The sequence below is a fragment of the Furipterus horrens genome, unplaced genomic scaffold (genome assembly GCF_987537825.1).
Source record: "Furipterus horrens unplaced genomic scaffold, mFurHor1.1.pri manual_scaffold_13, whole genome shotgun sequence".
NCBI lineage: Eukaryota > Metazoa > Chordata > Mammalia > Chiroptera > Furipteridae > Furipterus > Furipterus horrens.
The window spans coordinates 52,617,638-52,761,816 of record NW_028327183.1 but is presented as its reverse complement, the minus strand read 5'-3'; the positions used below and the strand labels follow the sequence as shown (position 1 = coordinate 52,761,816).

The 144,179-nt window shown below is 41.3% G+C and overlaps 5 protein-coding genes and 2 non-coding genes across 7 annotated transcripts in view; all 7 read right to left on the bottom strand.

Annotated features, from left to right (window-relative positions):
• Positions 1 to 13,849, bottom strand: part of LOC149995302 (uncharacterized) — a 28,720-nt gene extending 14,871 nt beyond the window's left edge. The window contains exons 1-2 of the mRNA XM_090259176.1: positions 13,795 to 13,849; positions 10,635 to 12,308 (exon numbers count right to left, since the gene is read on the bottom strand). Of these exons, the coding sequence (XP_090115302.1) occupies positions 10,635 to 12,308; positions 13,795 to 13,849 (1,729 nt within the window). The remainder of the gene's footprint in view (positions 1 to 10,634; positions 12,309 to 13,794) is intronic.
• A 20,709-nt stretch (positions 13,850 to 34,558) lies between these two features.
• LOC149995301 (zinc finger protein 551-like) lies at positions 34,559 to 35,373 on the bottom strand. Its single transcript, XM_090259175.1, has 2 exons — positions 35,188 to 35,373; positions 34,559 to 34,783 (listed from the first exon to the last, which is right to left on the bottom strand). The coding sequence occupies exons 1-2, from the start codon at positions 35,371 to 35,373 to the stop codon at positions 34,559 to 34,561; spliced, it is 411 nt and encodes a 136-aa protein (XP_090115301.1).
• Positions 35,374 to 35,501: 128 nt separating this feature from the next.
• LOC149995300 (endogenous retrovirus group K member 6 Env polyprotein-like) lies at positions 35,502 to 49,261 on the bottom strand. Its single transcript, XM_090259174.1, has 3 exons — positions 49,154 to 49,261; positions 38,635 to 40,488; positions 35,502 to 35,630 (listed from the first exon to the last, which is right to left on the bottom strand). Exons 2-3 carry the CDS (start codon positions 40,441 to 40,443, stop codon positions 35,502 to 35,504), a joined length of 1,938 nt encoding a protein of 645 aa, XP_090115300.1. The 5' UTR covers positions 40,444 to 40,488; positions 49,154 to 49,261.
• Positions 49,262 to 51,216: 1,955 nt separating this feature from the next.
• Positions 51,217 to 51,365, bottom strand: LOC149995299 (small nucleolar RNA SNORA57). Its single transcript, XR_016507918.1, has one exon. It is a non-coding gene; the product is annotated as a small nucleolar RNA SNORA57 (small nucleolar RNA).
• Positions 51,366 to 60,943: 9,578 nt separating this feature from the next.
• Positions 60,944 to 116,351, bottom strand: LOC149995298 (uncharacterized). Its single transcript, XM_090259173.1, is given in 6 exon segments — positions 60,944 to 62,606; positions 88,396 to 90,202; positions 111,876 to 112,096; positions 112,501 to 112,732; positions 115,829 to 115,947; positions 116,292 to 116,351. Coding segments are annotated over 6 exon segments (3,678 nt in total). The 3' UTR covers positions 60,944 to 61,367.
• Positions 116,292 to 116,440, bottom strand: LOC149995297 (small nucleolar RNA SNORA57). The gene has a single exon (XR_016507920.1). It is a non-coding gene; the product is annotated as a small nucleolar RNA SNORA57 (small nucleolar RNA).
• A 7,048-nt stretch (positions 116,441 to 123,488) lies between these two features.
• LOC149995296 (uncharacterized) lies at positions 123,489 to 135,377 on the bottom strand. The gene is given in 6 exon segments (XM_090259172.1): positions 123,489 to 124,693; positions 124,826 to 125,305; positions 134,302 to 134,425; positions 134,552 to 134,625; positions 134,931 to 135,067; positions 135,169 to 135,377. Coding segments are annotated over 6 exon segments (2,229 nt in total).
• Positions 135,378 to 144,179: the final 8,802 nt, after the last annotated feature.

Sequence of the window (144,179 nt, the reverse complement as noted above, 5' to 3'; positions counted from 1 at the left end):
ACGGCTTTACATGACTATGGCTAGAAGCTTAGTGTCTCAGTTATGCAAATGGTTTTGGTTCTTCCAAGGCCCCAAGAAGATGGGAGGGGTTTTGACCATGGAATGATATGGACAGGTAATACAGAGCCTGTGCAAGGTTTTGTGAATGGTCAGAACTGGTTACCACACCCACTGCGTTAGAGGACGTGGTCAGGGGTTTAAAAATAGACAGCACACATTTTGGCTGGGTTCTCCATGCGGTTTTGATAAGGGAGAATACAATTCGGCTTTGAGAAGGGAGAACATCATGCAACTTTGAAAGGGCAGAGAGAACCATGCGTGATCCAGTGCACCATGGCACATATTTTCCTAGACTGTTATACGGAGGCTGATGACATTGTACCTCTGTAGGGGCACCAAATATTCCCTGTAAAAAGTTTCAATATGTAAGTATGTAAGGGATTTAAATGTTTTTTGTAAGAAGTAGCAAGGACTTGCTAAAAGGCCTTGGAAAAAGGAATGTAAGAAGGAGTGTTATAGCAATTAGTGATTTACGAGCTAAAGGACCTCAGCCTCTATTACCTTCCATTTAATTGTTCTGGTTTATAACATTTGTGAAGGTTGTGCTTTGCAGAATGTCTAGCCCTTTGAAAATAGATTGCTTCACAGGGAGTTCATCCCTGGCTAAAGAGCTATGCAGCCGCCGGAGATAACCTTATATATAGCATTGAGAATTTTTGTTCCTGTTACTGCCAAGACATTCCTGCAGTCCTGCCCAGCCCCCTTTCCCTAAGGCTGTTTCCCTCCAGAGAAGAAACAAAGAGACTGCACCAGTATAAAAACCCAGCGTTTAGACTCCATTGTAGATTGGAGCATGTTAAAGACCAGCTCAAGGTCTGCCCAACTCCTGGCCATTATGAAAATCCTTTGCTTAACTTTATACACCGCTTCAGAGTGTTCAATCTCGCCTATGTAGCCATAACACGCCAGATCCTGAAAAAAGCAGCTGACAGATAAGGAATGGGGAACATTGGGGCATGTTTTTGGCTTCTAGCCTTTTGGGGAGCAAGGGAAGTGCTGGGTCCTGTGGGAAAACAGGACTCTGAGCTGAAGTGCTCACTGCCCTCCCCAGGTTGGAATATTGTAAATAAAGACCTGTTTTCCTCAACACTAGTTGTTGGGTATTACACCAAGGCACCAGGTGAAAGAACCCCCTTTTACTCTGTAACATACTCTTTAAATAAACAATTCTTTTTCTTTTCACCACACTCTGGTATTCAGAATTATGCTATAGAGGTGCGCAATCAGGCCCCTTATAACTGAGAAGCCCACAGGTTCTGATACATTATCATAGTAAAAAAAATTTGCCTATCACAAACATATGCAAGACATCAGGTAAGATTGTGTTTCAGACATTTTCAATGTGGTAATATTAGAAACATATTTAAAAATTATATTTAGAGTAAATGAAGTACATATTTATAATGAAACTTATGTATAGCTCAGAAACTTAAATATCACATGTGTCAGGGTAGCCGTGCCCTGAGAAATCAACCAGAGACTGATGTGGGAACAGATAACTGGTTTATTGAGGGAACAAAGGAAGGGGGAGTTTGCTTACTGAAATATTCAGTAGGTTATTTACATCTCATTGCTTTCACCCACTCCTACACCAGCTTAGTTAACATTCCGGGCTAAGTCCATTAGTATTTCCTCAGGGAAAGTTTAAGCCATCAACATATCTTTTGGAAATGGCTGAGTCCATTAGCATTTCCTCTGGTAAAGTTTCAGTCTATGGACATATCTTTTGGGAAATTCTAAGTCCCGGGCCAGGTTGATTACCAAAGTTCAGGTGTACATGATCTGACAACATGAAATATAAATAACAAGTAATATCGGTATGCATATGTGCAGTTGTAATGGACAAAGCAACTGGTGACTCAAACAGTAGGGAATAATTAGCAACAAAAGACAACTGTAATTAAATCGTCAATTAGGGAGTCTCAAAGTCAGTGTCAACAGTATTAGCATACCTACAACTCCAAAAGTGACATTCTGCAGCTCAGTGAAAATGCCTCTGAGATCAAAGGGGGAAGATATTCAGCACCAAACACCACGAAACGGAAAAATATAGCTAGACAGCCCAGCAAACAAGTTAGGGAATCTTCAAGAGACAGTTGGAGACAGACCTATAACCAGACTACCTTTAGTTAATCCATACCCTCAGTTAATTTAGTTAATTACATTATATTCTAACTCTGATTATCCAAAAAATGGAGAAACAGGGCAGACGGGGTGGGGGTGGGGGGAGAGGGGTAGATACTAGAGTTAGTGTAAATTCAGTTTGCTTGTCTGCTTCCGGGCACACTCATGTCACTGATATGGCTGTGTCCAGTTCTGCAGACCTGTGAATAAACAATGCCTGGACTACTGCTTAAATCCTGTGTCCCGCTGTTTTATTGTGAGCGTTTCTCACACAATAAATATTAAAAATCAATACAAATTTGTAAGAACTTTTTCTATTTGAAAACTCACTGTAGCCCTGGGAGGCATGACTCAGTGCATTGAGCGCCATCCTGCGGAATAAAGGAACCCCTGTTGGATTCCCAGTCAGGGCATGTGCCTGGGTGGCCGGCTAGGTCCACAGTAGCAGGGCGTGAGACACAACCACTACTTTATCTTTCTCTCCCTCTTTCTCACTCAACAGCGCTCGCTCTGGAAATAAATAAAATCTATTTAAAATTTTCTTTTAATTAAAATAAAAATTCAGAGTATAGCCTAAGCTGATGTAACTCAGGGGACTGAACCCCAGCCTGTGAACCAAAACGCTGCCAATTCCATTCCCAGTCACCGCACATGACTCGGTTGCAGGACAGGTCCCCAGTTGGGCATATGCCATAAGCAACCGATTCATGTTTCTCTAGCACATTATGTTTCTCTCCCTCCCTTCCCCTCTTTACTTATAAATGAATAAAATCTTTTTTTAATTCAAAGTAAAAAAACACTAAAATTTAATCCAAAACTTAAAAAAGATTAAGCTAAGTAACGTAACAGAGTGAAACCAGAAAAGCCGGTGTTTGTGCTGTCTGTCACCTACCAGACCCAATAAGCAGAGACAGGGATTGAATCTTTGTGGGCGCTTTCTTCAGATGGTCGGCGATCAGAGAAGAAAGAGAGTTTGTCCCCTAACAGACTGTCTTAAATTCCACTATGAATGGGACCTTTTTATAAGGAGAAGAGTAAGTAAGGGGTTTGGAATTCAGGGAAAAGGTTAATCGAATAAGAGCTTCAGGATTCCTTCATCTGTGCCTTGGTTGGCGGTCACCTCTCCCTGGAGTACAATGGCTCAGATACTGTCTTGGTTGCTGCAGTCCTGAGAAGCAAAGGTCGAACTGCTTATGGTAACCTGGAATCAAGGTAGGTCTTACCTTCAGTTCCTGAAACAACACCTTTTTACATACATTGATTACTTAAGTTTATTAACTGTTACCTGAAACTAAAATTTTTCAACTTTTGAGTAGCCCACCAAGAGGAGTTGACGAACCTCTTAATACTTACCAGCAATTATAATAATCCCAGGAAAATGGACATAACCTCCAGCACACTGAGGATGGAACAATGGTTATAGAAGTGGTCTGACACTGTTGCCAACCCCTGGCAGGGAAGACTGTACAGTGTTTTCTTGTCCCTGAAACACCTTCCCCATTATTTCAAATCTCCTTTCACCCTCCCTTAACTGTGTGATCTTAAAATCTTCAGGATCCACATGCTTGGCACTCCTGAGTGCTACTCAATTTATGTTGCCATATCATCTATCACCCAACAATTTACTACAAAATTTTTTTTCTCTGTGTTAGCTTTTGGCTACACCTTCAATAAAGCCATTGAACGAGCCTGGTTGCGATGCCGTTTTTAGTCACTGCTGTATATGATAGACGTAGATAAGCCGCTGAAGACATAATATAATTAGTAACGGATTATTAAAGCAATGAAACACAATACCATGTTTATTCCATAATTCTCCATTTTTCTGGTCACACCTTACAATATTTTACCTAACTTTTCCTCCACTCAACTTCCAATGAATAATAAGGAGTCACCCTTTGGAGATACAAAAATTTTATAATGGCCACTTTTCCAGCATGCCCTGGCTGGTTTGGCTCAGTGGATTGAGCGTCGGCCTGCGAGCTAAGTGTCGCTGGTTCGATCTTCCAGTCAGGGCACATCAGAGAAGGAAAACTCTGACTCCAAAAATCCTCCGCTGCCTTGCGGCATACGTCTTCAGGGAAAAGGCTAAGGGAGTAAACCCCGACAGAAAATCCGGAGCCGGAGTCCCTAAGGCGGTTTGACGTTGTAGTCAACACCGGCAACTCCTGCGGCGCACCTGAAGCCAAGCTGTATTGACTCCGTCTTTCCCTTGGACCCTTCAGCTGCGAAGAGAGGGGGGGGTCTGCTGCATGGGCAACAGCAGACCCTCCATATCACCCTGCCCAGGCTCTGTAGCTTCATCGAGGCTCTGTGGCTTCAGCTTCACTGGAGAGTGCAGATAGACTCTTAAGAAGCTACACCATCGTCTCTCGAGACGGATGGCTGCCGACGAGTTCATGTAAATTCTCTCGCCTCTTAGAACTCACTGTCCATTAATTACCACCCACTGTGACTGACCTGTTCTCAGGCTCCATAGACTTTTCTCTTCAAGCTATTTCAAAATACTCACTTTATAACTCCACTAACGATCATTCATACCTTCTGCAGTTTTCTCACACCTTAATTTTATGCCTGAACTAATTGACTGTCCAGTGCAGACACTGTCACTGTATTTATGATCATCATTACCCAGCAAGGGGGTTAAATCCTGAAATGAAAGTTTTCTCACAAGTTCAGATGCCCACTGTCCCAACCCGCACACATGCCAACATTGCAGTCATCCTGGCACCAAATATAAATTTGGTATGTAGTCAGTATTCGCAGGTCCATGTCATACCCCTAAGATTGTTGCAACAGACCAATTCTCAGAAAATTCAGTATGAAATGTCATATGCAAATACAGGTGAAATGATATTGCCTTGTAAACAAATAAGATCTATGAATCTAAAACCTATTTCTCAGGGAAAAATGCCCACTTCAACACCTTCATGGATGTGTCAACACTGTACACATCTGGGGAGCAAATGTAAACCTGTTGTGGTACCACACACCCAGGTATACCTTATATTGTTAGGAAGAGTAAGCAAATTCCCCATATACATAGAGAACTCTCGGAGGAAAGTAAATATTTTCTGAAGTTGCATCAAATACCGAGAAGGAGCCACATGGAATATATTCTGAGGAACTCAATGGCAGTGGTGCTCTGTGTTAGCCTAATCTCTGTCCTCCATGGTCCCTCTACACCTGTCTGGAGTATTCTTCCTCTGATCCCTGTGTGAACACACTGGACCTTCAGATGTTTCTGCCATGAGAATTGTTACCCATGAAGTGAAGAGAATGAAGACTGTGTGTTTTATTCACTATTCTAGTGACCCTTACTTTTTTTATAGCAATGGCTAAATGTACGGTTTTCACCAATTCAGGGCACAAATTACAAATGGAATCTTAGGAACATTTTACTAATAAGTCTTCTAAAGATGAGGGTTGAATTTTTGTGCTGTCTTTAGTGAAATAAAATTCTCTTTTAAAAGCATGCTAATAAAATATTATAAAATACAAACAGCGACATAAACAGCCTTGTAAGGAATATCTAAGCTACAGAATAATGCTGATGTTAGAATTCAATGTGTGGAGTTTCAATGGTGCTACTTGCTGAATATCTAGTCTGTGTTTAGAAACCTCAGCTATGACCATGGTTATTTTCTCTGTAAAATGACCTCCATTTAATTTTTTAAAAAGTTTGTGTCCTAAGAAGTGTGCTTCTATCTCTATGCTAACTGGAATCTGGAGTAAAAGGTCTCTCACGTGTGACCCAGGACGCTGAGCTCTGTAGGGAGAGTTTGTGTTTAGAAGAACTGTTTCAGTCCAAAGGTTTGACATGCAGAAACAGGAGACTATGAAGGAGGACCTGGTTCCAAAATATGGTCCTGCCTGCAAAGTACACTTGTGAGTTTAATTGTCTCATACACCCAGTAGGGATGTAGAGAAAGAATATTCTGTGTCGTGAGCTTATTGCACAAAAAAGAGGTGAGCACTTGATATGGAGAATGGTATCCTTTAGAATTCCAGCATTACTTCCAAATGTGAAGTTCCCCCATTCACATCCAGCTGGCCCATCCACTTCAGGGAGAATATCAGTGCCACACAGGAACAACAGTCGCAAAGTCAAAGTAAGGCATGAAATTCACCAGACTAAGTGGAATCAGCGCCTGACACCCAACATGATGGAGGTGCAGAGACCGAGAAGAAATTACCAAGACCTGGGGTGGGTCAAAGTCTGAACTGAGATCAACAGAATGACAAACTATAGCTCCATCTAAAAGGAGGTTACCTGTGTGATGTTTGTGATCAGTGATTGGTCATCATACAAAGGGAAAGATCTGTGGATACATTCCTGATCAGGGCACATGCCTGTCTTGTGGATTTATTCCGTACTCGGCGTGCCTAAAGTTGCGACCAATCAATGTTTCTCCCTCACATCAATATTTCTGTCTTTCTCCTTCCCTTCCCTTCTTCGGAAAATGAATAAAAATTTTTAAATACAATAAAAGGGGATTATCTGGGAGGACTCAGTGACAGAGAGTGTGAGTGCTTTGACGTTTTAGGGAATTAGGGGGACAATCACAGTAATTGTATCAGTAAAAACAGCAGCTTAAGATGAGCCTCCATAGTCCCCACACCATACACGACCCAGTGAACCTTTCACAGCAGCGCTAGAGGTTGTTTCTGGAACCTTTTAATTCCTCCTAAACTCAAAGGGTCCCCAGACGACTTGCAGCCAGGGGTGCAGTGAGCAGCAGCAGTTCAACCCGAGTTACCCCCTAATCCCGTCTCCAAGGTCCCGTTTTCTGACCTCCGTATGACGAAACTACAGTCCTGGTTGACTCACTCCTTTCCTGTAAATTCTGTAGGGAGCCAAAACAGATCACTGTCTAGGCTAACTCGTTACTTTCTCTACCCAAAATCCTTCCTGTGTTTCACTGTCCTCGGCCCAAATAAACATACTCCAGGCAGGTCTATGTCCTATAACAATTTCACTGTGAGTCCCTATACTTTTTAAGTTCAGACCCAGGGTGCCTGAGCACTGTCCTCCTATTATCTCTGCTCTGAGCTTTCAGAGTTGAAGCCACCCTCCCCATTCTGTTGCCATCTGCTCTCCTTAACAAACCTGTTCAAAGCCACGTACCCCCTTGATAGCAGACCAGAAAAAGGAAAGAAAATACAAAACAGAGCTTGTTGTATTGTGAAAAACAGGGTATTTTAAACTGATGAAGGATGTTAATACCAGACGTTAAAAATGAAATGTATAAAGCTTAAAGAGAGTACAGACTATTAAAACATCACTCCAATAACAAAATACCATTTATTTAATAAAGGGAAAAAAGCTAAAATGTAGTGACATTGTAACATGCATTAAAATTAGTTCTGTCAGTTTGTTATAAAAAACTGCCAAAACTCCTATCAGATGAAATAGAACACAGGATCAGACATTGAGCAAAGATACACACATAGCAAACACACATCTGAGAAAAAGTTCACCATCAATCTGTAAAACAATGCCATGAAACAACAGTGACGTAGCAGTACCTTAAAGAAAAAGTGAAATATAACAGATTTGCATAGCCCTTGTTGGTGTGGCTCAGTGGATTGTCACTGGCCTGAGTACCAAGGGTCACTGGTTCAGTCTTGGTCAGGGCATGTGCCGGGGTTGTGGACCGGGTTCCTGGTTGGGGATACAGAAGAGGCAACCACACATTGATGTTTCTCTCCCTCTCTGAAAATCAATAAACTAAAAACATTTTAAAAATGTGGATAAACTGAACATGTTATAGACTGTCGGAGAATTAAAAATGGTATAGTTTAGATCACAGATTGCTAATATGTGTAACTTATACATTTACCTACTTTACATTCAGACTTCGCACATGAAGAATTATGAACAAATATTTTCACCAGCTTCAAAGTCAAAAACTAGAAATAATCATTTTGAATAAATTCAGTGATATGTTCAAAGGAAATACTATTTCTCAGCAAAAACTGATAAGCCAGTAATACATCATTAATAAAGCGCCAATTATATATGCAACATAAATGTAAGCAGAAAAAAAACCGTTACTCCCAGTTATTTACTACAATGGAGTATCAATCACGTTTACCAACTGATCTGTGCAGGGCTGAGATTCAAATGCCTATGAAGTAAATTCCCTGTAATGGCCAATATTATGACAATGGTGATGGTTTCACTGTCATGTACAGGGGAAGGCTGACCAAATATTATACTAAAAATGTCTACTAATTAAATTTTTAAAAAGAGTAGGTTTTGAAAATTATTATGTCCAACTCATTTTCAAAATAGGTTTAGCAACTGTATATTCATTCCAAATTTCATACACTCAGGATGAGACTTTGCCTCAGAGACAGCAAACACAGCCGACATAAAGCTCAGTGAAACTGCACTGGCTGCTGTGGTTCAGTAGAATGAGCGCCGGTCTATGAACTAATAGGATGGGGGTATGATTACCAGTAAGGGCATATGCCTGGGAATGGCTCTAATGGGTCCATGTGAGTGGCAACGTATCAATGTATGTTACACACAGACTGATGTTTCTCTCGCCCCCCCTCTCTATAAATATAAAGAAAGGAAACGTTTTAAGAAAAAACAGCTCAAAGTAACATAACTGCTGATGGGTCAAAATAGCAACATCCCTCAACTACAGATACACCTTAGTTTTTATTCTACTAGGGCATCAGTAGCTCTGACATGAACATATGAGAGACCATAGAAATTTACACGTTTAAGAAAATTATATCGATTTTAGAGAAAGACAATAAGAGAAAGACAGAGAGACAGAGAGCGACGTTTGGATTTCTTGTTCCAGTTATGTGTGCATTCATCTGTTGCTCCATATATGTGCCCTGACAGGATATTGAAATCAGAGCCTTGGCATATGAGAAGACAATACTGTAACCAAATCAGTTACCTGCGCACACACTTAAACCCTTTTCATTATATTCAAGGAGAATGAGTGAATCAACAGAAGATAAATATTCCTGTGGATCCTGTGATTTGTGTACACACCGATCCTGCACTATTTCTCAGAAACATTTCTGGATTCATGCTCAGAAGGGGCAAATGCCCTCTAGTTGGCTGCAGTCACCTCCAGCAACTAATACGCCAGTGTTTCTGTTACAGTCACACTTTACTCTCACCCTTATGATGATACAACCGGTGACAATCACTCATGCAATTGCAGACATTATGGCACACGGCCTGCTGCATGAACAGAGCCAGAGGTTCCCTCCAATAGTATTAGCCTCCGTTTTTAAATACAGAAGAAAATTCATCCTATTCCCAGGTGCACTTGAGATTGTTATAGCTATTCTCTCCTTGGACTAATTTGAGTGTCTGCTGAAATTCACAGCATTGAGACTTCTCCTGAGAACTAGAGAGCCCACCATCTTTACTAGGTGGATAGGAGCAGGAATGCAAATTTGGGAAAAACAATTGAGTTCATTTATGCACCACATTATCCCCATGAAACAGAGACACTGATACACACATAAAAGTTATTCATGTCTTTACCCTTCTAGGGTCCAAAACTGTTTATGTACTAACCCACACCGTGAATACAGCACCTAACATGAAAGAAAAGTTAGGAAAAACACCTCCATTACTGTACAAACCAAAGGGAGATTAGCCCGACAATTCCTGCATTCGTCATTTGGACACTGAAAATTATCCGATATATAAAAACAGCCTGTCACTGAGAAAGGCGGTTTTTCTGCAGGCTGACAGTTGAACTCAGATGACGTTCTCTGGGCCAACCCGGAGTCAGGTCAATTCTACAACTAATGAGAATGTTTCAAGACCTAAAAATTTAGTCTCTTCCTAATTTTCTCCACCAAATCAGGGGACAGTCACCTTCTGGGAGCACATGTTACTGCTGACTCAAGCAATCTCTGGGAACACTATAGGTGGTGCAGGTGAAATACCTTCAGGGACAGACAAATGCAATGATGTGGATCTGGAAAAGACCTGAATATCTAAAAATCGTGCAACATGGAAACATAAAACTGGTATAAAAATTTATTATGTGAAACCTCATAGTGCAGTTTCTGGCTGGATGAAACTTGATTCAGAAAAACAATCCTTCAAAGAATTATGTATAGTATTGTTAAATAAATGAACAAAATGAGCCCTGTACATTTCCTAAACACTAAAGACCTTCTGTCCATGTGAAGGTAGGTTAGAATTGTGGATAAAACATTTCCAACATTAACTGCACTCATAACGCCTTCTCCTATGTGAAATTTCTCCTCATAACCAAGGCCAGTGATAGTATAAGATTTCCCACATTCCTTGCAACCCTAAGGCCTTTGCCTTCTGTGAACACTCTGATGATACTGAAGGCCACCGCTATGGACGAAAAATTTCCTACATTCGCTGCACTCATAAGGCCTTTACCCAGTATGAACACTCTGATGTTTATGAAGGTTCTGTCTGATACTAAAAGATTTCCCACATATGGTGCACTCATAAGGCCTTTCCCCAGTATGAACTCTGCGATGGCGATCAAGATCCGAATTCCAGATAAATGATTTCCCACATTCGCTGCACTTATACGGTCTTTCACCTGTGTGAACTCTCTGATGGCCTTTTAGAGCTTGCTTTCGCATGAAAGATTTCCCGCATATACTGCACGCATAAGACCTTTCACGAGTATGAACTCGCCAATGGGAATCAAGGCCCTGCTTCCAGGTAAAAGATTTCCCACATTCACTGCATGCATAAGACTTTTCCCCAGTATGAACAAGCCAATGGGCATCAAGACCCCGCTTCCAGGTAAAACATTTCCCACGTTCATTGCATTTAAAAGGCCTTTCACCTGTGTGAACTTGCTGATGTTTATGAAGGGTATCCTTATATGTAAAAGATTTCCCACATTCACTGCACTCGTAAGGCCTTTCTCCAGTATGAATTCGACCATGGGCATCAAGGCCCTGCTTCCAGGTAAAAGATTTCCCACATTCATTGCATTTATAAGGCCTTTCACCAGTGTGAACTCGCTGATGGTTATGAAGGGCATGCTTCCAGGTAAAAGATTTCCCACATTCACTACACTCATAAGACCTTTCCCCCATGTGAATTGTTTGATGTACATGAAGGTAGGCATTGGTGGTAAAAGATTTCCCACATTCACTGCACTTATAAGGCCTTTCCCCAGTGTGAACTCTTTTATGTACCTGAAGGTAGCCGTTGGTCGTAAAAGATTTCCCACATTCACTGTACTCATAACGCCTTTCACCTGGGTGAACTCTCTGATGGCCTTTTAGAGCTTCCTTTCGCATGAAAGATTTCCCACATTCACTGCACGTGTAAGACCTTTCGCCAGTATGAACTCGACAATGGTCATCAAGGCCCTGCTTCCAGGAAAAAGATTTCCCACATTCACTGCATTTATAAGGTCTTTCACCTGTGTGAAATCTCTGATGATAACGAAGGCCGGTACTACTGCGATAAGATTTCCCACATTCACTGCAATGATAGAGACTTGGTCCAGTGTGAATTGTCTTTGGATAAGAATTAGAAATTCTGGTAAAATATTTTCCACAATCACGGCACACAAAATATGGTCTTCTGGTAGAAACTCCCTTGTTCTGAACATATGTATGCTTGCAGCGAACAGCTTTTTTACAGTCACTCAGGGTGAAATACTTTTTTCTTTGAGTAGTCACTCCAGGCATCAAGTTGCTCTTTGGCCTCTCTCTGCTGTGAGTGGGCTCTTGTGGGGGATGTACTGACTCTGAAAGGATGTCCGGTCCAACCTCCCTACAGGTAAGAGGCTTCTGGGACACTTTATAATTGCAATCCTTGGCAAGTGACATGCTGTCCACCGCTCCCATGAAAGTCTTTTCTCTGTCCTGAAGGTCTCGGTGCTCACGACACTTTGTACTGAAATAATATTGTTTTCCACATGCCCCACATGTCAACAGTTTCTGAATGTGTTCCTTTTCCTGCTCTTCTATGAAGTGAAAAATGTCTCTCCAAACTGCCACACAACTCTCGCAGGGGTGGCTCTTATGGGGAGACAAAGCTGCCTTGCGATTTAATGCCTCGGGCACTCTTACAGAAACATCCTGTTCAATCGGTGCTTCCACATCCTCTGCTCCACAGCAACAACCTGAAAGAAAGGAAAAACTTGAGAAGTATATCTTGTTTTTAGAAGAAATATAGTCACCCTGACTGCTTTGGTTGAGCGGATTGAGTGCCGGTTGCAAACCAATGGGCAGTGGTCCAATTCCCAGTCAAGACAAATACCTGGATTGCTGGCCAGGTCCTCAGTTACAAGGCAACCATGAATTAATGTGTCTCTCCCTCCCTTTTTCCTACCATGCCCTTTCTCTAAATATAAATAAGTAACATCATCACAAAAATTATAAAAAAAGAAATATCCTCATCACAAATGGCCAGCATTCACACCTTGCCATGAATCTATGAAACCATTCGTAGTTCAGTAGCACAGTGAAGAAATAGGTGTTATACTTTAATAGCCACAAAAGTAACTCAGTGTTGGTGACCTAACCAAGTAACAGAAAGAAGCATGGAATGAAACACAGAGAGGATAGTCAGGGACTACTCATTGTTCTTCCTCAAAAGGCTTCCTGTAGGACCTTTCCCACTGGTGATGTGAGGCTGTGTAAGAATCCTCTCTATTAACTCAAGTTTGTCAACCTCCATTGTACCAAAGCCTATAATATTCAAGGTCAATACAATGGTGACAGCGCACACCAAGGATCTGCAAGCATAGACAAATTTTATAAGGAAGAAAAAAATAACTGTAAGAGAAATAGTTGCGGCACAAAGCTTATAGACGTGAAGATGATATGTGGGCTCGGAATGGCAGTGAAAATGAAAACTTAAAAGTGAGTAACTGACAAACTCTCAACAAAAAACAAGAATGAGAGGAATGGGGTGACGAACAGGAAATGGCGATAAAATACTTATGAACAAAATAGATTCCTAGCTATGACTTCAACAAAGCCTAATCATGAAAACTACAGCCCTTTATGAGGCAAGAGTAGATCTAGGTCCAGTTTGGCGTGGATGGAGTCATGTTACTCTGCAGAATCACAAATGATTCTTCCCTTAAATTCCAGTGGAGTTGTTACACGGAATATAGGCCATATAACTTCAAAGAGAAAAAATGCAGACATGGATGGCCAGGACTATGATAGGGCAATGAAGAGAAAAGATACCACAGGAAAACATCTTTGTGAGTGACTTCAGCAACATGCTCAAATAAGAAGTATGACAATTTTCTCTTCTTCCAGTACAGGTAGACAGCTACCGACAGACTAAATCCTCCACAGGGAAGGGGAATAAAAATTCAGTTAAAACAAATAGAAAGTCAGACCTGGCATGGTGGCTCAGTTGGTGAGAAGGTCGACTTCATACACCAAGGTTGTGGGTTCGATCCACAGTCAAGACACATAGAAGAAGCAACCCATGAATGCATAAATAACTGGAAGAAGAATTTCATTTTCTCGCCTCCCCGTTTACCTGGTGTCTCTTAAAGTAATTAATAATCAACAACAACAACAAAGCACCAAAAGAGCAAAGAACAAAGAACCTCATAGAAAGTATGACTGGGGTGTGGGTTACCAAACCCTTTTGAAGACGGTTAGGATCAAAAACAAGGGTCTGAGTTACCACAGTGTTCATGGTAGTTGACTTTACTCAACTGTTTTGTGATAAACACTGAAAATTTTCCTTTTTAAGAATCACAGGAGCCTCTGCAACATCTGTGAAGCTCCCACAGTTTACCCATCAGAGGGCCCTATAGTTTCTTGGCATGAAATCCAAAAGAAATCTCTTTGTTGACAGCCTAGACCTGGAAAAACACAAAAAATCAAGTTGTCCCCAGCAACATTTGCCACCAAAGACTCTGAAACATCCAAGTATCAGTAAAAAGAAATTCTGTGGAAGCAGATTGGAATTCTACAGATTTTGTCATTCTCACCTCAACTCATGTAGCATTAAGAAGAGTAGGCTGCTGGGACACGTCTTAAGACTGAAACACAACAGCAACTGAGCAAATCACACACCCAGATGTGATGAATTTTTTCTCTGGTCATAAAATTGAAAGGAGTTTCCGCATCCTCTAATGTTTAGAGATCGTTACATAGTTAATATAAACGCGATATATAAGGCCACTACCAAGAGAGCATAAGAATTTTCCAATAATCGATACCAAAGAAATGAAATTCTATGGAAACTAGATAAGGAACAAAATATTTACTTTCAAAAACACCCATGAGCCACCAGAGAATACAAATGGACCCAACGTAAAGGAGAAACTGACACAGGAACAATAGGAGAATATCAAATATACACAACAATATACATATAATAAAAGAGATATAGTGCAATTGTCAAATTAAATGGAAAGAATAAAAACTGTAATAACAATTGTTATAGTAAATCATGGAAAATCATGTTATTTAAAAGCATCAAGGTGGAGAGAAAAACAATAAAAATAAAAATTTTATAATATGTGACCCTGGCTTTTATGGCTCAGTGGAGTGAGTGCTGGCCTGCAAACCAAAGGGTCGCTGGTTTGATTCCCAATCAGGGCACATGCATGGGTTGCCGGCCACATCCCCGATTGGGGGCGCGTGAGGCAACCACAGATTAATGTTTCTCTGCCACCCTTTCTCACTCCCTTCCCTCCTCTCTAAAAATAAATAAATAAAATCTTTTTTAAAAATTGAAAATATGGCAAGGTAGAAAAAGTAAGATGACAAGGGTACCTGCTCTTTGCATTATGGGAATCACTGCTGTGTTTGTGTGTGTGTGTGTGTGTGAGGGGCAGACACAAAGAAAAGGCAGGCAAGGAGCCAGATAGGTAGAACTTTTTTTTTTAAAACACTGAGCTGAAGACTGACTGCCCAAATCTGAAAAAAAGCTCTGAATAATCAAGTGCATGCCTACTCACAAGTTCCTGTACAGGTTCAAAGCAAACCGGACTTCACCGATGAAGAAAAACAAAAGTGTCAAAAATCAAAGGCACAGAGAGCTGTGAAAACACAAAGAAGTAGAAACTCCTTGCACACAGGGGCATGCCTCAATAAGGGTATCAGCAAATTCCTCTGAAGAACACTCGCAGACTAGGAGATTATGAAAATATTATATTTAGAACAATAAATGAAAACAATTAATATTTTATCCAGAAATAGTTTTTCAGAAAGAAATACTTTCCCAGGGAAACAAACACTAAAGAACTTCATTGCCACTCAACCTGACTTATTAGGAATGGCAAAAAAACTTCTTCAAGATCAAATGAAACAGTACTAAATAGACACGCAAATAGATGGGGAAGTATAATTCTCACTAGAAAAAGTGAGAATAAAATCTAATTCACTATACAGTGGCATCGGATTGGTGGAATGCATATTACGCAGATATCATGAAGGTTTAAATTTAAATCTAGTAAAAATAATGAAGCGACCATTCTGTATTCTATTAGATACACTATATAAATCTTGTGAATTGTGACATCAAAAAAAAAAAAAAAAAAGGGATAAAGGTAAAGCGTCAAAGGTAGAATACTTGGATGCAGTAAAGGTCTTACCAGTATAAAATAAAGTGTAAAGAGAATGAGAGGTTTTATGAATTCTTTAAAATCAGCAGCAAAAATAATTTTACAAAGGACAAAACAGTCAAATCACTATAAAATATCATCAAAAGTAAATAAATGTCTAAAAAATATCTAGGGGCATAGTATATAGAAACATAATCTACCACAGCTTATGTATAAAGTGCAATTTTAAGAGGAAATTTTATAGTGATGTCTACATTAAAAAAATAAAAGAAAATATCTGAAATAAATAACCAATCATTACAACTCAGAAAACTTTAAAAACAACAAGAAAGTAAACTCAAACCTAGCAAAGGAAAAGAAGAAATTAAAGGAAATAGAGAAGACAAAAAAAGAAAATATCTAAAAGCAATTTTTTGGAAGATACATGTAATTGAAAAACCTCTAGTTAGACTAATATAAAGGACTCAAATAATAGAAAGAACCATTTGAGACATGACACTGCAGCCAACACCACAAACCACAATGCATCATCATGACAGTTACTGGCACATGACATGACCCTACAAGAAAAAACTGTCAAATACCCACAGTAATCTCCTGAAATTAAAAAGAATTCAAAGCCCTGGCCAGGTTCCAATACACCTAGATTGTAGAAAAATACCCCATGAGGAAACACGCATTCGGCTATGAATGCAGATATGGTTGGAACCATGGAAATATGTTTTTCCTTTCCCTGTGCGTCAGGCTCCATTCTTCTCTGAAATCAATAAATAAAATTTTTTACAAATAAACAGAACTTCCCGCCAAGACAGAGGCTTAGGTTCACACGCTTTACCATCCTCCACAACAATAAGATCACAACAACCTCAAAGGTATAAACCACAAAAACTACAAGAAAATGTAGCTGCATGGATGCCCAACAAACAAAGACATAAGGAAGTAATACTCATCCTGACAGACAGGAGGGACAAAGAGGACGCAGTGCGGCAGAAGCATTTACAGCAAGGCAGTGCTGTGGCAGACCAGCGGAAAGAGCAGTAATACATTAAAAGCATCTGGAGAGATACCTGGGGAGAGATCTCAGCACCAGATGGGTCTGTGCAGCTCATGACTCCACTGCCGGGACAATAAGCCTCATTGCTTCTGACTCTCTGAAAATCAGTGGAGTTTGAAGTGGAGGGAGAATCTCTCACTCTCTCAGCATAGTCCATTTGTGTAGAGGCCCTGACATTCCTAGAATGTGTGCAAACCCATCCACTCTCAGAAACACAACCATGGCAACAGCTAGAGGTGCACCAATTTAAATGAGATGCAAGATCAAGTGCCATTGTTCTCTCTGAGATCCATCCCAGACATACAGCACCACAACATGATGAAACAGCTCACCCCACACTGACGAAAAGCTAATGCTCTGCCACTTACAACATAACTGGTGCAACAGCAATACCTAAGACAAACAGGGAAAAAGAGGAAGGCTGTCAAGTAGAGAAGACAGAGAAGTATGGCCCAAAAGAGGGAGCATTCAAGGTTCTAGTGGGAGAACTAAGCAATGAGGAGATAGGCAACCTAACAGCGAGAGTACAAAACACTGGTCGTAACGATGCTCTCAGTCTTGAGAGGCAAGAGTAACTACGATAAATGCATACGAGAAGAAATGAAGGCTACTTAGTGAAACGAAGGAAATACACAAGAAACAAAGAGAGAAGGGAACGAAGCTTGGGTTCAAAACAAAAATTTGAAACCTCATGAAGAAATAAAGCACTCAACCAGTACAGAATCCAAAAACAAAAATTAAATAAACAAGAAGAAGGAGCTTCTGGGACAACTTTAAACATGTCAAATTATGAATCATAGGGGTGGCAAAAGAAGAAGAGAAAGGGCAAGACATTGAAAACTTATGTGAAAAAACAATAAAGGAAAATTTCTTAACTTAGTAAACAAAACAGACATAAAAATTCAATAGGCACAGAGAACCCCAAAGAAGCTAGATCCAAGGAGGAACACACCAAGGCACAGTATAATTACTATCCCAAAGGTTAAAGATAAAGAGAGAATCTTAAAAGTAGCAAGAGAAAAAAAGAGAATTACCTACTCTTCTAAGACCATCAGCCCTGGCTGGTGTGGATGAGTGGATTAAATGCCACCCTGTGAACCAAAGGGTCGCCAATTCAAATCCCCGTCAGGGCATATCACTGGGTTGCACGCTAGGTCCCCAGTTGAGGACTCGCAGGCATCAACCACACATTGATGTATCTCTCCCTCTTTTTCTCCCTTCCTTCTCCTCTCTTTAAAAATAAATAAATAAAATCTTTAAAAAAAGAAAAAACATTAGCTGATTTCTCAAAAGACACTCAGCAGGCAAAAGGGGACTGGCAACAAGTATTGAAAGTGATGAAAACCAAGGATCCCCAACCAACATTACTCCATCCAGAAAACAATCATTTAGAATGGAAAGGCAGATAAAGTATTTCTCAGTCAAGGTAAAGCTAAAGGATTTCATCATCACCAAGCCATTATTATACAAAATGTTTAAGAGACTTATTTAAGAAAAAGAAGAGGCTCAATACTGTTAACAGTAATATGAGATCAAACTCAAAACTATCAACAGAATCTAAAACAAGAACACAAACACAAGACCCTAAGAAAAAAACTAGTAAAGGAACAAAATCGTAGGTATGAGAATCATTGGGAGAGTTATCAGATGCCATAGAAAAGGGTAGAAAAGGGGAAGTGGTGCAGAGTTTAAGAAGTATAATTGGTACATACAAAATAAACAGAGGGATGTTAAGAATATACAGGAAACGCCCTGGCTGCTGTGGCTCAGTGGATTGAGTGTCAGCCTGCAAACCAAGTGTCACTGGTTCGATTCCCAGTCAGGGCACATGACCAGGTTCCACGCCAGGTCCCAAGTTGGGGGCACATGAGGCAACCACACATTGATGTTTCTTTCTCCTTTCCACTCTCTCTCTAAAAAGAAATATATATATATATATATATATATATATATATATGTATGTATATGTATGTGTGTGTGTGTGTGTATGTGTGTGTGTGTATATATACACACACACACATACACATGAAAGGTAGAAGCCAAAGAATATAGGTATGTCCCATGAACATGAACTAAGAAGGTGGGACACTGGAGGAAAGTGACATGTGGGTGGAGGGGACCAAAGGGGGGAAAAAAAGTCAGAAAAGTGTACCAGCATTATCAATAAAATATGATTAAACAAAAACAAAAAATAAAGAAATACATAAATAAATGGAGAAAAGTGACTGGACACAAAATTCAAATTACAAATCTGAGTTCCATTTCTACATACTAATCATTAATTCTTTGATAAACAAATGAAGAGTCATGGCCAGGTGGCTCAGTTTCTATGTTCCAGGTCAGAGAACCCAAATAGGTTGCTTGTTGGGTCCCAGGTTGGTGCACATGTAGGAGGTAACCCATCGATGTTTCTCTGTCACATAACGTGATTTGCTCCCTCTCCCCCTTACTCTGTCTATAAAATCAATGTACATAACCTAAGGTCAGGAGTAAGAAGAAAATAAAGAAATTAAGAAGATAGTAAACATTACAATAGCATCAAAAACAATAAAATACATATCAATAAATTAAACTGAAAAAGATGAAAACCTGAATATTGAACAGGACAATACAGTGCTTAAAAAAAAACGATGTAAAGGCAAATGCCTGAAAGACAGCTAGTGTTCAAATTCAAACTTAAATTTAAATTTTTAAATTTAATAAAGATAAAGTATCTATAGTACCCAAATCAACCTACAGAGAAATGCAATTTTGGAAATTCCAATGGTATTTTAACACAAATCAAAAAAGAATCCTGTGGTGTACAGAGCCTCAAAATACCTTGATAGCAAAAGCAATCTTGAGCAAGAACAAATTTTGTTAGCATCTGACTTCCTGACTTGAATCTGTTGCAAAGCCAAAGAACCAGTGTGTTATTAAAATCAATAAAGAAACACAGAGCAATATAAAAGCACACCACAACAAATAATAAACACAGGCACTGATATTCAACTAATCTTTGACTAAAACTTCTGGGCTTAAGAAAAAAATGATTTTCCTATCTAATGCTGCTAGGAAAAATAGATAATCACATATAAACCACAAAATTGAAAATCACTAATTAAAATTAGTTCAAACCGTATGAAAAATTAAATGTCAGTCTTAAAACTTAAAATACTTCAAAGACAACCTAGAATAGATGCTTTAGAGATTTTTATTTCATTTTCATCTACATCATAATTTTGTAAAAGATTTTATTCATTATTTTCCATGAAGAGGAAGAGAGGGAGACAGAGAGGGAGAGATTCATTGATGTGCAAGAAAAGCATGAATTTGTTGCCTGTCCCACACCTCCAAGTGGGGACCCAGCTAGAAACCCAAGCCTGTTCCGAGACTGGGAATCCAACCAGATGACATTCTGGTTTCCAGGAAAACACAACACCCACTTACTGCTTAGGGCTGAAAATTAGTTTTTGAAATAAGCTTCTAAACATGACAACAACCACAATGCAAAGAGCATATATAAGCAGTTGAACCTACAACAAATGAAGAGGCTTCTCTACAGAAGAACAAGTGAAAGAAAATGAAGCCCTGCCCAGTGTGGCTCAGTTGGTGTAAGTCACCCTGTAATCCTACAGGTGGCCTGTTGGATCAGGGCACTTGACTGGGTTCCTGTTTCAGACTCTGGTTGGGGCTGGAGAGATAAGCAAAGGATCAATGTTTCTTTCGCATATTGGCGGTTCTGTCTATTTTCCTTTCCTTCCTTTCTATCTAAAAATAGAAATTGAAAAATGTATTAAGAAAAGGAAAAAAAGAAGGCAAACTCAGGATGGGAGATAAACACTTGCAGAACGTATACATATATGGCTTGAAGATGCCATAGATTCCATTCCGAAAATGTCACGTAAATTCATTTACCAGTAAATACAAACTTATATCAAGACTATTCTATAGGCGGACTTCCGGCCAAGATGGAGGCTTAGACGGACGCGCTAGGTCTCCCTCTACAACTAGAGAGGAATACAACTACTTCAAAACAAAGGATAACTAGAAATTCCAGAAAATAAAACTACACGGAAGCCCAACATATGAAGTTATAAACCAGCGGCGCCCTTTGGGCAGGTAAAAGCGAAAGGGGGCGGAGCTGTTTGCGGTCGCACCTGGGACAGCGGCGGGGAGAACAACCCTGGCTGCAGTCGAACCCCCGGCAGCTCGCGACCCCAACGCTGGGGAAAGCAGCCACCACATCGCCTTGAACAGTGAGGCCCAGGGGGGTGGGAGGACGGATCCCGGTCTCCTAGCTGAATAACTGTGTGAATCCATCTTGGACCCCCGCCCCCAAAGAAAACGCCACAGGGCTGCAAAATAGGTCGCGGACAGGCTCCGGTCGCTGGATTGTGACGACTACACAGGCACTGCCCCCTACAGTCGGCCCAAGAAAACAAAATGCATCTGTCAAAATGAGGCAGACAACTATAGAGATCCCGGTGACACAGCTCACCAGGCAGCAGATAGAGAACCTGACAGATGAACAGATAAGAAACCTGTCAGATGCTCAGTTCTGGGCCATTGTTATCAGGTGGCTTACAGAATTCACAAAAGATCTGGAAAAAGATGAGAAAGAAGCGAAAAACATTCATAACGAAAGGAACAAAACCACATATGAGACAGATGGTGAGGAAAAAAAATCCAGAGTTCATTTCAACAAACTGAAATATGGAGAGGGAACAAGAAGTCAACCAATGCAGGGAGAGGAAATGGGAAGCAACGATGAGAGAGGATCAGAAACCTCTGGGACAGCTATAAAAAGCCCAACATAAGAATCGTTGGTTTGCCAGAGAGTGAGGAAGATGAACTAGAACTTGAAAAATTGAGTGAAAATATAATAAAGGAGAACTTCCCAGACTTGGGGAAGGAAATAGACTTACAGGTCCAGGAAGCACAGAGAGTTCCAAAAAAACTGGACCCAGGGAGAACCACTCCAAGACATATTATAATCAAAATGTCAAAAATTAAAGATAAAGAGAGAATCTTAAAAGCAGCAAGAGAGAAGAAAAGAATTATGTACAAAGGGGTCCCAATTAGACTATCAGCTGACTTCTCAAGGGAGACCCTGCAGGCAAGAAGGGACTGGCAAGAAATATTCAAAGTAATGAAAATCCAAAACCTACAACCACGAATACTCTATCCAGCGAAATTGTCATTCAGAATAGAAGGACAGAGAAAGTGTTTCCAGGACAAAATAAAACTGAAAGAGTTCATTAGATCCAAACCACTGTTATATGAGATGTTAAAGGGGCTGGTTTAGAAAAAGGAGGATCAAGACAATGAAATCTAAAATGAAAACTGCATCACAAGAAACAACAGAAGCTAGGGAAATGAAACAAAGGCAAACTAAACAGGCAACGAGAGTGGAAAAAGAACTATAGGTACGGGGAACATATTGGGGGGAGGTCAACAGGGAGGGGGAATGGGGAGAGGGAGGGAGATGATATAGGAATTAAGGATCATGGTAGGAGGGAATGGAATAGACAGAGAGAGGTTGAGAAGAACTGTATGCACAACTAATGGACATGATCTAAAAGGGGGGGACAACTGGAGGGAGGGGTCCACCGGGTGGAGGGGAGCAGAGGGAAGGGAAATTGGCACAAATATAATATTATAATCAATAAAACACATTAAAAAAATAAATAAAATAAAGATGATCATTACAAAAAAAAATTGTCAAAATGGAAAAAAATACAATATTAAACTAAAAAAAAAAAATTTGATTTTATCGCCTCTCCCTTAACCTTATGTCTCCAAAAGCAATTAATAATCAACAACAACAACAAAGCAGAAAAGAGAAAAGAACAAAGAACCTCTTAGAAAGCATGACTGGCGTGTGTGTTACCAAACCCGTTTGAAGATGGTTAGGATCAAAACAAGAGTTCAAGTTACCACTGTGAACCACTGTGATCGTGCTAATTGACTTTACTAAACTGTTCTGTGACAGACACGGAAAATTTTCTTTTTTAAGAACCACAGAAGCCCCTGCAAAATCTGTGAAGCTCCCACAGTTTACTCATCAGAGGGCCCTATAGAGTTTCTTGGCATAAAATCCAAAACAAATCTCTTTGTCGACAGTCTAGACCTGAAAAAACACAAAATATCAGGTTGTGCGCAGCAGTATTTGCAACCAAAGACTCCAAAACACCTATCAATGAAAAGAAATTCTGAGAAAGCAGATGGGACTTGCACATATTTTGTCATTCTGACCTCATCTCACGTAGCATCAAGTAGAGTAGGCCGCTGGGACTTGTCTCAAGATTCAAACAGAACCGCAACTGAGCCAACCACACATCAAGACGTGATGAATTATTTCTCTAGCCATAAAATTGAAAGGAGTTTCCACTTCCTCAAATGCTTAGACATCCTTATAGTTAAAATAAGTGCTACAAATAAGGCCACTATCAAGAGAGCATAAAAATTTTCCCGTAATCGATACCAAAGAAATGAAATCCTATGGAAACCTGATAAGGATTCCCAAATATTTACTTTCAAAAACATCCATGACCCACAAGAGAATACAAATGGAACCAAATGTAAGGAGATACCGACACAGGAACAACAGGAGAATATCAGATATACAGAAAAAGAAATACATAATAAAAATAAAAATGGCGCAGTTGTCAAATTACATGGAAGAAATGAAAACTGCAATAAAAATTATTAAAAGAAGTCATGGAAAGAACATGTCATTTGAAAGCATCGAGGTGGAGAAAAACAAAAAAAGGAAATAAAAAATTTAAATATGGCCCTGACTGTTGTGGCTCAGTGGATTGAGTGCCAGCCTCCCAACCAAAGGGTCGCTGGTTTGATTCCCAGTCAGGGCACATGCCTTAGTTGCAGGCCAGTTACGCGGTTCGGGGTGCATGAGAGGCAACCACACATTGATGTTTTCTCCCTCCCTTTCCTTTTCTCTAAAAATAAATATATAAAATCTTTTTTAAAAAGTTAAAATGTGGCAAGTTCAATAAGGCAACATGATAAGGGTTCCTGATCTTTCCATTATGGGAATCACTGGTGTGAGTGTGTGTGTGTGTGTGTGTGGTGTGTCAGGGACAGAGACAGAAAAAACGAGTCTAGGAACCAGATAGGTAGAACATTTATTTTAAAACAGTGAGCTGAGGACTGACTTCTCAAATCGGAAGAGGAGCGGTGAATAATCAAGTGCATGCCTACTCACAGTTTCCTGTACAGGTTCAAAGCAAGCTGGACTTCACCGAGAAAGAAAAACAAAAGTGTCAAAAATCAAAGTCAAAGAGAGCTGTGAAAACACAAAGAAGTAGAAACTCCTTGCACACAGGGGCATGCCTCAATAAGGGTATCAGCAGATTCCTCTGAAGAACACTTGCAGACTAGGAGATTATGAAAATATTATATTTAGAACACTAAATGAAAACCATTAATATTTTATCTGGAAATCCTGTTCTTCAGAAAGAAATACTGTCCCAGACAAACAAACACTAAAGAACTTCATGGTCACTCGACCTGAATTTTTAGAAATGCAAAAAAAACTTCTACAAGATCAAATGAAAGAGTACTAAATAGGAACATGAATAGATGGGGAAGTATAATTCTCACTAGTGAGTGAGAATAAAATCAAATTTACTATACAGTAGCACCAGATTGGTGGAACGCATATTACACAGCTATCATAAAGATTTAAAATTAAATCTAATAAAAATAATGAAGCCATCATTCTGTACCTTATAAGATACATAATATAAAAAATGTAAATTGTGACATCAAGAATAACAAAGGGTTATGTGGTAGAGAGTCAAAAGGTAGAATCTTGGATGCAGTGAAGATGTTAACAGGATAAATTAAATTGTAAAGGATATAAGTGGTTTTATGTAGTCTTTTGAAAATGACCAGTGAAAACCATTTTACAAAAGACAAAACAGTCAAGTCACTATACAAAATCATAAAAAATAAATAAACAAAGGCTTAAAATAGAAAAATCTACAGGCATGGTAAATATAAACACAATCTATCAAAGCTTATGTATAAAATGCAATTCTAAGAGAAAATTTTGTAGTGATGTCTACACTAAAAACAAAAAGATCCGACATAAACAACCCATCATTACAACTCAGAAAATTTTAAAAACAACAAGAAAGTACACCCAAAGCTAGCAAAGAAAAAAAAGCCATTAAAAGAAATAGAGACAAGACCAAAAAAAAAAAAATCTTAAAGAGTAATTTTTTGAAAGATACACAAAGTTGGCAAACCATTAATTAGATTAAAACAAGAGACTCAAATAACTTAAAGAACAATTTAAGATATGACATTACACCCAATACCATGAACCACAATGCAACAGTGTAAGAAATGGTGGCACATGACACAACCCTATGTAGAAAAAACTGTCAAATTCCCACAGTAATCATCTGAAATTATAAGAAATTCAGAGCCCTGGTCAGGGCAAAAAGAACCTAGGTTGTGAAACAATACCCCATAAGGGGACATCCATTGGGCTATGAATGCAGAGATGGTTGGAATGGCAAAAAAATGTTTCCCTTTTCTCTCTGAAAATCAATAAATAAAAAATTTTACAAATACATAAATAGAACCTCCGGCCAAGACAGAGACTTAGATACACACACATCACCACCCTCCACAACAATAACAAGATATACAACTTCTTCTAAGCTAAAAACCACCAGAACTACCAGAAAATGGAACTGCACGTTAGTGTAACAAACAAATACATGAAAAAACAATACTCATCCTGACAGACAGAAGGAGCAAAGAGGCTTCAATGTGGCGGCAGCATTTACAGCAAGGCAGTAGCTCAGGTCGGCCAGTGGAAAGAACACTAATGCATTAAAAGAGTGCAGAGAGACACCTGAGGAGCAATTACAGAACCACGCTGCTCTGTGCAGCTCATGACTACAGTGCTGGGGACAATAAGCCTCATTGCTTCTGACTGTGAAAACTTCTGGGGTTGAGGTGGAGGAAGAACTGCCAGTCTTTCAGCAGAGTCCATTTCTGTAGAGGTCCCGATGGTCCTAGAACGTCTGCAAACCCATCCACTTTGGGAAACACAACCAGGGCAACAGCTAGAGGTGCGCCAGTCTAAACGAGATGCAGCAGCAAGTGCCATTGTTCACTCTAAGAATGGCTGTCCACATACAGCACCACAACGTGGTGAAGCGAGTCACCCTGCACTGACGAATATCTAAGGCTCTGACATTTACAACATAACAAGTGTGCCAGCTCTACCTAAGACAAAGAGGCAAAAAGAGGAAGGCTGTGAAGTTGTGGAGACAGAGAAGTATGGCCCAAAAGAAGGGAGCAGATCAAGTAGAGGCAACCTAACAGTGACAGAGTTCAAAACACTGGTGATAATGATGCTCACAGACTTGACAGGAAAGATTAACTAGAAAAACGCATAAGGTGAGAAATGAAGGCTATGCAAAGTGAAAAAAAAAATCCACACAAAACAAATGGTGAAGGGAAGGAAGCCTGGGTTCAAATCAAGAATTTGGAACCTAAGAAAGAAATAAACAGTCAACCAGTACAGAATCAAGAAAGAAGAAATGAAAAAACAAGAACGTAGGAACTTCTGGGACAACTTTAGACATGTCAACATCTGAATCATATGGGTGCCAGAAGAAGAGGAAGAGCAAGACATGGAAAACTTATGTGAAAAAACAATGAAGGAAAACTTTCCTAAATTGGTAAGTGAAACAGACATACAAATCCAGGAAGCACAGAGAGTCCCAAAGAAGGTAGATCCAAGAAGGAACACACCAAGATACATCATAATTAATGTCTCAAAGGTTAAAGATAAAGAGAGACTCTTAAAAGCAGCAAGAGAAAAGGAGAGAATTACCTACTCCTATAAGACTATCACCCCTGGCTAATGTGGATGAGTGGATCGAGTGCCTCCTTGTGAACCAAAGGGTCGCTGGTTCCATTCCCATTCAGGGCACATTAGTGGGTTGCACACTAGGCCCCCAGTCAGGGGCTCGCAGGAGGCAACCACACATTGATGTATCTCTCCCGCTCTTTCTCCCTTCCTTCCCCTCTTTTAAAATAAATAAAATCTTTAAAAAAAAAAAAAAAAGACAATCAGCTGATTTCTCCAAAAAACTTTGCAGGCAAGAAGGGACTGGCAACAGGTATTGAAAGTGATGAAAAGCAAGGACCTACAACCAGGATTACTGTATCCAGCAAAGCTATCATTTAGAATGGAAAGGCAGATAAAGTGCTTCCCAGACAAGGTAAAGATAAAGGAGTTCATCATCAAGTCATTATTGTATGAAATGTTAAAGGGATTAAAGAAAAATAAGAAGCCCAAAACTATGAACATTAAACTGAAAACAAACTCAGAATTATCAACGGAATCTAAGAAAAAACAACAACCGTAAACCTAAGCAAATTTCCAGAATAGGAAGAAAATCATAAGTATGGGGATCATAGGGAAGATTTTCAGTTGGGCTGGAAAGGGGAGAAATGTGGCAATGGTGTAGGAATTAAGAAACATAACTGGAAGGTACAAAATAGACAGGGTGATGTTAAGAATAGTATAGGGGACTTCCAGCCAAGATGGAGGCCTAGACAGACACGCTGTGTCTCTCTCCACAACTAAGAATGAGTAGAACTACCTCAAAACTAGAGACAACCAGAAGTTCCAGAAAATCGAGCTGCACGGAAGCCCAACAAAGATATAAAGAAGAAATACTCATTCAGACAGATAGGAGGGGTGGAGCCAAGGTGGAGAGGACGCTCTGTGGTGGTTGCAGCAGGGGTGGCAGCAGCAGGCTGGCAGAAAGCGCGGTCACACGTTTTAAAAAGTCAGAAGGGACACCTGGGGAGCACTCCCAGCACCGGATCAGACCACACAGCTAACAGTCTCAGAGCTGGGAAAAATAAAGCCTCATTGCTTCTGGCTGTGCAAACACTGGGTGTTTGGACAGAGGAAGAAACTGCTGGTCTCTCAGCAGAGTCCACTTGATTTAAGGTTCCCCCATGGTCCAGGAACATCTGCAGACTAACCATTCTGGGAACAACGGCCAGGGCAACAGCTAGAGAGGCACCAGTACCATACAGAAGTGGGAGAAGTGCCTGGAACAGGGGTAAGTGCTGAGCAAGTGGCATTGTTCCCTTCAGACCCCTCCCCCACATACAGCGCCACAATGTGGTGAAACGGCTCACAGGTACTGATGAATACCTAAGTCTATGCCCCTTACAACATAACAGGTGTGATAGCTCTACTTAAGATATAGAGACAAAAACAGGAGCCTGTCAAATGAGGAGACAGAGAAGTATGGCCCAAAAGGGCAAGCAGATCAAGTTTCTAGTGGGAGAACTAAGTGACAAGTAGATAGCCAACCTAACAAATGAGGAGATAGCCAACCTAACAGATGTAGAGTTCAAAACACCAGTGATAAAGATGGTCACAGGCGTGACAGATATGTTTAAGTACAGCAAACGCATAAAGGAAGAAGTGAAGTCTATGTTAAATGAAACAAAGGAAAATCTACCTAAAAACAATGGTGACGGGAAGGAAACCAGAATTTAAATCAATGATTTGGAAGATAAGGAAGAAAAAAACAGTCAACCAGTACAGAATGAGGAAAGAAGAATTGAAAAAAATGAGGAGAGGTTTTGGAATGTCTGGGACAATGTTAAACATGCCAACATCCAAACCATAGGGGCGTCAGAAGGAGAAGAGGAAGAGCAGGAAATTGAAAGTCTATGTGAGAAAACAATGAAGGAAAACTCCCCAAACTTGGCAAAGGAAATAGACATACAACTCCAGGAAGCTCAGAAAGTCCCAAACAAGCTAGACCCAAAGAGGATCCCACCAAGACACATCATAATTAAAACACCAAAGTTTAAAGATAAAGAGAGAATCTTAAAAGCAGCAAGAGAAAAGCAGAGAGTTACTTACAAAGGGGTACCTATAAGACCATCAGCTGATTTCTCAAAAGAAACTTTGCAGGTAAGAAGGGGGCTGGCAAGAAATATTCAAGGTGATGAAAAGCAAGGAGATCGTCGTCGTCGGCAGCCATCCGTCTCGAGAGACGATGGCGTAGCTTCTTGAGAGTCTATCTGCACCGCCGAGAATGGCTGTGCAGTCCGACTCGGGAGTGACAATCCCTGCCGCACTTGTTACAGGTGAAGGCAGATGGCTGTTGTTGCTGCAAAAGCAAGGAGATACAACCAAGATTACTCTATCCAGCAAAACTATCATTTAGGAAGGGCAGATAAAGTGCTTCCCAGACAAGGTAAAGCTAACGGAGTTCCTCACCAAGCCATTATTATATGAAATGTCAAAGAGACTTACTTAAGAAAAAGTAAAAATTATAAACATTAAAATGACAACAAACTCACACCTATCAACAACTGAATCTAAAAAATCAAAACAAAATCCAATTAAGCAAACCAGAATAGGAACAGAATTATAGGTATGGGGATCATCTGGACGGTTATCAGCTGGGAACAGGAAGGGGGGGAAATGGGGAAATAGTGCAGGGATTAAGAAGCATAACTGCTTGGTACAAAATAGATGGAGGGAGGTTAAGAATAACAGAGGAAAGGGTGAAACCAAAGAACTTATATGCATGACCCATGGACATGAACTAAGGGGGCTGGGATTACTGGAGGGAAGGGTGGTACTGGGCAGAGGGGAGCAAAGGGAAAAGAAATTGGGATTACTGTAACAACATAACCAATAAAACATATAAGGCTGGTGTAAAAATAATGTCCAATTTAGAAGTCTATTTTAAAAATGAAAAAGCCCATGATTATGAAAATATTTATTTGTTACATAACCTCCTTTGCTTTCTAGAACCTCATTCCATCTGTCAACTAGCTTATAAAAGTCATACTTTTAAAAGTCTTTAGGTTTTGAAGCAAAATATGAATCCAACTCATTTTCAACCTCTTCTCTTGATGTCAACCTAAGACCATGAAAAATGGTTCTGTAGTCCCCCAAACAAGTGATAATCAGATGGAGCAAGGTCAGGAGAATATGGAGGATGAAGCAATATTTCCCAACCAAACTCTTTCAAGAAATTTTTGGCGAATCAAGCTGTGTGAAGACAAGCATTATCATGATGGAAGTTGACACCCTTTCTGTTGACTAAGGAAGGTCGCTTTTGGTTCAAAGTTGCTTTCAAAAGATGAAGTTGTTCACAGTAAAGATTAGCAGTAATTGTTTAATTGTTGTCTAACAGTTCGTAATGGACAATTCCTTCCATATCCCACCATGCACTCAACATGATCTTCTTTGGATGAAGCCTTCCTCTTGGTTGTTGAATTCCTCTTCCTCCTCGACTGACCCATGATTGGAAGCTTTTAACATTATGGTAAAGGATCCACTTCTCAGCACCTGTAACAGCCTCCCTAAAAGTGGTGCCTGAAGGTGTTGCAAAAGCAATGATTCACAACAAGCAACACGCTGTTGCAGATTATCTGGAGACAGTTCATGTGGGACCCATTTTCCAACTACTGAGACCTTTCCGATCCTTTTCAGTTGGTGTAGCACGGCTGTATGGGAGACATTAAATTGTTCTGCAAGCTCCCTAGAGGTAATGGTGGGGTTTTCTGTGACAACAGCTTCCAGCACTTCAGAATCAAGTTTTTCGGACAACCCTCTTTTGGCTATTTCTCAAACTGAAATCCCCACTTCGGAAACAGGAAAACCACCTTCTGCAACTTCTTTCAGTCACTGCATTGTTCCCATAAGTGCTCTGGATATACTTTTCTGCTGTCCTTGCATTGGCACCTTTATGAAACTCATAGAGTAAAACACTTCTAATGTGGTCTGTAGATGGGACGAACATGGGTGCAAATATTGTGGATGATTATGAACAATACATTGATAATCTGAAATAATAAGGTATAAATTAGTCACTGTGACATCAAAAAATTATGAGGCACAAATTTAATACATACTATCTAAAACTTTCTTTTATAAAAATCAGACAGACATTACTTTTGCACCAACCTGATGCTTAAAAAAAAAAAAAAGAATAGTATAGGAAAGGGAGAAGCCAAAGAATATACAGGCATGACCCATGGACATGAAGTAAGAAGGGTCAAACGCTGGAGGGAAGGGGATACTGGGTGGAAGGGAGCGAAGTGAAAAGAAAAAAAACTGGAACAAGTGTAACAGCATTATCAATAAAATGTACTTAAACCTTTGAGTGCATGCATAATTGCTAAAATTCATGAGAGAAATGCCAGGCTATTTTGCTAAGAAATGCAGAGTTTATGAAAAATGTCTATAAAAACATTACCCATAATAATTTGCCAAAAATTTTACACAACATATAGTAAATACACTCTTCTTTTGTAAGCAGTGTTCTTTGGTGCAATTTAGCAAAAAATTCATTGCATTAAAATTATTTTAACAATTATTTTAGAAAAAATAAATTCTTTCCTTCAATATGGCTTTTGAAGTATAATAGATGGCATAATATAAAATCTATAATTATAATTTGGAAAAGCACATAGCAACATGCATAACAAGCAAGAAGTATGCCAAATATTGCATAAATTTTGAAAAAAAAACCCATAACATACAAAAAATAGAACACAAACGGCATTCACACTAGAGACATACATCATTAGATATAAACAGTGAAAAAACAGTTTATAAACAAAATGCTAACTCTATACCCTGAAGCAATAAAAACGTCCATTAGCAAAAGCTTCCTTATCATGCACACTGCATAGTTTCGACAATTATTGCAAAGATAAATGAAATTAAAAGGACTGTTTAAAATGTAAGTAAAAATTATAACAGAATTAATATGTCAGTATTTGAACAAGCGTAAAAATTCAATATTTGGATCAACATGAGAAAAAGTTATATCAATATATAATCTGATGTACAAAAAAAGAGAACAAAACATAAAATACGAATTATTCCATTGTTATTTACATTTATAGCCATTGAAAAAAGAGTCACTGGGAACAACACTGGCACTCAAAGGGTTAAAAAATAAAAACTAAATGAAAAAATAAATAAGTAAATGGAGAAAAGTGACTGGATACAAACTCAACATACAAATCTCAGTTTTATTTCTACACACTAATAAAAAATTCTTTATTAAAGAAATAAAGAGTCATGGCCAGGTGGCTCAGTTCATTTGATTCCAGGTCAGAGAACACAGGTAGGTTGCTCATTGGTTTCAGGTTGGGGCACATGAGGGAGGTAACTGATAGATGTTTCTCTCTCACATACATGATTCTCACTCTCTCCCCCTTTCTCCCTCTCTCTCTAAAATCAATATATATACTAAGGTCAGGATTAAAAAGAAAATAAAAATATGAAGAAGGTAGTCAACATTTCAACAGCATCCGTCGGCAGCCGTCCGTCTCGAGAGACGATGGTGTAGCTTCTTAAGAGTCTATCTACACCGCCGAGAATGGCTGTGCAGTCCGACTCGGGAGTGACACGGTATCTGTCTCCTCCCGTGTTGAATCAACATCTTGTGATGACGCTGGAGTGTCCTCTCCAGTGAAGCTGAAGCTACAGAGCCTGGGCAGGGTGATATGGAGGGTCTGCTGTTGCCCATGCAGCAGACCCGCCCTCTCTTCGCAGCTGAAGGGTTCAAGGGAAAGGCGGAGTCAATACAGCTTGGCTTCAGGTGCGCCACAGGAGTTGCCGGTGTTGACTACAACGTCAAACCGCCTTAGGGACTCCGGCTCCGGATTTTCTGTCAGGGTTTACTCCCTTAGCCTTTCCCCTGAAGAGGTATGCCGCAAGGCAGCGGAGGTTTTTTGGAGTCAGAGTTTTCCTTCTCTGATGTGCCCTGACTGGAAGATCGAACCAGCAACACTTAGCTCGCAGGTCGACGCTCAATCCACTGAGCCAAACCAGCCAGGGTTTCAACAGCATCAAAAACAATAAAATACATATGGATAAATTCAAACAAAAAAGGTGAAATGTCTGAACATTGAACAGGACAAGACAGTCCTTAAAGAAAATGATGAAAAGGCAAATGACTGGAAGACAGCCAGTTTTCATGGATTTAAAATTTAATAACAATAAAATGCCTATATTCCCTAATCAATCTATAGATTAAATGCAAGTTGACAATTCCAATGGTATTTTACACACAAATCAAAAAAGAGTCCTGAAATGTACAGGGCCTCAAAAGACTTCGGATAGCAAAAGGTATCCTGAGCAAGAACAAATTTTGTGGGCATCACACTTCCTAACTTGAATCTATTACAAAGCCAAAGCAACCAAACAATGTCTTACTACAATCAACACAAAAACACAGTCCAAAACAACAACACACGCAACACAGAAATAAACACAGGCACCAACATTCAACTAGTCTTTGACAAAAACTGCAAAAAAAATAAGAAAACTATGGTTTTTTTGAATTAACAGTGCTGGGAAAAATAGATATTCATATGTAAACCACAAAACTGGAAACCACTGATAAAAATTAACTCAAATGTAAAAAAAAGTAAACGGCAGTCCTAAAACTTAAAACACTTTCCAGGCAACTTAGAGAAGATGCTTTAGAGATGTGGTTTTCCTTTTCATCTGTATAACCATTTTTTTAAAAGATTTTATTCTTTTTCTTTTGGAGAAGGAGAAAGAGAGGGAGACAGAGGGGGAGGGAATCAACAATGTGTAAGACAAGCATTGATATGTTGCCTCTCCCACACCCCCAACTGGGGACCCAGCCAGCACACAAGCATGTTCCCAAACTGGGAATCCAACCGATGACCTGTCGGTTTGCAGGAAGATGCTCAAACCAATTACTACTCAGGGATGAAGATTTGATTTGAAATAATCTCCTGAATGTGACAACAATCACAATGCAAAACAGCATATATAAACAATTTAAGCTACAACAAATGAAAAGGCTTCTCCACAGAAGAACAATGGACAACCTGAAAGAAAAGGCAGCCCCGCACAGTGTGGCTCAGTTGGTGGGGAGTCATCCCGTAAACCTACAAGTGGCCTGTTGAATTCCTGATCAAGGCACATAACTGAGTTCTCTTTCACAGCGACAGTTCTCTCCATCTATTTTCCCTTCCTTCCTATTTAAAAATAAAAATCAAAAAAATGTATTAAGGAAAGAGATAAAAAGAAGAATAGGCAAACTCAAGATTGGAGAAAATATTTGCACAACATATTAATATATGGCTCTGAGAAGCTTTAGTTTCCCTTCAGAAAATGTCACATAAATTGTTTGAATTATCAGTAAATAATAAAGTTCTGTCAACACTATACTGTAGAATGTTAACAAAGCAACACCTGAGTCTAAAAAAACTCTATATGACTTATTTAAAATTACTTTATCACTAACACTAGTAACCAGCATCTGAGTCTGCTGAAAAACTGGCAACACTAAATATGCTAAACGCAGGGTTACTAAAAACATTGAAAGACTAAAAAAAGAAGAGCAAAAGCAGTATCTGTGAAGCCATATTAAGCCAATGTAAAAAGCCATGTTCCAGGAGGTGAAAAGGCATCTATAAAATATAAAGACATTCAAAACTCATTAGCCCAACAATGTAAAACAATTTTCCATATAAATATGCACAAATGACCAACAGGAATAGAAAAAAGGCTCTTCCTCACTAACCAAGGTGGTATTCAGTAGGCTCCGTGCAACATTACCAACCACAAATCCTTCCCTATGAGTTCAGTACAGCAGGTATTGGTATTGCAGGAGTGGGCGTGGGGGGTGGGGTAGGGACGTACACACAAATCACACCTACCAAGGAAAGCAACTGCTCAGAAACCTGGAAAATCAAGCAGGGCTTACCGTCCACATGTGAGGAGAGAGCAGCCCCTAGAGAACAGGAGACATGGGAAATGCAAAGCCAGGTCCATGTAACTGGCCAAAGTCAGGGTCTTACCCAGAGAGGAAATAAGGTCAAAGTTCTCCAGCATCACACCCAGGTACAGGCGTCTCTGACTGTCATCCAGGAGGCGCCATTCCTTCCTGGAAAAGTACACGGCAATGTCCGCAAAGGTCACACCAACCTGTCAAAATAGAAACAATTGACCTCAGCTGTCTTTTCTGAGAACTACCACAACTTCTTACAAATCGTCCCCACCCTCAACTTCCTCCAGGGCTCCCCAGTTCACTGAGGACACCAGGCCCATATACCAGTGCTGGCCGCTCTGTCATCACAGCCCCATTAATTAGTTATCACCTTCAGCACAAGCAGCTGTTTCAGGCACTGGAGGGAGTGGAGAGCAGATGAATGCCATATCAGCATTAGGACATGGCTGTAGGGTTCCATTCTTCCCCACAAGCAATGCCACTCAGTCTCCCAGATCATGCCTCCAAGACACCGCCAAACACGACCTTATGCTTTACACTTAAGTCCCCCAAAAAGGAAACAAGGACAGTCAACTCACACTTCCTCTGCTAGTGCACTTACTTCAGTGAAGCGTCTGAGCGAGGCTGCCAACGGATGCTGTTGGGGAGGCCGGAAAGTAACGGCGGGAGACAAGGACACCAAGGGCATGGCGGCCCCTGTCCCACTCACCCTGTCAGGGTCGCCCAGCTCCTTACTCTCGTGTGTGCTCTGTGCACCACGACTCTGGCGCCGTCCCCTCCCCCGCATTTCCACCAGCACCCAGCGACCGAGATGTTCTGTGAGTTCAAACCAACTATGGATGGAGACAAAATGCCCCTCGTTGAGCCAGAAGGCCACCCCTGTGCGGCGAACGCAAAAACAACCCCCGCTTTTTCCTACTCCTCACTGGCTAGGCGGGGTGGTACTCGTCCCACGGTGTTCTGGGTAATGGTGGTTACGGAAAGCAAAGCGGTGAATCGGCGTTTACCGAAATCCCTTCTGCTTAAAAAGACCACGATCCGCCGCTAGGGCCCATGGGAAATGACACTTGGCACAAAAAAATCCTGAAAATGGCTAAAGGAAGTTTTCATCTTTTCTTGGCCAATGGAATTGAGTCCATGTTGATAAAAACACCTTCTTTTCGAACCCCAACTGTGAGTCATACTAAGAGCTATTCTAGCATTAGTTTGGTAAAATTTATGCTACAAAGGACCTGCTTACAATATCGTACATGTATGTGATAAATATAATTCAAGACTGTAAGGCACGTCTTTGAAACAAAAATAGGACTATGATGCATAATATAAACATAAAATAGAGGTCTCCTTTTGGATATAATTCGAATGTCCTTAGAAATAATTTTTTTTAAATGGTGGGCAATCAAATTCTCACGATTATTGGTGTTTTTAATGAATGTGAAAATGGTATTGTAATAATCATAATGAAAGAAAATTTGCCTATCACAAACATCTGGAAGACAGGTGAGATGATGTTTCAGGCATTTTCAATGAGAGAAGATTGCGAACTATTTAGAACTTCTATTTAAAGTAAATGAAGTACATATTTTAAATGAAACTGTTGTATATATAGCTCAGGAACCTTTAAAAATCACATGAAATACATTATTAACAATATCATATGCATATATGCAATGAATATTAAAAATCAATAATAATCTGTAAGAAATTTTGTTATTTGAAAACAGAGAGTACAGCCCTGGCCAATGTTGCTCACTGGATTGAGCCCTAGCCCGCGAATCTATGGGTGGCCCATTCCATACCCAGGACACTTCATTATGTCTGTTGAACAAACTTTTACCCAGGGCACTTTATTGTAGGGAACCGCCCCTTTTGGTTTAGGGAATTGTAGCCCCAGCCTGAGCATGACTGCTGCCGGCATTTCGGCTGTGCTTGTCTTTAAGACTCAACATAAAGCTGTTTGTGAAACATAACCAAAGACCACTCAGAGAGTTTCCATGGGAATTGGATTTCAAGAATGCTTATTATGCTTTAGATTAGAACTTGCTCTGCTTTCTTTATCATTAATGTAACATAAACAATCTCTAGCAGAAATGTATGAAACCTTGCACCTAATGCCAGTGTGGTGTCAAGATGTCTGATAGACCCTGACACAGACTGGTCACTGTACCTTCTGTACTAGTACATGTAATCTGTTACTGTCAACTGTAATCCTAATGTCTCCAAGCTATTGATGATTCATGAATCTTGACCTTGTATCTCTCATGTGTATCCTCCTCAATAAAAGGCATGAGGGACGAAGGTTTAGTTGCTGTTCTCCACTAGAGAGGTAGCCACCTTCCTTCCCCCAGACATAATAAAGTGAGGCGGTGGTGCCTCACACACCCTAGGCTCGGTTGGAAGTTGCTCTGTCCAGGAGAGGCTTCATGACCATGGCGGAACAAACTTTTACCCAGGACACTTCTTTACGTCTAGGGGAAGGAAGGTGACTACCTCTCCAGTGGAGAACAGCAGCTAGACCTCCATCCCTTATGCCTTTTATTGAGAAGGATACACGTAGGAGATACAAGATCAAAATTCATAAATCACCAATAGCTTTTAGGTGCCTAGGTTACAACTGATAATAACTGATTACACATTCCAGTACAATGGATATAATGAACAGTCTATGCCAGGATCTATCAAACATCTTGACACCACACTGGCACTAGGTACAAGGTGGCATACACTCCCTGCTAGAGATTGTTTATAGTTAACTAAGAGACATGAGAAAGCAGAGCAAGTTCTAAAGCATAACAAGTATTGTTCAAATCCAACTCCCACGGAAACCCTCTGAATGGTTTTCGGGTGTGTCTCCCACGCAGCCATTGTTGAGACATAAAGACAAGCACAGCCAGGGTGCTGGCGGCAGGTCACGCTCAGGCCGGGGCTACAATTGCCTAAACCAAAAGGAGTGATTCCCTACAATAAATTGTCCTCGGTAAAAGTTTGTTCAACAGACATAATGAAATGTCCTGGGTAAAGTTTGTTTCGCCATGGTCACAAAGACTCTGCTGGACAGAGCAGCTTCCAACTGAGCCTAGGTTGTGTGAGGCACCTCCGCCTCAGGCATGTTCCTGTGTTGAAGATCTGGTCCCCTTTTGGGGGTATGCAAGAGGCATTCGATCCATGTTTTTCTAGCACATCATTGTAAGGACTCTATAGGCAATGGAAAGCACCTACATGGAACCTGTTCTGAGAAAAACACCTGCTGTTAGTGTTCCTGGAACCTGGTGACCTCAGTGTTTAGAATGCCGAGACAAGGTCTGGGTGTAAAACAGGATGCCTGGCAGCAAACAGGTGGTTCAAGAGATTACCACAGAACAAGCAGCCCCAAAAGTTTTCTTCAGATCAAATTGTTGCGTTGGTTGTGGTTTCGGACGCTGAAATGAATCCGGCAGGCAGGATGATTTGCCAGTAACGAACGGAGGGCTGTGGCTCGCTCAGACCATCAGCGGAGAGCGAGAAGCCTCATCCTTTTTTTATTAGGGTTTCAAAAGTTACTAAAAATAGAACAGGGTGTGACATTCCAGCCAACAACAGGAGAATTTTACAAGTGAAAGAATTCTTACATTAGCATTAATATGTAAAATACGGCCAGGGTAACTCCTGTTTTATCTAGCACCTATCAAGGAAGCAAGGCAGATCCACTAATCCTCAAGGCCAGCTCCATATCAAGACTTCATTAACAAGGAAGCAGATGGAGTACACAACAGAACCTGTTTTACCCAGGATTCCATGACTCAGTGGCCTCGACAGCCTAAAGCCGAAGGCGGAGACGAGAGTTGCTCATCGTCTCCTGAGTCACGGGATGCCACCTGGGTGGTGGGGCATGAGAATGCCCCTACCCAGAGATCTGTCTTCCTGCAACATCTCTCCCTTTTTGTTTTACAGATGTCTTATGGAGCATGACTGAGAAGATAGCAGACTTAACTTTCTGTCTTTTCTTATAGCGCAAAAACACAATAACAATTACTAAAATGAAAATAAGGAATAAAGAAATTGTTCCAACATGAGTTCCAATGAACCCACTAGTATAGGGAACAGGATCCATTTTATCAATTCCACTCATAACATCTTCAAAAATGCTTTGACCAGATAATTGTTCTAAATGTTTCTCAAAAGTAGTATGAATTTTAGTTTGTAAGGTAATAATATGCTGGGTTAGATTATCATGATTTAACAAATGCTTACGAACCCGTTCCCAAGGGAATTCAGTTTCATTATAAGGAACAGGAGCAATACAATAAGAAGATTGGTTCCAATCACATTTTAACAATAACTGTCTTTTAACACTTTGTAGTTGATCACCTACTAAAACAACTGCTTGGTTTAAATCAGCTAACTCAGACTGCATTTCAGCATCAATTTGGCATTGAGCAGTCCATAATTGTTCAGAATTCTGATGCCAAGTCCTTACAAAATCCGCAGTCTGCACAGACTGATGAAGAGCAACACCAGCAGTCGCAGCGGTAGCGGTGACAGCAATTAGTCCCATGATGACTGCAATAAGGAGGCCGATAAAGCGCTTGCTCCGGCAAAGCAGTCGTTCAGCCACCTTATGAAGGAGTCCAGAGGCAGGGCTGTCTTGCCATGCACGGCCAAGCTGAACAGGCATCCAGACTCCAGTTCGGGCTCTCAGGAGGTAGAGACTTTCCTTGGGAGACAAACTCATAGTATGATTAACACAGGTATGCAAAGTACAATTAAAACAAGAGATTTCGCCGGTCTCAGGAACCCAGGTAACTTTCCCTGTGAGTAGTAAATAGGGAAGTTTAACACAAGCCTGAAAATATCTGGTAACATTTTGCACAAAAGTAAGGTTATGAAAACCATTGGCCTGATATAGCCGTCCCGTCCAGACATTAAGAGGTTCAAAAGCTGCACTTAATTTCCACAAATGAGGTTGAGAATAAAAGCCTTTCATATAGGGTAATGGTGGTGAAAAACCACTTTCTTGCCAAACAATGGAATCTCTGGCAATACCAGTCATCCAAGTAATGTTATTGGTCCATTGTATATTTTGCTTAGAATGTACCGTACGAGCGGAGCCATACGGACTCCAAGTAATGACGCTTCCATAGGAAGTATTAACAATAACTCGTACTTGTTCTCCCCTGCACTGAGTCCAATGGACCCAATCAGTTACTGAGAGAAACGTTGGCATTTTACAGAGTGGCTCATTCGATGGAGAACAAAATTCACAATGATTTGGAATATAACCAGTAGGAGTATAAGCAGAGAGCATTATTAACAGCTTATTGTATAACTCGGTGGTATTTCCTTCTACCATGAGCCACTTTTGGAGACCAATATTAAAGCAGTGATAACCGGCACCAAAACAAATAGGTGGACCAGAAACTCCTGTAACATAATATGGAACCATTGTTCCTTCCTCATCAGGCTTTAAAGAACCACGTATATCAAAAGGACCGGGAAGCCAACCCATTTCATTATGATATATAGGAACAGTAGGGTCCCACCATGAGACCCCTCTCATTAAAGGTGGATTAGCAATATAAGCCCAGTAAGTATAATTTTCAGCATTAGCTCCAGGGGCCTGAATAGATAAAATGGCAAGCATTGCCAAAAACAAGGCCTCAGCTGTAAGTGGGCTATGATTAGCTCGGACTAAGGCTTTTCCTTCATTTACTAAATGTTTAATTTGATTCCAAGTTGGTGGGTTTGTTCCTTGATTTCGTCTCTGGGCTGTGCGGAGGCGTCTCCTTCTCCGTTTTAGAGTCATTTTCTGCATCCCGTCTGGCAGGTTCCTCCAGTCCTCCTCGCCGCTGTCCTCTCGTCCCCTCTTCTGGAAGGACATGACGCAGCTTAAGGCGTTTGTCAGGAATCCAAATATTCTGAGTGCCTGTGGAAATATAAGCATAACCTCGGCCCCATCGAATAACAGTTGCTGGGAGCCAATTGGAGGTGAAAACATCATAATAATAAACAGGTTGATTTATTGGTGAAACAGTTTTCATTGCCCAATGCCTTTGAGCTGGAACGAGAGAATCATCACCAATTTGCAAAAAATTTAGAGTAAATACTGCATTCATTAATCTTTTCTTTGGGGAGTCCATATTATATCCCCCTTTTTGTTTTTCAAGAAGCTCTTTTAATGTTCGATTATGACGTTCAATGAGAGCTTGTCCAGTGCTGTTATATGGAATACCAGTAACATGTTTAACATCATGTTGAGAAAAAAATTCCTGACGTTTTTTAGAGAGATAAGCTGGAGCATTATCTGTTTTAATAGTTTCTGGCTTTCCAAGAACAGCGAAAGCTTCGAGGAGGTGTGTAATAACACATCCTGCACGTTCAGAAGACATTGCTGTAGCCCATGAAAATTTAGAGCAAGTATCAATAGAATGATGAACAAATTTAAGCTTTCCAAAACTAGGTACAATAGTAACATCCATTTGCCAGATCTGATTAGGTAGCAAACCTTTAGGATTAACACCTATTGGTAAGGAAGGTTGGTTAATAAGTTGACATGTAGAACAGTCCCTAATAATTTGACGTGCTTGACGCCAGGTAATGTTATGCCGGTGTCTAAGCGACCGAGCATTATCATGATGGAGCTGATGTTCAGCTTGAGCTTTGATAACAGAACCAACTAGAGTGTCTATATAATTGTTGCCTTTAGTTAAGGGTCCTGGCAAACCTGTATGGGATCGAATATGAGTTATGTAAATTAAATGACGGCGAGTTCGAAGGAGGAACTGCAACTGTAAGAAAAGAGTGTTAAGTTCAGAACCATTTTGAGGTATGGTTACAGTTTCCAAGGCTTGAACTGTATGAGCAGCATACTGTGAGTCTGTAATGATGTTTAAAGGAACTGAAAGTACATCAGTTAGAAGCATAACAATAGCAAATAACTCTGCCTTTTGTACAGAAGTATAAGGGCTTTGAATAGTCTTGTTATTTTTCAGGTTACTATAACCAGCAACACCAAATTTATTAGCATCAGTAAAATATGTCTCTGCCTCAGATAAAGGTTGTGAGACAACACATTTGGGAAGTATCCACTGAGTCCGCTTTAAAAACTGAAACCTTTTGGAGGAAGGATATGAATTATGAATTTTACCTAGAAAGTCAGAAAAGGCATTTTGCCATTCTTCACACAATATCCAATGATTAGCAATTTCTTTATTGGTAAAAGGAACAATGATTTCATCAGGATCTTGACCACAAAGTTGTCTAAAACGTAATCTGCCACGAATTATAATTTGAATAATTTTACTGAGATAAGTCTCTAGTCTTTTGATTGATTTGTGCGGTAAGAATAGCCACTCAATAATGTTTTCTTCTTGACATAACACCCCAGTAGGAGAATGAGCACTGTGGATAATGATTAACTTAAGATTACTTAGTTGCTGAATACGATTTAATTGGCAATCTTGGAAATATTGTTCAATTAATTCAAGCTCCTTTTCAGCCTCTTTAGTTAGTGATCGGGGGCTGTTTAAATTGGAATCACCTTCGAGAGTGCGAAAAAGATTTTCAAGAGCATAGGTAGGAATTCCCATAGAAGGTCGGAGCCAATTAATATCTCCTAATAATTTTTGAAAATCATTTAAGGTTTGAAGAGCATCCTTACGAATTTTAACCTTCTGAGGTATTATATGACTTCTAGTTACTTGGTATCCTAAATAATTCCACGGCTCCTTCTTTTGTATTTTTTCTGGAGCAATTTGAAGACCATACTTAGCACACAAATCAGAAGTTAATTTAAACATTTGTAATAATTGTGCCTCAGAGGGATGTGCTAGTAGAATATCATCCATGTAATGTAGGCACATTCCCTCTGGAAATTGACCTCGGAGTTCTTCCAGAGGTTGATTAACAAAATGCTGGCACATTGTAGGACTGTTCAACATTCCTTGAGGAAGTACTTTCCACTGATATCTTTGACTAGGTTTTTGATTATTAAGAGCAGGTACAGTAAAAGCAAATTTTTCACAGTCCTGTGGCTGTAAGGGAATATTAAAGAAACAGTCTTTTAAATCAATTATAATAATATGCCAATGCTTTGGAATTAATGCAGGGTTAGGTAGCCCTGACTGTAAAGGTCCCATAGGCTGAATTACCTCATTAATTTTCCTTAAATCAGTTAACATTCTCCACTTTCCAGATTTTTTCTTTAATATGAAAATAGGAGAATTCCAAGGGGATGTACTTGGTTCAATGTGATCATGATTTATTTGTTCCTGTACTAATTGATGAAGCGCTTCTAATTTAATATTGGTTAGAGGCCACTGTTCCACCCACACCGGTTTATTTGTTAACCATTTCAGAGGAAGGGCGAAGCGCTCAACAGTGGCCTTTAAAATAAATTTGCATCAGAGGAAGGATGCCCCAGGCCTCGACAACCCTGTCCTGTCCTGGTATCAAATTCTGGCAGTTTAGGTTGTGAAAAAGCAGGATTATAACCCATATTAAACATAATATTCTTTGATACGGGGGAAATTGTGGGTATTGATAACGTAGCACCCCATTGCTGTAATAAATCTCCTCCCCATAAAGTAACAGATATTGGGGCCATATAAGGCTGCAAAACTGCAGTTTGTCCCTCAGGCCCATAGCAAGAATAAGGCTTAGTACTTTGATGTATTTTGTCAAGGGTGCCCAAGCCTACAAAGCTAGCTTTAATAATATTAGTGTCCCAATGCTTGGGCCAATGTTCCAAAGATATAATGGATACATCAGCTCCAGTATCTGCTAATCCAGTAATAGAAGTTCCATCCTCAAATTGTACAGTTAATTCGGGCCTCTGATCATTAATCAGAGTGTGCCAAAAAACTTGTTTATCAGTACTTCCAAATCCCCCAGTGCGTGTAGCAGGCACAGATTTTCCGGGGATGTACGGAAGAATTAACAATTGGGCAATGCGCTGCCCTTGCTCAAACCCTTGCTCAAAAGAGCAAGGCTTTTCTGCTGTCATCATAACCTCAATTTCTCCCATAAAATCAGCATCAATTACTCCTAAATGTACTATAATTCCTTTACTAGTCAGGCTGCTTCTTCCTATTAGCAAGCCAACACTGCAAGCCGGCAGTGGGCCATAAACACCTGTAGGAATTCTCTGGATTCCTTTGTCGGGAGACAAAGAAAATGCGGCAGGAGCTGGTATATCTAAGGCCGCGCTCGACCTGGTCGAGTGGTATAATTCTGAGATAAATAATTTAGATTTAGGTTTTAATTCATCAGCTGATGGGTTTGCCCCGAGCTGACAGGAAACTGAGTAGTTAGGCTCGTACTGTTTGATGGGCCCCGAGCTGGGCCCTGCTGCCAGTTTCCCGACCCTGCTGAAGGGAGGGGCGGCAAAGGATTGCCCTGTTTATCTTTTTTGGAATGGCATTCATTGGTCCAGTGCCTCCCTTTGTAACACCTTCGGCACAGTCCCGGAGGCTGGGAGGATTTTTCTACCCCCTTTTCTCCTTTTCCTTTCCTGCAATCTTTTCTAGTATGCCCAATTTTACCACAATTAAAACACCTAATTTTAGAATTCTGAGAGTTTTCTTTCATAACCGTCGGCGGCGGCGGCGGCGGCGGCAGCCGTCCGTCTCGAGAGACGATGGCGTAGCTTCTCGAGAGTCTATCTGCACCGCCGAGAATGGCTGTGCAGTCCGACTCGGGAGTGACAATCCCTGCCACACTTGTTACAGGTGAAGGCAGATGGCCGTTGTTGCTGCTGTTGACGCTGCTTCCGCCTCGATCTTTTCTGGACCGCCTCCTCGTTGCGCGCAGCCTCTGCACGTGACGTACCTTGCCTGACCGCGAGCCTCCAGGCTAGGCGGTCGTCTGCTTGAACTTCCCATGTGTTGAGATTGATGGAGCATTGTGTCATGTCCTTTTTGCAGATGTCTTTGAACCGCAGTTTTGGGCGCCCTCTCATCCTCTTGCCTTCTGCTAGCTCGCCGTAGAGGAGGTCTTTGGGGATACGGCCTGCATCCATTCTTTTGACATGGCCGAGCCACCTGAGGCATCTCTCGCTAAGAACTGCATGCAAACTGCTCATATTGGCTCGCTTCAGCACCTCGGTGTTGGGGACCTTATCCTGCCAGGCGACATGCAGGACGCGTCGCAGGCACCTCATGTGGAAGCTGTTGAGTTTCCTTTCGTGCCTTGCGTAGGTGGTCCACGTCTCGCTGCCATAGAGGAGAGTGCTGAGTACGCAGGCTTGGTAGATGCGCAGTCTGGTTTTCTCAGTGAGGCTGGAATTGTTCCACGCTCGCCGGTTCAGTCTGGCCATAACTGTGGCTGCCCTGGCGATTCTCCGGTTGACCTCCAAGTCGACTGACAGAGAGCTCGAGATGGTGGACCCGAGGTAAGTGAAGTCGTTGACAACCTCCAGGGTGTATCCGTCGATGGTGATGCATGGGGGAGTCCCCGTGCCTTGAGCCATAACATTCATCTTCGTCAGGCTGATGGCTAGTCCGAACTCCTTGCATGCGTGGGAAAGGCAAAACACCCGCACCAGTTAATTCCAAGCAAACAACAAGAAAGAAGCCTCCGGCTCTTCGCCTCGCTAGCTGGAACATCAGGACCATGTGCCCCGGACTTACTGCAGACCTTCCGTGGATCAAGGGTGCCAGGAAAACCGCTGTCATCGATAGGGAACTGGCACGACTAAACATCGACATTGCGGCTCTACAGGAGACCCGGTTGGCCGACAACGGAACTATCAGAGAAACCAACTACACCTTCTACTGGCAAGGGAAGTCTCCGGACCAACCAACACAGCACGGTGTTGGGTTCGCTGTGAAGAACACGCTTGTTAACTCCATAGAGCCACCCACAGGAGGCACAGAGAGATTACTTACCCTCCGATTGTCAACAACTTTCGGCCCAGTCAGCATTCTTAGTGCGTATGCCCCAACCCTCTGCGCCACCACCGAAGAGAAAGAACAGTTCTACCATGCACTGGACGAAGCGTTATCCAAGATCCCCAGAAGTAACGCTCTCTATCTCCTTGGAGACTTCAACGCAAGAGTAGGAGCCGACCGCATGGCCTGGCCCACCTGCCTTGGAAACTTTGGGAGAGGAAAGATCAATGAGAATGGTCAGCGACTGCTTGAGCTTTCGTGTCACCATGGCCTGTGCGTGACAAACACATTCTTCAAGTGCAAAGAGATCCACCAGGTGTCATGGAGGCACCCCCGCTCCCGCCATTGGCACCAGCTTGACCTCGTCATCACCAGAAGAATGGATATTGGCAGCACCCTCCTCACTCGCAGCTACCACAGTGCAGACTGCGACACGGACCATGCCCTCGTGGTAAGCAAGGTGCGCATAATGCCGAAGAGGTTGCACCACTCCAAGATGAAGGGTCGCCCACGCATCAACACCAGTTGTGCCAGCAACCCAGTTAAGACCCAGCAATTCATCAACAAGATGGAAGATGCACTCAGCGAGGGAGTGGCGGCAGATGACATTATCGAATCCAATTGGCCACGTCTCCGCGACGCCATATACAACTCCGCCATTATTGCTTACGGGAAGAAAGAGCGGAAGAACGCTGACTGGTACGAGGCTCACTGGGAAGAAATGGAACCCGTGATCGAGGATAAGAGGAAGGCCCTACTGGCTTACAAGGTCACGCCCACTCCCAGTACACTTCAAGCTCTACAGGCTGCCAGGAACAAAGTCCAGAAGACCGCCCGCCACTGTGCCAACACCTATTGGCTAAACCTGTGCAGAAGCATTCAGGAAGCCGCCGATATAGGCAACGCACGAGGAATGTATGAGGGTATCAAGAAGGCAACAGGCCCAATCCCCTCCAAGATCGCCCCCCTTAAGTCCAAGACAGGTGAGGTCATCACTGACCAGGAACAGCAAATGCGGCGGTGGACCGAGCACTACCTCGAGCTTTACGCAACGAAGAACACCGTAACAGACACTGTTCTTAAAGCCATCCCAGACCTACCAGTCATGGAGGAGCTAGACACCCCACCTACTGCGGCAGAGCTCAGCAAAGCCATCGACCGCCTTGCTTGCGGGAAAGCACCAGGAAGCGACGGAATCCCTCCAGAAATCCTAAAGAGCGGGAAACCAGTCCTGCTACAGCCGCTCCACCATCTACTCTGTTGCTGCTGGAAGGAGGGTTACATCCCCCAGGATATGAGAGACGCCAACATTATCACCATGTACAAGAACAAAGGAGACCGCAGTGACTGCAGCAACTACCGGGGCATCTCTCTCCTCAGCGTCGTCGGCAAAGTATTCGCCCGGGTCGCTCTTGCCCGCCTGCAGACCCTTGCTTCCCGCATCTACCCAGAGTCCCAGTGTGGCTTCAGAGCTGGCCGATCAACAGTGGACATGATCTTCTCCCTACGCCAGCTGCAGGAGAAGTGTCACGAGCAGAATAAACCACTATACCTCGCCTTTATTGACCTCACGAAGGCGTTTGATCTGGTCAGTCGAAGCGGTCTCTTCAGCTTGCTACGGAAGATTGGCTGTCCACCACATCTGCTTGCTGTGGTCATGTCCTTTCACGATAACATGCACAGCACGGTGTCCTACAACGGCGCAACCTCTGAGGCCTTCCCAGTCAGCAGCGGAGTAAAGCAGGGCTGCGTCCTCGCGCCTACGCTGTTCGGAATCTTCTTCTCCATGCTCCTCCAATACGCCTTTAAGGGCTGCAGCGAGGGTGTCTTCATTCACACCAGATCCGATGGCAAGCTCTACAACCTGGCCCGTCTACGAGCCAAGACCAAAGTCAAAGAGGTGCTCATCCGTGAGATGCTCTTCGCCGACGACGCAGCTTTGACATCACACTCCAAAGAGGGACTCCATCAGCTAGTCACTTGCCTTTCCCACTTGCCTTTCATAACCGAGACTAACAAATTAATACCATAAGTCTGAGATCCAATTTCTCTACATGCTCTGATATAATCTTCAACCGTTCCACCCTTTTGTTTCACAGGAGCCAACGCCCTTTTACAATCCGCATTAGCATTTTCATAGGCAAGGATTAAGAATAACATATCCTGTGCTTCAATGCCAGTAGTGGCCTTTTTGATAGCACTTTGGAGTCTGGCAAGAAATTCAGTATAGGGCTCATTGGCCTCTTGGAGAATTTTTACAAAAGATTTTGCCACCTCCCCAGGATTTTGTAATTGTTGCCAAGCAAAGAGGCAAATATCCTTCACTTGCGCAAGAGTCTGATTAGATAATTGAATTTGATTGTTAACCGCAGAAAAGGCCCCGGTACCCGTAAGTTGCTCAAATGTCGCCCCAGGCGGCTGAAGGGCGGCGTTCTCACGGCTGACCCGCCTGGCCTCCTCGCTATACCAAGATTTAAATTGTAAAAATTGCGCGGGCTCCAGGGAGGACCGAGAAAGAACATCCCAATCTGCTGGGATTAAAAGATTATCATTAGCAAATGAGGAAATGAGACCGTACACGTAAGGAGAATTCGGTCCATAACTAGAAACAGAGGATTTAAGAATTTTTAAAAACTGAAACTCAACATTGCGATGGGCAACAACAACCTGGCCCTGCGGATGTTCGTTATTTGGAGGTTGTTGAATTCTTAATACTGGGAATATTGAAGAGGTATTAGTCCACATTTTCGAGGGAGGTGTTTCCTCCTCTACCTGAAGCATAACCCTTGTTAAATTTGGAGGCTTAGCGAAACAAAAGGTTGAATCGGTATAATCAGGATTTTTTGGAACAAAAGATGTTGTAGTGGCAGCCGGAGGCAACGTCGGAACAAAGGGCGGAGCCTCCTGAGCCAGAAATGCAGCAGGAGGAGCAGTAGGCTCCTTAGAATCCAAATGATTAACAAGTTTTTCAAACTTAGTATCTAGATTAACAGCAAACTTCTCAAACAATTTAGACATGTTGTTAAAGGCAGCCAACAGCTGGGCATTCTCACCAGGAAATGTTGGAAGTGGCGACAAAGGAGGATACCGGGGTGGAGCCTCATCTGATTCAAAATCTGAAAGCGGGACTGAAGCCGCCGCCAGCGGGGGGCTGGGCGCAGCGGCTGCAGTCAGCGCAGGAGAAGGGCTATTGTTCCCGGTATCCTCTGCCAGAACAGAGGGGGCCGCGACGGCACCCTGCATATCTCCCGGAGTTTCATTGTTAATTATCTCTGACTGGTCATAAATTGGAGGCGAGGGCTGACTACTACAAGCTTTTACTGAATCTGCCTCAGAGTCCGATTGAAATGGCTGCAAGGCCACAGCCACCTGGTTAGAGGCCGCCCATGTTTCGCCTGCTATAGGAGGACCAGTCTGGTGCGCTCTTCTAAGAGCTTTACCAACTTGTTTCCACACTCTTAAATTTAACTGATTTCTTCTCTCTGGAGTAAACCAATAACAGTGTTTCTTGACCTGCAAGAATAAATCTGTTAAGGCACTCTCTTTTATTTGTACACCTGAACTTCTAAGTAAAGATTTTAAAAGCCTAATATATTCTTCCTTAACTGAAGGATTGTTCCCCATTACTCCAAAGCGTTTTTCCGAAAAGTTTGCTTAGAACCGTGCGATTTCCTTTTCGGTCCTACCCGTCCCGGTTTTTACCTTCTGGTCCGTGCTCGAGCGCCAGATGTTGCGTTGGTTGTGGTTTCGGACGCTGAAATGAATCCGGCAGGCAGGATGATTTGCCAGTAACGAACGGAGGGCTGTGGCTCGCTCAGACCATCAGCGGAGAGCGAGAAGCCTCATCCTCTTTTTATTAGGGTTTCAAAAGTTACTAAAAATAGAACAGGGTGTGACATTCCAGCCAACAACAGGAGAATTTTACAAGTGAAAGAATTCTTACAGTAGCATTAATATGTAAAATACGGCCAGGGTAACTCCTGTTTTATCTAGCACCTATCAAGGAAGCAAGACAGATCCACTAATCCTCAAGGCCAGCTCCATATCAAGACTTCATTAACAAGGAAGCAGATGGAGTACACAACAGAACCTGTTTTACCCAGGATTCCATGACTCAGTGGCCTCGACAGCCTAAAGCCGAAGGCGGAGACGAGAGTTGCTCATCGTCTCCTGAGTCACGGGATGCCACCTGGGTGGTGGGGCATGAGAATGCCCCTACCCAGAGATCTGTCTTCCTGCAACATCAAATATTTAAAAACTGCTCTACCCATTGCCCGGGGTTCTCCATCCACTGATTTTTCATAGACGCCTTTTTCTTCCATTGCTGAACAAGCCTCTGCTTGCAGTCCACAAGATCCGACCAGTGCATTCCATGTGTGAGGAGGCATCACCTAACAACTTGTTTCTAATGGATATCTCCCTCCCTTCCCCTCCCTACAAGTAAGTAAATAAAATATATACTTTTAATTCAGAGTATAAGACCACTGAAATATAATCCAAAATTTAAAAAACATTAAACTAAGTAATGTAAGAGAGGAGTTGAAGAACATCTTAATACTTACCAGAAATTATAGAAATCCCTTGTAAATGAACATAATCTCCAGCGCACTGAAACTGGCATGATGATCATAGTGATATGACACTTTTGGCCAACCCCTGGCAAGGGAAGACTGTACAGTGTTTTCTTGTCCATAAAACACCTTCCTCATTGAATAAGATCTTTTTCCGCCCTCCCTTAATTGTGTGATCTTAAAATCCTCAGGATCCACATGCTTGGCACTCCTGAGTGCTGCTCAGTTTATGTTTCCGTATCATCTTATCACCCAACAATTTACTACAAACATTATTTTTTCTGTTAGTTCTTGGCTACTCCTTCAATAAAGCCATTGAGGAAGCCATGTTGTGATGACGTTTCTTTATTCACTGCTGTATATCACAGACCTAGATACATCTCTGAACAAGAGATAATTAGTACTGGATTTTTTAAGTAATGAAAAACCATACCATGCCTATTCTTCTATAATTCTACATTTTCTCCTCACACTTTACAATAGCTTATTCACCTCGCTTTCGCCCGTCAAATGGTAATGAATAAAAAGGACTCACACTTGGCAGAAATGAGAATTTTATAATAGCCAGCTTTCCAGCATACCTATAGTTCTCATAAATTCTCTCACCTATTATAACTCACTGTCTATTAATTACACTCACTGAGACTAACCTGTTCTCAGGTTTCACAGCCTTCTGTCTGCTAGCTATTTCAAAAATGCTTTGTACTCCACTAATCATCATTCATACCTTTCTACACACTGCTCACCCCTTAATTTTATGCCAGAAATAATGTGCTGTCCCATGTACACACTGTCACTGTATTTACAGGGGTAGTCATCATTATTTCCCAGCGTGAGGGTTAAATCCTGAAATTAAAAACATTTTTCTCAGGCTCAGAGGTCCATTTTCTCAACCTACACAGATGTTAGAATTGCAGCGATCCCGGCACTGAATATAAATTTGTTACATAGTCAGTATTCCCCAGTCCAGGTCATATTCTTTAAGATTTTTGAGGCAGATGTGCCTCACACACCCTAGGCTGGACTGGAAGCTGCTCTGTCCAGCAGAGTCTTCGTGACCACAGCAGAACAAACTTTACCCAGGACATTTCATTATGTCTGGGGGAAGGAAGGTAGCTGTCTCTCTAGTGGAGAACAGCAACTAAACCTTCATCCCTCTTGCCTTTTATTTATTTATTTTTTATTTTTTTTTACTTGTGTCCCGATGCCTGAGGATAGAACGGGTGGACTGGAAACTATTGGCACCGAAAACATGACGTCGAGGGGGCTGGAGCCTTTTCACTCTGTCTCTGTACAGTACGAGGACTGGGACCACACGCCCGACCCCCGTCAAGAAGAGGAGGGTCCTCGTGCCTTTTATTGAGGAGTATATACATGGGCGATACAAGGTCAAAATTCATGAATCATCAATAGCTTTATGGCGTTTGGATTAGAGTTGACAATAACAGATTACATGTACCAGTACAGAGGGTACAGTGACAGGTCTGTGTCAGGGTCTATCAAATATCTTGACACCACACTCGCATTAGGTGCAAGGTTTCATACATTCCTTGCTAGAGATTGTTTATGTTACATTAATGATAAAGAAAGCAGAGCAAGTTCTAAAGCATAGTAAGCATTCTTGAAATCCAATTCCCATGGAAACCCTCTGAGTGGTCTTTGGTTGTTTCACACACAGCCTTATGTTGAGACTTAAAGACAAGCACAGCCAGAATGCCGGCAGCAAGTCATGCTCGGGCGGGGATTACAATTCCCTAACCCACCAGGAGCGGTTCCCTACAGATATTCAGAACAGACCATGTCTCAAAAAATTCAGTAAGAACTATCATATGCAAATACAGGTGAAATAATTATTTCCTTGCAAAGATATGAGATCTCTGAATGCAAAACTTTTTTTTTTTTGTCAGATGCCCACTTTCAACGCCTTCATGGGTGTGTCAACAGTGTACACATCTGGGTAGCAAATGCAAACTTGTTATGGAACCACATTCCCAGATATACCCTGTATTGTTAGGAAAAGGAAGCCACATCCTGAAAATACATTAAGAAATATTTTGGAGGAATATCAATAATTTCTGGAAAACAATACCGAGAAAGAGCCACATGGAATATATCTGAGGAAGTAAATGGTATGGTGCAACCACATACGCTTGCTTTAGGGCAGCCTGATATCACCCTCAATGTTCCCTCTACACCTGTCTGGAGTAGTCTTCCTCTGATCGGTGTGTGAGCACAATGGACCTCCCTACGTTCAGCCAAGAGCTTGGCTACCCGTGAACTGAAGAGAATGAAGACTGTATGTTTTATTCAGCATTTTAGGGAACCTTAATATTTTTATAGCAATTGCTGGATGTGCATTTTTTAACCTTTTATAACCGCTGTCATCGATAGGGAACTGGCACGACTAAACATCGACATTGCGGCTCTACAGGAGACCCGGTTGGCCGACAACGGAACTATCAGAGAAACCAACTACACCTTCTACTGGCAAGGGAAGTCTCCGGACCAACCAACACAGCACGGTGTTGGGTTCGCTGTGAAGAACACGCTTGTTAACTCCATAGAGCCACCCACAGGAGGCACAGAGAGATTACTTACCCTCCGATTGTCAACAACTTTCGGCCCAGTCAGCATTCTTAGCGCGTACGCCCCAACCCTCTGCGCCACCACCGAAGAGAAAGAACAGTTCTACCATGCACTGGACGAAGCGTTATCCAAGATCCCCAGAAGTAACGCTCTCTATCTCCTTGGAGACTTCAACGCAAGAGTAGGAGCCGACCGCATGGCCTGGCCCACCTGCCTTGGAAACTTTGGGAGAGGAAAGATCAATGAGAATGGTCAGCGACTGCTTGAGCTTTTGTGTCACCACGGCCTGTGCGTGACAAACACATTCTTCAAGTGCAAAGAGATCCACCAGGTGTCATGGAGGCACCCCCGCTCCCGCCATTGGCACCAGCTTGACCTCGTCATCACCAGAAGAACGGATATTGGCAGCACCCTCCTCACCCGCAGCTACCACAGTGCAGACTGCGACACGGACCATGCCCTCGTGGTAAGCAAGGTGCGCATAATGCCGAAGAGGTTGCACCACTCCAAGATGAAGGGTCGCCCACGCATCAACACCAGTTGTGCCAGCAACCCAGTTAAGACCCAGCAATTCATCAACAAGATGGAAGATGCACTCGGCGAGGGAGTGGCGGCAGATGACATTATCGAATCCAATTGGCCACGTCTCCGCGACGCCATATACAACTCCGCCATTATTGCTTACGGGAAGAAAGAGCGGAAGAACGCTGACTGGTACGAGGCTCACTGGGAAGAAATGGAACCCGTGATCGAGGCTAAGAGGAAGGCCCTACTGGCTTACAAGGCCACGCCCACTCCCAGTACACTTCAAGCTCTACAGGCTGCCAGGAACAAAGTCCAGAAGACCGCCCGCCACTGTGCCAACACCTATTGGCTAAACCTGTGCAGAAGCATTCAGGAAGCCGCCGATATAGGCAACGCACGAGGAATGTATGAGGGTATCAAGAAGGCAACAGGCCCAATCCCCTCCAAGATCGCCCCCCTTAAGTCCAAGACAGGTGAGGTCATCACTGACCAGGAACAGCAAATGCGGCGGTGGACCGAGCACTACCTCGAGCTGTACGCAACGAAGAACACCGTAACAGACACTGCTCTTAACGCCATCCCAGACCTACCAGTCATGGAGGAGCTAGACACCCCACCTACTGCGGCAGAGCTCGGCAAAGCCATCGACCGCCTCGCTTGCGGGAAAGCACCAGGAAGCGACGGAATCCCTCCAGAAATCCTAAAGAGCGGGAAACCAGTCCTGCTACAGCCGCTCCACCATCTACTCTGTCGCTGCTGGAAGGAGGGTTACATCCCCCAGGATATGAGAGATGCCAACATTATCACCATGTACAAGAACAAAGGAGACCGTAGCGACTGCAACAACTACCGGGGCATCTCTCTTCTCAGCGTCATCGGCAAAGTATTCGCCAGGGTCGCTCTTGCCCGCCTGCAGACCCTTGCTTCCCGCGTCTACCCAGAGTCCCAGTGTGGCTTCAGAGCTGGCCGATCAACAGTGGACATGATCTTCTCCCTACGCCAGCTGCAGGAGAAGTGTCACGAGCAGCATAAACCACTCTACCTCGCCTTTATCGACCTCACGAAGGCGTTTGATCTGGTCAGTCGAAGCGGTCTCTTCAGCTTGCTACGGAAGATTGGCTGTCCACCACATCTGCTTGCTGTGGTCATGTCCTTTCACGACAACATGCACAGCACGGTGTCCTACAACGGCGCAACCTCTGAGGCCTTCCCAGTCAGCAGCGGAGTAAAGCAGGGCTGCGTCCTCGCGCTTACGCTGTTCGGAATCTTCTTCTCCATGCTCATCTAATACGCCTTTAAGGACTGCAGCCAGGGTGTCTTCATTCACACCAGATCAGATGGCAAGCTCTACAACCTGGCCCGTCTACGAGCCAAGAACAAAGTCAAAGAGGTGCTCATCCGTGAGATGCTCTTCGCCGACGACGCAGCTTTGACATCACACTCCAAAGAGGGACTCCAGCAGCTAGTCACTTGCCTTTCCCACGCATGCAAGGAGTTCGGACTAGCCATCAGCCTGACGAAGACGAATGTTATGGCTCAAGGCACGGGGACTCCCCCATGCATCACCATCGACGGATACACCCTGGAGGTTGTCAACGACTTCACTTACCTCGGGTCCACCATCTCGAGCTCTCTGTCAGTCGACTTGGAGGTCAACCGGAGAATCGCCAGGGCAGCCACAGTTATGGCCAGACTGAACCGGCGAGCGTGGAACAATTCCAGCCTCACTGAGAAAACCAGACTGCGCATCTACCAAGCCTGCGTACTCAGCACTCTCCTCTATGGCAGCGAGACGTGGACCACCTACGCAAGGCACGAAAGGAAACTCAACAGCTTCCACATGAGGTGCCTGCGACGCGTCCTGCATGTCACCTGGCAGGATAAGGTCCCCAACACCGAGGTGCTGAAGCGAGCCAATATGAGCAGTTTGCATGCAGTTCTCAGCGAGAGACGCCTCAGGTGGCTCGGCCATGTCAAAAGAATGGATGCAGGCCGTATCCCCAAAGACCTCCTCTACGGCGAGCTAGCAGAAGGCAAGAGGATGACAGGGCGCCCAAAACTGCGGTTCAAAGACATCTGCAAAAAGGACATGACACAATGCTCCATCAATCTCAACACATGGGAAGTTCAAGCAGGCGACCGCCTAGCCTGGAGGCTCGCGGTCAGGCAAGGTACGTCACGCGCGGAGGCTGAGCGCAACAAGGAGGCGGTCCAGAAAAGATTGAGGCGGAAGCAGCGTCAACAGCAGCAACAATGGCCATCTGCCTTCACCTGTAACAAGTGTGGCAGGGATTGTCACTCCCGAGTCGGACTGCACAGCCATTCTCGGCGGTGCAGATAGACTCTCGAGAAGCTACGCCATCGTCTCTCGAGACGGACGGCTGCCGACGATAACATGAATTACGAATGGAATCTGCAGGATCATTTTACTAACATGTCTTTGATAAAGGTGGTGTTTAAGTCTTCCTGCTGGCTTTAATGAAAGCAGCAACTCTTTAAAAACATGCTGATAAAATGCTATAAAATACAAAGAGTAAGATAATCAGGCACATAAAGAATCTGAAAACTACAGAATAATGTTTATGCTATTATTCAATGTGTGGAGTTTCAATGGTGCTACTTGCCTAATATGTGGTCTGTGCTTAGAGAACCTTGGCTGTTACCATGGTTATTATTTCTGTAGTGTCCTCCACTTAATTTTTCTTATAAATGGTGTCCTAAAAAGTGTGTTTCTATCACTACACTAACTGGAATATGGGGTAAAGGACTCTCAGTTGTGGCCCAGTATGCTGAGCACTGCAGTGAGGGTTTGTGTTCAGAAGGACTATGTTTCAACCCAAAGGTTTGATGTGAGGAACAGGGGACTATGGCCTTGTCTGCAGGGAACACTTGTGAGTTTAATTGTCTCATATACACAGTAAGGATACAGAGAAAGAACATTCTGGGCAGTTGGTCCCTTGCATGAAAAAGAGGTGAGCACTTGATATGGACGAGATCTTTTTGGTCTCAATCATCACTTCCGAATGTGAAGTTCCAGCATTCACATCCACTAAAGGGTGAATGTCAGTGTCACATAGGAAAAACTCTCGCAAAGTCAACGTAAGACATGAAATTCACCCAAGTAAGTGGAATCATATCCTGACACTCAAAATGGTGGTGAAGGGACATAGACAGAGCTCAAATTACCAAGGCCTGTGGAGGGTCAGACTCCATGGTGGGTTCATCAAAAAGGCAAACTGTAGCTCCATGTAAAAGGAGGATCCCTGTGTGCTGACAGTGTAATCAGTTGATTGGCCATCATCATAGAAAGCGAATGTTCTGTGGATACATTACTGCTCAGGGCACATGCCTGTCTTGTGGATTTGGTCCCTACTTGATGAGCGTGTAGCAGCAACGAATGGATAGTTCTGCCACACTTTGATATTTCTGTTGCACTTTCTCCCTCCCTTCTATTCCCTTGAAAAATGAATAAAATCTTTTAAATATAATAAAAGGTTATCCTGGTGGACTGTGCTTTGTCGTTTCAGGGAATTAGGGGTAGAATCACAGTAATTGTACCAATGGAAACAGCAACTTCAGCTGAGCCTCCCTGGTTCCCACACTGTACATGACTGAGGGTTTCACAGCAGCACTAGAGGTTGTTTCTGGAACCTTTTAGTTCCTCCTAAACTCAAAGGGTCCCCAGGAGACTTGCAGCCAGGGGTACAGTGAGCAGTAGCAGTTCAACCCGAGTTACCCCCTGATCCTGTCTCCAAGGTCCCCTGTTCTCTGACCTCCGTGTGACCGAACAGCAGTCCTGGGTGACTGACTCCTTTCCTGTAAATTCTGCAGGGAGCCGAAACAGATCACCACCTAGGCTCTCTCCTGTTACTTTCCCTACCCTGTATTTCACTGTCCTCGGCCCAAATAAACATAGTCCAGGTTGGTCTCTGTCCTGTAACAATTTCACTGCGAGTCCCAGTATTTTATAATCTGAAATTCACACCCAGGGTGCCTGAGCACTGCCCTCCTATTACCTCTGCTCTGAGCTTTCAGAGTTGAACCCACCCTCCCCATCCTGTTGCCATCTGCTCTCATTTATAAACTTGTTTCAAGTGTAGGTGAAAGTCACAAGCCTTCTGTCGGAGGGCCTGCAAGCGCCCCCCGCCCCCAGGTGTCCTGTGACCTCAGCTTACAAGAACTTGCAAACAAGTCTTGCTGGCGCCAGCAGCTGCACGCGGCTCCTGGTGGCTGAGTCACGGAATCCAGGGAACAAAGAGGGCTGAAGACCTAAGCCTATTTCCCATAGTGGTAACATTGGTTGTGGTGCAGACCCTTGGACACTTACTTGCACATGATTCTTTGGGGCTGGATTACAAGTCTCTGAGAACAAAGAAGCTTGAAAGTTAGTGTCTCCTCTCTCCTGGCAACTATATCAGATGTGGAACAGACCCGTGGACCTTTGTAATTTACCCCTTTGCTCTGTAGCTCTATAGGTTAATGCTTATCCCTTTTAGTGGAAAGAATGTTTGTTACCATGTAAGCTTTTTTAGTTTCTATTTAGTTTTACTTAAAAAAATTTTTTTTTCTGCAACCCTATAAAAGAAACAGAAAGCTGTGAATAATCGCTGATGGCCTGAGCGAGCCACAGTCCTCCGTGCATAGCTGGCCACTCATCCGGCTTGCTGGACTTAATCTCTGTCTCTTTCCACAAATATTCATGCAACACCAAGCCAAGAACCCCCTTGATAGCAGACCAGAAAAAGGAAAAAAAAAAACACAAAATAGAGCTTATTCTATTATAAAAAACTTGATATTTTAAACTGATAATGTTAATACAGACGTTAAAAATGAGAAGTGTAAAGCTTCAAGAGAGTGTAAAATATTAATGTTATGGAGCATTTGTGAGCAAAGAGGACACGAGGCAATTTAGAAACAAATTGATGGCGTTTATTTACCTGGCCAGGGACGGTTCTTCCCACCTTCAGAGGCGGAAGATGGGAGAGCCGCGCTGCCTTACAGACTAAAAGGTTTTTAAAGGTTTCTAAAGGCAAAAAAAACTAGACTCATGTCCTTGGAGCTGCCCAATAAAAGTAGTAGGTGGGAGAAACTACACATAGACACTTTCTAATTTAGAGGGGTCTTTAGCTGATAAACATTTAGTGCATTTAGTGCACTTAGTGCGCCTGGGATAGAGATAACAGTCAGGGTGAGCTAACACAGGGACTTCAGCTAGTAAATTCTTGGTAGTAAATTCTTGATGCATCTGGGATAGAGATAACAGCCAGGGTGAACTAACAAGGGGGCTTCAGCTAATAAATTATTGGTGCATCTGGGATAAGTGAGCAAAATAACTTGCCACTGGAGTAAGAAAGCAAAAATGGCAAAATAGCAAAAAAGTAAAAAATGACCTATCACATTAAAACATCACTCTAATATAAAAATACAATTTATTTAATAAAGGAAAAAAGGCCAAAAATCAGTGACATTGTAACATGCATTAAAATTAGTTCTGTCAGTTTGTCATAAAAAACTGCCAAAACTCCTATCAGATGAAATAGAACACAGAATCAGACATTGAGCAAAGATACACACATAGCAAATACACATCTGAGAAAAAGTTCACCATCAATCCTTAAAACAATGCCATGAAACAATGATGTAGCAGTACGATTTAAAAAAAGTGAAAATTAACAGATTTGAATAGCCCTGGTTGGTGCGGCTCAGTGGATTGTGCACTGGCCTGAGAACCAAAGGTCACTGGTTCGGTTCCCAGTCAGGGCATGTGCCTGGGTTGTGGGCCGGGTTCCCGGTTAGGGATATGCAAGAGGCAACCACACATTGATGTTTGTCTCCCTCTCTAGAAATAAATAAATTAAAAATTTTTCAAAAATGTGGGTAAACTGAACCTGTCATAGACTGCTGGAGAATTTAAAATAATATAGTTTAGATCACTGATTGCTAATATGTGTAACTTATACATTTACCTACTTTACATTCAGACTTCGCACATGAAGAATTATGAACAAATATTTTCACCAGCTTCAAAGTCAAAAACTAGAAATAATCATTTTGAATAAATTCAGTGATATGTTCAAAGGAAATACTATTTCTCAGCAAAAACTGATAAGCTAGTACTACATCATTAATAAATCGCCAATTATATATGCAACGTAAATGTAAGCAGAAAAAACACCGTTACTCCCAGTTATTTACTACAATGGAGTATCAATCACGTTTACCAACTGATCTGTGCAGGGCTGAGATTCAAATGCCTATGAAGTAAATTCCCTGTAACGGCCAATATTATGACAATGGTGATGGTTTCACCGTCATGTACAGGGGAAGGCTGACCAAATATTATACTAAAAATGTCTACTAACTAAGATTTTAAAAAATGGTAGGTATTGAAAATTAATATGTCCAACTCATTTTGAAAATAGGTTTAGCAACTGAATATTCATTCCAAATATCATACACTTGGGAAGAGACTTTGCCTCACAGACAACCAACACAGCCAACAAGTAAAGCTCAGTGAAACTGCACTGGCTGCTGTGGTTCAATAGAATGAGCACCAGTCTATGGACAAATAGGATGGGGGTTTCATTACCAGTAAGGGCATATGCCTGAGAATGGCTCTAATGCAGCCATGTGAGTGGCAACAGATCAATGTATGTTACACACAGACTGATGTTTCTCTCGCTCCCCCTCTCTATAAATATAAAGAAAAGAAAATGTTTTAAGAAAAAACAGCTCAAAGTAACATAACTGCTGGATGGGTCAAAATAGAAACATCCCTCAACTATAGATACACCTTAGTTTTCATTCTGCTAGGGCATCAGTAGCTCTGACATGAGCATATGAGAGACCACAGAAATCCACACGTTTAAAAAAAATTATATTGATTTTAGAGGGAAAAAGAGAAAGACAGAGAGACAGAGAGGGAAGTCTGAATTTCTTGTTCCAGTAATGTGTGCATTCACTTGTTGCTCCATATATGTGCCCTGACAGGATATTGAAATCAGAGCCTTGGCATATCAGGAGATTATACTGTGACCAATTGAGCTACCTGAGCACACACTTAAACCCTTTTCATTATATTTAAGGACAATGACTGAATCAACAGAAGATAAATATTCCTATGGATCCTGTGATTTGTGTACACACCAATCCTGCACTATTTCTGAGAAACATTTTCTGGATTCATGCTCAGAAGGGGCAAATGCCCTCTAGTTGGCTGCAGTCACCTCCAGCACCTACTACGCCAGTGTTTCTGTTGCAGTCACAGTATACTCTCACCCCTATGGTGATACAACCAGTGACCATCACCACACAATTGCAGACATTATAGCACCTGGCCTACTACATGAACAGAGGCAGAGATTCCCTCCAATAATATTAGCCTCTGTTTTCAATACAGAAGAATATTTATGTTATTCCCAGGTGCACTTGAGTTTGTCATTGCTACCCTCTCCTTGGACTAATCTGAGTGTGTCCTGAAATTCACAGCATTAAGACTTCTCCTGAGAACTAGAGAGCCCACCATCTTTACTAGGTGGATAGGAGCAGGAATGCAAATATTGGGAAAAAAAGTTGAGTTCATTTATGCACCAAATTATCCCCACGAAACAGAGACACTGATACACAAATAAAAGTTGTTCATGTCTTTACCCTTCTAGGGCCCAAAGCTGTTTATATACTAACCCACACCATGAATACAGCACCTAAGATAAAAGAAAAGTTAGGAAAATCACTTCTGTTATTGTTTAAACCGAAGGGAGATTAGTCTGACAATTATTGCATTTGTCATTTGGACACTGAAAAGTTATCCCTGATATATAAAAACAGCCTGTCACTGAGAAAGGCAGTCCTTCTTCAGGCTGACAGCTGAACTCAGATGACATTCTCTGGGCCAACCTGGGGTCAGGTCAGTTCTACAACTAATGACAGTGTTTCAAGAGTTAAAAAGTTAGGCTCTTCCTAATTTTCTCCACCAAATCAGGGGACAGTGACCTTCTGGGAACACATGATACTGCTGATTCATGCAATCTATGGGAACCCTACAGGTGGTGCAGGTGAAATACCTTCAGGGACAGACATATACAGTGATGTGTATCTGGAAAAGAACTGGATATCTAAAATTAGTTCAGCATGGAAACATGAATCCGATATGAAAAATTTTTATGCGGAACCTCCTAGTGCTGTTTTTGGCTGGATGGAACTTGATTCAGGAAAACAATCCTTCGTAGAATTTCCTACAGAATTGTTAAATAAATGAATGAAATAAGCCCTGTACATTTCCCAAACACGAAAGACCTTCTGTCCATGTGAAGGTAGGTTAGAATTGTGGCTAAAACATCTCGCACATTAACTGCATTCATAACGCCTTCTCCTATGTGAAGTCTCTCCTCATAACCAAGGCCAGTGATAGTATAAGATTTTCCACATTCCCTGCAACCCTAAGGCCTTTCTCTTCTGTGAACACTCAGATGATACTGAAGGCCACTGCTATGGATGAAAGATTTCCCACATTCGCTGCACTCATAAGGCCTTTCCCCAGTATGAACTCTGCGATGGCGATAAAGGTCCTGATTCAAGATAAAAGATTTCCCACATTCGCTGCAGTTATAAGGCCTTTCCCCAGTATGAACACTGCGATGGCGATAAAGCTCCGAACTCCAGATAAAAGATTTCCCACATTCGCTGCACTTATAAGGCCTTTCACCTGTGTGAACCCTCTGATGGCCTTTTAGAACTTGCTTTCGCATGAAAGATTTCCCACATACGCTGCATTCATAAGGTCTTTCCCCAGTATGAACTCTGCGATGGCGATAAAGGTCCTGATTCAAGATAAAAGATTTCCCACATTCGCTGCAGTTATAAGGCCTTTCCCCAGTATGAACACTGCGATGGCGATAAAGCTCCGAACTCCAGATAAAAGATTTCCCACATTCGCTGCACTTATAAGGCCTTTCACCTGTGTGAACTTTCTGATGGCTTTTTAGAGATTGCTTTTGCATGAAAGATTTCCCACATTCACTGCACGCATAAGACCTTTCGCCAGTATGAACTCGCCTATGGGAATTAAGGGCCTGCTTCCAGGTAAAAGATTTCCCACATTCATTGCATTTATATGGTTTTTCACCTATGTGAACTTGCTGATGTGTATGAAGGGAATCCTTATAGGCAAAAGATTTCCCACATTCACTGCACTCATAAGGCCTTTCACCAGTATGAATGCGCCTATGGACATAAAGGCCCTGACCACTGGTAAAAGACTTCCCACATTCACTACACTCATAAGGCCTTTCACCTGTGTGTAATCTCTGATGATAACGAAGGCCACTGTCATAGCGGTAAGATTTCCCACATTCGCTGCACTCATAAGGCCTTTCACCTGTATGAAATCTCTGATGATAACGAAGGCCGGTACTACTGCGATAAGATTTCCCACATTCACTGCAATGATAGAGACTTTGTCCAGTGTGAATTGTCTTTGGATAAGAAGAAGGAGAAATTTTGGTAAAATATTTTCCACAATCATGGCACACAAAATATGGTCTTCTGGTAGAAACTCCCTTGTTCTGAACATGTGTATGCTTGCAGCGAACAGCTTTTTTACAGTCACTCAGGGTGAAATAATGTTTTCTTTGAGTAGTCACTCCAGGCATCAAGTTGCTCTTTGGCCCCTCTCTGGTGTGAGTGGGCTCGAGTGGGGATTGTACTGACTCTGAAAGAATGTCCGGTCGAACCTCTCTACAGGGAAGAAACTTCTGGGACACATTATAATTGCAACCCTTGGCAAGTGACATGCTGTGCACCACTCTCATGGAAGTCTTTTCTCTATCATGGAGGTCTCGGTGCTCGTGACACTCTGTACTGAAATAATATCGTTTTCCACATGCCCCACATCTCAACAGCTTCTGAATGTGCTGTGTTTCCTGCTTCTCTATGAAGTGAAAAACGTCTCTCCAAACTGCCCCACAACTCTCACAGGGGTGGCTCTTCTGTGAAGACAAAGATACCTTGCAATTCTTTGCCTCGGACACTCCTACAGAAACATCCTGTTCATTCAGTGCTTCCACATCCTCTGCTCCACAGCAGCAACCTGAAAGAAAGGAAAAACTTGTGAAGGGTATCTTGTCTTTAGAAGAAATATAGTCACCCTGACCGCTTTGGCTGAGTGGATGGAGTACCGGTTGCTAACCAATGTGCAATGGTACAATTCCCAGTCAAGACAAATATCTGGGTTGCAGGCCAGGGCCTCAGTTGCAATGCAACCACAAATTGATGTCTCTCCCTCCCTTTTTCCTACCACCCCCTTTCTCTCAAAATAAATAAGTAAAATCCTCACAAAAATTATAAAAGAAGAAATATCTTCATCACAAACTGACAGCATTCACACCTTGGCATGAATGTATGAAACCATTTTCAATACAATTCAGTAGCACACTGAAGAAATAGCCATTTAATAGTCACAAAAGTAACTCAGTGGTGGTGACCTAACCAAGCAATAGACAGAAGCATGGAATGAAACAGAGAGGATAGTCAGGGAGTTCTCGTTGTGCTTACTCAAAAGGATTCCTGTAGGACCTTTCCCACTGGTGATGTGAGGCTGTGTAGAATCCTCTCTATTAACTCAAGCTTGTCAACCTCCGTTGTACCAAAGCCTATAATTGTCAAGGACAAAACAATGGTAACTGCACACACCAAGGGTCTGCAAGCATAAACCAATGTTACAGGGGAGAAAAAAATAACTACAAGAGAAATAGTTGCGGGACAAAGTTTAGAGAAGTCAGGATGATCTGTGGGCTCGAAATGGCAGTGAAAATGAAAACTTAGAAGTGAGTAACTGACAAACTCTCAACGAAAAACAAGGAAGAGAGGAATGGGCTGATGAACAGGAAATGGCGATAAAATACTTATGAACAAAATAGATTCCTAGCTATGACTTCAACAAAGCCTAAGCGTGAAAACATTTCCAACAGCACTTTACGAGGCAAGACTAGATCTAGGTCCAGTCTGGCGTGGATGGAGTCATGTTACTCTGCGGAATCACAAATGATTCTTCCCTTAAATCCCAGTGGAGTAAAACATGGAATATAGGCCATATAACTTCAACGAGAATAAGTGAAGACATGGATGGCCAGCACTATGATAGGACAACAAAGAAGAAAGTGATCACAGAAAAACATTTTTGTGAGTGAGTTCAGCAACATGCTCAAATAAGAAGTATGACAATTTTCCCTTCTTCCAGTACAGGTAGACAGCTACCAACAGACTAAATCCTCCACAGGGAAGGGGAATTAATATTCAGTTAAGACAAATAGAAAATCAGACCGGACATGGTGGCTCAGTTGGTGAGAAGGTCATCTCCATACACCAAGGTTGTGGGTTCGATTTTCAGACAAGGCACATAGAAGAAGCATCCCATGAATGCATAAATACCTGGAACAAAAAATTTATTTTCTCGTCTACCCCTTTACCTGGTGTTTCTAAAAGTAATTAATGATCATCATCAACAATAATACCAAAACAGCAAAGGAACAAAGAACACAGAACCTCACAGAAAGTATGACTGGGGTGTGGGTTACCAAACCCATTTCAAGATGGTTAGGATCAAAAACAGGGGTCTCAGTTACCTTTGTGAACCACTGTGATCATGCTAGTTGACTTTACTCAACTGTTTTGTGATAAACACTGGAAATTTTCTTTTTTCAGAATCACAGAAGCCCTTGCAACATCTGTGAAGCTCCCACAGTTTACTCATAAGAGGGCCCTATAGAGTTTCTTGGTATGAAATCCAAAACAAATCTCTTTGTCAACAGCCTAGACCTGGAAAAACACAAAAAATCAAGTTGTCCCCAGCAACATTTGCCACCAAAGACTCTGAAACACCCAACTATCAGTGAAAAGAAATTCTGCGAAAGCAGATTGTACTTGTACAAATTTTGTCATTCTGACCTCAACTCACATAGCTTCAAGGAGAGCACGCCGCTGGGACTTGTCTTAAGACTGACACACAACAGCAACTGAGCCAACCACACACCCAGATGTGATGAACTATTTCTCTGGCCATAAAATTGAAAGGAGTTTCCGCTTCCTCTAATGTTTAGACATCATTACATAGTTAAAATAAATGCGACATATAAGGCCACTACCAAGAGAGCATAAGAATTTTTGAATAATCAATACCAAAGGAATGAAATTCTATGGAAACCTGATAAGGAATCCAAAATATTTACTTTCAAAAACATTCATGAGCCACCAGAGAATGCAAATGGACCCAACGTAAAGGAGATACTGACACAGGAACAATACGAGAATATCAAATATACAGAACAATATACATATAATAAAAAAAGATATAGTGCCATGGCCAAATTACATGGAACAAATGAAAACTGTAATAAAAATTGTTAAAATAAGTCATGGAAAGAATATGTCATTTGAAAGCATCAAGGTGGAGAGAAACAAAAATAAAAAATTTAAATGTGGCCCTGGCTTTTATGGCTCAAGGATAGAGTGCTGGCCTAGAAACGAATGGTAACTGGTTTAATTCCCAATCAGGGCACATGCCTGGGTTGTGGGCCACATCCCTGGTTGGGGCATGTGAGAGGCAACCACAGATTAATGATTCTCTGTCACCCATTCTCACTCCCTTCCCCTTTTTCTAAAAATAAATAAATAAAATCTTTTTTAAAAATTGAAAATGTGGCAAGGTCAGTAAAGTAAAACGATAAAACGACAAGGATACCTGCTCTTTGCATTATGGGAATCAGTGTGTGTGTGTGTGTGTGTGTGTGTGTGTGTGTGTGTGTGTGTGTGTGTGTGTGTGTGTGTGTGTGTGTGTGTGTGTGTGTCAGAGACAGAGAAAAGGCACACAAGGAACCAGATAGGTAGAACATTTATTTTAAAACACTGAGAAGAAGACTGACTTCCAAAATCTGAAAAAAAGCTCTGAATAATTAAGTGAATGCCTACTCACAGTTTCCTGTACAGGTTCAAAGCAAGCTGGACTTCACCAAGAAAGAAAAACAAAAGTGTCAAAAATCAAAGGCACAGAGAGCTGTGAAAACACAAAGAAGGTAGAAACTCCTTGCACACAGGGGCATGCCTCAATAAGTGTATCAGCAGATTCCTCTGAAGAACACTCGCAGACTAGGAGATTATGAAAATATTATATTTAGAACAATAAATGAAAACAATTAATATTTTATCCAGAAACAGTTTTTCAGAAAGAAATAGTTTCCCAGGAAAACAAAAACTAAGCAACTTCACTGCCACTGAACCTGACATATTTAGGAATGGCAAAAAAACTTCTTGAAGATCAAATGAAACAGTACTAAATAGAAACTCGAAACTAATAAAAGTGAAAATAAAATTAAATTCACTATACAGTAGCACTGGATTGGTGGAATGTATATTACACAGCTATCATAAAGATTTAAAATTCAATCTAGTAAAAATAATGAAGCCACCATTCTGTGCCCTATTAGAGACACTATATATAAGTTGTGAATTGTGAAATCAAAAACAAAAAAAATAAATATTAAAAAGATCTGTGGTAAAGACTCAAAAGGTAGAATACTGGATGCAGTTAAGGTCTTACCAGTATAAAATAAACTTAAAGAGAATGAGGGGTTTTATGAAATCTTGAAAATTAGCAGCAAAAATCATTTTACAAGAGACAAAACAGTCAAATCACTATAAAATATCATCAAAAATAAGTGAATATAAAAAATACCTCAGGGCATAGTATATAAAAACATAATCTACCACAGCTTAAGTATAAAATGCAATTTTAAGAAGAAACTTTATAGTGATGTTTACATTAAAAAAGAAAGAAAATATCTGAAATAAATAACCCATCAGTACAATTCAGAAAACTTTAAAAACAACAAGAAAGTAAACTCAAACCTAGGAAAAGAAAAAAGGAAATTGAGAAGACAAAAAATGAATATATCTAAGAGCAATATTTTGGAAGATACATATAATTCGCAAACCTCTAGTTAGACTAAAAGAAAGGACTCAAATAAGTTAAAGAACCATTTGAGACATGTCACTGCACCCAATACCACAAACCACAATACATCATCATGACAGTTACTGGCACATGACATAACCCTATGAAGAAAAAACTGTCAAATTCCCACAGTAATCTTCTGAAATTAAAAAATATTCAGAGCTCTGGCCTGGTTCTAATACACCTAGATTGTAGAAAAATACCCCATGAGGAAACACGCATTCGGCTATGAATGCAGATATGATTGGAACCATGGAAAAATGTTTCCCTTTTTCCTGTGTGGCAGGCTCCATTCTTCTCTGAAATCAATAAATAAAAATTTTAACAAATAAGCAGGACTTCCTGCCAAGACAGAGGCTTAGGTCCACACGCTTATCGTCTTCCACAACAAGATCACAACAACCTCAAAGGTAAAAACCACAAAAACTACAAGAAAATGGAATTGCATGGATGCCAAACAAAGACATAAGGAAGCAATACTCATCCTGACAGACAGGAGGGACGAAGAGGATGCAGTGCAGCATCAGCATTTGCAGCAAGGCAGTGCTGTGGAAGACCAGCGGAAAGAGCAGTAATACATTAAAAGCATCTGGAGAGATACCTGGGGAGTGAGCTCAGGACCAGACTGGTCTGTGCAGCTCATGACTCCAGTGCCAAGACAATAAGCCTCATTGCTTCTGACTCTCTGAAAATCAGTGGGGTTTGAGGTGGAGGAAAAATCTCTCTCTCTCTCAGCATAGTCCATTTGTGTAGAGGCCCTGACATTCCTAGAATGTGTGCAAACCCAACCACTCTCAGAAACACAACCAGGGCAACAGCTAGAGGTGTACCACTTTAAATGAGATGCAGGAGTAAGTGCCATTGTTTTCTCTGAGATCCATCCCAGACATACAGCACCACAACATGATGAAATAGCTTGCCCCGCACTGACGAATATCTAAGGCTCTGCCACTTACAATATAACTGGTGCAACAGACATACCTAAGAGGGAAAAAGAGGAAGGCTGTTAAGTTGAGAAGACAGAGAAGAATGGCACAAAAGAGGAAGCATTCAAGGTTCTAGTGGGAGAACTAAGCAATGAGGAGATAGGCAACCTAACAGAGAGAGAGTACAAAACACTGGTCATAATGATGGTCACAGTCTTGAGGCAAGAGTAACTACGATAAATGCATATGAGAAGAAATGAAGGCTACTTAGTGAAATGAAGGAAATACACAAGAAACAAAGAGAGAAGGGAAGGAAGCTTGGGTTCAAAACAAAAATTTAAAACCTCATGAAGAAATAAACACTCAACCAGTACAGAATCAAAAAACAAAAATTGAATAAACAAGAAGAAGGAACTTCTGGGACAACTTTAAATGTGTCAACATATGAATCATAGGGGTGGCAGAAGAAGAGAAAGAGCAAGACATTGAAAACTTATATGGAAAAAACAATGAAGAAAAATTTCCTAACTTAGTAAATGAAACAGACATAGAAATTCAGCAAGCACAGAGAATCCCAAAGAAGCTAGATCCAAGGAGGAACACACCAAGACATAGCATAATTAATATCCCAAAGGTTAAAAAGAGAGAATCTTAAAAGCAGCAAGAGAAAAGAAGAGAATTACCTACTCCTATAAGACATCAGCCCTGGCTGGTGTGGATGAGTGGATTAAATGCCACCTTGTGAACCAAAGGGTCGCCAATACAAATCCCAGTCAGGGCATATGACTAGGTTGCACGCTAGGTCCCCAGTTGAGGGCTCGCAGGAGTCAACCACACATGAATGTATCTCTTCCTCTTTTTCTCCCTTCCTTCTCCTCTCTTTAAAAATAAATAAATAAAATCTTAAAAAAAGAAAGAACATTAGCTGATTTCTCAAAAGACACTCAGCAGGCAAAAAGGGACTGGCAACAAGTATTGAAAGTGATGAAAACCAAGGATCCCCAACCAACATTACTCCATCCAGAAAACAATCATTTAGAATGGAATGGCAGGTAAAGTGCTTCTCAGTCAAGGTAAAGCTAAAGGATTTCATCCTCACCAAGCCATTATTATACAAAATGTTTAAGAGACTTATTTAAGAAAAAGAAGAGGCTCAATACTGTGAACATTAATATGAGATCAAATTCAAAACTATCAACAGAATCTAAAACACAAACACAAACACAAAACCCTAAGCAAACAACAAGAAAAGGAACAAAATCACAGGCATGAGAATCATTGGGAGGGTTATCAGATGCAATGGGAAAGGGTAAAATGGGGAAATGGTGTAGAGATTAAGAAGTATAATTGTTGTATATAAAATGAACAGAGGGATGTTAAGAATATACAGGAAACGCCCTGGCTGTTGTGGCTCAGTGGATTGAGCGTCAGCCTGAAAACCAAGTGTCACTGGCTCGATTCCCAGTCAGGGCACATGACCAGTTCGCATGGCCAGGTCTTAAGTTGGGCGCACATGAGCAGGAACCACACATTGATGTTTCTCTTTCTCCTTTCCCCTCTCTCTTAAAAAAAAAAAATAAAGGAGAAGAACATATAGGAAAGGGTGAAGACAAAGAACATAGGTATGTCCCATGGACATGAACTAAGAAGGGAGGGACACTGGAGGAAACTGACATGTGGGTGGAGGGGACCAAAGGGGAAAAAAACTCATAAAATTGTACCAGCATAATCAATAAAATATACTTAGACAAAAACAAAAAATAAATTAAAGAAATACATAAATAAATGGAGAAAACTGACTGGACACAAAATTCAAATTACAAATCTGAGTTCCATTTCTACATACTAATCATAAATTATTTGATAAACAAATGAAGAGTCATGGCCAGGTGGGTCAGTTTCTATATTCCAGGACAGAGAACCCAAATACGTTGCTTGGGCACATGTAGGAGGTAACCCATCGATGTTTCTCTGTCACATAACATGATTTGCTCCCTCTCCCCCTTACTCTGTCTATAAAATCAATGTACATAACCTAAGGTCAGGATTAAGAAGAAAATAAAGAAATGAAGAAGATAGTAAACATTATAATGGCATCCAAAACAATAAAATACATATGAATAGGTGAAAATCTGAATATTGAACAGGACAATACAGTGTTTAAAGAAAACAACGGAAAGGCAAATGCTTGAAAGACAGCTAGTGTTCATATTCAAAATTAAATTTAAATTTTAAAATTTAATAAAGATAAAGTGTCTCTAGTACCCAAATCAATCTACAAATAAATGCAGTTTTGTAAATTCCAATGGTAGTTTAACACAAATCTAAAAAGAATCCTGTGGGGTATAGAGCCGCAAAAAACTTTGATAGCAAAAGCAATCTTGAGCAGCAACAAATTTTGTTAGCATCTGACTTCCTGACTTGAATCTATTACAAAGCCAAAGAACGAGCGTGTTATTAAAATCAATACAGAAAAACAAACCAATAGAATAGCACACCACAACAAGTAATAAACACAGGCACTGATATTCGACTAATCTTTGACTAAAACTTCACGGCATAAAAAAAAAAAAAAAAAAAAAAAAAGAAAAAGATTTTCCTAGCTAATGCTGCTGGGAAAAACAGATAATTACATGTAAACCACAAAAGTGAAAATCACTGATAAAAATTAGTTGAAACCGTATGGAAAATTAAATGTCAGTCCTAAAACTTAAAATTCCTTCAAGATAACCTAGAATAGATGCTTTAGAGATTTTTATTTCATTTTCACCTACATCATAATTTTTGTAAAGGATTTTGTTCATTACTTTCCACGATGAGGAAGAGAGGAAGATAGAGAGGGAGAGATTCTTTGATGTGCAAGAAAAGCATCAATTTGTTGCCTGTCCCACACCCCCAACTGGGGACCCAGCTAGCAACCCAAGCCTGTTCCCTGACTGGGAATCCAACCGGATGACATTTTGGTAAAAAGGAAGACGATCAACCCACTTACTGCTTAGGGCTGAAGATTAGTTTTTGAAATAATCTTCTAAACATGACAAAAACCACAATGCAAAAGAGCATATATAAGCAGTTGAACCTACAACAAAGGAAAAGGCTTCTCTACAGAAGAGCAACGGAAAGAAAAGGCAGCCCTGCCCAGTGTGGCTCAGTTGGTGTAAGTCACCCTGTAATCCTACAGGTGGCCTGTTGGATCAGGGCACTTGACTGGGTTCCTGTTTCAGACTCTGATTAGGGCTGGAGAGATAAGCAAAGGATCAATGTTTTCTCTCGCATATTGATGGTTCTCTCTATTTTCCCTTCCTTCCTTTCTATCTAGAAATAGAAATTGAAAAATGTATTAAAAAAAGGAAAAATAAAGAAGGCAAACTCAGAATGAGAGAAAACACTTGCAGAATGTATACATGTATGGCTTGAAGATGCTGTAGATTACGTTCAGAAAATGTGACGTAAATTCATTTACCAGTAAATACAAACTTATGTCAACACTATTCTGTAGGTTATTAACAAAGCAACGCGTGAGTCCATAAAAAAAAAAAAAAAAATCTACGTGACTTATTTAAAATTACTTTCTCACTAACACTAGCAACCAGCATCTGAGCTTCCTGCAAAACTGGCAACAACAGACTTGCTAAATGCGGGGTTGGCAAAAGCATTGAAGGAGCACAAAAACAAAAGCAAAATCAACATTTGAGAGGGAAAATTATGTCAATATTAAAAGCATGTATCACTAGGTGAAAAGGCATCTATTAAATACACATGATGTTCAAAATTCATTAGCCAAAAAAGATGCAGAATTTCCCAAATATGTACAAATGACCAACAGGAATAGAAAAATAGGCATTTTTCTCACTAACCAAGGTGGTATTCATTAGTCTCCCTGCAACATTACCAACCACAAATCCTTCCCTACAAGTTCAGTACTTCAGGAATTGCTATTCCAGGGGGATAAAAGGGAAGTGCAAACAAACCACACCTACCAAGGGAAGCAACTGCTCAGAAACCTGGAAAATCAAGCAGTGCTTACCGCCCACATGTGAGGAGAGAGCACCCCCTAGAGAACAGGGGACATGGGAAATGCAAGGCCAAGTCCATGTAACTGGCCAAAGAGAGGGTCTTACCCAGCGAGGATATAAGGTCAAAGTTCTCCAGCATCACACCCAGGTACAGGCGTCTCTGATTGTCATCCAGGAGGCACCATTCCTTCCTGGAGAAGTACAGGGCAATGTCCCCAAAGGTCACACCAACCTGTCAAAAGTTAAACAAATGACCTCAGCAGTCTTATCTGAGAACTGCCCCACTACTTTTTACAAATCGTCCCCACGTTCAATTTCCTCCAGGGCTCCCCAGTTCACTGTGAACACCAGGCCCTGATACCAGCGCTGGCTGCACTCTCATCAGTCCTATTAATTAGTGTTAGCACCTTCATCAACAGCGGCTCGCTTGGGGGACTTTGTGGGCAAAGAGCAGATGAATGCCATATAAGCATTGGGCCATAACTGTAGGGTCCCATTCTTCCACACAAGCAATGCCACTCAGTCTCCCAGATCATGTCTCAAAGTCACAGCCAAACACGACCTTATGCTTTACACTTAAGTCCCCAAAACAGGTACCGGGCACAGTCATCTCTCACTTCCTCTGCTAGTGCTCGCCGTTGTGGAATGTCTGCCTCCTTCACGTCTTCAGAGCACAGGTCCTCTCCCTCAGCTGTCACCTTCCTGCTCCGTAGCACACGTACATCTCCGGACTCACCCAAAACTAGGCATATGGCATCCAGAGGGCTTGTCCTGTTCCAGCAGGATACGGAATAACCCGTTTTCGGACGGATCCCACAGCCCGGCAAAGGCCCGAAATGGGATCTGAACTTCTCCCTTCCTGCCCGCTGCTCTTTGCGTCAATAATCAAGACCCAGATACTAAGGGAATTTTAGATACAAAAACCTCGTGTTCACTCTGCACTGTAATTGCTGTGTGTGCAGAAACCACAACACTCTTCCGATGACCCTCCTCATGATGTCTGACGCGAAGCCTGACGAGACGCGGCACAGGGATGTAGCGTTCGTGCCGTGAGTCTGTGAAGGAGGGAATGCGGGAGGCCGCGCACTCACCTCAGAGAGGCGTCTGAGCGAGGCCGCCAACCGTCGCTGTCGGGGAGGCGGGAAGGTAATGGCGGGAGGCGAGCACACCAGGGACAAAGCGGTCCCTCTCTGGTTCACCCTGTCAGGGTCGCCCAGCTCCTTACTCTCGTGTGTGCTCCGTGGACCAGGACTCAGGCGCCGACTCCGCCCCCCCATTTTCAGCAGCACCCAGAGACCGAGAGGTTCAGAAAACGTGGTCAAACCGAATTTGGGGGAAGATAGGGTGACCCCTTTTGTGCCGGAAGTCCCGCCTTACCCGGTGAGCGCCAATGGCAACGCCTTGTGCGAACCTTCAGTGGCTGGGAGGGGCGTGGTATTCCTCGCATGGTGTTCTGGGTAATATGGGTTACGGAGACCAAAGTGTAGCTGGTCTTTTTCTAAGATCCCTTCAGCAAAAAAAAAATCTTGATCCGCCGCTAGGGTCCATGGGACATGATAGGTCGTCACAAGACATATCACGAAAGTGGCTAAAGAAGTTTTCATCTTTTCCTGGCACTTTGACTTGAGTTCATCTCAATAAAAACACATTATCTGAGGTCCATACAGTGAGTAATAATGTAAAAACAAGAAAATAGTGACTCCCAAACCAGTAGAAATGTTACAGAAACAGGGGTGTTCCAAAAAACCCCAGAGTTTGCAGCTGGGGTATGGGGAGAAGGAAGCAGCTTTCAGAATGTCTCCACATGCCTGAGGCCGGTGGCTAGTGTCTTTTTTTATGCAAAATGGCTTTAATGCATCCAAAGCCTCAGGTAGATGGGAGGAGTCTTGAACCAGGGGATGGTATGGAGAAAGCACACAGAACCTGCGTAGGGTTCTGTGAATGGTCAGAACTGGTTACCGCACCCACTACATCAGAGGATGTAATCAGGGATTTAAAAATAAGCGGCAGACATTTTAGGCGGACGGACTGTGCGGGTTTAACTAAGGTTAAGGCTGACTGTGCGGATTTCACTAAGGTTAGGACTGACTGTGCGAATTGGACTAAGGCTGAGGCTGACTGTGCGGATTTCAAAAGGACTAACTATACAGTTTACAAGGAGGCTGAGAATCCATGAGGTTCTGGATTAAAAGCTGGTGGACCCCATAACACAGACGAGGTCTCCCCAATCAGGATTGAATGATTGGCAGCTACTGGTAAAGCTGAACTGTGTTTGGAAAGTGGGGAAAGGGTTTCTCTTGACTTTTCTAAAACTAGCCTGGTTTGGTAGGGGGGGAGGCAAGGATATGTGTTTATGGGTGTTTTAAAGAACATAAGACTTAACAACAGAAATCCGCAAATAACTAAATCTATATAACTGTTAAATAAACTATTCTTTTTCTTTTCACTAAACTCTGGTATTGAGAGTTATAATTTTGGCGGCGGGCAATCGGGCCCCTAACTAAAGAGCCCGTGGGTTTGTTTTCAACTGGAGTAGCCCAGGGGTTCTGTAACAGAAATATGGTCATCACCAGACAAAGAGAAAATGGGAGAAGGGAGTTGACAGTAGTAGCATATTTACAAATCACAATAGGGCCACTTAGATAATCGTGTTGGGTTGTAACTCCAGAGTAACAAGTAATGGAGAAATAGGGGAGAAGGAGAAGGGAGGGGGGGCTAATCACATTACTATAAAACCAGATTTCTTTGTCTACTTTGGGCGCACATTCTCCTGGCTGAGGGTGCGCCTGACTGCAGACTCGTGAATAAACGCCTCGCTTTGCTGCTCAAGTCCTGTGTCCCGGTTTTCATTGTGAGCATTTCTCACAATAATAAGAGGTGTTCCTGAGAGTCTGGAAAAATGTACCATACAAATTAGCTACTTACACTCTTATATATGTATGTGACAAATATAATACAAGACTTTAGCTACGTCTTTTTTTAAAAACAAAAATAGGACTATGAATCATAATATAAACATTAAATAGAGGACTACTGTTTTGATATAATTTAAATCTTATTAGAAATGAATAAATTTTTTACAATATTGGATGATTGAATTCTCATGAGTTTTAGTGTTTTTATGGATGTGTAAGTAGTATCGTATTATTTATACAGATCCCCCTGGCTGGTTTGGCTCAGTGGATTGAGCGTCGGCCTGCGAGCTAAGTGTCGCTGGTTCGATCTTCCAGTCAGGGCACATCAGAGAAGGAAAACTCTGACTCCAAAAAACCTCCGCTGCCTTGCGGCATACCTCTTCAGGGGAAGGGCTAAGGGAGTAAACCCCGACAGAAAATCCGGAGCCGGAGTCCCTAAGGCGGTTTGACGTTGTAGTCAACACCGGCAACTCCTGCGGCGCACCTGAAGCCAAGTTGTATTGACTCCGTCTTTCCCTTGGACCCTTCAGCTGCGAAGAGAGGGGGGGTCTGCTGCATGGGCAACAGCAGACCCTCCATATCACCCTGCCCAGGCTCTGTAGCTTCAGCGTCATCGCAAGATGTCGATTCAACACGGGAGGAGACAGATACCGTGTCACTCCCGAGTCGGACTGCACAGCCATTCTCGGCGGTGCAGATAGACTCTTAAGAAGCTACACCATCGTCTCTCAAGACGGACGGCTGCCGACGACGATTATTTATACAGAGTGGGGGTACCCCCTCCCAAAAAATCCACAAATACTATGGGTTGAGGGATGGGGGTAAAGGAACAGGTTTTAAGATGCCTTTGCATAACTATGCCTGGTAACTAGTGTCTTAGTTATGCACAGGGTTTTGATTCTCCAAGGACCCAAAGAGATGGGAGGGGTTTTGACCAGAAAGTGGTGAAGGAAGAGCATACAGGGCCTCTGCAAGATTCTGTGAGTGGTCAGAACCGGTTACCACGTCTACTGCTTCACAGGTGAGGGATTTAAAAAGAAGGCGGCTACCATTTTAGAGAGGAGAAAAGGTCCACGTGGTTTGCAAGAAGGGCAGAGAAGGATACCGTGCATCTTTGAAACGGAAAGGAAAACTCCATGCGGTTTACAGGAAGTCTGAGATATTCATGTGGTTCTCCATTATTAAGAGCTGGAGAACACCACGACACCTAAAACCTCCCCAATCACGCTCGAATGATTGGGAGCTACCGGTAAAATTGAACTGGGTCTGGCAGGTAGCGAAAGTGTATCTCTGACTTTTCTAAAAGTAGCCTGGCTTGGTAGGAAGAGGCAGAACTGTGTGTTTGTGGGTGTTTTAAAGAAAATAGGACTTAATGGCAAAAATCCACCATAATCTAAATCTGTATAACTGTTACAGAGTGGGGGTGTCCAAAAATCCCCAGAGCCTGCGAGTTGGGGGATGGGGAAAAGGGAACAGATTTTAAGACGGCTTTACATGACTATGGCTAGAAGCTTAGTGTCTCAGTTATGCAAATTGCTTTGGTTCTTCCAAGGTCCCAAGAAGATGGGAGGGGTTTTGACCATGGAATGATATGGACAGGTAATACAGAGCCTGTGCAAGGTTTTGTGAATGGTCAGAACTGGTTACCACACCCACTGCGTTAGAGGACGTGGTCAGGGGTTTAAAAATAGACAGCACACATTTTGGCTGGGTTCTCCATACGGTTTTGATAAGGGAGAATACAATTCGGCTTTGACAAGGGAGAACATCATGCAACTTTGAAAGGGCAGAGAGAACCATACGTGATCCAGTGCACCATGGCACATATTTTCCTAGACTGTTATATGGAGGCTGATGACATTGTACCTCTGTAGGGGCACCAAATATTCCCTGTAAAAAGTTTCAATATGTAAGTATGTAAGGGATTTAAATGTTTTTTGTAAGAAGTAGCAAGGACTTGCTAAAAGGCCTTGGAAAAAGGAATGTAAGAAGGAGTGTTATAGCAATTAGTGATTTACGAGCTAAAGGACCTCAGCCTCTATCACCTTCCATTTACTTGTTCTGGTTTATAACATTTGTGAAGGTTGTGCTTTGCAGAATGTCTAGCCCTTTGAAAATAGATTGCTTCACAGGGAGTTCGTCCCTGGCTAAAGAGCTATGCAGCCGCCGGAGATAACCTTATATATAGCATTGAGAATTTTTGTTCCTGTTACTGCCAAGACATTCCTGCAGTCCTGCCCAGCCCCCTTTCCCTAAGGCTGTTTCCCGCCAGAGAAGAAACAAAGAGACTGCACCAGTATAAAAACCCAGCGTTTAGACTCCATTGTAGATTGGAGCATGTTAAAGACCAGCTCAGGGTCTGCCCAACTCCTGGCCATTATGAAAATCCTTTGCTTAACTTTATACACCGCTTCAGAGTGTTCAATCTCGCCTATGTAGCCATAACACGCCAGATCCTGAAAAAAGCAGCTGACAGATAAGGAATGGGGAACATTGGGGCATGTTTTTGGCTTCTAGCCTTTTGGGGAGCAAGGGAAGTGCTGGGTCCTGTGGGAAAACAGGACTCTGAGCTGAAGTGCTCACTGCCCTCCCCAGGTTGGAATATTGTAAATAAAGACCTGTTTTCCTCAACACTAGTTGTTGGGTATTACACCAAGGCACCAGGTGAAAGAACCCCCTTTTACTCTGTAACATACTCTTTAAATAAACAATTCTTTTTCTTTTCACCACACTGTGGTATTCAGAATTATGCTATAGAGGTGCGCAATCAGGCCCCTTATAACTGAGAAGCCCACAGGTTCTGATACATTATCATAGTAAAAAAAAATTTGCCTATCACAAACATATGCAAGACATCAGGTAAGATTGTGTTTCAGACATTTTCAATGTGGTAATATTAGAAACATATTTAAAAATTATATTTAGAGTAAATGAAGTACATATTTATAATGAAACTTATGTATAGCTCAGAAACTTAAATATCACATGTGTCAGGGTAGCCGTGCCCTGAGAAATCAACCAGAGACTGATGTGGGAACAGATAACTGGTTTATTGAGGGAACAAAGGAAGGGGGAGTTTGCTTACTGAAATATTCAGTAGGTTATTTACATCTCATTGCTTTCACCCACTCCTACACCAGCTTAGTTAACATTCCGGGCTAAGTCCATTAGTATTTCCTCAGGGAAAGTTTAAGCCATCAACATATCTTTTGGAAATGGCTGAGTCCATTAGCATTTCCTCTGGTAAAGTTTCAGTCTATGGACATATCTTTTGGGAAATTCTAAGTCCCGGGCCAGGTTGATTACCAAAGTCCAGGTGTACATGATCTGACAACATGAAATATAAATAACAAGTAATATCGGTATGCATATGTGCAGTTGTAATGGACAAAGCAAGTGGTGACTCAAACAGTAGGGAATAATTAGCAACAAAAGACAACTGTAATTAAATCGTCAATTAGGGAGTCTCAAAGTCAGTGTCAACAGTATTAGCATACCTACAACTCCAAAAGTGACATTCTGCAGCTCAGTGAAAATGCCTCTGAGATCAAAGGGGGAAGATATTCAGCACCAAACACCACGAAACGGAAAAATATAGCTAGACAGCCCAGCAAACAAGTTAGGGAATCTTCAAGAGAGAGCTGGAGACAGACCTATAACCAGACTACCTTTAGTTAATCCCTACCCTCAGTTAATTTAGTTAATTACATTATATTCTAACTCTGATTATCCAAAAAATGGAGAAACAGGGGAGACGGGGTGGGGGTGGGGGGAGAGGGGTAGATACTAGAGTTAGTGTAAATTCAGTTTGCTTGTCTGCTTCCGGGCACACTCATGTCACTGATATGGCTGTGTCCAGTTCTGCAGACCTGTGAATAAACAATGCCTGGACTACTGCTTAAATCCTGTGTCCCGCTGTTTTATTGTGAGCGTTTCTCACACAATAAATATTAAAAATCAATACAAATTTGTAAGAACTTTTTCTATTTGAAAAGTCACTGTAGCCCTGGGAGGCATGACTCAGTGCATTGAGCGCCATCCTGCGGAATAAAGGAACCCCTGTTGGATTCCCAGTCAGGGCATGTGCCTGGGTGGCCGGCTAGGTCCACAGTAGCAGGGCGTGAGACACAACCACTACTTTATCTTTCTCTCCCTCTTTCTCACTCAACAGCGCTCGCTCTGGAAATAAATAAAATCTATTTAAAATTTGCTTTTAATTAAAATAAAAATTCAGAGTATAGCCTAAGCTGATGTAACTCGGGGGACTGAACCCCAGCCTGTGAACCAAAACGCTGCCAATTCCATTCCCAGTCACCGCACATGCCTCGGTTGCAGGACAGGTCCCCAGTTGGGCATATGCCATAAGCAACCGATTCATGTTTCTCTAGCACATTATGTTTCTCTCCCTCCCTTCCCCTCTTTACTTATAAATGAATAAAATCTTTTTTTAATTCAAAGTAAAAAAACACTAAAATTTAATCCAAAACTTAAAAAAGATTAAGCTAAGTAACGTAACAGAGTGAAACCAGAAAAGCCGGTGTTTGTGCTGTCTGTCACCTACCAGACCCAATAAGCAGAGACAGGGATTGAATCTTTGTGGGCGCTTTCTTCAGATGGTCGGCGATCAGAGAAGAAAGAGAGTTTGTCCCCTAACAGACTGTCTTAAATTCCACTATGAATGGGACCTTTTTATAAGGAGAAGAGTAAGTAAGGGGTTTGGAATTCAGGGAAAAGGTTAATCGAATAAGAGCTTCAGGATTCCTTCATCTGTGTCTTGGTTGGCGATCACCTCTCCCTGGAGTGCAATGGCTCATATACTGTCTTGGTTGCTGCAGTCCTGAGAAGCAAAGGTCGAACTGCTTATGGTAACCTGGAATCAAGGTAGGTCTTACCTTCAGTTCCTGAAACAACACCTTTTTACATACATTGATTACTTAAGTTTATTAACTGTTACCTGAAACTAAAATTTTTCAACTTTTGAGTAGCCCACCAAGAGGAGTTGATGAACCTCTTAATACTTACCAGCAATTATAATAATCCCAGGAAAATGGACATAACCTCCAGCACACTGAGGATGGAACAATGGTTATAGAAGTGGTCTGACACTGTTGCCAACCCCTGGCAGGGAAGACTGTACAGTGTTTTCTTGTCCCTGAAACACCTTCCCCATTATTTCAAATCTCTTTTCCCCCTCCCTTAACTGTGTGATCTTAAAATCTTCAGGATCCACATGCTTGGCACTCCTGAGTACTACTCAATTTATGTTGCCATATCATCTATCACCCAACAATTTACTACAAAATTTTTTTTCTCTGTGTTAGCTTTTGGCTACTCCTTCAATAAAGCCATTGAACGAGCCTGGTTGCGATGCCGTTTTTAGTCACTGCTGTATATGATAGATGTAGATAAGCCGCTGAAGACATAATATAATTAGTAACGGATTATTAAAGCAATGAAACACAATACCATGTTTATTCCATAATTCTCCATTTTTCTGGTCACACCTTACAATATTTTACCTAACTTTTCCTCCACTCAACTTCCAATGAATAATAAGGAGTCACCCTTTGGAGATACAAAAATTTTATAATGGCCACTTTTCCAGCATATAGTTCATGTAAATTCTCTCGCCTCTTAGAACTCACTGTCCATTAATTACCACCCACTGTGACTGACCTGTTCTCAGGCTCCATAGACTTTTCTCTTCAAGCTATTTCAAAATACTCACTTTATAACTCCACTAACGATCATTCATACCTTCTGCAGTTTTCTCACAACTTAATTTTATGCCTGAACTAATTAACTGTCCAGTGCAGACACTGTCACTGTATTTATGATCATCATTACCCAGCAAGGGGGTTAAATCCTGAAATGAAAGTTTTCTCACAAGTTCAGATGCCCACTGTCCCAACCCGCACACATGCCAACATTGCAGCCATCCTGGAACCAAATATAAATTTGGTATGTAGTCAGTATTCGCAGGTCCATGTCATACCCCTAAGATTGTTGCAACAGACCAATTCTCAGAAAATTCAGTATGAAATGTCATATGCAAATACAGGTGAAATGATATTGCCTTGTAAACAAATAAGATCTATGAATCTAAAACCTATTTCTCAGGGAAAGATGCCCACTTCAACACCTTCATGGATGTGTCAACACTGTACACATCTGGGGAGCAAATGTAAACCTGTTGTGGAACCACACACCCAGATATACCTTATATTGTTAGGAAGAGTAAGCAAATTCCCCATATACATAGAGAACTCTCGGAGGAAAGTAAATATTTTCTGAAGTTGCATCAAATACCGAGAAGGAGCCACATGGAATATATTCTGAGGAACTCAATGGCAGTGGTGCTCTGTGTTAGCCTAATCTCTGTCCTCCATGGTCCCTCTACACCTGTCTGGAGTATTCTTCCTTTGATCCCTGTGTGAACACACTGGACCTTCAGATGTTTCTGCCATGAGAATTGTTACCCATGAAGTGAAGAGAATGAAGACTGTGTGTTTTATTCACTATTCTAGTGACCCTTACTGTTTTTATAGCAATGGCTAAATGTACGGTTTTCACCAATTCAGGGCACAAATTACAAATGGAATCTTAGGAACATTTTACTAATAAGTCTTCTAAAGATGAGGGTTGAATTTTTGTGCTGTCTTTAGTGAAATAAAATTCTCTTTTAAAAGCATGCTAATAAAATATTATAAAATACAAACAGCGGGACTTCCGGCCAAGATGGAGGCTTAGACGGACACGCTAGGTCCCCCTCTACAACTAAAGAGGAATACAACTACTTCAAAACAAAGGATAACTAGAAATTCCAGAAAATAAAACTACACGGAAGTCCAACATATGAAGTTATAAACCAGCGGTGCCACTTGGGCAGGTAAGAGTTAAAGAGGGCAAAGCTGTTTGCGGTCGCACCCGGAGCGGCGGGCGGCGAGGAGTCCTAGCTGCGCAAGCCCCTGGCGGTGCGCGACCCCGGCGAGGAGTCCCGGCTGCGCAGGCCCCTGGCGGTGCGCGACCCCGGCGAGGAGTCCCAGCTGCGGCCAAGCCCTTGCCGGTGCGCGACTCCGGCGCTGGGGAGAGCGGCCGCCGCATCGCCTTGAACAGTGAGGCCCAGGGGGGCGGGAGGACGGATCCTGGTCTCCTGGCTGAATAACTGTGTGGATCCATCTTGGACCCCCGCCCCCAAAGAAAGCACCACAGGGCTGCGAAATAGGTCGCGGACAGGCAGGCGCCGGCCGGTCGCTGATTTGTGACGCGTACACAGGCACTGCCCCCGACAGCCAGCCCAAGAAAACAAAACGCATCTGTCAAAATGAGGCAGACAACTATAGAAATCCTGGTGGCGCAGCTCACCAGACAGCAGATAGAGAACCTGACAGATGAACAGATAAGAAACCTGTCAGAGGCTCAGTTCTGGGCCATTGTTATCAGGTGGCTTACAGAATTCACAAAAGATCTGGAAAAAGATATGAAAGAAGCGAAAAACTTTCATAACGAAAGGAACAAAACCACATATGAGACAGAAAGAAAGGAAATAAAACCCAGAGTTCATTTCAACAAACTGGAATATGGAGAAGGAACAAGCAGTCAACCAATGCAGCGAGAGGAAATGGGAAGCAACAATGAGAGGATCAGAAACCTCTGGGACAGCTATAAAAGGCCCAACATAAGAATCATTGGTTTGCCAGAGAATGAGGAAGATGAACTAGAACTTGAAAAATTGAGTGAAAATATAATAAAGGAGAACTTCCCAGACTTGGGGAAGGGAATAGACTTGCAGGTCCAGGAAGCAAGGAGAGTTCCCAAGAGACTGGACCCAGGGAGAACCACTCCAAGACACATTATAATCAAAATGTCAAAAATTAAAGATAAAGAGAGAATCTTAAAAGCAGCAAGAGAGAAGAAAAGAATTATGTACAAAGGGGTCCCAATTAGACTATCAGCTGACTTCTCAAGGGAGACCCTACAGGCAAGAAGGGACTGGCAAGAAATATTCAAAGTAATGAAAATCCAAAACCTACAACCACGAATACTCTATCCAGCGAACTTGTCATTCAGAATAGAAGGACAGAGAAAGTGTTTCCAGGACAAAATAAAACTGAAAGAGTTCATTAGATCCAAACCACTGTTATATGAGATGTTAAAGGGACTGGTTTAAAAAAAACAGAAGCTACGGAGATGAAACAAAGGCAAACTAAATAGGCAACGAGAGTGGAAAAGGAACTGTGGGTACGGGAAACATATTGGGGGGAGGTCAACAGGGAGGGGAAATGGGGAAAGGGAGGGAGATGATATAGGAATTGGGGATCAAGGTAGGAGGGAATGGAATAGACGGAGAGAGGTTGGGAGGAACTGTATGCACAACCAATGGACATAATCTAAAAGGGGGGGACAACTGGAGGGAGGGGGGCCACCGGGTGGAGGGGAGCAGAGGGAAGGGAAATTGGCACAAATGTAATATTTTAATCAATAAAACACATTAAATCTGAAAAAAAAAATTACAACTCAAATAAAGAGCAACCATCAACCAGAAAAAAAAAAAAAAAAAAATACAAACAGCGACATAAACAGCCTTGTAAGGAATGTCTAAGCTACAGAATAATGCTGATGTTAGAATTCAATGTGTGGAGTTTCAATGGTGCTACTTGCTGAATATCTAGTCTGTGCTTAGAAACCTCAGCTATGACCATGGTTATTTTCTCTGTAAAATGACCTCCATTTAATTTTTTAAAAAGTTTGTGTCCTAAGAACTGTGCTTCTATCTCTATGCTAACTGGAATCTGGAGTAAATGGTCTCTCACGTGTGACCCAGGACGCTGAGCTCTGTAGGGAGAGTTTGTGTTTAGAAGAACTGTTTCAGTCCAAAGGTTTGACATGCAGAAACAGGAGACTATGAATGAGGACCTGGTTCCAAAATATGGTCCTGCCTGCAAAGTACACTTGTGAGTTTAATTGTCTCATACACCCAGTAGGGATGTAGAGAAAGAATATTCTGTGTCGTGAGCTTATTGCACGAAAAAGAGGTGAGCACTTGATATGGAGAATGGTATCCTTTAGAATTCCAGCATCACTTCCAAATGTGAAGTTCCCCCATTCACATCCAGCTGGCCCATCCACTTCAGGGAGAATATCAGTGCCACACAGGAACAACAGTCGCAAAGTCAAAGTAAGGCATGAAATTCACCAGACTAAGTGGAATCAGCGCCTGACACCCAACATGATGGAGGTGCAGAGACCGAGAAGAAATTACCAAGACCTGGGGTGGGTCAAAGTCTGAACTGAGATCAACAGAATGACAAACTATAGCTCCATCTAAAAGGAGGTTACCTGTGTGATGTTTGTGATCAGTGATTGGTCATCATACAAAGGGAAAGATCTGTGGATACATTCCTGATCAGGGCACATGCCTGTCTTGTGGATTTATTCCGTACTCGGCGTGCCTAAAGTTGCGACCAATCAATGTTTCTCCCTCACATCAATATTTCTGTCTTTCTCCTTCCCTTCCCTTCTTCGGAAAATGAATAAAAATTTTTAAATGCAATAAAAGGGGATTATCTGGGAGGACTCAGTGACAGAGAGTGTGAGTGCTTTGACGTTTTAGGGAATTAGGGGGACAATCACAGTAATTGTATCAGTAAAAACAGCAGCTTAAGATGAGCCTCCATAGTCCCCACACCATACACGACCCAGTGAACCTTTCACAGCAGCGCTAGAGGTTGTTTCTGGAACCTTTTAATTCCTCCTAAACTCAAAGGGTCCCCAGACGACTTGCAGCCAGGGGTGCAGTGAGCAGCAGCAGTTCAACCCGAGTTACCCCCTAATCCCGTCTCCAAGGTCCCGTTTTCTGACCTCCGTATGACGAAACTACAGTCCTGGTTGACTCACTCCTTTCCTGTAAATTCTGTAGGGAGCCAAAACAGATCACTGTCTAGGCTAACTCGTTACTTTCTCTACCCAAAATCCTTCCTGTGTTTCACTGTCCTCGGCCCAAATAAACATACTCCAGGCAGGTCTATGTCCTGTAACAATTTCACTGTGAGTCCCTATACTTTTTAAGTTCAGACCCAGGGTGCCTGAGCACTGTCCTCCTATTATCTCTGCTCTGAGCTTTCAGAGTTGAAGCCACCCTCCCCATTCTGTTGCCATCTGCTCTCCTTAACAAACCTGTTCAAAGCCACGTACCCCCTTGATAGCAGACCAGAAAAAGGAAAGAAAATACAAAACAGAGCTTGTTGTATTGTGAAAAACAGGGTATTTTAAACTGATGAAGGATGTTAATACCAGACGTTAAAAATGAAATGTATAAAGCTTAAAGAGAGTACAGACTATTAAAACATCACTCCAATAACAAAATACCATTTATTTAATAAAGGGAAAAAAGCTAAAATGTAGTGACATTGTAACATGCATTAAAATTAGTTCTGTCAGTTTGTTATAAAAAACTGCCAAAACTCCTATCAGATGAAATAGAACACAGGATCAGACATTGAGCAAAGATACACACATAGCAAACACACATCTGAGAAAAAGTTCACCATCAATCTGTAAAACAATGCCATGAAACAACAGTGACGTAGCAGTACCTTAAAGAAAAAGTGAAATATAACAGATTTGCATAGCCCTTGTTGGTGTGGCTCAGTGGATTGTCACTGGCCTGAGTACCAAGGGTCACTGGTTCAGTCTTGGTCAGGGCATGTGCCGGGGTTGTGGACCGGGTTCCTGGTTGGGGATACAGAAGAGGCAACCACACATTGATGTTTCTCTCCCTCTCTGAAAATCAATAAACTAAAAACATTTTAAAAATGTGGATAAACTGAACATGTTATAGACTGCCGGAGAATTAAAAATGGTATAGTTTAGATCACAGATTGCTAATATGTGTAACTTATACATTTACCTACTTTACATTCAGACTTCGCACATGAAGAATTATGAACAAATATTTTCACCAGCTTCAAAGTCAAAAACTAGAAATAATCATTTTGAATAAATTCAGTGATATGTTCAAAGGAAATACTATTTCTCAGCAAAAACTGATAAGCCAGTAATACATCATTAATAAAGCGCCAATTATATATGCAACGTAAATGTAAGCAGAAAAAACACCGTTACTCCCAGTTATTTACTACAATGGAGTATCAATCACGTTTACCAACTGATCTGTGCAGGGCTGAGATTCAAATGCCTATGAAGTAAATTCCCTGTAACGGCCAATATTATGACAATGGTCATGGTTTCACTGTCATGTACAGGGGAAGGCTGACCAAATATTATACTAAAAATGTCTACTAATTAAATTTTTAAAAAGAGTAGGTTTTGAAAATTATTATGTCCAACTCATTTTCAAAATAGGTTTAGCAACTGTATATTCATTCCAAATTTCATACACTCAGGATGAGACTTTGCCTCAGAGACAGCAAACACAGCCGACATAAAGCTCAGTGAAACTGCACTGGCTGCTGTGGTTCAGTAGAATGAGCGCCGGTCTATGAACTAATAGGATGGGGGTATGATTACCAGTAAGGGCATATGCCTGAGAATGGCTCTAATGGGTCCATGTGAGTGGCAACGTATCAATGTATGTTACACACAGACTGATGTTTCTCTCGCCCCCCCTCTCTATAAATATAAAGAAAGGAAACGTTTTAAGAAAAAACAGCTCAAAGTAACATAACTGCTGATGGGTCAAAATAGCAACATCCCTCAACTACAGATACACCTTAGTTTTTATTCTACTAGGGCATCAGTAGCTCTGACATGAACATATGAGAGACCATAGAAATTTACACGTTTAAGAAAATTATATCGATTTTAGAGAAAGACAATAAGAGAAAGACAGAGAGACAGAGAGGGACGTTTGGATTTCTTGTTCCAGTTATGTGTGCATTCATCTGTTGCTCCATATATGTGCCCTGACAGGATATTGAAATCAGAGCCTTGGCATATGAGAAGACAATACTGTAACCAAATCAGTTACCTGCGCACACACTTAAACCCTTTTCATTATATTCAAGGAGAATGAGTGAATCAACAGAAGATAAATATTCCTGTGGATCCTGTGATTTGTGTACACATCGATCCTGCACTATTTCTCAGAAACATTTCTGGATTCATGCTCAGAAGGGGCAAATGCCCTCTAGTTGGCTGCAGTCACCTCCAGCAACTAATATGCCAGTGTTTCTGTTACAGTCACACTTTACTCTCACCCTTATGATGATACAACTGGTGACAATCACTCATGCAATTGCAGACATTATGGCACACGGCATGCTGCATGAACAGAGCCAGAGGTTCCCTCCAATAGTATTAGCCTCCGTTTTTAAATACAGAAGAAAATTCATGCTATTCCCAGGTGCACTTGAGATTGTTATAGCTATTCTCTCCTTGGACTAATTTGAGTGTCTGCTGAAATTCACAGCATTGAGACTTCTCCTGAGAACTAGAGAGCCCACCATCTTTACTAGGTGGATAGGAGCAGGAATGCAAATTTGGGAAAAACAATTGAGTTCATTTATGCACCACATTATCCCCATGAAACAGAGACACTGATACACACATAAAAGTTATTCATGTCTTTACCCTTCTAGGGTCCAAAACTGTTTATGTACTAACCCACACCGTGAATACAGCACCTAACATGAAAGAAAAGTTAGGAAAAACACCTCCATTACTGTACAAACCAAAGGGAGATTAGCCCTACAATTCCTGCATTCGTCATTTGGACACTGAAAATTATCCGATATATAAAAACAGCCTGTCACTGAGAAAGGCGGTTTTTCTGCAGGCTGACAGTTGAACTCAGATGACGTTCTCTGGGCCAACCCGGAGTCAGGTCAATTCTACAACTAATGAGAATGTTTCAAGACCTAAAAATTTAGTCTCTTCCTAATTTTCTCCACCAAATCAGGGGACAGTCACCTTCTGGGAGCACATGTTACTGCTGACTCAAGCAATCTCTGGGAACACTATAGGTGGTGCAGGTGAAATACCTTCAGGGACAGACAAATGCAATGATGTGGATCTGGAAAAGACCTGAATATCTAAAAATCGTGCAACATGGAAACATAAAACTGGTATAAAAATTTATTATGTGAAACCTCCTAGTGCAGTTTCTGGCTGGATGGAACTTGATTCAGAAAAACAATCCTTCAAAGAATTACGTATAGTATTGTTAAATAAATGAACAAAATGAGCCCTGTACATTTCCTAAACACTAAAGACCTTCCGTCCATGTGAAGGTAGGTTAGAATTGTGGATAAAACATTTCCAACATTAACTGCACTCATAACGCCTTCTCCTATGTGAAATTTCTCCTCATAACCAAGGCCAGTGATAGTATAAGATTTCCCACATTCCTTGCAACCCTAAGGCCTTTGCCTTCTGTGAACACTCTGATGATACTGAAGGCCACCGCTATGGACGAAAAATTTCCTACATTCGCTGCACTCATAAGGCCTTTACCCAGTATGAACACTCTGATGTTTATGAAGGTTCTGTCTGATACTAAAAGATTTCCCACATATGGTGCACTCATAAGGCCTTTCCCCAGTATGAACTCTGTGATGGCGATAAAGATCCGAATTCCAGATAAATGATTTCCCACATTCGCTGCACTTATAAGGTCTTTCACCTGTGTGAACTCTCTGATGGCCTTTTAGAGCTTGCTTTCGCACGAAAGATTTCCCGCATATACTGCACGCATAAGACCTTTCACGAGTATGAACTCGCCAATGGGAATCAAGGCCCTGCTTCCAGGTAAAAGATTTCCCACATTCACTGCACGCATAAGACTTTTCCCCAGTATGAACAAGCCAATGGGCATCAGGACCCCGCTTCCAGGTAAAACATTTCCCACATTCATTGCATTTAAAAGGCCTTTCACCTGTGTGAACTTGCTGATGTTTATGAAGGGTATCCTTATATGTAAAAGATTTCCCACATTCACTGCACTCGTAAGGCCTTTCTCCAGTATGAATTCGACAATGGGCATCAAGGCCCTGCTTCCAGGTAAAAGATTTCCCACATTCATTGCATTTATAAGGCCTTTCACCAGTGTGAACTCGCTGATGGTTATGAAGGGCATGCTTCCAGGTAAAAGATTTCCCACATTCACTACACTCATAAGACCTTTCCCCCATGTGAACTGTTTGATGTACATGAAGGTAGGCATTGGTGGTAAAAGATTTCCCACATTCACTGCACTTATAAGGCCTTTCCCCAGTGTGAACTCTTTTATGTATCTGAAGGTAGCCGTTGGTCGTAAAAGACTTCCCACATTCACTGCACTCATAACGCCTTTCACCTGGGTGAACTCTCTGATGGCCTTTTAGAGCTTCCTTTCGCATGAAAGATTTCCCACATTCACTGCACGTGTAAGACCTTTCGCCAGTATGAACTCGACAATGGTCATCAAGGCCCTGCTTCCAGGTAAAAGATTTCCCACATTCACTGCATTTATAAGGTCTTTCACCTGTGTGAAATCTCTGATGATAACGAAGGCCGGTACTACTGCGATAAGATTTCCCACATTCACTGCAATGATAGAGACTTGGTCCAGTGTGAATTGTCTTTGGATAAGAATTAGAAATTCTGGTAAAATAATTTCCACAATCACGGCACACAAAATATGGTCTTCTGGTAGAAACCCCCTTGTTCTGAACATATGTATGCTTGCAGCGAACAGCTTTTTTACAGTCACTCAGGGTGAAATACTTTTTTCTTTGAGTAGTCACTCCAGGCATCAAGTTGCTCTTTGGCCTCTCTCTGCTGTGAGTGGGCTCTTGTGGGGGATGTACTGACTCTGAAAGGATGTCCGGTCCAACCTCCCTACAGGTAAGAGGCTTCTGGGACACTTTATAATTGCAATCCTTGGCAAGTGACATGCTGTCCACCGCTCCCATGAAAGTCTTTTCTCTGTCCTGAAGGTCTCGGTGCTCACGACACTTTGTACTGAAATAATATTGTTTTCCACATGCCCCACATGTCAACAGTTTCTGAATGTGTTCCTTTTCCTGCTCTTCTATGAAGTGAAAAATGTCTCTCCAAACTGCCACACAACTCTCGCAGGGGTGGCTCTTATGGGGAGACAAAGCTGCCTTGCGATTTAATGCCTCGGGCACTCTTACAGAAACATCCTGTTCAATCAGTGCTTCCACATCCTCTGCTCCACAGCAACAACCCGAAAGAAAGGAAAAACTTGAGAAGTATATCTTGTTTTTAGAAGAAATATAGTCACCCTGACTGCTTTGGTTGAGCGGATTGAGTGCCGGTTGCAAACCAATGGGCAGTGGTCCAATTCCCAGTCAAGACAAATACCTAGATTGCTGGCCAGGTCCTCAGTTACAAGGCAACCATGAATTAATGTGTCTCTCCCTCCCTTTTTCCTACCATGCCCTTTCTCTAAATATAAATAAGTAACATCATCACAAAAATTATAAAAAAAGAAATATCCTCATCACAAATGGCCAGCATTCACACCTTGCCATGAATCTATGAAACCATTCGTAGTTCAGTAGCACAGTGAAGAAATAGGTGTTATACTTTAATAGCCACAAAAGTAACTCAGTGTTGGTGACCTAACCAAGTAACAGAAAGAAGCATGGAATGAAACACAGAGAGGATAGTCAGGGACTACTCATTGTTCTTCCTCAAAAGGCTTCCTGTAGGACCTTTCCCACTGGTGATGTGAGGCTGTGTAAGAATCCTCTCTATTAACTCAAGTTTGTCAACCTCCGTTGTACCAAAGCCTATAATATTCAAGGTCAATACAATGGTGACAGCGCACACCAAGAATCTGCAAGCATAGACAAATTTTATAAGGAAGAAAAAAATAACTGTAAGAGAAATAGTTGCGGCACAAAGCTTATAGAAGTGAAGATGATATGTGGGCTCGGAATGGCAGTGAAAATGAAAACTTAAAAGTAACTGACAAACTCTCAACAAAAAACAAGAATGAGAGGAATGGGGTGACGAACAGGAAATGGCGATAAAATACTTATGAACAAAATAGATTCCTAGCTATGACTTCAACAAAGCCTAAGCATGAAAACTACAGCCCTTTATGAGGCAAGAGTAGATCTAGGTCCAGTCTGGCGTGGATGGAGTCATGTTACTCTGCAGAATCACAAGTGATTCTTCCCTTAAATTCCAGTGGAGTTGTTACACGGAATATAGGCCATATAACTTCAAAGAGAAAAAATGCAGACATGGATGGCCAGGACTATGATAGGGCAATGAAGAGAAAAGATACCACAGGAAAACATCTTTGTGAGTGACTTCAGCAACATGCTCAAATAAGAAGTATGACAATTTTCTCTTCTTCCAGTACAGGTAGACAGCTATCGACAGACTAAATCCTCCACAGGGAAGGAGAATAAAAATTCAGTTAAAACAAATAGAAAGTCAGACCTGGCATGGTGGCTCAGTTGGTGAGAAGGTCGACTTCATACACCAAGGTTGTGGGTTCGATCCACAGTCAAGACACATAGAAGAAGCAACCCATGAATGCATAAATAACTGGAAGAAGAAATTCATTTTCTCGCCTCCCCGTTTACCTGGTGTCTCTAAAAGTAATTAATAATCAACAACAACAACAAAGCAGCAAAAGAGCAAAGAACAAAGAACCTCATAGAAAGTATGACTGGGGTGTGGGTTACCAAACCCTTTTGAAGACGGTTAGGATCAAAAACAAGGGTCTGAGTTACCACAGTGTTCATGGTAGTTGACTTTACTCAACTGTTTTGTGATAAACACTGAAAATTTTCCTTTTTAAGAATCACAGGAGCCTCTGCAACATCTGTGAAGCTCCCACAGTTTACCCATCAGAGGGCCCTATAGTTTCTTGGCATGAAATCCAAAAGAAATCTCTTTGTTGACAGCCTAGACCTGGAAAAACACAAAAAATCAAGTTGTCCCCAGCAACATTTGCCACCAAAGACTCTGAAACATCCAAGTATCAGTAAAAAGAAATTCTGTGGAAGCAGATTGGAATTCTACAGATTTTGTCATTCTCACCTCAACTCATGTAGCATTAAGAAGAGTAGGCTGCTGGGACACGTCTTAAGACTGAAACACAACAGCAACTGAGCAAATCACACACCCAGATGTGATGAATTTTTTCTCTGGTCATAAAATTGAAAGGAGTTTCCGCATCCTCTAATGTTAAGAGATCGTTACATAGTTAAAATAAACGCGATATATAAGGCCACTACCAAGAGAGCATAAGAATTTTCCAATAATCGATACCAAAGAAATGAAATTCTATGGAAACTAGATAAGGAACAAAATATTTACTTTCAAAAACACCCATGAGCCACCAGAGAATACAAATGGACCCAACGTAAAGGAGAAACTGACACAGGAACAATAGGAGAATATCAAATATACACAACAATATACATATAATAAAAGAGATATAGTGCAATTGTCAAATTAAATGGAAAGAATAAAAACTGTAATAACAATTGTTATAGTAAATCATGGAAAATCATGTTATTTAAAAGCATCAAGGTGGAGAGAAAAACAATAAAAATAAAAATTTTATAATATGTGGCCCTGGCTTTTATGGCTCAGTGGAGTGAGTGCTGGCCTGCAAACCAAAGGGTCGCTGGTTTGATTCCCAATCAGGGCACATGCATGGGTTGCCGGCCACATCCCCGGTTGGGGGCGCGTGAGGCAACCACAGATTAATGTTTCTCTGCCACCCTTTCTCACTCCCTTCCCTCCTCTCTAAAAATAAATAAATAAAATCTTTTTTAAAAATTGAAAATATGGCAAGGTAGAAAAAGTAAGATGACAAGGGTACCTGCTCTTTGCATTATGGGAATCACTGCTGTGTTTGTGTGTGTGTGTGTGTGAGGGGCAGACACAAAGAAAAGGCAGGCAAGGAGCCAGATAGGTAGAACTTTTTTTTTTAAAACACTGAGCTGAAGACTGACTGCCCAAATCTGAAAAAAAGCTCTGAATAATCAAGTGCATGCCTACTCACAAGTTCCTGTACAGGTTCAAAGCAAACTGGACTTCACCGATGAAGAAAAACGAAAGTGTCAAAAATCAAAGGCACAGAGAGCTGTGAAAACACAAAGAAGTAGAAACTCCTTGCACACAGGGGCATGTCTCAATAAGGGTATCAGCAAATTCCTCTGAAGAACACTCGCAGACTAGGAGATTATGAAAATATTATATTTAGAACAATAAATGAAAACAATTAATATTTTATCCAGAAATAGTTTTTCAGAAAGAAATACTTTCCCAGGGAAACAAACACTAAAGAACTTCATTGCCACTCAACCTGACTTATTAGGAATGGCAAAAAAACTTCTTCAAGATCAAATGAAACAGTACTAAATAGACACGCAAATAGATGGGGAAGTATAATTCTCACTAGAAAAAGTGAGAATAAAATCTAATTCACTATACAGTGGCATCGGATTGGTGGAATGCCTATTACTCAGATATCATGAAGGTTTAAATTTAAATCTAGTAAAAATAATGAAGCGACCATTCTGTATTCTATTAGATACACTATATAAATCTTGTGAATTGTGACATCAAAAAAAAAAAAAAAAAAAAAGGGATAAAGGTAAAGCGTCAAAGGTAGAATACTTGGATGCAGTAAAGGTCTTACCAGTATAAAATAAAGTGTAAAGAGAATGAGAGGTTTTATGAATTCTTTAAAATCAGCAGCAAAATTAATTTTACAAAGGACAAAACAGTCAAATCACTATAAAATATCATCAAAAGTAAATAAATGTCTAAAAAATATCTAGGGGCATAGTATATAGAAACATAATCTACCACAGCTTATGTATAAAGTGCAATTTTAAGAGGAAATTTTATAGTGATGTCTACATTAAAAAAATAAAAGAAAATATCTGAAATAAATAACCAATCATTACAACTCAGAAAACTTTAAAAACAACAAGAAAGTAAACTCAAACCTAGCAAAGGAAAAGAAGAAATTAAAGGAAATAGAGAAGACAAAAAAAGAAAATATCTAAAAGCAATTTTTTGGAAGATACATGTAATTGAAAAACCTCTAGTTAGACTAAAACAAAGGACTCAAATAATAGAAAGAACCATTTGAGACATGACACTGCAGCCAACACCACAAACCACAATGCATCATCATGACAGTTACTGGCACATGACATGACCCTACAAGAAAAAACTGTCAAATACCCACAGTAATCTCCTGAAATTAAAAAGAATTCAAAGCCCTGGCCAGGTTCCAATACACCTAGATTGTAGAAAAATACCCCATGAGGAAACACGCATTCGGCTATGAATGCAGATATGGTTGGAACCATGGAAATATGTTTTTCCTTTCCCTGTGCGTCAGGCTCCATTCTTCTCTGAAATCAATAAATAAAAATTTTTACAAATAAACAGAACTTCCCGCCAAGACAGAGGCTTAGGTCCACACGCTTTACCATCCTCCACAACAATAAGATCACAACAACCTCAAAGGTATAAACCACAAAAACTACAAGAAAATGGAGCTGCATGGATGCCCAACAAACAAAGACATAAGGAAGTAATACTCATCCTGACAGACAGGAGGGACAAAGAGGACGCAGTGCGGCAGAAGCATTTACAGCAAGGCAGTGCTGTGGCAGACGAGCGGAAAGAGCAGTAATACATTAAAAGCATCTGGAGAGATACCTGGGGAGAGATCTCAGCACCAGATGGGTCTGTGCAGCTCATGACTCCACTGCCGGGACAATAAGCCTCATTGCTTCTGACTCTCTGAAAATCAGTGGAGTTTGAAGTGGAGGGAGAATCTCTCACTCTCTCAGCATAGTCCATTTGTGTAGAGGCCCTGACATTCCTAGAATGTGTGCAAACCCATCCACTCTCAGAAACACAACCATGGCAACAGCTAGAGGTGCACCAATTTAAATGAGATGCAAGATCAAGTGCCATTGTTCTCTCTGAGATCCATCCCAGACATACAGCACCACAACATGATGAAACAGCTCACCCCACACTGACGAAAAGCTAATGCTCTGCCACTTACAACATAACTGGTGCAACAGCAATACCTAAGACAAACAGGGAAAAAGAGGAAGGCTGTCAAGTAGAGAAGACAGAGAAGTATGGCCCAAAAGAGGGAGCATTCAAGGTTCTAGTGGGAGAACTAAGCAATGAGGAGATAGGCAACCTAACAGCGAGAGTACAAAACACTGGTCGTAACGATGCTCTCAGTCTTGAGAGGCAAGAGTAACTACGATAAATGCATACGAGAAGAAATGAAGGCTACTTAGTGAAATGAAGGAAATACACAAGAAACAAAGAGAGAAGGGAATGAAGCTTGGGTTCAAAACAAAAATTTGAAACCTCATGAAGAAATAAAGCACTCAACCAGTACAGAATCCAAAAACAAAAATTAAATAAACAAGAAGAAGGAGGTTCTGGGACAACTTTAAACATGTCAAATTATGAATCATAGGGGTGGCAAAAGAAGAAGAGAAAGGGCAAGACATTGAAAACTTATGTGAAAAAACAATAAAGGAAAATTTCTTAACTTAGTAAACAAAACAGACATAAAAATTCAATAGGCACAGAGAACCCCAAAGAAGCTAGATCCAAGGAGGAACACACCAAGGCACAGTATAATTACTATCCCAAAGGTTAAAGATAAAGAGAGAATCTTAAAAGTAGCAAGAGAAAAAAAGAGAATTACCTACTCTTCTAAGACCATCAGCCCTGGCTGGTGTGGATGAGTGGATTAAATGCCACCCTGTGAACCAAAGGGTCGCCAATTCAAGTCCCAGTCAGGGCATATCACTGGGTTGCACGCTAGGTCCCCAGTTGAGGACTCGCAGGCGTCAACCACACATTGATGTATCTCTCCCTCTTTTTCTCCCTTCCTTCTCCTCTCTTTAAAAATAAATAAATAAAATCTTTAAAAAAAGAAAAAACATTAGCTGATTTCTCAAGACACTCAGCAGGCAAAAGGGGACTGGCAACAAGTATTGAAAGTGATAAAAACCAAGGATCCCCAACCAACATTACTCCATCCAGAAAACAATCATTTAGAATGGAAAGGCAGATAAAGTATTTCTCAGTCAAGGTAAAGCTAAAGGATTTCATCATCACCAAGCCATTATTATACAAAATGTTTAAGAGACTTATTTAAGAAAAAGAAGAGGCTCAATACTGTTAACAGTAATATGAGATCAAACTCAAAACTATCAACAGAATCTAAAACAAGAACACAAACACAAGACCCTAAGAAAAAAACTAGAAAAGGAACAAAATCGTAGGTATGAGAATCATTGGGAGAGTTATCAGATGCCATAGAAAAGGGTAGAAAAGGGGAAGTGGTGCAGAGTTTAAGAAGTATAATTGGTACATACAAAATAAACAGAGGGATGTTAAGAATATACAGGAAACGCCCTGGCTGCTGTGGCTCAGTGGATTGAGTGTCAGCCTGCAAACCAAGTGTCACTGGTTCGATTCCCAGTCAGGGCACATGACCAGGATCTACGCCAGGTCCCAAGTTGGGGGCACATGAGGCAACCACACATTGATGTTTCTTTCTCCTTTCCACTCTCTCTCTAAAAAGAAATATATATATATATATATATATATATATATATATATATATATGTATGTATGTATATGTATGTGTGTGTGTGTGTGTGTGTGTGTGTATATACACACACACACATACACATGAAAGGTAGAAGCCAAAGAATATAGGTATGTCCCATGAACATGAACTAAGAAGGTGGGACACTGGAGGAAAGTGACATGTGGGTGGAGGGGACCAAAGGGGGGAAAAAAAGTCAGAAAAGTGTACCAGCATTATCAATAAAATATGATTAAACAAAAACAAAAAATAAAGAAATACATAAATAAATGGAGAAAAGTGACTGGACACAAAATTCAAATTACAAATCTGAGTTCCATTTCTACATACTAATCATTAATTCTTTGATAAACAAATGAAGAGTCATGGCCAGGTGGCTCAGTTTCTATGTTCCAGGTCAGAGAACCCAAATAGGTTGCTTGTTAGGTCCCAGGTTGGTGCACATGTAGGAGGTAACCCATCGATGTTTCTCTGTCACATAACGTGATTTGCTCCCTCTCCCCCTTACTCTGTCTATAAAATCAATGTACATAACCTAAGGTCAGGAGTAAGAAGAAAATAAAGAAATTAAGAAGATAGTAAACATTACAATAGCATCAAAAACAATAAAATACATATCAATAAATTAAACTGAAAAAGATGAAAACCTGAATATTGAACAGGACAATACAGTGCTTAAAAAAAAACGATGTAAAGGCAAATGCCTGAAAGACAGCTAGTGTTCAAATTCAAACTTAAATTTAAATTTTTAAATTTAATAAAGATAAAGTATCTATAGTACCCAAATCAACCTACAGAGAAATGCAATTTTGGAAATTCCAATGGTATTTTAACACAAATCAAAAAAGAATCCTGTGGTGTACAGAGCCTCAAAATACCTTGATAGCAAAAGCAATCTTGAGCAAGAACAAATTTTGTTAGCATCTGACTTCCTGACTTGAATCTGTTGCAAAGCCAAAGAACCAGTGTGTTATTAAAATCAATAAAGAAACACAGAGCAATATAAAAGCACACCACAACAAATAATAAACACAGGCACTGATATTCAACTAATCTTTGACTAAAACTTCTGGGCTTAAGAAAAAAATGATTTTCCTATCTAATGCTGCTAGGAAAAATAGATAATTACATGTAAACCACAAAATTGAAAATCACTAATTAAAATTAGTTCAAACCGTATGAAAAATTAAATGTCAGTCTTAAAACTTAAAATACTTTAAAGACAACCTAGAATAGATGCTTTAGAGATTTTTATTTCATTTTCATCTACATCATAATTTTGTAAAAGATTTTATTCATTATTTTCCATGAAGAGGAAGAGAGGGAGACAGAGGGAGAGATTCATTGATGTGCAAGAAAAGCATCAATTTGTTGCCTGTCCCACACCTCCAAGTGGGGACCCAGCTAGCAACCCAAGCCTGTTCCAAGACTGGGAATCCAACCAGATGACATTCTGGTTTCCAGGAAAACACAACACCCACTTACTACTTAGGGCTGAAAATTAGTTTTTGAAATAAGCTTCTAAATATGACAATAACTACAATGCAAAGAGCATATAGAAGCAGTTGAACCTACAACAAATGAAAAGGCTTCTCTACAGAAGAACAAGTGAAAGAAAATGCAGCCCTGCCCAGTGTGGCTCAGTTGGTGTAAGTCACCCTGTAATCCTACAGGTGGCCTGTTGGATCAGGGCACTTGACTGGGTTCCTGTTTCAGACTCTGGTTGGGGCTGGAGAGATAAGTAAAGGATCAATGTTCTTTCGCATATTGGCGGTTCTGTCTATTTTCCTTTCCTTCCTTTCTATCTAAAAATAGAAATTGAAAAATGTATTAAGAAAAGGAAAAAAAGAAGGCAAACTCAGGATGGGAGATAAACACTTGCAGAACGTATACATATATGGCTTGAAGATGCCGTAGATTCCATTCCGAAAATGTCACGTAAATTCATTTACCAGTAAATACAAACTTATATCAAGACTGTTCTATAGGCGGACTTCCGGCCAAGATGGCGGCTTAGACGGACACGCTAGGTCTCCCTCTACAACTAGAGAGGAATACAACTACTTCAAAACAAAGGATAACTAGAAATTCCAGAAAGTAAAACTACACGGAAGCCCAACATATGAAGTTATAAACCAGCGGCGCCCTTTGGGCAGGTAAAAGCGAAAGGGGGCGGAGCTGTTTACGGTCGCACCTGGGACAGCGGCGGGGAGAACAACCCCGGCTGCAGTTGAACCCCCGGCAGCTCGCGACCCCAACGCTGGGGAAAGCAGCCACCACATCACCTTGAACAGTGAGGCCCAGGGGGGTGGGAGGACCGATCCCGGTCTCCTAGCTGAATAACTGTGTGAATCCATCTTGGACCCCCGCCCCCAAAGAAAGCGCCACAGGGCTGCGAAATAGGTCGCGGACAGGCTCCGGTCGCTGGACTGTGACGACTACACAGGCATTGCCCCCTACAGCCGGCCCAAGAAAACAAAACGCATCTGTCAAAATGAGGCAGACAACTATAGAGATCCCGGTGACACAGCTCACCAGGCAGCAGATAGAGAACCTGACAGATGAAAAGATAAAAAACCTGTCAGATGCTCAGTTCTGGGCCATTGTTATCAGGTGGCTTACAGAATTCACAAAACATCTGGAAAAAGATGAGAAGGAAGCGAAAAACACTCATAACGAAAGGAACAAAACCACATACGAGACAGATGGTGAGGAAAAAAAATCCAGAGTTCATTTCAACAAACTGGAATATGGAGAAGGAACAAGAAGTCAACCAATGCAGGGAGAGGAAATGGGAAGCAACGATGAGAGAGGATCAGAAACCTCTAGGACAGCTATAAAAAGCCCAACATAAGAATCGTTGGTTTGCCAGAGAGTGAGGAAGATGAACTAGAACTTGAAAAATTGAGTGAAAATATAATAAAGGAGAACTTCCCAGACTTGGGGAAGGAAATAGACTTACAGGTCCAGGAAGCACAGAGAGTTCCAAAAAAACTGGACCCAGGGAGAACCACTCCAAGACATATTATAATCAAAATGTCAAAAATTAAAGATAAAGAGAGAATCTTAAAAGCAGCAAGAGAGAAGAAAAGAATTATGTACAAAGGGGTCCCAATGAGACTATCAGCTGACTTCTCAAGGGAGACCCTGCAGGCAAGAAGGGACTGGCAAGAAATATTCAAAGTAATGAAAATCCAAAACCTACAACCACGAATACTCTATCCAGCGAACTTGTCATTCAGAATAGAAGGACAGAGAAAGTGTTTCCAGGACAAAATAAAACTGAAAGAGTTCATTAGATCCAAACCACTGTTATATGAGATGTTAAAGGGGCTGGTTTAGAAAAAGGAGGATCAAGACAATGAAATCTAAAATGAAAACTGCATCACAAGAAACAACAGAAGCTAGGGAAATGAAACAAAGGCAAACTAAACAGGCAACGAGAGTGGAAAAAGAACTATAGGTACGGGGAACATATTGGGGGGAGGTCAACAGGGAGGGGGAATGGGGAGAGGGAGGGAGATGATATAGGAATTAAGGATCATGGTAGGAGGGAATGGAATAGACAGAGAGAGGTTGAGAAGAACTGTATGCACAACTAATGGACATGATCTAAAAGGGGGGGACAACTGGAGGGAGGGGGGCCACCGGGTGGAGGGGAGCAGAGGGAAGGGAAATTGGCACAAATGTAATATTATAATCAATAAAACACATTAAAAAAATAAATAAAATAAAGATGATCATTACAAAAAAAAATTGTCAAAATGGAAAAAAATACAATATTAAACTAAAAAAAAAAAAAATTGATTTTATCGCCTCTCCCTTAACCTTATGTCTCCAAAAGCAATTAATAATCAACAACAACAACAAAGCAGAAAAGAGAAAAGAACAAAGAACCTCTTAGAAAGCATGACTGGGGTGTGTGTTACCAAACCCGTTTGAAGATGGTTAGGATCAAAACAAGAGTTCAAGTTACCTCTGTGAACCACTGTGATCGTGCTAGTTGACTTTACTAAACTGTTCTGTGACAGACACGGAAAATTTTCTTTTTTAAGAACCACAGAAGCCCCTGCAAAATCTGTGAAGCTCCCACAGTTTACTCATCAGAGGGCCCTATAGAGTTTCTTGGCATAAAATCCAAAACAAATCTCTTTGTCGACAGTCTAGACCTGAAAAAACACAAAATATCAGGTTGTGCCCAGCAGTATTTGCAACCAAAGACTCCAAAACACCTATCAATGAAAAGAAATTCTGAGAAAGCAGATGGGACTTGCACATATTTTGTCATTCTGACCTCATCTCACGTAGCATCAAGTAGAGTAGGCCGCTGGGACTTGTCTCAAGATTCAAACAGAACCGCAACTGAGCCAACCACACATCAAGATGTGATGAATTATTTCTCTAGCCATAAAATTGAAAGGAGTTTCCACTTCCTCAAATGCTTAGACATCCTTATAGTTAAAATAAGTGCTACAAATAAGGCCACTATCAAGAGAGCATAAAAATTTTCCCGTAATCGATACCAAAGAAATGAAATCCTATGGAAACCTGATAAGGATTCCCAAATATTTACTTTCAAAAACATCCATGACCCACAAGAGAATACAAATGGAACCAAATGTAAGGAGATACCGACACAGGAACAACAGGAGAATATCAGATATACAGAAAAAGAAATACATAATAAAAATAAAAATGGCGCAGTTGTCAAATTACATGGAAGAAATGAAAACTGCAATAAAAATTATTAAAAGAAGTCATGGAAAGAACATGTCATTTGAAAGCATCGAGGTGGAGAAAAACAAAAAAAGGAAATAAAAAATTTAAATATGGCCCTGACTGTTGTGGCTCAGTGAATTGAGTGCCGGCCTCCCAACCAAAGGGTCGCTGGTTTGATTCCCAGTCAGGGCACATGCCTTAGTTGCAGGCCAGTTCCGCTGTTTGGGGTGCATGAGAGGCAACCACACATTGATGTTTTCTCCCTCCCTTTCCTTTTCTCTAAAAATAAATATATAAAATCTTTTTTAAAAAGTTAAAATGTGGCAAGTTCAATAAGGCAACATGATAAGGGTTCCTGATCTTTCCATTATGGGAATCACTGGTGTGTGAGTGTGTGTGTGTGTGTGTGTGTGGTGTGTCAGGGGCAGAGACAGAAAAAACGAGTCTAGGAACCAGATAGGTAGAACATTTATTTTAAAACAGTGAGCTGAGGACTGACTTCTCAAATCGGAAGAGGAGCGGTGAATAATCAAGTGCATGCCTACTCACAGTTTCCTGTACAGGTTCAAAGCAAGCTGGACTTCACCGAGAAAGAAAAACAAAAGTGTCAAAAATCAAAGTCAAAGAGAGCTGTGAAAACACAAAGAAGTAGAAACTCCTTGCACACAGGGGCATGCCTCAATAAGGGTATCAGCAGATTCCTCTGAAGAACACTTGCAGACTAGGAGATTATGAAAATATTATATTTAGAACACTAAATGAAAACCATTAATATTTTATCTGGAAATCCTGTTCTTCAGAAAGAAATACTGTCCCAGACAAACAAACACTAAAGAACTTCATGGTCACTCGACCTGAATTTTTAGAAATGCAAAAAAAACTTCTACAAGATCAAATGAAAGAGTACTAAATAGGAACATGAATAGATGGGGAAGTATAATTCTCACTAGTGAGTGAGAATAAAATCAAATTTACTATACAGTAGCACCAGATTGGTGGAACGCATATTACACAGCTATCATAAAGATTTAAAATTAAATCTAATAAAAATAATGAAGCCATCATTCTGTACCTTATAAGATACATAATATAAAAAAATGTAAATTGTGACATCAAGAATAACAAAGGGTTATGTGGTAGAGAGTCAAAAGGTAGAATCTTGGATGCAGTGAAGATGTTAACAGGATAAATTAAATTGTAAAGAGTATAAGTGGTTTTATGTAGTCTTTTGAAAATGACCAGTGAAAACCATTTTACAAAAGACAAAACAGTCAAGTTACTATACAAAATCATAAAAAATAAATAAACAAAGGCTTAAAATAGAAAAATCTACAGGCATGGTAAATATAAACACAATCTATCAAAGCTTATGTATAAAATGCAATTCTAAGAGAAAATTTTGTAGTGATGTCTACACTAAAAACAAAAAGATCCGACATAAACAACCCATCATTACAACTCAGAAAATTTTAAAAACAACAAGAAAGTACACCCAAAGCTAGCAAAGAAAAAAAAGCCATTAAAAGAAATAGAGACAAGACCAAAAAAAAAATATCTTAAAGAGTAATTTTTTGAAAGATACACAAAATTGGCAAACCAGTAATTAGACTAAAACAAGAGACTCAAATAACTTAAAGAACAATTTAAGATATGACATTACACCCAATACCATGAACCACAATGCAACAGTGTAAGAAATGGTGGCACATGACACAACCCTATGTAGAAAAAACTGTCAAATTCCCACAGTAATCTTCTGAAATTATAAAAAATTCAGAGCCCTGGTCAGGGCAAAAAGAACCTAGGTTGTGAAACAATACCCCATAAGGGGACATCCATTGGGCTATGAATGCAGAGATGGTTGGAATGGCAAAATAATGTTTCCCTTTTCTCTCTGAAAATCAATAAATAAAAAATTTTACAAGTACATAAATAGAACCTCCGGCCAAGACAGAGACTTAGATACACACACATCACCACCCTCCACAACAATAACAAGATATACAACTTCTTCTAAGCTAAAAACCACCAGAACTACCAGAAAATGGAACTGCACGTTAGTGTAACAAACAAATACATGAAAAAACAATACTCATCCTGACAGACAGAAGGAGCAAAGAGGCTTCAATGTGGCGGCAGCATTTACAGCAAGGCAGTAGCTCAGGTCGGCCAGTGGAAAGAACACTAATGCATTAAAAGAGTGCAGAGAGACACCTGAGGAGCAATTACAGAACCACGCTGCTCTGTGCAGCTCATGACTACAGTGCTGGGGACAATAAGCCTCATTGCTTCTGACTGTGAAAACTTCTGGGGTTGAGGTGGAGGAAGAACTGCCAGTCTTTCAGCAGAGTCCATTTCTGTAGAGGTCCCGATGGTCCTAGAACGTCTGCAAACCCATCCACTTTGGGAAACACAACCAGGGCAACAGCTAGAGGTGCGCCAGTCTAAACGAGATGCAGCAGCAAGTGCCATTGTTCACTCTAAGAATGGCTGTCCACATACAGCACCACAACGTGGTGAAGCGAGTCACCCTGCACTGACGAATATCTAAGGCTCTGACATTTACAACATAACAAGTGTGCCAGCTCTACCTAAGACAAAGAGGCAAAAAGAGGAAGGCTGTGAAGTTGTGGAGACAGAGAAGTATGGCCCAAAAGAAGGGAGCAGATCAAGTAGAGGCAACCTAACAGTGACAGAGTTCAAAACACTGGTGATAATGATGCTCACAGACTTGACAGGAAAGATTAACTAGAAAAACGCATAAGGTGAGAAATGAAGGCTATGCAAAGTGAAAAAAAAAATCCACACAAAACAAATGGTGAAGGGAAGGAAGCCTGGGTTCAAATCAAGAATTTGGAACCTAAGAAAGAAATAAACAGTCAACCAGTACAGAATCAAGAAAGAAGAAATGAAAAAACAAGAACGTAGGAACTTCTGGGACAACTTTAGACATGTCAACATCTGAATCATATGGGTGCCAGAAGAAGAGGAAGAGCAAGACATGGAAAACTTATGTGAAAAAACAATGAAGGAAAACTTTCCTAAATTGGTAAGTGAAACAGACATACAAATCCAGGAAGCACAGAGAGTCCCAAAGAAGGTAGATCCAAGAAGGAACACACCAAGATACATCATAATTAATGTCTCAAAGGTTAAAGATAAAGAGAGAATCTTAAAAGCAGCAAGAGAAAAGGAGAGAATTACCTACTCCTATAAGACTATCACCCCTGGCTAATGTGGATGAGTGGATCGAGTGCCTCCTTGTGAACCAAAGGGTCGCTGGTTCCATTCCCATTCAGGGCACATTAGTGGGTTGCACACTAGGCCCCCAGTCAGGGGCTCGCAGGAGGCAACCACACATTGATGTATCTCTCCCGCTCTTTCTCCCTTCCTTCCCCTCTTTTAAAATAAATAAAATCTTAAAAAAAAAAAAAAAAAAGACAATCAGCTGATTTCTCCAAAAAACTTTGCAGGCAAGAAGGGACTGGCAACAGGTATTGAAAGTGATGAAAAGCAAGGACCTACAACCAGGATTACTGTATCCAGCAAAGCTATCATTTAGAATGGAAAGGCAGATAAAGTGCTTCCCAGACAAGGTAAAGATAAAGGAGTTCATCATCAAGTCATTATTGTATGAAATGTTAAAGGGATTAAAGAAAAATAAGAAGCCCAAAACTATGAACATTAAACTGAAAACAAACTCAGAATTATCAACGGAATCTAAGAAAAAAACAACAACCGTAAACCTAAGCAAATTCCCAGAATAGGAAGAAAATCATAAGTATGGGGATCATAGGGAAGATTTTCAGTTGGGCTGGAAAGGGGAGAAATGTAGCAATGGTGTAGGAATTAAGAAACATAACTGGAAGGTACAAAATAGACAGGGTGATGTTAAGAATAGTATAGGGGACTTCCAGCCAAGATGGAGGCCTAGACAGACACGCTGTGTCTCCCTCCACAACTAAGAATGAGTAGAACTACCTCAAAACTAGAGACAACCAGAAGTTCCAGAAAATCGAGCTGCACGGAAGCCCAACAAAGATATAAAGAAGAAATACTCATTCAGACAGATAGGAGGGGTGGAGCCAAGGTGGAGAGGACGCTCTGTGGTGGTTGCAGCACGGGTGGCAGCAGCAGGCTGGCAGAAAGCGCGGTCACACGTTTTAAAAAGTCAGAAGGGACACCTGGGGACCACTCCCAGCACCGGATCAGACCACACAGCTAACGGTCTCAGAGCTGGGAAAAATAAAGCCTCATTGCTTCTGGCTGTGCAAACACTGGGTGTTTGGACAGAGGAAGAAACTGCTGGTCTCTCAGCAGAGTCCACTTGATTTAAGGTTCCCCCATGGTCCAGGAACATCTTCAGACTAACCATTCTGGGAACAACGGCCAGGGCAACAGCTAGAGAGGCACCAGTACCATACAGAAGTGGGAGAAGTGCCTGGAACAGGGGTAAGTGCTGAGCAAGTGGCATTGTTCCCTTCAGACCCCTCCCCCACATACAGTGCCACAATGTGGTGAAACGGCTCACAGGTACTGATGAATACCTAAGTCTATTCCCCTTACAACATAACAGGTGTGATAGCTCTACTTAAGATATAGAGACAAAAACAGGAGCCTGTCAAATGAGGAGACAGAGAAGTATGGCCCAAAAGGGCAAGCAGATCAAGTTTCTAGTGGGAGAACTAAGTGACAAGTAGATAGCCAACCTAACAGATGTAGAGTTCAAAACACCAGTGATAAAGATGCTCACAGGCGTGACAGATATGTTTAAGTACAGCAAACGCATAAAGGAAGAAGTGAAGGCTATGTTAAATGAAACAAAGGAAAATCTACCTAAAAACAATGGTGACGGGAAGGAAACCAGAATTTAAATCAATGATTTGGAAGATAAGGAAGAAAAAAACAGTCAACCAGTACAGAATGAGGAAAGAAGAATTGAAAAAAATGAGGAGAGGCTTTGGAATGTCTGGGACAATGTTAAACATGCCAACATCCAAACCATAGGGGCGTCAGAAGGAGAAGAGGAAGAGCAGGAAATTGAAAGTCTATGTGAGAAAACAATGAAGGAAAACTCCCCAAACTTGGCAAAGGAAATAGACATACAACTCCAGGAAGCTCAGAAAGTCCCAAACAAGCTAGACCCAAAGAGGATCCCACCAAGACACATCATAATTAAAACACCAAAGTTTAAAGATAAAGAGAGAATCTTAAAAGCAGCAAGAGAAAAGCAGAGAGTTACTTACAAAGGGGTACCTATAAGACCATCAGCTGATTTCTCAAAAGAAACTTTGCAGGTAAGAAGGGGGCTGGCAAGAAATATTCAAGGTGATGAAAAGCAAGGAGATCGTCGTCGTCAGCAACCATCCGTCTCGAGAGACGATGGCGTAGCTTCTTGAGAGTCTATCTGCACAGCCGAGAATGGCTGTGCAGTCCGACTCGGGAGTGACAATCCCTGCCGCACTTGTTACAGGTGAAGGCAGATGGCTGTTGTTGCTGCAAAAGCAAGGAGATACAACCAAGATTACTCTATCCAGCAAAACTATCATTTAGGAAGGGCAGATAAAGTGCTTCCCAGACAAGGTAAAGCTAACGGAGTTCCTCACCAAGCCATTATTATATGAAATGTCAAAGAGACTTACTTAAGAAAAAGTAAAAATTATAAACATTAAAATGACAACAAACTCACACCTATCAACAACTGAATCTAAAAAATCAAAACAAAATCCAATTAAGCAAACCAGAATAGGAACAGAATTATAGGTATGGGGATCATCTGGACGGTTATCAGCTGGGAACAGGAAGGGGGGGGAAATGGGGAAATAGTGCAGGGATTAAGAAGCATAACTGCTTGGTACAAAATAGATGGAGGGAGGTTAAGAATAACAGAGGAAAGGGTGAAACTAAAGAACTTATGTGCATGACCCATGGACATAAACTAAGGGGGCTGGGGTTACTGGAGGGAAGGGTGGTACTGGGCAGAGGGGAGCAAAGGGAAAAGAAATTGGGATTACTGTAACAACATAACCAATAAAACATATAAGGCTGGTGTAAAAATAATGTCCAATTTAGAAGTCTATTTTAAAAATGAAAAAGCCCATGATTATGAAAATATTTATTTGTTACATAACCTCCTTTGCTTTCTAGAACCTCATTCCATCTGTCAACTAGCTTATAAAAGTCATACTTTTAAAAGTCTTTAGGTTTTGAAGCAAAATATGAATCCAACTCATTTTCAACCTCTTCTCTTGATGTCAACCTAAGACCATCAAAAATGGTTCTGTAGTCCCCCAAACAAGTGATAATCAGATGGAGCAAGGTCAGGAGAATATGGAGGATGAAGCAATATTTCCCAACCAAACTCTTTCAAGAAATTTTTGGCGAATCAAGCTGTGTGAAGACAAGCATTATCATGATGGAAGTTGACACCCTTTCTGTTGACTAAGGAAGGTCGCTTTTGGTTCAAAGTTGCTTTCAAAAGATGAAGTTGTTCACAGTAAAGATTAGCAGTAATTGTTTAATTGTTGTCTAACAGTTCGTAATGGACAATTCCTTCCATATCCCACCATGCACTCAACATGATCTTCTTTGGATGAAGCCTTCCTCTTGGTTGTTGAATTCCTCTTCCTCCTCGACTGACCCATGATTGGAAGCATTTAACATTATGGTAAAGGATCCACTTCTCAGCACCTGTAACAGCCTCCCTAAAAGTGGTGCCTGAAGGTGTTGCAAAAGCAATGATTCACAACAAGCAACACGCTGTTGCAGATTACCTGGAGACAGTTCATGTGGGACCCATTTTCCAACTACTGAGACCTTCCCGATCCTTTTCAGTTGGTGTAGCACGGCTGTATGGGAGACAATAAATTGTTCTGCAAGTTCCCTAGAGGTAATGGTGGGGTTTTCTGTGACAACAGCTTCCAGCACTTCAGAATCAAGTTTTTCGGACAACCCTCTTTTGGCTATTTCTCAAACTGAAATCCCCACTTCCGAAACAGGAAAACCACCTTCTGCAACTTCTTTCAGTCACTGCATTGTTCCCATAAGTGCTCTGGATATACTTTTCTGCTGTCCTTGCATTGGCACCTTTATGAAACTCATAGAGTAAAACACTTCTAATGTGGTCTGTAGATGGGACGAACATGGGTGCAAATATTGTGGATGATTATGAACAATACATTGATAATCTGAAATAATAAGGTATAAATTAGTCACTGTGACATCAAAAAATTATGAGGCACAAATTTAATACATACTATCTAAAACTTTCTTTTATAAAAATCAGACAGACATTACTTTTGCACCAACCTGATGCTTAAAAAAAAAAAAAAGAATAGTATAGGAAAGGGAGAAGCCAAAGAATATACAGGCATGACCCATGGACATGAAGTAAGAAGGGTCAAACGCTGGAGGGAAGGGGATACTGGGTGGAAGGGAGCGAAGTGAAAAGAAAAAAAACTGGAACAAGTGTAACAGCATTATCAATAAAATGTACTTAAACCTTTGAGTGCATGCATAATTGCTAAAATTCATGAGAGAAATGCCAGGCTATTTTGCTAAGAAATGCAGAGTTTATGAAAAATGTCTATAAAAACATTACCCATAATAATTTGCCAAAAATTTTACACAACATATAGTAAATACACTCTTCTTTTGTAAGCAGTGTTCTTTGGTGCAATTTAGCAAAAAATTCATTGCATTAAAATTATTTTAACAATTATTTTAGAAAAAATAAATTCTTTCCTTCAATATGGCTTTTGAAGTATAATAGATGGCATAATATAAAATCTATAATTATAATTTGGAAAAGCACATAGCAACATGCATAACAAGCAAGAAGTATGCCAAATATTGCATAAATTTTGAAAAAAAAACCCATAACATACAAAAAATAGAACACAAACGGCATTCACACTAGAGACATACATCATTAGATATAAACAGTGAAAAACAGTTTATAAACAAAATGCTAACTCTATACCCTGAAGCAATAAAAACGTCCATTAGCAAAAGCTTCCTTATCATGCACACTGCATAGTTTCGACAATTATTGCAAAGATAAATGAAATTAAAAGGACAGTTTAAAATGTAAGTAAAAATTATAACAGAATTAATATGTCAGTATTTGAACAAGCGTAAAAATTCAATATTTGGATCAACATGAGAAAAAGTTATATCAATATATAATCTGATGTACAAAAAAAGAGAACAAAACATAAAATACGAATTATTCCATTGTTATTTACATTTATAGCCATTGAAAAAAGAGTCACTGGGAACAACACTGGCACTCAAAGGGTTAAAAAATAAAAACTAAATGAAAAAATAAATAAGTAAATGGAGAAAAGTGGATACAAACTCAACATACAAATCTCAGTTTTATTTCTACACACTAATAAAAAATTCTTTATTAAAGAAATAAAGAGTCATGGCCAGGTGGCTCAGTTCATTTGATTCCAGGTCAGAGAACACAGGTAGGTTGCTCATTGGTTTCAGGTTGGGGCACATGAGGGAGGTAACTGATAGATGTTTCTCTCTCACATACATGATTCTCACTCTCTCCCCCTTTCTCCCTCTCTCTCTAAAATCAATATATATACTAAGGTCAGGATTAAAAAGAAAATAAAAATATGAAGAAGGTAGTCAACATTTCAACAGCATCAAAAACAATAAAATACATATGGATAAATTCAAACAAAAAAGGTGAAATGTCTGAACATTGAACAGGACAAGACAGTGCTTAAAGAAAATGATGAAAAGGCAAATGACTGGAAGACAGCCAGTTTTCATGGATTTAAAATTTAATAACAATAAAATGCCTATATTCCCTAATCAATCTATAGATTAAATGCAAGTTGACAATTCCAATGGTATTTTACACACAAATCAAAAAAGAATCCTGAAATGTACAGGGCCTCAAAAGACTTCAGATAGCAAAAGGAATCCTGAGCAAGAACAAATTTTGTGGCATCACACTTCCTAACTTGAATCTATTACAAAGCCAAAGCAACCAAACAATGTCTTACTACAATCAACACAAAAACACAGTCCAAAACAACAATACATGCAACACAGAAATAAACACAGGCACCAACATTCAACTAGTCTTTGACAAAAACTGCAAAAAAAATAAGAAAACTATGGTTTTTTGAATTAACAGTGCTGGGAAAAATAGATATTCATATGTAAACCACAAAACTGGAAACCACTGATAAAAATTAGCTCAAATGTAAAAAAAAGTAAACGGCAGTCCTAAAACTTAAAACACTTTCCAGGCAACTTAGCGAAGATGCTTTAGAGATGTGGTTTTCCTTTTCATCTGTATAACCATTTTTTTAAAAGATTTTATTCTTTTTCTTTTGGAGAAGGAGAAAGAGAGGGAGACAGAGGGGGAGGGAATCAACAATGTGCAAGACAAGCATTGATATGTTGCCTCTCCCACACCCCCAACTGGGGACCCAGCCAGCACACAAGCATGTTCCCAAACTGGGAATCCAACCGATGACCTGTCGGTTTGCAGGAAGATGCTCAAACCAATTACTACTCAGGGATGAAGATTTGATTTGAAATAATCTCCTGAATGTGACAACAATCACAATGCAAAACAGCATATATAAACAATTTAAGCTACAACAAATGAAAAGGCTTCTCCACAGAAGAACAATGGACAACCTGAAAGAAAAGGCAGCCCCGCACAGTGTGGCTCAGTTGGTGGGGAGTCATCCCGTAAACCTACAAGTGGCCTGTTGAATTCCTGATCAAGGCACATAACTGAGTTCTCTTTCACAGCGACAGTTCTCTCCATCTAGTTTCCCTTCCTTCCTATTTAAAAATAAAAATCAAAAAAATGTATTAAGGAAAGAGATAAAAAGAAGAATAGGCAAACTCAAGATTGGAGAAAATATTTGCACAACATATTAATATATGGCTCTGAGAAGCTTTAGTTTCCCTTCAGAAAATGTCACATAAATTGTTTGAATTATCAGTAAATAATAAAGTTCTGTCAACACTATACTGTAGAATGTTAACAAAGCAACACCTGAGTCTAAAAAAACTCTATATGACTTATTTAAAATTACTTTATCACTAACACTAGTAACCAGCATCTGAGTCTGCTGAAAAACTGGCAACACTAAATATGCTAAACGCAGGGTTACTAAAAACATTGAAAGACTAAAAAAAGAAGAGCAAAAGCAGTATCTGTGAAGCCATATTAAGCCAATGTAAAAAGCCATGTTCCAGGAGGTGAAAAGGCATCTATAAAATATAAAGACATTCAAAACTCATTAGCCCAAACAATGTAAAACAATTTTCCATATAAATATGCACAAATGACCAACAGGAATAGAAAAAAGGCTCTTCCTCACTAACCAAGGTGGTATTCAGTAGGCTCCGTGCAACATTACCAACCACAAATCCTTCCCTATGAGTTCAGTACAGCAGGTATTGGTATTGCAGGAGTGGGCGTGGGGGGTGGGGTAGGGACGTACACACAAATCACACCTACCAAGGAAAGCAACTGCTCAGAAACCTGGAAAATCAAGCAGGGCTTACCGTCCACATGTGAGGAGAGAGCAGCCCCTAGAGAACAGGAGACATGGGAAATGCAAAGCCAGGTCCATGTAACTGGCCAAAGTCAGGGTCTTACCCAGAGAGGAAATAAGGTCAAAGTTCTCCAGCATCACACCCAGGTACAGGCGTCTCTGACTGTCATCCAGGAGGCGCCATTCCTTCCTGGAAAAGTACACGGCAATGTCCGCAAAGGTCACACCAACCTGTCAAAATAGAAACAATTGACCTCAGCTGTCTTTTCTGAGAACTACCACAACTTCTTACAAATCGTCCCCACCCTCAACTTCCTCCAGGGCTCCCCAGTTCACTGAGGACACCAGGCCCATATACCAGTGCTGGCCGCTCTGTCATCACAGCCCCATTAATTAGTTATCACCTTCAGCACAAGCAGCTGTTTCAGGCACTGGAGGGAGCGGAGAGCAGATGAATGCCATATCAGCATTAGGACATGGCTGTAGGGTTCCATTCTTCCCCACAAGCAATGCCACTCAGTCTCCCAGATCATGCCTCCAAGACACCGCCAAACACGACCTTATGCTTTACACTTAAGTCCCCCAAAAAGGAAACAAGGACAGTCAACTCACACTTCCTCTGCTAGTGCACTTACTTCAGTGAAGCGTCTGAGCGAGGCTGCCAACGGATGCTGTTGGGGAGGCCGGAAAGTAACGGCGGGAGACAAGGACACCAAGGGCATGGCGGCCCCTGTCCCACTCACCCTGTCAGGGTCGCCCAGGTCCTTACTCTCGTGTGTGCTCTGTGCACCACGACTCTGGCGCCGTCCCCTCCCCCGCATTTCCACCAGCACCCAGCGACCGAGATGTTCTGTGAGTTCAAACCAACTATGGATGGAGACAAAATGCCCCTCGTTGAGCCAGAAGGCCACCCCTGTGCGGTGAACGCAAAAACAACCCCCGTGTTTTTAATGAATGTGAAAATGGTATTGTAATGATCATAATGAAAGAAAATTTGCCTATCACAAACATCTGGAAGACAGGTGAGATGATGTTTCAGGCATTTTCAATGAGAGAAGATTGCGAACTATTTAGAACTTCTATTTAAAGTAAATGAAGTACATATTTTAAATGAAACTGTTGTATGTATAGCTCAGGAACCTTTAAAAATCACATGAAATACATTATTAACAATATCATATGCATATGTGCAATGAATATTAAAAATCAATAATAATCTGTAAGAAATTTTGTTATTTGAAAACAGAGAGTACAGCCCTGGCTAATGTTGCTCACTGGATTGAGCCCTAGCCCGCGAATCTATGGGTGGCCCATTCCATACCCAGGACACTTCATTATGTCTGTTGAACAAACTTTTACCCAGAGCACTTTATTGTAGGGAACCGCCCCTTGTGGTTTAGGGAATTGTAGCCCCAGCCTGAGCATGACTGCTGCCGGCATTTCGGCTGTGCTTGTCTTTAAGACTCAACATAAAGCTGTGTGTGAAACATAACCAAAGACCACTCAGAGGGTTTCCATGGGAATTGGATTTCAAGAATGCTTATTATGCTTTAGATTAGAACTTGCTCTGCTTTCTTTATCATTAATGTAACATAAACAATCTCTAGCAGAAATGTATGAAACCTTGCACCTAATGCCAGTGTGGTGTCAAGATGTCTGATAGACCCTGACACAGACTGGTCACTGTACCTTCTGTACTAGTACATGTAATCTGTTACTGTCAACTGTAATCCTAATGTCTCCAAGCTATTGATGATTCATGAATCTTGACCTTGTATCTCTCGTGTGTATCCTCCTCAATAAAAGGCATGAGGGACGAAGGTTTAGTTGCTGTTCTCCACTAGAGAGGTAGCCACCTTCCTTCCCCCAGACATAATAAAGTGAGGCGGTGGTGCCTCACACACCCTAGGCTCGGTTGGAAGTTGCTCTGTCCAGGAGAGGCTTCATGACCATGGCGGAACAAACTTTTACCCAGGACACTTCTTTACGTCTAGGGGAAGGAAGGTGACTACCTCTCCAGTGGAGAACAGCAGCTAGACCTCCATCCCTTATGCCTTTTATTGAGAAGGATACACATAGGAGATACAAGATCAAAATTCATAAATCACCAATAGCTTTTAGGTGCCTAGGTTACAATTGATAATAACTGATTACACATTCCAGTACAATGGATATAATGAACAGTCTATGCCAGGATCTATCAAACATCTTGACACCACACTGGCACTAGGTACAAGGTGGCATACACTCCCTGCTAGAGATTGTTTATAGTTAACTAAGAGACATGAGAAAGCAGAGCAAGTTCTAAAGCATAACAAGTATTGTTCAAATCCAACTCCCACGGAAACCCTCTGAATGGTTTTCGGGTGTGTCTCACACGCAGCCATTGTTGAGACATAAAGACAAGCACAGCCAGGGTGCTGGTGGCAGGTCACGCTCAGGCCGGGGCTACAATTGCCTAAACCAAAAGGAGTGATTCCCTACAATAAATTGTCCTCGGTAAAAGTTTGTTCAACAGACATAATGAAATGTCCTGGGTAAAGTTTGTTTCGCCATGGTCACAAAGACTCTGCTGGACAGAGCAGCTTCCAACTGAGCCTAGGTTGTGTGAGGCACCTCCGCCTCAGGCATGTTCCTGTGTTGAAGATCTGGTCCCCTTTTGGGGGTATGCAAGAGGCATTCGATCCATGTTTTTCTAGCACATCATTGTAAGGACTCTATAGGCAATGGAAAGCACCTACATGGAACCTGTTCTGAGAAAAACACCTGCTGTTAGTGTTCCTGGAACCTGGTGACCTCAGTGTTTAGAATGCCGAGACAAGGTCTGGGTGTAAAACAGGATGCCTGGCAGCAAACAGGTGGTTCAAGAGATTACCACAGAACAAGCAGCCCCAAAAGTTTTCTTCAGATCAAATATTTAAAAACTGTTCTACCCATTGCCCGGGGTTCTCCATCCACTGATTTTTCATAGACGCCTTTTCCTTCCATTGCTGAACAAGCCTCTGCTTGCAGTCCACAAGATCCGACCAGTGCGTTCCATGTGTGAGGAGGCATCACCTAACAACTTGTTTCTAATGGATATCTCCCTCCCTTCCCCTCCCTACAAGTAAGTAAATAAAATATATACTTTTAATTCAGAGTATAAGACCACTGAAATATAATCCAAAATTTAAAAAACATTAAACTAAGTAATGTAAGAGAGGAGTTGAAGAACATCTTAATACTTACCAGAAATTATAGAAATCCCTTGAAAATGAACATAATCTCCAGCACACTGAAACTGGCATGATGATCATAGTGATATGACACTTTTGGCCAACCCCTGGCAAGGGAAGACTGTACAGTGTTTTCTTGTCCATAAAACACCTTCCTCATTGAATAAGATCTTTTTCCGCCCTCCCTTAATTGTGTGATCTTAAAATCCTCAGGATCCACATGCTTGGCACTCCTGAGTGCTGCTCAGTTTATGTTTCCGTATCATCTTATCACCCAACAATTTACTACAAACATTATTTTTCTGTTAGTTCTTGGCTACTCCTTCAATAAAGCCATTGAGGAAGCCATGTTGTGATGACGTTTCTTTATTCACTGCTGTATATCACAGACCTAGATACGTCTCTGAACAAGAGATAATTAGTACTGGATTTTTTAAGTAATGAAAAACCATACCATGCCTATTCTTCTATAATTCTACATTTTCTCCTCACACTTTACAATAGCTTATTCACCTCGCTTTCGCCCGTCAAATGGTAATGAATAAAAAGGACTCACACTTGGCAGAAATGAGAATTTTATAATAGCCAGCTTTCCAGCATACCTATAGTTCTCATAAATTCTCTCACCTATTATAACTCACTGTCTATTAATTACACTCACTGAGACTAACCTGTTCTCAGGTTTCACAGCCTTCTGTCTGCTAGCTATTTCAAAAATGCTTTGTACTCCACTAATCATCATTCATACCTTTCTACACACTGCTCACCCCTTAATTTTATGCCAGAAATAATGTGCTGTCCCATGTACACACTGTCACTGTATTTACAGGGGTAGTCATCATTATTTCCCAGCGTGAGGGTTAAATCCTGAAATTAAAAACATTTTTCTCAGGCTCAGAGGTCCATTTTCTCAACCTACACAGATGTTAGAATTGCAGCGATCCCGGCACTGAATATAAATTTGTTACATAGTCAGTATTCCCCAGTCCAGGTCATATTCTTTAAGATTTTTGAGGCAGATGTGCCTCACACACCCTAGGCTGGACTGGAAGCTGCTCTGTCCAGCAGAGTCTTCGTGACCACAGCAGAACAAACTTTACCCAGGACATTTCATTATGTCTGGGGGAAGGAAGGTAGCTGTCTCTCTAGTGGAGAACAGCAACTAAACCTTCATCCCTCTTGCCTTTTATTTATTTTTTATTTTTTTTTACTTGTGTCCCGGTGCCTGAGGATAGAATGGGTGGACTGGAAACTATTGGCACCGAAAACATGACGTCGAGGGGGCTGGAGCCTTTTCACTCTGTCTCTGTACAGTACGAGGACTGGGACCACACGCCCGACCCCCGTCAAGAAGAGGAGGGTCCTCGTGCCTTTTATTGAGGAGTATATACATGGGCGATACAAGATCAAAATTCATGAATCATCAATAGCTTTTTGGCGTTTGGATTAGAGTTGACAATAACAGATTACATGTACCAGTACAGAGGGTACAGTGACAGGTCTGTGTCAGGGTCTATCAAACATCTTGACACCACACTCGCATTAGGTGCAAGGTTTCATACATTCCTTGCTAGAGATTGTTTATGTTACATTAATGATAAAGAAAGCAGAGCAAGTTCTAAAGCATAGTAAGCATTCTTGAAATCCAATTCCCATGGAAACCCTCTGAGTGGTCTTTGGTTGTTTCACACACAGCCTTATGTTGAGACTTAAAGACAAGCACAGCCAGAATGCCGGCAGCAAGTCATGCTCGGGCGGGGATTACAATTCCCTAACCCACCAGGAGCGGTTCCCTACAGATATTCAGAACAGACCATGTCTCAAAAAATTCAGTAAGAACTATCATATGCAAATACAGGTGAAATAATTATTTCCTTGCAAAGATATGAGATCTCTGAATGCAAAACTTTTTTTTTTTTGTCAGATGCCCACTTTCAACGCCTTCATGGGTGTGTCAACAGTGTACACATCTGGGTAGCAAATGCAAACTTGTTATGGAACCACATTCCCAGATATACCCTGTATTGTTAGGAAAAGGAAGCCACATCCTGAAAATACATTAAGAAATATTTTGGAGGAAAATCAATAATTTCTGGAAAATAATACCGAGAAAGAGCCACATGGAATATATCTGAGGAAGTAAATGGTATGGTGCAACCACATACGCTTGCTTTAGGGCAGCCTGATATCACCCTCAATGTTCCCTCTACACCTGTCTGGAGTAGTCTTCCTCTGATCGGTGTGTGAGCACAATGGACCTCCCTACGTTCAGCCAAGAGCTTTGCTACCCGTGAACTGAAGAGAATGAAGACTGTTTTATTCAGCATTTTAGGGAACCTTAATATTTTTATAGCAATTGCTGGATGTGCCTTTTTTAACCTTTTATAACATGAATTACGAATGGAATCTGCAGGATCATTTTACTAACATGTCTTTGATAAAGGTGGTGTTTAAGTCTTCCTGCTGGCTTTAATGAAAGCAGCAACTCTTTAAAAACATGCTGATAAAATGCTATAAAATACAAAGAGTAAGATAATCAGGCACATAAAGAATCTGAAAACTACAGAATAATGTTTATGCTATTATTCAATGTGTGGAGTTTCAATGGTGCTACTTGCCTAATATGTGGTCTGTGCTTAGAGGACCTCGGCTGTTACCATGGTTATTATTTCTGTAGTGTCCTCCACTTAATTTTTCTTATAAATGGTGTCCTAAAAAGTGTGTTTCTATCACTACACTAACTGGAATATGGGGTAAAGGACTCTCAGTTGTGGCCCAGGATGCTGAGCACTGCAGTGAGGGTTTGTGTTCAGAAGGACTATGTTTCAACCCAAAGGTTTGATGTGAGGAACAGGGGACTATGGCCTTGTCTGCAGGGAACACTTGTGAGTTTAATTGTCTCATATACACGGTAAGGATACAGAGAAAGAACATTCTGGACAGTTGGTCCCTTGCATGAAAAAGAGGTGAGCACTTGATATGGACGAGATCTTTTTGGTCTCAAACATCACTTCCGAATGTGAAGTTCCAGCATTCACATCCATAAAGGGTGAATGTCAGTGCCACATAGGAAAAACTCTCGCAAAGTCAACGTAAGACATGAAATTCACCCAAGTAAGTGGAATCATATCCTGACACTCAAAATGGTGGTGAAGGGACATAGACAGAGCTCAAATTACCAAGGCCTGTGGAGGGTCAGACTCCATGGTGGGTTCATCAAAAAGGCAAACTGTAGCTCCATCTAAAAGGAGGATCCCTGTGTGCTGATAGTGTGATCAGTTGATTGGCCATCATCATAGAAAGCGAATGTTCTGTGGATACATTACTGCTCAGGGCACATGCCTGTCTTGTGGATTTGGTCCCTACTTGATGAGCGTGTAGCAGCAACGAATGGATAGTTCTGCCACACTTTGATATTTCTGTTGCACTTTCTCCCTCCCTTCTATTCCCTTGAAAAATGAATAAAATCTTTTAAATATAATAAAAGGTTATCCTGGTGGACTGTGCTTTGTCGTTTCAGGGAATTAGGGGTCGTCGGCAGCCGTCCGTCTCGAGAGACGATGGTGTAGCTTCTTAAGAGTCCATCTGCACCGCCGAGAATGGCTGTGCAGTCCGACTCGGGAGTGACATGGTATCTGTCTCCTCCCGTGTTGAATCGACATCTTGCGATGACTGAAGCTACAGAGCCTGGGCAGGGTAATATGGAGGGTCTGCTGTTGCCCATGCAGCAGACCCCCCCTCTCTTCGCAGCTGAAGGGTCCAAGGGAAAGACGGAGTCGATACAGCTTGGGTTCAGGTGCGCCGCAGGAGTTGCCGGTGTTGACCACAACATCAAACCGCCTTAGGGACTCCGGCTCCGGATTTTCTGTCGGGGTTTACTCCCTTAGCCTTTCCCCTGAAGAGGTATGCCGCAAGGCAGCGGAGGTTTTTTGGAGTCAGAGTTTTCCTTCTCTGATGTACCCTGACTGGAAGATCGAACCAGCGACACTTAGCTCGCAGGCCGACGCTCAATCCACTGAGCTAAACCAGCCAGGGCCAGGGAATTAGGGGTAGAATCACAGTAATTGTACCAATGGAAACAGCAACTTCAGCTGAGCCTCCCTGGTTCCCACACTGTACATGACTGAGGGTTTCACAGCAGCACTAGAGGTTGTTTCTGGAACCTTTTAGTTCCTCCTAAACTCAAAGGGTCCCCAGGAGACTTGCAAGCTGGGATGCAGTCAGCAGCAGCAGTTTGACCCAGGTTACCCCCTGATCCTGTCTCCAAGGTCCCCTGTTCTCTGACCTCCGTGACCGAACAGCAGTCCAGGGTGACTCACTCCTTTCCTGTAAATTCTGCAGGGAGCCGAAACAGATCACCACCTAGGCTCTCTCCTGTTACTTTCCCTACCCTGTGTTTCACTGTCCTCAGCCCAAATAAACATAGTCCAGGTTGGTCTCTGTCCTGTAACAATTTCACTGCGAGTCCCAGTATTTTATAATCTGAAATTCACACCCAGGGTGCCTGAGCACTGCCCTCCTATTACCTCTGCTCTGAGCTTTCAGAGTTGAACCCACCTCATACATCCTGTTGCCATCTGCTCTTTTATAAACTTGTTCCAAGTGTAGGTGAAAGTCACAAGCCCTCTGCCGGAGGGCCTGCAAGTGCCCACCCCCCCAGGTGTCCTGTGACCTCAGCTTACAAGAACTTGCAAACAAGTCTTGCTGGCGCCAGCAGCTGCACGCGGCTCCTGGTGGCTGAGTCACGGAATCCAGGGAACAAAGAGGGCTGAAGACCTAAGCCTATTTCCCATAGTGGTAACATTGGTTGTGGTGCAGACCCTTGGACACTTACTTGCACATGATTCTTTGGGGCTGGATTACAAGTCTCTGAGAACAAAGAAGCTTGAAAGTTAGTGTCTCCTCTCTCCTAGCAACTATATCAGATGTGGAACAGACCCGTGGACCTTTGTAATTTACCCCTTTGCTCTGTAGCTCTATAGGTTAATGTTTATCACTTTTAGTGGAAAGAATGTTTGTTACCATGTAAGCTTTTTTAGTTTCTATTTAGTTTTACTTAAAAAAAATTTTTTTTCTGCAACCCTATAAAAGAAACGGAAAGCTGTGAATAATCGCTGATGGCCTGAGCGAGCCACAGTCCTCCGTGCGTAGCTGGCCACTCATCCGGCTTGCTGGACTTAATCTCTGTCTCTTTCCACAAATATTCATGCAACACCAAGCCAAGAACCCCCTTGATAGCAGACCAGAAAAAGGAAAAATAATACAAAATAGAGCTTATTCTATTATAAAAAACTTGATATTTTAAACTGATAATGTTAATACAGACGTTAAAAATGAGAAGTGTAAAGCTTAAAGAGAGTGTAAAATATTAAAACATCACTCCAATATAAAAATACCATTTATTTAATAAAGGAAAAAAGGCCAAAAATCAGTGACATTGTAACATGCATTAAAATTAGTTCTGTCAGTTTGTCATAAAAAACTGCCAAAACTCCTATCAGATGAAATAGAACACAGAATCAGACATTGAGCAAAGATACACACATAGCAAATACACATCTGAGAAAAAGTTCACCATCAATCCTTAAAACAATGCCATGAAACAATGATGTAGCAGTACGATTTAAAACAAGTGAAAATTAACAGATTTGAATAGCCCTGGTTGGTGCGGCTCAGTGGATTGTGCACTGGCCTGAGAACCAAAGGTCACTGGTTCGGTTCCCAGTCAGGGCATGTGCCTGGGTTGTGGGCCGGGTTCCCGGTTAGGGATATGCAAGAGGCAACCACACATTGATGTTTGTCTCCCTCTCTAGAAATAAATAAATTAAAAATTTTTCAAAAATGTGGGTAAACTGAACCTGTCATAGACTGCTGGAGAATTTAAAATAATATAGTTTAGATAACAGATTGCTAATATGTGTAACTTATACATTTACCTACTTTACATTGAGACTTTGCACATGAAGAATTATGAACAAAATATTTTAACCAGCTTCAAAGTCAAAAACTAGAAATAATCATTTTGAATAAATTCAGTGATATGTTCAAAGGAAATACTATTTCTCAGCAAAAACTGATAAGCTAGTACTACATCATTAATAAATCGCCAATTATATATGCAACGTAAATGTAAGCAGAAAAAACACCGTTACTCCCAGTTATTTACTACAATGGAGTATCAATCACGTTTACCAACTGATCTGTGCAGGGCTGAGATTCAAATGCCTATGAAGTAAATTCCCTGTAACGGCCAATATTATGACAATGGTGATGGTTTCACTGTCATGTACAGGGGAAGGCTGACCAAATATTATACTAAAAATGTCTACTAACTAAGATTTTAAAAAATGGTAGGTATTGAAAATTAATATGTCCAACTCATTTTGAAAATAGGTTTAGCAACTGAATATTCATTCCAAATATCATACACTTGGGAAGAGACTTTGCCTCACAGACAACCAACACAGCCAACAAGTAAAGCTCAGTGAAACTGCACTGGCTGCTGTGGTTCAATAGAATGAGCACCAGTCTATGGACAAATAGGATGGGGGTTTCATTACCAGTAAGGGCATATGCCTGAGAATGGCTCTAATGCAGCCATGTGAGTGGCAACAGATCAATGTATGTTACACACAGACTGATGTTTCTCTCGCTCCCCCTCTCTATAAATATAAAGAAAGAAAATGTTTTAAGAAAAAACAGCTCAAAGTAACATAACTGCTGGATGGGTCAAAATAGAAACATCCCTCAACTATAGATACACCTTAGTTTTCATTCTGCTAGGGCATCAGTAGCTCTGACATGAGCATATGAGAGACCACAGAAATCCACACGTTTAAAAAAAATTATATTGATTTTAGAGGGAAAAAGAGAAAGACAGAGAGACAGAGAGGGAAGTCTGAATTTCTTGTTCCAGTAATGTGTGCATTCACTTGTTGCTCCATATATGTGCCCTGACAGGATATTGAAATCAGAGCCTTGGCATATCAGGAGATTATACTGTGACCAATTGAGCTACCTGAGCACACACTTAAACCCTTTTCATTATATTTAAGGACAATGACTGAATCAACAGAAGATAAATATTCCTATGGATCCTGTGATTTGTGTACACACCAATCCTGCACTATTTCTGAGAAACATTTTCTGGATTCATGCTCAGAAGGGGCAAATGCCCTCTAGTTGGCTGCAGTCACCTCCAGCACCTACTACGCCAGTGTTTCTGTTGCAGTCACAGTATACTCTCACCCCTATGGTGATACAACCAGTGACCATCACCACACAATTGCAGACATTATAGCACCTGGCCTACTACATGAACAGAGGCAGAGATTCCCTCCAATAATATTAGCCTCTGTTTTCAATACAGAAGAATATTTATGTTATTCCCAGGTGCACTTGAGTTTGTCATTGCTACCCTCTCCTTGGACTAATCTGAGTGTGTCCTGAAATTCACAGCATTAAGACTTCTCCTGAGAACTAGAGAGCCCACCATCTTTACTAGGTGGATAGGAGCAGGAATGCAAATATTGGGAAAAAAAGTTGAGTTCATTTATGCACCAAATTATCCCCACGAAACAGAGACACTGATACACAAATAAAAGTTGTTCATGTCTTTACCCTTCTAGGGCCCAAAGCTGTTTATATACTAACCCACACCATGAATACAGCACCTAAGATAAAAGAAAAGTTAGGAAAATCACTTCTGTTATTGTTTAAACCGAAGGGAGATTAGTCTGACAATTATTGCATTTGTCATTTGGACACTGAAAAGTTATCCCTGATATATAAAAACAGCCTGTCACTGAGAAAGGCAGTCCTTCTTCAGGCTGACAGCTGAACTCAGATGACATTCTCTGGGCCAACCTGGGGTCAGGTCAGTTCTACAACTAATGACAGTGTTTCAAGAGTTAAAAAGTTAGGCTCTTCCTAATTTTCTCCACCAAATCAGGGGACAGTGACCTTCTGGGAACACATGATACTGCTGATTCATGCAATCTATGGGAACCCTACAGGTGGTGCAGGTGAAATACCTTCAGGGACAGACATATACAGTGATGTGTATCTGGAAAAGAACTGGATATCTAAAATTAGTTCAGCATGGAAACATGAATCCGATATGAAAAATTTTTATGCGGAACCTCCTAGTGCTGTTTTTGGCTGGATGGAACTTGATTCAGGAAAACAATCCTTCATAGAATTTCCTACAGAATTGTTAAATAAATGAATGAAATAAGCCCTGTACATTTCCCAAACACGAAAGACCTTCTGTCCATGTGAAGGTAGGTTAGAATTGTGGCTAAAACATCTCGCACATTAACTGCATTCATAACGCCTTCTCCTATGTGAAGTCTCTCCTCATAACCAAGGCCAGTGATAGTATAAGATTTTCCACATTCCCTGCAACCCTAAGGCCTTTCTCTTCTGTGAACACTCAGATGATACTGAAGGCCACTGCAATGGATGAAAGATTTCCCACATTCGCTGCACTCATAAGGTCTTTCTCCAGTATGAACTCTCTGATTAATATGAAGGTTCTGTCTGATACTAAAAGATTTCCCACATATGGTGCACTCATAAGGTCTTTCACCAGTATGAACTCTCTGATGTTTATGAAGGTTTTGTCTGATACTAAAAGATTTCCCACATACACTTCACTCATAAAGCCTTTCCCCAGTATGAACTCTCTGATGTTTATGAAGGTTTTGTCTGATACTAAAAGATTTCCCACATACGCTGCACTCATAAGGCCTTTCCCCAGTATGAACACTGCGATGGCGACAAAGGTCCGAACTCCAGATAAAAGATTTCCCACATTCGCTGCACTTATAAGGCCTTTCCCCAGTATGAACACTGCGATGGTGATAAAGGTCCGAACTCCAGATAAAAGATTTCCCACATTCGCTGCACTTATAAGGCCTTTCACCTGTGTGAATTCTCTGATGGCCTTTTAGAACTTGCTTTCGCATGAAAGATTTCCCACATACGCTGCACTCATAAGGTCTTTCCCCAGTATGAACTCTGCGATGGCGATAAAGATCCGAATTCCAGATAAAAGATTTCCCACATTCGCTGCACTTATAAGGCCTTTCACCTGTGTGAACTTTCTGATGGCCTTTTAGAGATTGCTTTTGCATGAAAGATTTCCCACATTCACTGCACGCATAAGACCTTTCGCCAATATGAACTCGCCTATGGGAATTAAGGCCCTGCTTCCAGGTAAAAGATTTCCCACATTCATTGCATTTATATGGTTTTTCACCTATGTGAACTTGCTGATGTTTATGAAGGGAATCCTTATAGGCAAAAGATTTCCCACATTCACTACACTCATAAGGCCTTTCACCAGTATGAATGCGCCTATGGACATAAAGGCCCTGACCACTGGTAAAAGACTTCCCACATTCACTGCACTCATATGGCTTTTCACCTGTGTGTGATCTCTGATGATAACGAAGGCCCTTGTTACAGCGGTAAGATTTCCCACATTCGCTGCACTCATAAGGCCTTTCACCTGTATGAAATCTCTGATGATAACGAAGGCCATTGTTATAGCGGTAAGATTTCCCACATTCACTGCAATGATAGAGACTTTGTCCAGTGTGAATTGTCTCTGGATAAGAAGAAGGAGAAATTTTTGTAAAATATTTTCCACAATCATGGCACACAAAATATGGTCTTCTGGTAGAAACCCCCTTGTTCTGAACATATGTATGCTTGCAGCGAACAGCTTTTTTACAGTCACTCAGGGTGAAATAATGTTTTCTTTGAGTAGTCACTCCAGGCATCAAGTTGCTCTTTGGCCCCTCTCTGCTGTGAGTGGGCTCTTGTGGGGGATGTACTGACTCTGAAAGAATGTCCGGTCGAACCTCTCTACAGGTAAGAAACTTCTGGGACACATTATAATTGCAACCCTTGGCAAGTGACATGCTGTGCACCACTCCCATGAAAGTCTTTTCTCTATCATGAAGGTCTTGGTGCTTGTGACACTCTGTAGTGAAATAATATCGTTTTCCACATGCCCCACATCTCAACAGCTTCTGAATGTGCTGTGTTTCCTGCTTCTCTATGAAGTGAAAAACGTCTCTCCAAACTGCCCCACAACTCTCACAGGGGTGGCTCTTCTGTGAAGACAAAGATACCTTGCAATTCTTTGCCTCGGACACTCCTACAGAAACATCCTGTCCATTCAGTGCTTCCACATCCTCTGCTCCACAGCAGCAACCTGAAAGAAAGGAAAAACTTGTGAAGGGTATCTTGTCTTTAGAAGAAATATAGTCACCCTGACCGCTTTGGCTGAGTGGATGGAGTGCCGGTTGCAAACCAATGTGCAGTGCTCCAATTCCCAGTCAAGACAAATATCTGGGTTGCCGGCCAGGTCCTCAGTTGCAAGGCAACCACAAATTGATGTCTCTCCCTCCCTTTTTCCTACCACCCCCTTTCTCTCAAAATAAATAAGTAAAATCCTCACAAAAATTATAAAAGAAGAAATATCCTCATCACAAACTGACAGCATTCACACCTTGGCATGAATGTATGAAACCACTTTCAATACAATTCAGTAGCACACTGAAGAAATAGCCGTCATACTTTAATAGACACAAAAGTAACTCAGTGGTGGTGACCTAACCAAGTAATAGACAGAAGCATGGAACGAAACACAGAGAGGATAGTCATGGAGTTCTCGTTGTGCTTACTCAAAAGGATTCCTGTAGGACCTTTCACATTGGTTATGTGAGACTGTGTAGAATCCTCTCTATTAACTCAAGCTAGTCAACCTCTGTTGTACCAAAGCCTATAATAGTCAAGGTCAATACAATGGTGACAGCACAAACCAAGGATCTGCAAGCACAGACCAATGTTACAGGGGAGAAAAAAATAACTGTAAGAGAAATAGTTGCGGCACAAAGCTTATAGAAGTAAATATGATCTGGGGGCTCGGAATGGCAGTGAAAATGAAAACTTAGAAGTGAGTAACTGACAAACTCTCAATGAAAAACAAGGAAGAGAGGAATGGGCTGACAAATAGGAAATGGTGATAAAGTACTTATGAACAAACTAGATTCCTAGCTATGATTTGAATGAAGCCTAAGCGTGAAAACATTTCCAACAGCCCATTACAAGGCAAGAGTAGATCTAGGTCCAGTCTGGTGTGGATGGAGTCATGTTACTCTGCAGAATCACAAATGATTCTTCCCTTAAATCCCAGTGGAGTAAAACATGGAATATAGGCCATATAACTTCAACGAGAATAAGTGAAGACATGGATGGCCAGCACTATGATAGGACAACAAAGAAGAAACTGATCACAGAAAAACATCTTTGTGAGTGACTTCAGCAACATGCTCAAATAAGAAGTATGACAATTTTCCCTTCTTCCAGTACAGGTAGACAGCCACCAACAGACTAAATCCTCCACAGGGAAGGGGAATTAATATTCAGTTAAGACAAATAGAAAATCAGACCGGACATGGTGGCTCAGTTGGTGAGAAGGTCATCTCCATACACCAAGGTTGTGGGTTTGATTTTCGGACAAGGCACATAGTAGAAGCATCCCATGAATGCATAAATACCTGGAACAAAAAATTTATTTTCTCGTCTACCCCTTTACCTGGTATAACTAGAAGTATTTAATCATCATCATCAACAACAACACCAAAGCAGCAAAGGAACAAAGAACACAGAACCTCACAGAAAGCATGACTGGGATGTGGGTTACCAAACCCGTTTGAAAATGGTTAGGATCAAAAACGGGTCTGAGTCACCTCTGTGAACCACTGTGATCATGCTAGTTGACTTTACTCAACTGTTTTGTGATAAACACTGGAAATTTTCTTTTTTAAGAACCACAGAGGCCCCTGCAACATCTGTGAAGCTCCCACAGTTTACTCATAAGAGGGCCCTATAGAGTTTCTTGGCATTAAATGCAAAACAAATCTCTTTGTCAACAGCCTAGACCTAAAAAAAACACAAAAAATCAAGTTGTCCCCAGCAACATTTGCCACCAAAGACTCTGAAACACCCAACTATCAGTGAAAAAAAATTCTGTGAAAGCAGATTGGACTTGTACAGATTTTGTAATTCTGACCTCAACTCACATAGCTTCAAGGAGAGTAGGACGCTGGGACTCGTCTTAAGACTAAAACACAGCAGCAACTGAGCGAACCACACACCCAGATGTGATGAACTATTTCTCTGGCCATAAAATTGAAAGAAGTTTCCGCTTCCTCTAATGCTTAGACATCCTTACATAGTTAAAATAAACACGACATATAAGGCCACTACCAAGAGAGCATAAGAATTTTCCAATAATCGTTACCAAAGAAATAAAATTCTATGGAAACTGGATAAGGAATCCAAAATACTTACTTTCAAAAACACCCATGAGCCACCAGAGAATACAAATGGACCCAACATAAAGGAGATACTGACACAGGAACAATAGGAGAATATCAAATATACACAACAATAAAAATATAATAAAAAGAGAAATAGTGCAGTTATCAAACTACATGGAACAAATGAAAACTGTAATAAAAATTGTTAAAATAAGTCATGGAAAAAACATGTAATTTGAAAGCATCAAGGTGAAGAGAAACAAAAATGAAAATAAAAATTTTAAATGTGGCCCTGGCTTTTATGGCTCATTGAGTGCTGGCCTAGAAACCAAAGGGTCGCTGGTTTGATTCCCAATCAGGGCACATGTCTGGGTTGCAGGCCACGTCCCCACTTGGGGACACGCGAGAGGCAACCACAGATGGATGTTTCTCTGCAATCCTTTCTCACTCCCTTCCCCTCTCTCTAAAAATAGATGAATAAAATCTTTTTTAAAAATTTAAAATGTCGCAAGGTCAATAAAGTAAAACGACAAGGATACCTGCTCTTTGCATTATGGGAATCACTGGTGTTTGCATGTGTTTGCGTGTGTGTGTGTGTGTGTGTGTGTGTGTGTGTGAGGGGCACACACAGAGAAAAGGCAGACAAGGAACAAGATAGGTAGAACATTTATTTTAAAACACTGAGAAGAAGACTGACTTCCAAAATCTGAAAAAAAGCTCTGAATAATTAAGTGAATGCCTACTCACATGTTCCTGTACAGGTACAAAGCAAGCTGGACTTCACCGAGAAAGAAAAACTAAAGTGTCAAAAATCAAAGGCACAAAGAGCTCTGAAAACACAAAGAAGGTAGAAACTTCTTGCACACAGGGGCATGCCTCAATAAGGGTATCAGCAGATTCCTCTGAAGAACACTTGCAGACTAGGAGATTATGAAAATATTATATTTAGAACAATAAACGGAAACCATTAATATTTTACCCAGAAACACAGTTTTTAAGAAAAATACTTTCCCAGAGAAAGAAACACTAAAGAACTTCACTGCCACTCAGACTGACTTATTAGGAATGCCAAATAAACTTCTTTAAGATCAAATGAAACAGTACTAAATAGAAACTCGAATAGATGGGGAAGTATAATTCTCACTAGAAAAAGTGAGAATAAAATCAAATTCACTATACAGTTGCACCGGATTGGTAGAATGCATATTATGCAGCTATCATTAAGGTTTAAAATTCAATCTAGTAAAAATAATGAAGCCACCATTCTCTACCCTAGTATACTATATATAACTTGTGAATTGTGACATAAATAAATAAATTAAGGGATATGTGGTAAAGACTCAAAAGGTAGAATGCTTGGATGCAGTAAAGGTCTTACCAGTATAAAATAAATTCTAAAGAAAATGAGGGGTTTTATAAAGTCTTGAAAATCAGCAGCAAAAATCATTTTACAAAAGACAAAACAGTCAAATCACTACAAAATATCATCAAAAATAAATAAATCTCTCAAAAATAACTATGGGCATAGTATATAGAAACATAATCTACCACAGCTTATGTATAAAATGCAATTTTAAGAGGAAATTTTATAGTGATGTCTACATTAAAAAAAAGGAAAATATCTGAAATAACCAATCATTACAACTCAGAAAACTTTAAAAACAACAAGAAAGTAAACTCAAACCTAGCAAAGGAAAAGAAGAAATTAAAGAAAATAGAGAAGACAAAAAAAGAAAATATCTAAAAGCAATTTTTTGGAAGATACATGTAATTGGAAAACCTTTAGTTAGACTAAAACAAAGGACTCAAATAATTTAAAGAACACTTTAAGACATGACACTGCACCCAACACCACAAACCACAATGCATCATCAAGACAGGAACTGGCACATGACCTGACCCTACAAGAAAAAACTGTCAAATACCCACAGTAATCTTCGGAAATTAAAAAGAATTCTGAGCCCTGGCCAGGTTCCAATACACCTAGACTGTTGAACAATACCGCATGAGGGAACACGCATTGGACTATGAATGCAGAGATAATTGGGACCATGGAAAAATGTTTCCCTTCTTTCTCTGCTTCAGGCTTCATTCTTCTCTGAAGTCGATACATAAAAGTTTCTACGAATACATAAACAGGACTTCCAGCGAAGACAAAGGCTTAGGTACACACGTTTTACCGACCTCCACAACAATAAGATCACAAGAACCTCAAAGGTAAAAACCACCAGAATTACAAGAAAACGGAACTGCATGGATGCCCAACAAACAAAGACATAAGGAAGCAATACTCATCCTGACAGACAGGAGGGACAAAGAGGATGCAGTATGGCAGGAGCATTTGCAGCAACACAGTAGCTGTGGCCGGCCAGCGGAAAGAGCGGTAATACATTAAAAGCATCTGGAGAGATACCTGGGGAGAGATCTCAGCACCAGATGTGTCTGTGCAGCTCATGACTCCACTGCTGGGACAATAAGCCTCATTGCTTCTGACTCTCTGAAAATCAGTGGGGTTTGAGGTGGAGGGAGAATCTCTCAGTCTCTCAGCATAGTCCATTTGTGTAGAGGCCCTGACATTCCTAGAATGTGTGCAAACCCATCCACTCTCAGAAACACAACCAGGGAAACAGCTAGAGGAGTACCAATTTAAATAAGATGCAAGATCAAGTGCCATTGTTTTCTCTGAGATCCATCCCAGACATACAGCACCACAACATGATGAAACAGCTCACCCCACACTGACGAATATCTAAGGCTCTGCCACTTACAATATAACTGGTGCAACAGCCATACCTAAGACAAAGAGAGGAAAAGAGGAAGGCTGTCAAGTTGAGAAGACAGAGAAGAATGGCCCAAAAGAGGAAGCACTCAAGGTTCCAGTGGGAGGACTAAGCAACCTAACAGAGAGAGAGTACAAAACACTGGTCATAACGATGCTCACAGTCTTGAGAGGCAAGAGTATCTACGATAAATGCATATGAGAAGAAATGAAGGCTACTTAGTGAAACGAAGGAAATACACAAGAAACAGAGAAGGGAAGGAAGCTTGGGTTCAAAACAAAAATTTGAAACCTCATGAAGAAATAAAGCACTCAACAAGTACAGCATCCAAAAACAAAAATTAAATAAACAAGAAGAAGGAACTTCTGGGACAATTTTAAACGTGTCAACATATGAATCATAGGGGTGGCAGAAGAAGAGAAAGAGCAAGACATTGAAAACTTATGTGGAAAAAAAAATGAAGGAGAATTTCTTAACTTATTAAACAAAACAGACATAGAAATTCAGCAAGCACAGAGAATCCCAAAGAAGCTACATCCAAGGAGGAACACACCAAGGCACAGAATAATTAATATCTAAAAAGTTAAAGATAAAGAGAGAATCTTAAAAGCAGCAAGAGAAAAGAAGAGAATTACCTACTCCTATAAGACGATCAGCCCTGGCTGGTGTAGATGAGTGGATCGAGTGCCGCCCAGTGAACACAGGGTTGCCAATTCAAATCCCAGTCAAGGCATATGACTGGGTTGCACGCTAGGTCCCCAGTTGAGGGCTCGCAGGCGTCAACCACACATTGATGTATCTTTCCCTCTTTTTCTCCCTTCCTTCTCCTCTCTTTAAAAAGATAAAATAAAATCTTAAAAAAAAAAAAAGAAAGAAAAAGAACATTAGCTGATTTCTCAAAAGACACTCAGCAGGCAAAAAGGGACTGGCAACAAATATTGAAAGTGATGAAAACCAAGGATCCCCAACCAAGATTACTCCATCCAGAAAACAATCATTTAGAATGGAAAGGCAGAGTACTTCTCAGACAAGGTAAAGCTAAAGGATTTCATCCTCACCAAGCCATTATTATACAAAATGTTTAAGAGACTTAAGAAAAAGGAGAGGCTCAATACTGTGAACATTAATATGAGATCAAACTCAAAACTATCAACAGAATCTAAAACAAAAACACAAACACAAAACCCTAAGCAAACAACCAGAAAAGGAACAAAGTCATAGGTATGAGGATCATTGGGAGGGTTATCAGACGCGATGGGAAAGGGTAGAAATGAGAAAATGGTGCAGAGATTAAGAAGTATAATTGGAACATACAAAATAAACAGAGGGATGTTACGAATATATAGGAAACGCCCTGGCTGCTGTGGCTCAGTGGATTGAGCATCAGCCTGCAAACCAAGTGTCACTGGTTCAATTCCCAGTTAGGGTACATGACCAGGTTGCACGCCAGGTCCCAAGTTGGGAGCACATGAGGCAACCACACATTGATGTTTCTTTCTCCTTTCACCTCTCTCTTAAAAAAAAAATAAAGGAGAAGAATATATAGGAAAGGGTGAAGACAAAGAACATAGGTATGTCCCATGGACATGAACTAAGAAGGGAGAGACACTGCAGGAAAGTGACATGTGGGTGGAGGGGAGCAAAGGGAAAAAAAAACTCAGAAAAGTGTACCAGCATAATTAATAAAATATACTTAGACAAAAAACAAAAAATAAATTAAAGAAATACATAAATAAATGGAGAAAAGTGACTGGACACAAAATTCAAATTACAAATCTGAGTTCCATTTCTACATACTAATCATTAATTCTTTGATAAACAAATGAAGAGTCATGGCCAGGTGGCTTAGCTTCTATGTACGTGGTTAGATAACCCAAATAGGTTGTTTGTGGGGTCCCAGGCTGGGGCACATGTAGAAGGTAACCCAAATAGGTTGTTTGTGGGGTCCCAGGCTGGGGCACATGTAGAAGGTAACCCATCGATGTTTCTCTGTCATATAACATGATTCGCCCCCTCTCCCCCTTACTCTGTCTATAAAATCAATGTACATAACTTAAGGTCAGGATTAAGAAGAAAATAAAGAAATGAAGAAGATAGTAAACATTACAATGGCATCCAAAACAATAGAATACATATGAATAGAAGAAAATCTGAATATTGAACAGGACAATAGTGTTTAAAGAAAACAATGTAAAGGCAAATGCCTGAAAGACAGCTAGTGTTCAAATTCAAAACTAAATTTAAATTTTAAAATTTAATAAAGATAAAGGGTCTATAGTACCCAAATCAATCTACAGATAAATGCAGTTTGAAAATTCCAATGGTATTTTAACACAAATCAAAAAAGAATCCTGTAGACTACAGAGTCTCAAAAGACTTTGATAGCAAAAGCAATCCTGAGCAACAACAAATTTTGTTAGCATCTGACTTCCTGACTTGAATCTATTACAAAACGAAAGAACCAGTGTGTTATTAAAATCAATCAAGAAACACAGACCAATAGAATAGCACACCACAAGAAGAAATAAAGAAAGGCTTTGATATTCAACTAATCTTTGACTAAAACTTTAGGACAAAAGAAAAAAATAATTTTCCTACCTAATGCTGCTGGGAAAAACAGATAATCACATGTAAACCACAAAAGTGAAAATCACTGACAAAAATTAGTTGAAACTGTATGAAAAATTAAATGTCAGTCTTAAAACTTAAAATACTTTCAAGACAACCTAGAATAAATGCTTTAGAAATTTTTATTTCATTTTCATCTACATCATAATTTTTATAAAAGATTTTATTCACTATTTTCCAGGAAGAGGAAGAGAGGAAGACAGAGAGGGGGACATTCATCAATGTGCAAAAAAAGCATCGATTTGTTGCCTGTCCCACACCCCCAAAAGGGGACCCAGCTAGCAACCCACGCATGTTCCCTGAGTGGGAATCCAACTGGAAGACCTTTTGGTTTCCAGGAAGACACTCAACCCACTTACTACTTAGGGCTGAAGATCAGTTTTTGAAATAATCTAAACATGACAAAAGCCACAATGAAAAAGAGCATATATAAGCAGTTCAACCTACAAGAAATGAAACACTTCTCCACAGAAGAGCAACTGAAATAAAATGAAGCCCTGCCCAGTGTGGCTCAGTTGGTGGTAAGTCATCCTGTAATCCTACAGGTGGCCTGTGGGATGAGGGCACTTCACTGAATTCATGTTTCAGACTCTGGTTGGGGCTGGAGAGATAAGCAAAGGATCAATGTTTCTCTCCCATATTGACGGTTCTCTCTATTTTCCTTCCTTCCTTTCTATCTAAAAATAGAAATTGAAAATGTATTAAGAAAAGGGGAAAAAAAAATGGCAAACTCAGGATGGGAGATAAACACTTACAAAACGTATACATGTATGGCTTGAAGATGCGGTAGATTTTGCTCAGAAAATGTCACTTAAATTCATTTACAGGTAAATACAAACATATGTCAACACTATTCTGTAGGCTATTAACAAAGCAACACCTGAGTTCAATAAAAAAAAAATCTATGTGACTTACTTAAAATTACTTTCTCACTAACACTAGTAACCAACATCTGAGCCTGCTGCAAAACTTGCAACAGCAGACATGCTAAATGCGGGGTTGGCAAAAGCATTGAAGGAGCACAAAAGGAAGAGCTAAATCAACATTTGGGAGGTAAAATTATGCCAATATTAAAAGCATGTATCACTAGGTGAAAAGGCATCTATTAAATATGCATGATGTTCAAAATTCATTGGCCAAAAAAATGCAAAATTTCCCAGATATATAGAAATGACCAACAGGAATAGAAAAGTAGGCTTTTTGTCACTAACCAAGGTGGTATTCATTAGGCTCCCTGCAACATTACCAACCACAAATCCTTCCCTACAAGTTCAGTACTTCAGGAATTGCTATTCCAGGGGGATAAAAGGAAAGTGCAAACAAACCACACCTACCAAGGAAAGCAACTGCTCAGAAACCTGGAAAATCAAGCAGTGCTTATGGTCCACATGTGAGGAGAGAGCACCCCCTAGAGAACAGGGGGCATGGGAAATGCAAAGGCAGGTCCATGTAACTGGCCAAAGTGAGGGTCTTACCCAGGGAGGATATAAGGTCAAAGTTCTCCAGCATCACACCCAGGTACAGGCGTCTCTGACTGTCATCCAGGAAGCACCATTCCTTCCTGGAAAAGTACAGGGCAATGTCCCCAAAGGTCACACCCTGTCAAAATGAAATAAATGACAAGAGCCGTCTTATCTCAGAACTGTAACACTCTCTTACAATTCGTCCCCATGTTCAATTTCCTCCAGGGCTCCCCAGTTCACTGAGGACACCAGGCCCATATACCAGTGCTGGCCGCTCTGTCATCACAGCCCGATTAATTACTCTACTCACGCTCAGCAACAGCTGCTGTTTGGGGCCTAGAGGGGAGCGGAGAGCAGATAAACGCCCTATAAGCATTAGAACGTGACTGTAGGGTCCCATTTTTCCCCACTAGCAATGCCATTCAGTGTCCCAGATCATGTCTCAAAGTCACAGCCAAACACGACCTTCTGCTTTACACTTAAGTCCCCAAAACCGGTACCGGGCACAGTCATCTCTCACTTCCTCTGCTAGTGCACACCACTGCGGAACGTCTGCCTCCTTCACGTCTTCAGAGCACAGGTCCTCTCCCTCAGCTCTGTCACCTTCCTGCTCCGTAGTACAGGTACATATCCGGACTCACCCAAAACCAGGCCTATGGCTTCCAGAGAGGGCTTGGGACGTTCCAGCAGGATCCGTAATAACCCCTTATCTGACGGATCCCACAGCCCGGCAAAGGCGCGAAATGGGATCTGAACTTCTCCCTTCCTGCCCGCTGATCTTTGCGTCAATAATCAAGACCCAGATTCTAAGGGAATTTTAGATACAAAAACCTCGTGTTCACTCTGCACTGTAATTGCTGTGTGTGCAGAAACCACTACACTCTTCCGATGACCCTCCTCACGATGCCTGACGCGAAGCCTGACAGGACGCGCGGGCACAGGGATGCAGGGTTCCCGCGGTGACCCTGTGAAGGAGGGAATGCGGGAGGCCGCGCACTCACCTCAGCGAGGCGTCTGAGCGAGGCCGCCAACCTTCGCTGTCGGGGAGGCAGGAAGGTAACGGCGGGAGGCGAGGACACCAGAGACATGGCGGCACCCGACCGGTTCACCCTGTCAGGGCCGCCCAGCTCCTTACTGTCATGTGTGCTCTGTGGACCACAACTCTGGCGCCATCTCCGTTCCTTCCCCGGCATTTCCAGCAGCACCCAGGGACCGGGAGGTTCAGAGAACTTGGTCAAAGAAACTTCGGGTGAAGCCAAAGTGACCGTTCTCGCGATGGAAGTCCCGCCTTACGCGGTGAGCGCCAATGCAACGCCTTTCGCGAACCTTCAGTGGCTGGGAGGGGCGGTATTCCTCGCATTGTGTTCTGGGTAATATGGGTTACGGAGACCGAAGTGTAGCTGGTCCTTTTCTAAGATCCCTTCAGCAAAGAAAAATCATGATCCATCGCTAGGGTCCATGGTACATAATAGGTCGTCACAAGACATATCATGAAAGTGGCTAAAGGAAGTTTTCATCTTTTCCTGGCCCAGGGACTTTAATTTATCTTGATAAAAACATATTATCTGAGGCCCAATCAGTGAGCCATATTGTAAAAAACAAGGAAATAGTGATTCCTAAACCAGTAGAAAGATAGTCATCACCAGACAAAGGGAAAATGGGAGAAGGTAGTTGACAGTATTAGCATATTTACAAATCACAATAGGGGCATTTAGATAATCGCTTTAGATTGTAACTCCGGAATAACCCATAATGGAGAAACAGGGGAGAAGGAGAGGGGAGGGGGAGCTAATTACATTACAATAAAACCAGATTTCTTTGTCTACTCGGGGCGCACATTCTCCTGGCTCAGGGTGCACTTGACTCTGCAGACTTGTGAATAATTACCTCACTTTGCTGCTCAAGTCCTTTGTCCCAGTTTTTATTGTGAGCATTTCTCAGAATAATAAGAGGTGTTCCTGAGAGTCTGGAAAGATTTACCATACAAATTACCTACTTACACTCTTATATATGTATGTGACAAATATAATGCAAGACGTTAGCTACGTCTTTTTTTAAAAACAAAAATAGAACTATGAATTATAATCTGATAATTAGAGGACTATTGTTTTGATATCATTTGAATTTTATTAGAAATGAATACATTTTTTACAATATTGGACAATTGAATTCTCATGATTTTTAGTATTTTTATGGATGTGTAAGTAGTATTGTATTATTGTTACCTAGTAAGGATATCCTCCCACCCCAAAAAATACCCAAATACTATGGGTTGGGGGTTGGGAGGAAGGGAACAGGTTTTAAGATTCTTTTGGATAACTATGGCTGGTAACTAGTGTTTTAGTTATGCACAGGGTTTTGATTCTCCAAGGACCCAAAGAGATGGGAGGGGTTTTGACCAGAAAGTGGTGAGGGAAGAGCATACAGGGCCTCTCCAAGGTTCTGTGAATGGTCAGAACCGGTTACCATGCCTACTGCTTCACAGGCCACAGGTGAGGGATTTAAAAAGAAGGCGGCTACCATTTTAGAGAAAAGAGAAAAGATCCACGTAATTTGCAAGAAGGGCAGAAAAGGATACCATGCACCTTTGAAACGGAAAGGAAAACTCCATGCGGTTTACAAGGAGGCTGAGACCTCCATGTGGTTCTGCATTAAGAGCTGGAGAACACCACAACACCGAAAACCTTTCCAATCACGCTCAAATGATTGGGAGCTACTGGTAAAACTGAACTGGGTCTGGAGGTAGCGAAAGTGTATCTCTGACTTTTCTAAAAGTAACCTGACTTGGCAGAGGCAGAGGCAGAACTGTGTGTTTGTGGATGTTTTAAAGAAAATAAGACTTAATGGCAAAAATCCACCATAATCTAAATCTGTATAACTGTTACAGAGTGGGGGTGTCCAAAAATCCCCTGAGCCTGCGGGTTGGGGGATGGGGAAAAGGGAACAGCTTTTAAGACGCCTTTACGTGACTATGGCTAGAAGCTTCGTGTCTCAGTTATGCAAATGTTTTGGTTCTTCCAAGGCCCCAAGAAGATGGGAGGGGTTTTGACCATGGAATGGTATGGAAAGAGCATACAGAGCCTGTGCAAGGTTTTGTGAATGGTCAGAACTGGTTACCACACCCACTGCATAGGAGGATGCGGTCAGGGGTTTAAAAATAGCAGACATTTTGGCTGGGTTCTTCATGCAGTTTTCAGAAGGGAGAATACAATGTGGCTTTGAGAAGGGAGAACATCATGTAGCTTTGAAAGGGCAGAGAGAACCATGCGTGATCCAGTGCACCATGGCACATATTTTTCTAGACTGTTATACGGAGGCTGATGACATCGTACCCCAGATCCTGAAGAAGACAGCTCACAGATAAGGGGTGGGGAACTTTGGGGCATGTTTTTGGCTTCTAGCCTTTTGGGGAGCAAGGGAAGTGCTGGGTCCCGTGGGAAAACGGCTCTGAGCTGAAGTGCTCACTGTCCTCCCCAGGTTGGAATATTGTAAATAAAGACCTGTTTTCCTCAACACTAGTTGTTGGGTATTACACCAAGGCGCCAGGTGAAAGAACCCCCTTTCACTCTGTAACATAACCTTTAAATAACAATTCTTTTTCTTTTCACTACACTCTGGTATTCAAAGTTATGCTATAGGGGTGCGCAATCGGGCCCCTTATAACTGAGAAGCTCACAGGTTCTGATACATTATCATACTGAAAGAAAATTTGCCTACCACAAACATATGCAAGACATCAGGTAAGATGGTGTTTCAGACATTTTCCATGTGGTAAGATTATCAACATATTTAGAAATTATATTTAGAGTAAAGGAAGTACATATTTATAATGAAAATTATGTATAGCTCAGAAACTTTTAAATATCACATGTGTCAGGGTAGCCATGCTCTGAAAAATCACCCAGAGAATGCTGTGGGAACAGATAACTGGTTTATTTATGGAACAAAGGAAAGGGGAGTTTGCTTATTGACATATTCAGTAGGTCATTTACATCTCATTGCTTTCCCCCCCTCCCACACCAGCTTAGTTAACATACCGGGCTAAGTCCATTAGTATTTCCTCTGGGAAAGTTTCAGTCTATCAAAATATCTTTTGAGAAATGCTAAGTCCAGTCCCAGGTTGATTACCAAAGTCCAGGTGTACATGATTTGACAACATGAAATATAAATAACAAGTAATATCGGTATGCATATGTGCAGTTGTAATGGACAAAGCAACTGGTGACTCAAACCATAGGAAATAATTAGCAACAAAAGACAACTGTAATTAAATCGTCAATTAGGGGGTCTCAGAGTCAGAGTCAACAGTATTAGCATACCTACAAGTCTGGAAGTGACATTGTGCAGCTCAGTGAAAATGCCTCTGAGACCAAAGGGGGAAGATATTCAGCACCAAACACCACGAAACGGAAAAACATAGCTAGACAGCCCAGTAAACAAGTTAGGGAATCTTCAAGGGAGAGCTGGAGACAGACCTATAACCAGATTACCCTTAGTTAATCACTACCCTCAGTTAATTTAATCGCGTTAGATTGTAACTCTGGATTATCCAGCAAATGGAGAAACAGGGGAGAGGGAAGGGGGGGGAGGAAGAGGGAGGATACTCGATTTAGTGTAAAATCAGTTTGCTTGTCTGCTTCCAGGCACACTCATGTCTCTGATATGGCTGTGTGTCCAGCTCTGCAGACCTGTGAATAAACAATGCCTGGCCCACTGCTTAAGTCCTGTGTTCCGCTGTTTTATTGTAAGCGTTTCTCACACAATGAATATTAAAAATCAATATGAATTTGTAAGAACCTTTTCTATTTAAAAACTCACTGTAGCCCTGGGAGGCGTGACTCAGGGCATTGAGCGCCATCCTATGGAATAAAGGATCCCCTGTTGGATTCCCAGTCAGGGCACGTGCCTGGGAGACCGGCTAGGTCCACAGTAGCAGAGCGTGAGATGCAACCACTCATTTATCTTTCTCTCCCTCTTTCTTTTTTTTTCACTGTGTGGTTGTCTCTCACTCACGCCCCCAACTGGGGATCTGACGTGCAACCTAGTAATGTGCCCTAACTGGGAATCGAACCACTGACACTTGGCTCACAGGCCGATGCTCAATCCACTGAGCCACAGCAGCCAGGGCTTCTCTCCCTCCTTCTCACTCCATAGCGCTCGCTCTGGAAACAAATAAAATGTTTAAAATTTTCTTTTCATTAAAATAAAAATTTAGAGTATAGCCTTAGCTGATGTCGCTCAGGGGACTGAGCCCCGGCCTGTGAACCTAAAGGCTGCCAATTCCATTCCGTCACCGCACATGCCTGGGTTGCAGGACAGGTCCCCTGTTGGGCATGTGCCATAGGCAACCAATCCATGTTTCTCTAGCACATCATGTTTCTCTCCCTCCCTTCCCCTCTTTACTAATAAATAAATGAAATCATTTTTAAAATTCAAAGTAAAAGGACACTGCAATATAATCCAAAATTTAAAAAAGATTAAGTAACGTAACAGAGTGAAACCAGAAAAGCCGGTGTTTGTGCTGTCTGTCACCTACCAGACCCAATAACCAGAGACAGGGATTTAATCATTATGGGCGCTTTCTTCAGGTGGTTGGCGATCAGAGAAGAAAGAGAGTTTGTACCCTAACAGACTGTCCTAAATTCCAGTATGAACGGGACCTTTTCTATAAGGAGAAGAGTAAGTAAGGAGTTTGGAATTCAGGGAAAAGGTTAATCGAATAAGGGCTTCAGGATTCCTTCATCTGTGTCTTGGTTGGCGATCACCTCTCCCTGGAGTACAATGGCTCGGATACTGTCTTGGTTGCTGCAGTCCTGAGAAACAAAGGTCGAACTGCTTATGGTAACTGTCAGGGGAGCCCTGCTCTGAGAAATCACCCAGACTGCTGTGGGAACAGATAACTGGTTTATTGAGAGAACAAAGGAAGGGGGAAGGAGGTAGAAGGGGAGAGGTAGCTCCCAGATCATCTCAAGTGTCCGTAGGAGCAAGGAGAATGAGGAGAAAGGGAATGGGGAATGGGGACTCCCGGTCCTCCTCGTGGGCCCATAGGAGTCCCACCTGCACATCTGCAGGCAACTTTTTTATCTTTGTCAACCAAACATTTTGGTGAGGGCGAGTTTGCTTATCAACATATTCAGTAGATTATTTACATCTGATTGCTCGCCCCCCACCCCCCAGGTTAGTTAACACATCAGGCTAGGTTCATTACCATTTCCCCTGGCAATGGTTTCAGTCCATCATCACATTTTTTGGGAACTGCTAAGGCAATCAGCATATCTTTGAGAATGGCTAAGTCAAGGGACAGGTTGAATAGCATATACCAAAATTCCGAGTGCATTCTAGCTGCCTCCATGTTCTCACAGTAACCTGGAATCAAGGTAGATCCTACCTCCAGTTCCTGAAACAACAGCTTTTTACATACATTGATTACTTAAGTTTATTAACTGTTACCTGAAACTAAAATTTTCCAACATGTGAGTACCCCACCAGGAGGAGTTGAAGAACATCTTAATATTTACCAGCAATTATAGAAATCCCTGGAAAATAGACATAATCTCTAGCACACTGCTGGAACAATGGTTATAGAAGTGGTCTGATACTGTTACCAACCCCTGGCAGGGAAGACTGTACAGCGTTTTCTTGTCCCTGAAACACCTTCCCCATTATTTCAAATCTCTTCCCCCTCCCTTAACCGTGTGATCTTAAATTCTTCAGGATCCACATGCTTCCAACTCCTGAGTGCTGCTCAGTTTATGTTGCCATATCATCTATGACCCAACAATTTACTACAAATTTTTTTTTCTCTGTGTTAGCTCTTGGCTACTCCTTCAATAAAGCCATTGAACAAGCCTGGTTGCGATCACGTTTTTAGTCAGTGCTGTATATGATAGACGTAGATAAGCCTCTGAAGACATAATATAATTAGTAACGGATTATTAAAGCAATGAAACATAATACCATGCCTATTCCACAATTCTGCATTTTTCTGGTCACACCTTACAATATTTTACCTCACTTTTCCTCCACTCAAATTTCAATGAATAAAAAGGACTCGCCCTTTGGAGATACAAAAATTTTATGATAACCACTTTTCCAGCATATAGTTCCCATAAATTCTCTCACCTCTTAGAACTCACGGTCCATTAATTACCACCCATTGAGACTAACCTGTTCTCAGACTCCAGAGCCTTTGGTCTTCAAGCTATTTTAAAAATGCTCACTTTGTAACTCCACTAACCATCTTTCATACCTTCTGCAGTTTGCTCACACCTTAATTTTATGCCAGAACTAATCAACTGTCCAGTGCAGATACTGTCACTGTATTTATGATCATCGTTACCCAGCATGAAGGTTAAATCCAGAAATGAAAGTTTTCTCGCAAGTTCAGATGCCCACTTTCTGAACCAACAAGGATGTCAATATTGCAGCCAACTTGGAACCAAATATAAATTTGGTACGTAGTCAGTTTCGCAGGTCCATGTCATACTCCTAAGATTGTTGCAACAGACCAATTCTCAGAAAATTCAGTATGAAATGTCATATGCAAATACAGGTGAAATGATATTGCCTTGTCAACAAATGAGATCTATGAATCTAAAACCTATTTCTCAGGGAAAGATGCCCACTCCAACACCTTCATGGATGTGTCAACACTACACATCTGGGGAGCAAATGTAAACCTGTTGTGGTACCACACACCCAGGCATACCTTCTATTGTTAGGAAGAGTAAGCAAATTCCCCATATACATTGAGAACTCTTGGAGGAAAGTAAATATTTTCTGAGGTTGCATCAAATACCAAGAAAGAGCCACATGGAATATATTCTGAGGAACTCAGTGGCAATGGTGCTTTGTGTTAGCCTAATCTCTGTCCTCCATGGTCCCTCTACACCTGTCTGGAGTGTTCTTCCTCTGATCCCTGTGTGAACACACTGGACCTTCAGATGTTTCTGCCATGAGCTTTGTTACCTATGAAGTGGAGAGAATGAAGACTGTGTGTTTTATTCAGTACTTTAGTGACCCTTAATGTTTTCATAGCAATGGCTGGATATGGAGTTTGCACCAATTCAGGGCACGAATTACAAATGAAACCTGTAGGAACATTTTACTAATAAGTCTTCTAAAGATGAGGGTTGAATTTTCATGCTGTCTTTAGTGAAATAAAATTCTCTTTTAAAAGCATGCTAATAAAATATTATAAAATACAAACAGCGACATAAACAGGCATGTAAGGAATCTCTAAGCTACAGAATAATGCTGATGTTAGAATTCAATGTGTGGAGTTTCAATGGTGCTACTTGCCTAATATCTAGTCTGTGCTTAGAAAACCTCGGCTGTGACCATGGTTATTTTCTCTGTAAAATGACCTCCATTTAATTTTTTAAAAAGTTTGTGTCCTAAGAACTGTGCTTCTATCTCTATGCTAACTGGAATCTAGAGTAAAAGGTATCTCACGTGTGACCCAGGACGCTGAGCTCTGTAGGGAGAGTTTGTGTTCAAAAGAACTATGTTTCAATCAAAGGTTTGACATGCAGAAACAGGAGACTATGAAGGAGGACCTGTTTTCGAAATATGGTCCTGCCTGCAAAGTACACTTGTGAGTTTGTCTCATACACCCAGTAGGGATGTAGAGAAAGAATATTCTGTGTCGTGAGTCCCTTGCACAAAAGAGAGGTGAGCACTTGATATGGAGAACCGGATCCTTTGGTCAGCAGCATCATATCTGAATGTGAAGTTCCCCCATTCACATCCAGCAGGCTCATGCACTTCAGGGTGAATGTCAGTGCCACACAGGAACAACAACCGCAAAGTAAGGCATGAAATTCACCAGACTAAGTGGAATCACTGCGTGACACGGAACACGGTGGTGGAGGTGCAGAGACCGAGCCCAAATTACCAAGACGTGGGGAGTGTCAAGGTCCGAACTGGAATCAACAGAACGACAAACTGTAGTTTCATCTAAAAGGAGGTTACTACCTGTGTGATGTCTGTAATCAGTTGATTGGTCATCATAAAAAGGGAATGATCTGTGGATACATTCCTGATCAGGGCACATGCCTGTCTTGTGGGTTTATTCCCTACTCGGCATGCCTATAGTTGTGACCAGTCGATGTTTCTCTCTCACATCGGTATTTCTCTTTTTCTTTCCCTTCCCTTCTTTGGAAAATGAATAAAATCTTTGAAACATACTAAAAGGAGATTATCCTGGAGGTCTGAGTGACAGAGGGTGAGTGCTTTGATGTTTCAGAGAATTAGGGGGAGAATCACAGTAATCATATCAATGGAAATAGCAGCTTTAAATGATCCTCCGCAGTCCGCACACAGTACATGACCCAGTGAATATTTCACAGCAGCAGTAGAGGTTGTTACTGGAACCTTTTAATTCCTCCTAAACCCAAAGGACCCCCAGGAAACTTGCAGCCAGGCATGCAGTGAGAAGCAGCAGTTCGACCCGGGTTACCTCCTGATCCTGTCTCCAAGGTCCCCTGTTCTCTGATCTCCGTGTGAGGAAACAGCAGTCCCAGCTGACTCACTCCTTTCCTGTAAATCCTGCAGGGAGCCGAAACAGATCACCACCTAGGCTAACTCATTACTTTCTCCACCCGAAATCACTGTCCTCTACCCAAGTGAGCATACTCCAGGCTGGTCTCTGTCCTGTAACAATTTCACTGTGAGTCCCAATATTTTATAATCTGAAATTCAGACCCAGGGTGCCTGAGCACTGTCCTCCTATTACCTGTGCTCTGAACTTTCAGAGTTGAACCCACCCTCCCCATCCTGTCGCCATCTGCCCTCCGTTACAAACCTGTTCCAAGGCATGAAGCCCCTTGATAGTGTTACAGAGCCGTGGGCTGCTCCAATTGAAAACAAACCCACGGGCTCTTTAGTTA

Excerpts from the sequence above, each read along its gene's own strand:
- LOC149995301 (XM_090259175.1), bottom strand. The coding sequence starts at position 35,373 with ATGCGGGGGAGGGGACGGCGCCAGAGTCGTGGTGCACAGAGCACACAC. Across the intron at positions 34,784-35,187 it reads CGCTCAGACGCTTCACTGAA|GTTGGTGTGACCTTTGCGGA; the intron begins GTAAGTGCACTA and ends CTATTTTGACAG.
- LOC149995300 (XM_090259174.1), bottom strand. The coding sequence starts at position 40,443 with ATGTCCTTCCAGAAGAGGGGACGAGAGGACAGCGGCGAGGAGGACTGG. Across the intron at positions 35,631-38,634 it reads GTGGGTTCATTGGAACTCAT|CGGCGGATCGTGGTCTTTTT; the intron begins GTTGGAACAATT and ends CATGGGCCCTAG.